This window comes from Rutilus rutilus, assembly GCF_951802725.1.
Source record: "Rutilus rutilus genome assembly, chromosome: 2".
NCBI classification, from domain to species: domain Eukaryota; kingdom Metazoa; phylum Chordata; class Actinopteri; order Cypriniformes; family Leuciscidae; genus Rutilus; species Rutilus rutilus.
In genome coordinates, this window is record NC_140210.1 from 8250331 (window position 1) to 8394509 (window position 144179).

The 144179-nt window shown below is 37.1% G+C and overlaps 12 protein-coding genes across 22 annotated transcripts; 5 read left to right on the forward strand and 7 right to left on the reverse strand.

Moving 5' to 3' along the window:
- Positions 1–4253: 4253 nt before the first annotated feature.
- Positions 4254–9953, forward strand: cacng3a (calcium channel, voltage-dependent, gamma subunit 3a). The gene is made up of 4 exons (XM_084396161.1): positions 4254–4795; positions 6243–6326; positions 6943–7083; positions 8315–9953. Exons 1-4 carry the CDS (start codon positions 4585–4587, stop codon positions 9064–9066), a joined length of 1188 nt encoding a protein of 395 aa, XP_084252287.1. The 5' UTR covers positions 4254–4584; the 3' UTR covers positions 9067–9953.
- A 401-nt stretch (positions 9954–10354) lies between these two features.
- On the reverse strand, positions 10355–18629 carry LOC311282398 (uncharacterized protein). Its single transcript, XM_084396146.1, has 11 exons — positions 18346–18629; positions 17670–18023; positions 14614–16845; positions 14419–14489; positions 13849–13907; positions 12861–13018; positions 12299–12458; positions 11922–12113; positions 11469–11690; positions 10729–10885; positions 10355–10656 (listed from the first exon to the last, which is right to left on the reverse strand). The coding sequence occupies exons 1-11, from the start codon at positions 18386–18388 to the stop codon at positions 10582–10584; spliced, it is 3723 nt and encodes a 1240-aa protein (XP_084252272.1). The 5' UTR covers positions 18389–18629; the 3' UTR covers positions 10355–10581.
- Positions 18630–21045: 2416 nt separating this feature from the next.
- ndufab1a (NADH:ubiquinone oxidoreductase subunit AB1a) lies at positions 21046–22733 on the reverse strand. Its single transcript, XM_084403036.1, has 4 exons — positions 22545–22733; positions 21590–21718; positions 21387–21474; positions 21046–21152 (listed from the first exon to the last, which is right to left on the reverse strand). The coding sequence occupies exons 1-4, from the start codon at positions 22701–22703 to the stop codon at positions 21061–21063; spliced, it is 468 nt and encodes a 155-aa protein (XP_084259162.1). The 5' UTR covers positions 22704–22733; the 3' UTR covers positions 21046–21060.
- A 372-nt stretch (positions 22734–23105) lies between these two features.
- Positions 23106–32483, reverse strand: palb2 (partner and localizer of BRCA2). Its single transcript, XM_084396525.1, has 14 exons — positions 32415–32483; positions 32198–32281; positions 31962–32008; positions 31528–31587; positions 31210–31378; positions 28451–30574; positions 26256–27700; positions 25991–26146; positions 24782–24864; positions 24390–24551; positions 24184–24300; positions 23852–23939; positions 23628–23776; positions 23106–23548 (listed from the first exon to the last, which is right to left on the reverse strand). The coding sequence occupies exons 3-14, from the start codon at positions 31998–32000 to the stop codon at positions 23341–23343; spliced, it is 4800 nt and encodes a 1599-aa protein (XP_084252651.1). The 5' UTR covers positions 32001–32008; positions 32198–32281; positions 32415–32483; the 3' UTR covers positions 23106–23340.
- Positions 32484–34503: 2020 nt separating this feature from the next.
- On the forward strand, positions 34504–35449 carry rasd3 (RASD family member 3). Its single transcript, XM_084388843.1, has one exon. It carries the CDS (start codon positions 34602–34604, stop codon positions 35241–35243), a length of 642 nt encoding a protein of 213 aa, XP_084244969.1. The 5' UTR covers positions 34504–34601; the 3' UTR covers positions 35244–35449.
- Positions 35450–38617: 3168 nt separating this feature from the next.
- plk1 (polo-like kinase 1) lies at positions 38618–44896 on the forward strand. Its single transcript, XM_084402293.1, has 11 exons — positions 38618–39345; positions 39885–40053; positions 40150–40294; positions 40421–40514; positions 40722–40944; positions 41118–41184; positions 42109–42209; positions 42435–42512; positions 42624–42778; positions 42883–43065; positions 44322–44896. Exons 1-11 carry the CDS (start codon positions 38983–38985, stop codon positions 44526–44528), a joined length of 1785 nt encoding a protein of 594 aa, XP_084258419.1. The 5' UTR covers positions 38618–38982; the 3' UTR covers positions 44529–44896.
- Positions 44897–46301: 1405 nt separating this feature from the next.
- ern2 (endoplasmic reticulum to nucleus signaling 2) lies at positions 46302–63371 on the reverse strand. The gene is made up of 22 exons (XM_084401567.1): positions 63017–63371; positions 61052–61169; positions 60804–60837; positions 59852–59924; positions 59700–59772; positions 58912–59034; positions 58107–58211; positions 57717–57984; positions 55624–55702; positions 55394–55547; positions 54441–54565; positions 53752–53880; positions 52918–53140; positions 52481–52571; positions 51830–52019; positions 51232–51331; positions 50846–51045; positions 50558–50705; positions 49524–49651; positions 49326–49449; positions 49111–49178; positions 46302–48060 (listed from the first exon to the last, which is right to left on the reverse strand). Exons 1-22 carry the CDS (start codon positions 63080–63082, stop codon positions 47890–47892), a joined length of 2790 nt encoding a protein of 929 aa, XP_084257693.1. The 5' UTR covers positions 63083–63371; the 3' UTR covers positions 46302–47889.
- A 1417-nt stretch (positions 63372–64788) lies between these two features.
- Positions 64789–82871, forward strand: chtf18 (CTF18, chromosome transmission fidelity factor 18 homolog). The gene is made up of 22 exons (XM_084395385.1): positions 64789–65025; positions 65764–65943; positions 67528–67648; positions 67755–67980; positions 68068–68160; positions 68240–68292; positions 68956–69097; positions 69936–70154; positions 72340–72437; positions 72530–72653; positions 72754–72893; positions 74358–74451; positions 74541–74639; positions 74713–74843; positions 75451–75574; positions 76111–76335; positions 77108–77257; positions 77597–77727; positions 80112–80256; positions 81753–81869; positions 82392–82455; positions 82558–82871. Exons 1-22 carry the CDS (start codon positions 64938–64940, stop codon positions 82686–82688), a joined length of 2895 nt encoding a protein of 964 aa, XP_084251511.1. The 5' UTR covers positions 64789–64937; the 3' UTR covers positions 82689–82871.
- Positions 82872–82931: 60 nt separating this feature from the next.
- gng13a (guanine nucleotide binding protein (G protein), gamma 13a) lies at positions 82932–83752 on the reverse strand. The gene is made up of 3 exons (XM_084395395.1): positions 83666–83752; positions 83448–83545; positions 82932–83157 (listed from the first exon to the last, which is right to left on the reverse strand). The coding sequence occupies exons 2-3, from the start codon at positions 83543–83545 to the stop codon at positions 83052–83054; spliced, it is 204 nt and encodes a 67-aa protein (XP_084251521.1). The 5' UTR covers positions 83666–83752; the 3' UTR covers positions 82932–83051.
- A 1647-nt stretch (positions 83753–85399) lies between these two features.
- On the reverse strand, positions 85400–88166 carry LOC311278253 (uncharacterized protein). Its single transcript, XM_084388959.1, has one exon. It carries the CDS (start codon positions 87823–87825, stop codon positions 86944–86946), a length of 882 nt encoding a protein of 293 aa, XP_084245085.1. The 5' UTR covers positions 87826–88166; the 3' UTR covers positions 85400–86943.
- A 1380-nt stretch (positions 88167–89546) lies between these two features.
- On the reverse strand, positions 89547–107746 carry ubn1 (ubinuclein 1). Of its 11 annotated transcripts, none has more exons than XM_084401941.1 (19): positions 107334–107746; positions 105407–105704; positions 105098–105190; positions 104872–104970; positions 104620–104757; positions 103918–104015; positions 103337–103769; positions 103192–103262; positions 102981–103110; positions 101628–101737; positions 101365–101478; positions 101120–101263; positions 100694–100744; positions 100491–100530; positions 99936–100400; positions 98639–98876; positions 90116–90297; positions 89810–89899; positions 89547–89724 (listed from the first exon to the last, which is right to left on the reverse strand). In XM_084401941.1, exons 2-19 carry the CDS (start codon positions 105632–105634, stop codon positions 89662–89664), a joined length of 2787 nt encoding a protein of 928 aa, XP_084258067.1. In that variant the 5' UTR covers positions 105635–105704; positions 107334–107746; the 3' UTR covers positions 89547–89661. The 11 variants fall into 11 exon arrangements, with proteins under 11 accessions (XP_084258067.1, XP_084258064.1, XP_084258068.1 ...); XM_084401938.1 differs by having other exon boundaries at positions 101628–101746; XM_084401942.1 differs by having other exon boundaries at positions 101628–101746; positions 105407–105545; positions 107334–107724.
- An 8148-nt stretch (positions 107747–115894) lies between these two features.
- Positions 115895–120195, forward strand: uncx4.1 (Unc4.1 homeobox (C. elegans)). The gene is made up of 3 exons (XM_084402937.1): positions 115895–116436; positions 117151–117326; positions 118994–120195. The coding sequence occupies exons 1-3, from the start codon at positions 116175–116177 to the stop codon at positions 119897–119899; spliced, it is 1344 nt and encodes a 447-aa protein (XP_084259063.1). The 5' UTR covers positions 115895–116174; the 3' UTR covers positions 119900–120195.
- The last annotated feature ends 23984 nt before the right edge of the window (positions 120196–144179 follow it).

A 144179-nucleotide genomic window follows, 5' to 3' on the forward strand; every position in this document is an offset into this window, starting at 1 on the left:
GATCACTTTAGTTTAGAGGCAAAAATATGTTGATTGTTTACCTTTGGTAGGAATTAATCGAAATCTGATATTAAAACTAAATCTTACAGATGTAGAAAGTAATTTTCAAGAAACATTGATATTTGAAATCTGTGCTCCTGTTATGACATATTTATGAGATCAAGTCATATTTATGTCAATATTATGACATAAAAAGCCATAATTATGATATAAATAGTTGAAATTTGAACACTAGGCCATTATGACATGAAAGTCGAAATTATGACATACCAAGTCACAATAACAAAAAGTCAAAATTAGCTCATAAAAAGCCGAATTTGTTTATATATATGATTTTTTGTCATAATTTTGATATAATTAAGTTTTTGTCATATGACTTTTAATGCCATCATTTATTTTATTCTTAGAATTAAAATTATGATTTTTTTTTATGACTTTGACTTTTTAACTCATAATTATGACTTAATATGTCATAATTTAAACATTTAATGTCAGAATTATGATTTACCAAAGCATTATTGTTTTTTTTTTCCTCTTTTGTGGAGGAATTCGATTTTTTTTTATTGAGCCATTTTAGGGTTAAAAAAATCAAAGAGTTTGAGAAGGAAACTTTCTGAAACCCCGACACAATATGAAATCAAAAACAGACTGTAGCTTTAAGTAATATGAAACAAATAGATGAAAATAAGCTTGCGGATAATGAGACATCTATGAGGGCACAGAACAAATGCTATTGCTATTTGACTTCTGATTTGCAATTGCAGTCTGATTTCTACCTTTATTGTGTTTAAAGTATTAAGTTTCACCATTTCTTTTCAACTGATTTGCAAACAGATGACAGGTGCATGCGGTTGCAAGCCTCGATAAAGTGCGTTAGTGCTGTGAATTGAATCAGAGGTTGTTCAGTGCATATCACTGGCTGCAGAGAATGTGATTCTTGAGCTGAAAAACTCCAACTAGCAGTCTTGGCTGAAACCCTAATGTGCCATATATTTGGTTGGGGTTGTCTGCAGTGTTTAGGGAGCTCATTATGCGCCATGTGTCTGTGTTAAACAGACTCCATAAGGAGTTTTAGTCTACCCTATGCATGCCTGGTAGAGCCCTTGCTCTTTAACTCGGTGTTTACTTATTAACCAAGTGTGTCAGTAATGGTTGGATCTGTTGTAGCATAGATCCTTATAAGGGTGATGGTGTTTAAACATTTCTATTTGTTAATGTTTCATTTTGTAATTAGATATATGAAATAGAAATATAAGTATTCTAGTCTTCCAAATGAAAACACATCGTGTGATCATGTAAACAGTGATAACATAAGTATAATCTGCTTTTCCCGAGGTGATGAATGGAAAAGTGAGGATAATGTAAAGATAATATTTATTGTATAGTGTATATGGAAGGATACAAGTTTATGAAGGACCTCTATCCTGAACTAAAGATGCGAAAGCCAGAACGAAGGGTAGAAAAGCTGTTATTTTAACTGGATGTTTCATGAGAACGTGCAGATTAAATAAGTGATTATACAAACTGACAGCCTTATTACCGTTCCTGTCCTGAACTATTAAATCGCTTTGGCATGTGTGTACAACTGTAAATTAATAATGTGGCCTTTACGTGATCAAAGTAATTGTCAAACCTTTGAGGGAAAAACAACGTGCGCATTCTAGCATTGTAAACCCCTTGCCCTGGTTCATTTTTTAGTTTTTCTATCATGTTTTAATGATGAAGACTTTAAAGGGCTTCCTGTACAAGAATCAATCCCCCAAAATGAGTTTTTATACTATGCAAGACAGATGCATGTCAACAACGACACAAACACATTAACATCCAGACAGCAGCAGTGGCTGGCTTTGGGGGAGGGCTATCGCTGGTGATTGAGATATATTTTGCATGTTGTTTATTTATGCTATGTGGATTATTAAAGCTGAAGTTTTAAAATGCCAATCCGTGTGTTCAAAACTTGTAAAATTGTGTTGTTATGAGTCCCTTTAAACCTACGGGGGCCCATTCACAAGAAATTGTCTGAAATTTATCTGAAAATTATAGGATTTTTTACTAGCATTTTATTTTCATTTGTGGCTTTGTTATGGGGACCAAATGTCTCGACACAAGTATAGTACATTTTGACCTTGTGGGGACATTTATTTTTGGCCCCCATGAGGAAACAAGTGTATAAATCATACATAAAGATATTTTTTGAAAATCTAAAAATGCAGAAAGTTTTGTGTGATGGGTAGGTTTAGGTGTTAGTGTAAGGGGATAGAATATACTACAGTTTGTACAGTATAAAAACCATTACGTCTATGGAATGTCCCCATAAAACACAGCAGAAACCCAACGTGTGTGTGTATACACCATGATACTGAAAAACTGGGACAATTATTATTTTTGTAAAATACAGAGTTAAATCTTTATATATATATATATATATATATATATATATATAGGCCTATATATATATAGTATCCATGGTTTTAATTAGATTAGATTAGATTAGATTCAACTTTATTGTCATTACACAAGTACAGGTACAAGGCAACGAAATGCAGTTTAGGTCTAACCAGAAGTGCAATAGCAGCAAGTGCAGGATATACAGTGGTTCATAAGTGCAGAACATGGATATGTACTGAATAAATATAGAGTTGAATACTATTATAAACAAAAATTTACAGATAGATTGTCCTATGAATATAATATACAGATAACTATTACTGTGAACAGAATTTACAGCTAGATATGTACTGAATATAATAATATACAGATGGCTATTACTATAAACAGAATGTTTACAGATAGATATGTACTGAATATAATATACAGATGGCTGTTACTATAAACATAATTTTACAGATAGATATGTACTATGAATACTATAAACAGAATGTGAGCATAATATACAGATGGATATTACTATAAACAGAATTTTACAAGTAGATATATGTATAAGTTAGGCTAATGAGCAGTATAACAATGGATTTAAAGTAGTGCAAATAAAGTTTGGACAGAAGCTATCCGAGTGAGTGCAGTGGAAAGTAATTGCATATTACAGTTAAGGTACGATATTGCAATGTATATATAACAGTCGGTACTGTAAATAAACAGTCGGCAGTGCAAATGAGCATATTCCAGTCAAGGTAGTAGTGCAAGATGCATATGTAAACAGTTGTTACTGTAATAACAGTCAGCAGTGCAAATGAACATTATAGTATTGCAAATAACAAAATGGAGGCAGGTGTGAGGAGGGAGAGGAGAGTCAATCAGTATATAAGGGGAGTGGGATCAATGAGGGTTAGAGTTTAATAAAGAGACAGCTCTGGGGAAAAAACTGTTCTTTAGTCTGCTGGTCCTGGTCCGGAGGCACCTGAAACGCCTGCCGGAAGGCAGGAGAGAAAACAGTCTGTGGGCTGGGTGAGAGGAGTCCTTAAGGATGCTGCGAGCTCGATGCAGACAGCGTTTCCTCTGGATGTGCTCGATGGCAGGTAGTGGAGTCCCAGTGATGCGCTGGGCGGTTTTCACCACCCGCTGCAGTATAATATCAGTAATATCAGTCTTAATATATCAGTCATTGTAGTAAGTCATCATTGGGACACAAATAGTTTCCTGAGAATAAAAGTATTATATAAAGCAGCGACTGTAGATTATGAAACATACAGTCAGGCTGAACATTATCATTCATGTTACATTCAACATGACCATTGGAACTTTTACATAAGCAGAATACCGAATAATAGGCTACAATGTAGCAACTTAATGTATACCTGTAAAACATTTTTTATTATAATTATAATAGCAGTGTCCATCTTTTTTACAGTCATTTTATATGATTTAATTGACGATTTCATCATTTTTTATAAGATTTATATAACATTTTTGTTTTGAAAAATTGTCTGTGAGGACCGAAATAAGTTTTTGTAAAAAAAAAAAAAAGTTTTTTTAACTCTAATTAAATTTAAAGTGGTCTAAAAAGAGAGCAATACATTAAACATCAATTAAATATGCGCTAAAATCGTGTTGCTATTAACGTGTCGCCTCTTATACGCAATTAAAAGTCCCACCTAATTTTTACAGTTTTAAAATGACGTCGAGTTAATTTAGTGCATGTTCTTCTTTAAATTGTACAGATGCTCTTTTACATTGCGTAACTTTGAACTATCGAGCGCAAAGTAAGAGGCGGTGCTTTACATTCACACGCACGAACAGAGACCCAGCAGAAACTCCACCAAAACCACCTCAGCATGTTCCACGGGAATGCGCACACTTCAGTCATGGGCAAACTTCACTTATCTGAGGGAATACGGAGAAAATCTGACATCACCGCAATGACTTTTGGGAGAAAGTTATTCTTGGAGTTGATTTTTGATGTGTAAGGTAAGTTTGGAGCGTCAACATGAGGATTTACCTACTTGAAGGAGATAAACCCGAATTGTCTGTCTCACTTAACGCGTAAAACCGCACAGCATGAGGGACGCGTGCCAAAACTTTCACTGACATGTGAGAGTTCGTTAAAAGCAATGAATTTCCTTGTGGATAAGCCGGTCGTGGCCCTCACAAGTGTACACTGATGCCAGAGAAACACCAGAGTTCAGGATGAGGGTGTGTAACCGTGGAGTGCAGATGCTCCTCACCACGGCGGGGGCTTTCGCGGCCTTCAGCCTGATGACCATCGCGGTGGGCACCGACTACTGGCTGTACTCGCGTGGGGTCTGCAGAACCAAGAGCGTCAATGACAATGACACGAACCGAAAGAATGAAGAGGTACTTACGCACTCGGGGCTCTGGAGACAGTGCTGCATGGAAGGTACATTATTTTCAAAACTGCTTTTTATGTGAATGACATGATAACAAAAACAGTATATGTTTAGGTTATATTTCTAACATGATAATCATTTCCAGCTAAAACAAAGTTATTGTTGCAATACAACTGTGATAATGGAAAAATTTGGTATTCATCAAATGAATGAATTAAATGACAGAAAGGTTATGAAACCTTCATGCAGTGATTGGTTGAGATTTTATGGTTGATTTAATTTAATGTACTGAATTATTTAAATAACACTTTGTTTTACACTTACAGTGTCATTGTTAGTAATAACTATAAATGATGCATGATTACATGCAACTAACCCTAAACCAAACCAAACCCTTATCCTAACTAACCCTATAGTAAGTACATGTAGTTATTTAATATTACTCAGTATTTAAATGTATAATTACAGTGTAACAAAGATACTTTAAAATGAAGTGTAACCAATATTCATACTCATACATAAAAGTATAAAAAATCACCTTGCTACTTTTTTTGATTGTACAATAGTTTTACCATGTCCCATGCTAGTATCATGCTAGTCTTTGAAGTATTTTGGGTTACTCATGAATATAGTAAACACTATTCAATATTCTCTGTTATATATCTATTATCCTATATCATCTCTCGCTTATTACCATGACTCTCATTTTACCACATTTTCTTTGTAGTGTGTTGGCTATAAATGTATCAAAGTTGGAGCCAAAACAAACCCCTTTCCTGTTGGATGATTTATTTATTTAATTATTGATTTAATTATTTTTACTTTCTCTCACAATGCGCCTTCCTCTAGTTTCGACCCATCTCTCACACCCTACTCTCTGACCTATATCAGTTCAACATCAATTCTTTTAATGGAATGTGTAATGAAGCGTTCACTCTGTTAAAAGGGCATCAAAGTGGCAGCGTTCACTTCACGAGAGTAAATGCGAAAGCTAGTATGAGATGTTTATGATGAATAGACAGTTATGAAAGATGGTTGGCACAGACCATACACTTTCTCTACAGATGTCAATTATGCACACATCAACAGAAATACAGTTTCTAAACTTATATATGTGGCATCTACCTCACACAATAACATGTACCCCCATGTGGTGACCATTTTGTTGATTTTGTTGTTGAACATAACTACTAAAAAGAGCAATGGAGACCCATTTTTTTAATCAATGCCTCTTTAATCAGCTTAGTTTATGATTTTTGATATGTGGAATGACACTATAAGAAAAAGAGAAAATGTGTTGCCCATTTAAAAGAGAAATAGAGTGTTTGCCTGTCTGTGTTTTGAGAATGACTAATTAGATGGGAGGATATTGATATTGTTAATGATTTGATAGCATTAGTCCAATCATGTGGAAAATGGCATTGGCCCATTAACTGACGCATGTGTGACTGTGAAGGCATCTGGATGTGTGTGTGTGTGTGTGTGTGTTTCTTACAGGCACGTTTATTGGGGTTTGTAAGAGCATTGATCATTTCCCAGAGGACGCAGATTATGAACAAGATGCTGCGGAATATCTACTACGTGAGTATCTGCAAATGCTTGACATTCAGTTACAGGTCAAACACATGCAATAAAAAACATATAATAAAAATAACACTTAAAACTCTATAGTGCCCAATTAAATACCAGTTACTGGAGTTATCGTCACTGTTAAAAGTGATTAAAATATGAAAATGCTGGATTCTGAAGACATTTTTCATATTCACTCACTGTAAAAAAAAAAAAACTACAATGTATGAAAGAGATCCCATATTGAGTCATTATGATTAGTTAGAAAAATTATAGCAACATTTGACTTTCAGTTCAATTATTTAGATAAATCACAAGGTAGCACTTTATTTTACAGTTACATTTAGTTACTGTAGTAATAACTATAAAATATGCATAATTATGCAACTGACCCTAAGCCAAACCCCAATCCTATTCCTAACATGTAGTTAATTAATATTACACAATACTTAAATGCATCATTACACTGTAACATGGACACCTTAAATAAAGTGTAACCCACAACAAATACTGACTTTAGATCAGAGACACTAATGTACTTGTGTGTGAAAAGAAATAATATGGTAAAACTATATACACTAATAGAACAATCAGTTACATATACATTTTTGTCGTGTGTGTGTGGCAGGTGCTGTGCGTGCCTCTAGTCTTTTCCCTATAATGAGTGTGGGACTGCTGTTCATTGGTGGAGTGTGTGTAGCCGCCAGCGAGTTCTACAAAAGCCGACACAACGTCATCCTGTGTGCAGGCATCTTTTTTGTTTCAGCTGGTATGTCCATGCACATATATAGACTTTTACATAGTTCTTTAAATGGGTATGCACCATAGATGTTATTTTCAAATAAATCTAAATATGAATATATCTGTTTGTGGCAATCACAGGGTGAGCCACTCCAATAGCAGCCTATTGAAAGGTTAAGATTTTGCAATATTTGTAACTTTTTAGCCTTTAGGTGGCACCAAATTTATGGCAATGACATGGAAGCTAATTTCTGCCACATGCTACACAAAATATCATGCTTTGGTAAATCATAACAGACCCTTAGCAAAGACCTTTTCAAACATTAAATACCATTTTGGTGCTCTTTGTGTCGTGACTGATTGCTGTAGCGCCTCGGTTCAAGCAGCACGTGAACCGATAATCTCTTCCTACTAGTTATAGCACGAAATAAACATAAATGAACATCAGAAGTTACGTTGTTTCAACCGCAGAAAGAAGTCAATGTACACCATTTTTCAAGTTCATGTTAACCGACATTTAAGGGTTAGTTCGCCCAAAAATGAAAATTCTGTCAGTAATTACTCACCCTCATGTTGTTCCAATTCCGTAAGTCTTACGGGGTTGGAACAACATGAGGGTGAGTAATTACTGACAGAATTTTCATTTTTGGGCGAACTAACCCTTTATTCTACTAACTCTCCAGTCTGGTTTGTTTGTTGGGCAAAATGGCAGATTGCCTGTCAATCAAACTCCTGGAGAAGGGTGAATTATGACAGAAAAGTCATAATAATGGCATAAAGAGTAGAAATTATGAGATAAAAAGTCAAATATGACAAAAGGTAAAAATTATGACAAAGGTCATTGACAAAACCACTTATGACAAAGTTAAAATAATGATAAAACGTTGTAATTATGTCATAAAAATTTGATGTCAATTATAACTTTACTTTTCATTTCATAATTATGACTTATTTTTCCCACAATTTTGACTTTTACTTCATAATTATGACATAGTATCTCATCATTTCTACTCTTTATGTCATAGTTATGATTTACCGAAGCATGATTTGATTTTGGGTCCCCCTCTACTGTGGGTCTCATGTTCAGTACCCCCTCTCTGATAAGGGCCCCTTTAATCATCCCAACATGATAACTTCTACGGACATTTAGCTTACTTCTAGGCACATTATTTTCAAACCATTTATAACTAGGTTTGAAACAGTCCACCGACGTGGATTGCAGAAAAAGAAGGACAACTGATCGCATGTATTTCTTTCAGGTCTCAGCAACATCATTGGCATTATCGTGTACATCTCGGCCAACGCTGGCGACCCCAACCAGAGCGAGTCCAAGCGCAGTCACTGGTACGGCTGGAGCTTCTACTGCGGCGCTCTTTCCTTCATCATAGCAGAGACTGTGGGAGTCCTGACCGTGCACCTGTTCATCGATACACACCGTGTGTTGAGAGCGCGTTCGCATCGCACGTTCCAATCCAGCACGCATTCCCTGCAGCATCACCGCTCGTCCAGCTACCGTTCCCGCTACCGCTGGAGGCAGGGTCAAAACCGCTCGTCTGACTCCCGGTCTCGCGAACCCTCCCCTGCCCGTCAAGGGAACGACCTCGGGCTGTACGCCCTGGGACGCGGGCTTGCACCCACAGCTACTCACGCGCTCGCGCACAACTCCGTCAGCACCGGCCATGGTTTTGCACATTTTCACAACTCTGTCATTACTAATAACAGTTTTACAAATCGTCAGAACTCCGTGAAATCGGAAAGAGTGCTTCCGCACATACAGAACTCGCTGAGCACCGAGAAAGGGTTTGTGTTACCAAATGCACAAAATTCAGTCAAGCCGGAAAATGGAGTCATGCTGTCGCAGAACTATAAACTCAACTCAGTAAATTCCAGTAAAAGCCCAGTGCACGCGCAAAATTCTGGGAATGACATTGCGCACATGCAAAATGCTGTAAAAGAGCCCTCGTATGTGTCTCAAAGTGGCACTGCGACAAGAAGAACAACTCCAGTGTGAAATGAAATGCTGCTGCTATTTGAAAAGCTATATGAAAGATCTGAGTGAAGAGTAGCTATTACATTCACTGAATATGTGCATATTATTTGCTTTTAGCTTCATGTACTTGGCGAATAATTGGTGCTGTTTATTGACCTTCTGCTGTCTTTATGCAGAAGTGAACAGTGAACCTTGTCCTTGGATGTTTTTTCGGATGCAATACTCACAATGGCCACATGAGCAGCAAAGTGCATCTGTCATGTCAAAAATAGACACTCTTCCACCATTTCTAGATCCGTATTCGTAAAATCAATCCAGTAAACATGACTCTCAAGTCAGTGCTCAGACATCTGCAAATTCCAGCCAGTGGTAAAACTTAATGTAATGATGTTTTAAATCATAAAACACAAACTTTAAGCTGATAATGTATGGTAGTGTTTGGTAACAATTCAAATTTTTTATTATTCTCAAAAGAGAAATTCTCAGAGCAATAGCAAATTGCATTTGGTCTTTGGTGTACATTTTATGCGAGTCTATTAGATTGGGTGATTTAACAGACAATTTTATACAAATTAACTGACAACACAATTGATAGGACAGAAGGCCTTGAGCAACGTGGTTTAAGTGGATTGATTTTAGACTTAATGAGGACAGAACAGGATGGTGAAATTAGTGTCTGGCCTGGGTCACACATGACTATGACTGAAACTTGAACCCATGGTTTTGCATATTAGCTAATCGGAAAACGCATAAGCGTCTCACTACCTCAGTCATTTCACATGTCTGGGTTCTCTAACTCCAGGGTTGTTGTCACACATTGGAAGGCAAGGAGTGGAAGTGTTGCAAAATATTCTCAAAAACTAATTTTTGTTTAAAGATTTTAGTCTTTTAATATGAAAAACAATGAAAAAGTACCGCATTTTATTTCAATTAAGTTCATGTACACTACCGTTCAAAAATGTTGGGTTGGTGGAATTTAAAGAATTCTCTAATGCTCAACAAGGCTCCATTTATTTGATCAAAAATACAGTAAAAACAGTAATATTGTGAAATATTAGTACAATTTAAAAGAACTGTTTTCTGTTGTAATACATTTAAGCTGTAATTTATTCCTGTGATGCAAAGCTGAATTTTCATCATCAATACTCTTCAGTGTCACATGATCCTTCAGAAATCATTGTAATATGCTGATTTGCTGGTCAAGAAACATTTATTATTTTCAATGTGAAAAACAATTGTGCTGCTTAATTTTTTTGTGGAAACTGTGATTCATTATAAAGTTCAAAAGAACAATTGAATGTGTCCTTGATAAATAAAAGTATGAAAAAACCTTACTGACCCCAACGGTAGTGTATATTTTGCAGAGTACATTGGAAGCAGCTCAAATTTAGTCTTTTTTTTTTTAGTTAAAAGAGATTTTATTAAGATGGATGTATATGGTACAACAATGGTGTTCCTTAAACAGATTAAATATTCTCACACAGATGAAATATTCCCACACTTGGCCAGAAGTTGTGCTGTTTTTCTGAATCTCCGTTAAGCTGTCCAGCTCTTCTCTAAATCTACAAGTTCCATTCCTTCACAGTAAGAGCGAGGACGAGACGGTTTCACCTGGATAATCAGCACAGTTTTGTGTCATTCAATTACAACAATATAGATATCGAGCCTGTATTTGTGTCTTACCGTAGTTGTATTCCTGGTGAGCTGCTGCAGTAAAGGGAATGGCGTCCATTGAATCGGCTCGATCGGCCAGCTACACACCGACAGGTCGCTAGCCTTCCCAGAATCCATCACACCATCCGCCAAGCTGCAGTTGCTGAGATCCCAACCATACTGAGAACTGTAAGCCCAAACATACACAGAAAAATCAAGTAAACAACTTACTCTATTTTATGTAATACGGTACTTTGGAATATTCACTACTGATCAATTTCTTTTTTTTTCTTTTTTTTATGTTGAAAGAAATGAATTGTTTTATTCAGCAAGGGCTCATTCAATTGATTAAAATTGACAGTAAAGATGTTTATAATGTGACAAAAGATTTCTATTTTAAATAAATGCTGTTCTTTTAAACTTTCCATTCATCGAATAATCCTGGAAAAAAATGTATCGTGGTTTCGACAAAAATATTAAGCACTAAATATGAAATATTCTTAAGAACTAAATATTAAATTGATTTCAGAAGTATCATGTGACACTGATGACTGGAGTAATGATGCTGAAAACTACATGCAGCTTTGGTGAGTATAGGATTTCTTTCTTTTTTTATACAAATCTTACCAGCCCCAAATTTTTTGAGCAGTAGTGTACCATGATATTGACAGTGTATTTTCAAGATTGCCGTCATATTACCATGGCACCATGTCCAAAAATCAATGGTAAACCATTGTTTATACAATAATATGCAAATAATCTTACGGTACCCATGAGGATATATGGTGTTGAGGTGTGTTCCACTTCCGTGGTATGTGGATACCACAGAAAGAGTGTCATCGTGGTAACAGCAGGTACGATCAAGTGCTCTCAGATGTAATAATTCATCTGAGCGGGTGAAGGCAGGGTTATCCAACGAATCCTCAGAGCCTGGCCAGGACCTTCCCCAAAAACGAGCCGAAAGCTCATCAAAGTGATTGAATCTGCGATAACTTTATCCAAACATACAGAAGACAGAAGTATATACATTTAAGAGTGTCTGTGTGTGTTCACTTGACCCCGTCCCTCCCTGTGTCACTTTCAGTGTGGTGCTATCTCAACCTATGGTTTGTTTTAACTAGCCAATGATTTCCTGCAAACTATTTCCAATAACAAAACAAGGCTACAACAGATGACTTTATGGGAGTGAGCGTGTGTTTTTAAAATGATTGCACATGTGATACCTGCTGCGTGTTTGTTCCACTTTGGCTTGCATAAGCTTGCTTTTAAAGCGGCGCACTGCGAGATAAGACAGAAGAGCCATGACTGTAGTGACAGCGACCAGTACCCCAAAACACATGCCCACCAAACGCGGTCGGGTCATGTGGAGGTCACAGCGCTGCCCCATAAACCAGTAATCCTCCCCAACAGGACACCTGCAGAAAGACAGAGTTTAGTCAAACCTGCAGGTCACTTCAGCAAGTATTATATAAAAGCTATATGTATCCATCAGAAGGTTTCTTCCTTGATAAATGGGAAGATGTTGACCTGCAATGAGGACCAGATTTTATGCCGCAAGTCAAACTACACTGTATGTACTGTAACTGTACATGTAACTTACTGGCAGATAGGCTGTTGCCCGAGGCGATGGACACAGATGCCCTGATGTTTACAGTATTCAGAGTGGCACACTGATGTACATGTGATATTATTCTTCGAAGAAACACACTGGAACCCAGAAGGACATTCAAACAACCATTCACAAACTTCTGTCTGCAAACCTGAGAAAGAAAGAAACAAAGAACAAAGAACAAAGAAAGGCATGAATGTTTGAGATACTATGGAGCCCCTAAAGGGATTTAAAGGGAAATTAAACGGGAGGGGAAATTATTTTCCAATGCTTTTGCATTCTCTTGAAAAAGTATTGCATTCCCCAGTGAAACTTTGTGGAAATAATATGAGGTGGAAGAAACAAACTATATTTCAGTGATTTTTAGAGCAAATGCAAAGTTTCTCGAGTGACACAAATGTAATGCAAGAGAACGCAAAAGTTTTGCGAGCAAATGCAAAAAGCATTCAAAATATTTTTTTCATCTATCTCATGTTTTTTTTAACCACCATGCTCCCATAGGGGCTCCATAAGATACGAATAAATGCTAGAGGTCTAGTTGTTCAACACTCACCTCCCACAGTAATATTTTTCACTCTAACTCCTCCCACAAGTATTCCTTTCTTCGGTAGTGGGTTTAACCCCGCCTCCTGTAATAGAGACTCCACCCTTCCCAGCCAGGAGAGCGCTTCCACTGTTTGGAATTGAACTACTGTTTGCAGAACTGGACCACTGATGAAAACACCCATGACAGAGTCAATCAAAAGCACTTAATTAACAAGTCATCAACCACCTAGATATTTTAGATCGGGTTTTTACAATCTTTTTGTCTGCTGAACCACTGTGACTTAAATTAAATACTTAGTTACTTAAGTACTCCCTGAGATTTTAAACCTAAAATATTATATTTTGATTGTTTTAATAATTTATATTTAATAATATTATATTTTACGTATCCTAATAATACAATGAATATTTAATAATATATTCTGTTTTATAAAAAAAAAAAAGGTTTTATTTAGCATCATTTTGCATTGGCATTTCTATCACAATCCCATGAACACTTTGCAGTTTAATTATGATCCTATAGGGGTTACATATATTTAGGGTACGTTTACACAACAACAATGTACTTAAATGGAAAAGCATTTCCTTTGCATTTTTCACATACAGATGAAACCATTGTCAAAACGATCCCTGTTCACAACACAAGGATCCGCGAAAACGACTAAAACCGCTGTGTTATTCATGCTAGGCCAGTAGTTGGCGAAAGTTTGCGTTTTCAGGCCCCCAAAACACTGTTGTCATGTAAATGAACAGCCAAACCGCATACAAATGTTTATGTTTTTGTTGAAAACGGTGTTGTGTAACGGCCCCTTAAAGTTTAGACAGTCAGTCAAAATTACATTAAAAAGAAAATTTTGTTCATTTACATTAACAACTTCTCAAAGACTCACTGAATGAAAAGTTTAATCAATAATTACAGTCAAATCTAGTCAATCAGCTAACTCACAGTGACTTCAATGCACATCTCTAAACAGATGAAAAGTAAAGCTTTTTACCTGTGAAAGGTCACATGTTGATTCTTAAATCCAGAAAGTCTCTGAAGAAATGTCTCCACCTGCAGGAGTGGATGATTACCAAACATTATTGCAATGCCAATCAAATGACATCAACCATCCTCTGACATGAATGTGCATCCCGTTCAAAAGTGTGAGGTTAGTAAGACATTTTTTTAATAAAAATTCAGAAAAAAATTCATTAATTTAATCCAAACAGACAGTAAAGACATTTATAATGCATGAACTATGTTTCAATTCTGTTCTTTTGAACTTTCTATTCCTCAAAGAATCCTGAAAATGTTTTACCAAGGTTTCCACAAAAATATTAAGCACAGCTGTTTTCAACATGAGCACTAAATCAGCAGATTAGAATGATTTCTGAAGGTGTGAATGATTTTTAATTGTAATAATTAAATTATTATTTAATTTAATTGGAATAATACTTCTCAATAATACTGTTTTTTACTGTATTTTTGATCAAATAAATGCAGCCTTCTTTAAAAAAATTAAAAAATAATAATACCAAACTTTTGAACAGTAGTGTATATAAAGTCATTCAAATGGTTTCACCTCAAGCAGTCTCAGACTAGGGACATAATCCCCTTCCAAGATGATTTGTAAGAGTACTTGAAATGTTTTCTCTGAAAAAGAGAACAACAAATGGTTTTCATTAAAACAAAAAAGATCCCTTTTCACTCAGAAATGTGGAAAAGTGATAAATTAGGAGTCTTGGAGAAAGCAAAATTGACGGAAATGTTGACCCACCCTTGATGACTGCTGGCTGGTCCTCCACTATGAAATAATGCCGTCCGTGTGGCCACTTCCTGTCAAAGCTGGATGCAGTAGAAATGATCTGAGATGTTTGGGTGACTGCTTGAGTAGATACTGTGTGTACTTTTGTTTGAATAAGATAAGAGCTTGTGGTCAAATGTTGGGGAGGTCTGACAGTGCTGGGTTGAGGCACTGGAATGTCCGTATGGACCCGGGCTGAAGTCGTTTCTGTGGATGTGGCATGTGGATTCATCTGCAGTGTAGTTATCGAAGGTGGGTGAACCGCAGAGGTCTGACTGGTTTCCCAATGTGTAGTAGTTGTACTAACAGGTGGGCTTGTCTGAAAGACAGGATCAGTTGTACTAACCTGAGAGATGTAGGGGGCTGTGATGTCAGATGATGAAGTACTCAATGATATGGTAGTGTGGGCAGTAAAGCCATTAGTGTTTTTTGTTGATCCATTATGAATGTCATTAAATGACGATAATCCAAGTGTTGTCTTCGAAATTGTCGCACTAGTCTGAGTAGGACTCAAATGACTTCCGACTACTGTTGGACCACTACTCATCTTGTTGATATCAGTTGCATCAGAAAATCCCACATTGCTCTGTGTGTTTTCAGAAGATGGAGTTGAATACTGAGGTGTAAACGTGTATATAGGGAATTCAGTATGCATACTTGTTTTTGTGTTGGTATTATGGACTTGTGATGGGGACACTTCAGGTTCCTCTACATCTGTGTGGTTCTCAAATCTCAAATCTGTAGTGCTATCTTCAACCATGAGGTCAGATGTCACATTAGGACTAATCTGAGGACTTGCAGAACTCGACAAAGAGATTGATGGAGGGTTGGTAATGGGGCTTTCTTGTTCTCCTCGTAATGTAGATGGTAAATACGAGGTGCATGCAAGACCGAGACAATCACTTCCAGATGATGACTGACCCTTGTCCTCTTCTGGTGTGCTAGGGCTTCTAGTAGGAGTCAGGTTTGGAGGGAAAGTGGTGAAGGCACTGATTTTGTTATTGTTGTGTGCTGTCAGATCAGACGTTGAGGCAGATGCGGAACTGGTTTCTTGGGTGCTTGTATTGTGCTGACTTTGGATGGTGTGTGAGATGCGAGTGGTTGATGCTCCTGCAGAAGTTAAAGTTGGAGTTGCAAGTGTGTTTCGTGAAGTATGCATGAACTCTCTTGAGGTTGTTGGCTCATTCTCAGTGGTAAGATTTATTGTCGGCTCACTTATTCCACTTGGAGATGTGGAGTAACCTGGGTATTCAGTTGTGTCGCTATCAGAATATGCTAATGAGTTGGTTTGATTAACGTTTGGAAACTTTGATACTGTAGCAGGCGTAATACGAGTGAGTAGTGAATCATCGTAGATTGTTTGATTTTGATTAGTTGACCTTGGAGAGCGATTGGTCCTGTCCATTTCTGATGCTGTAGACTGGTCGTCATCTGTGACTGTGTTCGAATTCGTTCCGACGTTCTCTGATATTGTAAACACATCCTTTTTAGGGACCGTCACTGTTGTAGCTTTAGCCTTGTTAACAGTGTCACTTTGGAAGTCTTTATGTTTAGAAGTTTTTTCTGGTTGAATGTTTCGTGGACGTGCTGTAATAAAGCTGGAAGTCAGAAACATTGAACTTGGATGACCTCTTTTAGCCATTTTGGACTGAATAGTGGTAAATGCATGTGTATATGTATGCTGTGAGTGTGAACTTCCTCTATGCAATTCAGTGTGTGCAACATCAGTGGTGGCTAAAAGTGCACTTGTTTTTGTCGCAACATCAGTTGCCTGTGTGGCTGTAGTTTGGACAGACAGCAATGGTGATTGTATTTCAGTGGGAGCCAAAGAAGGTTCATGGGACGACCCGACGAGCGTATTCATGTGTGTGTCAAGGGCAGAGTTGGTGTGCGTATCAAAATAAGAATGTGTGCCAGCGAGTGTGAGGTTGGAGATCCAGGGTCCAGCCGTTTCCTGTCCATTGTTGGTGATATCCTGCGGAAAGAGGGGTCTGTGCTTATCGGCCAGGTCAGACACACCTCCGCCCAGCCGTATATTCTCGCCCCTGAGAGTGTGTGTTTTGGGGGCAGCATTGCTGCTCACTGGAATGTCTGGGGTGTAGGTTACATCATTTGAGCCACTCAGAGAGGGAGACACTGGGTCAGCGTCAAAGTGGGTGTAAGGAATCAAAGCAAGAGTGTGACTGACCTCTGACGTGTTCCATCCTGAGAAAAAACACACAGAGATGAATGGAAACAGGAATTATGAGATTATTTAAAACAAGATTCTTACACTAAGGAAAATAAACAAACATACAACGACATTCTCACTGGATATTTTTCATACTTTTCACATACAATACTGTGTCACATGATCTTTCAGAAATTATTCTAATGCTGATCAGTGCTCAAGAAATGGTTTTAATTATATTATCAATGTTGAAAACTGTTGACAATGAAAACAATGATAATTTTCAGAATTCTTTGATGAATAGAAAGTTTCACAGTTATTTGAAATTAATTGAAACGTTGCTGTCACTTTTGATCAATGAATGCATCCTTTCTGAATACAAGTATTCATTTCTCTAACATTTTTAAATTATAGTGTAAATAACAATTTTAATAAGAAAATATTTTACTCTGATATTTTATTGATGACAAAATACATCAGCATATAAGAAACTTGTTTCTTTTCTGATGTGTTTACAAGATTAGCAGATTATATGTGTACAAAAAGTACCATGGTCCTTCCATATTTTTTTGGACATACCATGGTACCCCTTACCAAGAAGTTACTGTACCATGCCCTTACAAAAAAGTACTGTTCATGTATCATAGTGATGGTAATACTATGGTACTTTTAAATTTTACCAAGGACTATTCATGTACTATGGTATTTACATAGCAATCTATGGTACTTCCAAGAATAACATGGTACAGGTACAAACTTTTGATACTTGGAATTGGCATGATATGTGTCCAAAAAAACATATTTAAGTACTATGTCTAAAAACATCATACAGGCATGTAAGTGACTTCATTACACTTACTCAGATGTAATGTGGCAAATGGTTTGTCAGTCCTTCTCAAGCTCCATTCAATGATGGTTCTCCCAGTGCCAGAGAATAACGCCCGCTCCTCTTTTTCATAAATCAGTGTATCCCCATTTCCAAACTGAATCCCAATAGCACCTTTCTCAACAGAAATGACATCTATCCAAACAGTTTGGTTTTTATGTGCATCAATAATCCAAGTGCATGAAACATCCAACAGTTTTTCAGTGCTTTCGTTGGTTATTCTGTTAAATAAACGGCTGTCTGGCTGTAAAGAGTACCGGATTGAGCCGCTCCTCTCTCCAAGAATTTTACCGCCACAGTCTTGCCTCAAGTTTGACAACGTGTTACCTACAAAGAAACATCATCATATTCAATAATTCAGCATTACATGTTTTTATTTAAAAGTTAGGTCATGATTTTCAGTACCATATTTCAAAGTCACAGTATTAACATCTGATACTAGCACTATTGATGGTTCAGTAGGCTCCTATAGTGAATTTGAAGGTTACCATGGTACATTTTTTGTAGGGATATTATATATAAAATAGTTTTTTTTTTTTTTTAAATATAAAACATTGCTAATCGATACATTTTAAACATAAGTTAGGCAAATATAAATATGTCTAGCATTTAAATATCTCCTCGTCTATTAATAAAATGATATTCTTACCTGGAGCGAAAATGAATAACAAAACATAGACAAATCGAAACATTTTGCGAGCCAAAACATTCCAGGAAGGAATCCGTCCACACAGTTAATTCCATAAAGAATATTTTGCTGTTCTAAAATATGACGTAGACAATACTTAAACTAGTCGAAAAGTATGCGTAACGTAGATGAATAGCAGTTTTCAATCTTTAAAAAGACCTTTATAGAGGAGTCAAGTTCATCCTTCAGTCCGCCGCAGAAGCTTGAATACAACTGACTGCAGCTCGTTTTAATGAAGCGCGCGCGTGCGTTTCTGTGAGCGCGCGAGCTCGCCTATGCAGGGTGTAGAAAACGGCATCGTGCAAACATATGATTACGATTAGGCATCTTTTTAAGGGAAAATGGGACGGAAGCGGTTAAAAGTTAAGGGGACAGAAAGAGGAGATTTCAAGATTAGGTTAATGACCCAGGTTGTGTATGTTTGTGTGAGAGAAAACAGAGAGAGTGTTTGTTTTCGCTCCCCTGACGAGCTTGTGCTGTCAATTCAAACTAGAAAATAGATTAACATAGAAGGTCATTCAGTCTGTGGCTGTTTGTCTATTTAGATGGCAGTTTTTAGGGATTAAATGCACCTAAAAAATTACTAAGGAATACCATAGTATTACCACAATATCTTTGTGTGAGGGTAAGACAGCTCAGGTTTTAAATACAAGTCCACATCAGTTTCAGTAACAAAATTTGTGAATCCAAGTGAAAACTAAAACTACACTAAAACGTATTTCAAACTCTAACATCATTGCATTTAAAACTTTGCTTAACCATTCCCAAATGCACAGAAATTCTGACACTCAAAAACACACACACACACACACACAAAAAAGAAGGAAATGCCTGAAGCGTCCCTCCCTGGCTTCTCATCATCACAGTGAGAGGTAGGCCTACGTTCACAGACATCCACTGACATAAACACAGAGGGAGGGAGAAGGGTTTATTACACCTGAACAGGAAACGTGGGCTTATTTAAGTTCATAAGTGGAAGATAGGAGTGTCGCTTAAATCCAAACCTTTTGAGCTTAACATCAACTAAAGTTCTTCTGTTTCTTTCATTTCTTAAGTCGAAGGTTAAATGTTAACCCCAAGTCTGAATTAACCTAAATTATTTTATCACAATGACATATTGACATATTTTGACTATTATGTGTAATATTTAATATTCTGAAGGAAATAGACACATTAGTCCTTTTATATTCAAGAGCAAATCCTGAAATACACAAAATTTAGAAATGGTATTAAAGGAATCCATGTGTATATGTGAACAAGAATGTGAAAAAGAATGTGAAAGTATCACTATTTTAAGCCACGCTGCAATAAATGTGAATAGCTTGATATATAGTGGAAGATTGTATTAGTTTTATTAGCATTAAGATTAAGTACTGGACACTAAATGTTTCCTTATATAACCCGTTTAAACTCTTGGCTCCAACTCTGGAAAAGTCTTCGGGTACATTTTTAGACTTGGTAAGCATTTCCAGTAGGTGGTGCTGTAACATACCAAAAACAACCACTCATAAATATATATATAAATGTGAACTCTTGCAGTTTCATGTTTTATACATTACCATTCAAAGGTTTGGGGTCAGTAGGAAAAACCCTAAAAGTATCACATTCCTCAAAAATATTAAGCAGCTCAACTGTTTTCAATATATATAATAACAAGAAATGTTTCTGAGCAGCAAATCAGCATATTAGAAAGATTTCTGAAGGATCGTGTGACTGAAGACTGTAATGATGCTGAAAATTCAGCTTTGCATCACAGGAATAAATTACATTTTAATCAAATAAATGCAGTCTTGGTGAGAATAAGATAATTCTTTCAAAAGCATTAAAGGGATAGTTCACCCAAAAATGAAAATTCTATCATTGTTTACTTACCCTCAAGTTGTTCCAAACCTGTATGAGTTTCTTTGTTCTGCTGAACACAAAGGAAGATATTTGGAAGAATGTTTGTAATCAACAGATCTCGGTCCCCATTGACTTCCATAGTAGGAAAAAAATATACTATGGAAGTCAATGGGGACCGAGATCTGTTTGGTTACAAACATTCTTCCAAATATCTTCCTTTGTGTTCAGCAGAACAAAGAAACTCATACAGGTTTGGAACAACTTGAGGGTGAGTAAACAATGATAGAATTTTCATTTTTGGGTGAACTATCCCTTTAAAAATTCATATCAACCCCAAACTTTTGAATGGTGGTGTACTTCATGTTGATACTGAAAACTAACTAACCTATTAATGAGCGAACCAATCACACTGGCAAAGATTCACAACGTGCATCCGAACCCGAAGACATAAATAAGGTCCTTTAAAGTGATTTAAAGTCTTTATTATTGTAGTATTTATATGAATTATTGACTTTATTTGCAAGCTCTTACTGTATGAATGAGGAGCTTGCGCATGCATCTAGCACAGAATGCTGCAGACCTGCAGATCACAAGCGGCTACAGGCAAAATTATGAACACAGATTTAAACATGTCTCTAAATACAAAAAAAAAAATAAAGAATGGGGAAGAACAGCAGAAACATAAACAGTTCATGACAAAATCTCCATGGTCTCTGTCATTTGATAGGATGATTTTTATCTGGATGAAAAAGAACAAATAAAAATTCATAAGCATAATTTCCACCTGAAGTGAATTTGTGAATAGTTAACTAAACTCACAATGAATATGTATGCTCATTCATAGACATCTTTCTTGTCTGCGATGTACTGAACAATCTCATGTGGTGTCATCAACTTCTCTGCCTCGGCATCAGGGATCTCAAAACCTGAACACGTGAGAAAACACTGTATCAGCTTGGAAAATACGCACCAATATGGATTGCACATTTATAACCTGTAAGTGCAAGCATCAGATTCTATGAAACCAACAAGAACAATGCATACATTCAAAGAATGCACAAACACAAAACAATGGTCATATTGTGCAACTAGGGAGAACTGATCTGTTAAATATAATACATGAAGTTAGATTAGAAACAATTGTAAATGCAAGTACAAACCAAATTCATCTTCCATAGCCATGATGATCTCCACCTGGTCTAAACTGTCCAATCCCAAATCCTTCATGAAGTGGGACGTAGCCTGAAGCTATAAAGATTTGATCGTCAAAAAATGAAACTGTAAAGTGCAATATATTTGAAGCTAATTTGAAATATTTCAGAGTAATATGTTGTCCGTCGGATCAAACTGACGGTGTATTTACCCTCTCAGGGTTGATCTTGTCATAGAGCTTCAGGACGTAGAGGACACGGTCACGGATAGTCTCTAGGCTCAATGGGGGCAAGTCACCGTACTGCCTCCACTGAAAGACCTGAAATGAACCGCCAGAGATCTGCAAAACAAAACATGTTAGAAAGTGTATTTTAAACTAAAAATGTTATTAACAGACAACTGGAGCCGTGTTGTTTGAATATTATTATGGTATTAATGTTTTGAATTTGCTTTCATATTTTTATTTGCGTTATTTTTGTTATGTGCTATTGACATTTTTCATTTTCTATTTATTTAGCTTTATTTTTATTTCAAATTTTAGTAATGTTATTATTACTTCAACAGCTTGTTGCCAAGGCAATTTTGTATTGAAGTTCCTTAAGATTAAGTTTTTCATCTAGGCCTATATTTTTTTATATTAAATTTAATTTCAAAAACCGTTTAACAGTTTTAGTTTACAAAAACAACACTGAACTGAACTGGTGATATACGAGTATAATGATGAGATAAGAAGTAAACCATATATAATAATATCAATGTAAAATAATGATTAAAAGAAAATTGCTGCCAATATACATACTATACACTTATTTTTTTAACTTTTAAACATTCATAAAGGAATATGTGCAATCTTGTAATGCATATAATATAAACCATTATAACTGTAGAAATCATAACTGATTACAGAAAAACTAGATAATTTAAAAGTTTAAGTATCTGTTATGCCACATAAAGATGATAAGATAACACATTAAATTAGAAACATTGTCGTTGACTACATTCAGCTATTTTTTTTTTCCAAACCTTTTCCGTTGCTGCACCCCGTAACGTTACATAAACTGAAATTAAGTGAGCAGAGGCTGTTTGTCCATCATGTTGAAGTCATTATCACTAAAGACAAGGGTAGGTCATTGGATGTCATCAGTCAATCACTAACACACACACACCTGCGCCAGCGAAGACTTGTGTCCATTAGTCAGATGTGAAAATGTTCGGCCATGAGTGAGAGGAGCTGCTGTTAATGTCGCTGCAGTATTTACACGGTTAAAATACACGGAACGCTGGTTCAGAGATCGGACACACCGGGCAATGATGCGCGCCGCCATGTTTCTCAATCCGCTCCCACAATGCACGAGACCGCTAATGCGCATGTGCGACACACTGTTTTCACGTAACCTCCAAAACAGCTTTTTTTTATTACTTTAGTTTATATATATATATATATATATATATATATATATATATGCATTTTGATGGAAAAAATAAATAAAATTTATTCTGACCACATACTATATTACACAATAGTACATATTCAAAGATTATTCTACAACATCAAATATCAATGGAGAGCGTCAACTATAAAAGTAATGTTGTGACCTTTTCATTTTGTGTTCTTTTTATGTTGCGTTGATATCGGCATTCATAAAAAAAAAAAAAAAAAAAAGGAAAAATAATATAGTTCAACACTCTCCTTAAAACATTACGTTTTTAATCTTTCACAGAAAAAATTCCCAGAATCATGTTTTATTTTGTAAAATATATTTTTACATATCACATCCAAAAAGTACAAATATTTCTCTGGTTATGCGTAAATTAACTAACAAATAGCTGTGCCAGTATTGAAATTTAACAACTATACACAAACACAAATTTACAAATCTATCTTGTGTAATCTTGATATTCCTTGAATGATGGTGTTAAATAACACTTCTTTTTTTCAACAAGTAATAAAGTGGGATCTGTTTATGTAGATTTATAATGAAACACACTAACATCCCCATTTAGATATCCCGTCAGCAGAGTGTTTGGCCCTGCCCATCGGGCTAGTCGACACAACTCATCCAGCACAACAATAACTTTAGCCACGCTTCCTCTGAGATCCCAAACAGCAAGATGACCAGACTGAAAAACACCAACAAGCCCAGAGCCCAAGACATCACCATCTATTAACCTAGAGAAAGAGAGAAATATTGATTCAACTGTACAACATAAAATACTAATATCCCAACATGTATCGCTTCAAGTCTTACTGCTGTTTGTGTTGATCAGGATAGTTTATAGAGGTCAGTGTGATGTGTTTGCCAGTGAGAGGATTTGTGGCAATCAGAGTAAAAAGGGATGCGTTACTCTCTTCATCGCACACATTTCCTGCATTTTGAAGCAATACACACAGCACACCCTGCAGGAATGAAAGCACAAGGTTATTACTGACACATAGTCATTCTAGTACCACAAGAACAATACACTCACTTACTCTGTAAGAATATCCCTTCATGCAGTTTGTCATGGTCAAAGTCTTTTCCAGGTTTATAGTCTGAAGCAGCTGGCCTGAATTTATGCTCCTGAAATAGAGTTATGACAAAATAGATAATCAATTATAAAATTAAAATACTAACAAAAGATATAAGTACTAAAAGTCATTCACAGACTCAAAATTTAACCCAGCCTTTAGTACCGTATCAGAAAATAATTTAATCAGAAGTTAATAATAAAAAAATCTCAATGTACAGGATGGATACAGTTTAAAAAGTTTCCTAAAAAAAACATGTTTAAAAGTTTAAGACTCAATATTGCCCAATTCATCACCATATGAGGAGGGTTTTACATTCTGTCCAACCAATCAGAGCATCTTTTTCACCCTCTACAACTGCAACGGTCCGAATGTTCTGCTTAGCAGAGACCAAGGGAAGAGTGTTCACTACCCTGAAACACAAGTGAATAATGAAGTTTTACTAAAATATTTCAAGTGAATGATATATTAAAAAGGTTTCAGACACATGATGGTTTGTTACCTTCCCTCTTTAGTCACTGTTGACACATTGACTCTTTGTTGATCTCCAGGGGTGGAGCAACACACAAGCCGACAGTTAGACACACCCACCACTGCTTGCAATGTGTCCTTGCACACCACGTTCTGAGAGAACGTCCCATCCATGCTTGGACAACAGAGCACTCTGCACTCAAGAACACAGAGTGAATTAGCTTAGCGTTTAAGTTTACTGAATTCTGACACAAAAACACACCTTGGTTTTTGAGCGCAGTCTTCACAGGGTTTGAGTTCAGTGAAAATGTTTTCAAAAGAGGAATTAAAAAACAATTGAGGTGATGGGAGACATAGAAAATAACATAGTTTTGGTCCACATAATGGTAATTTTGACATTTTATATAATGCAATTTTTATTACCTTGCTTCAGTGATTTCCAAGTGACCCAGAGTCACACAAAGCAAGCCTGAAGAGTCTGGAATCTCTTGCAAAGACATGACGGGCTACAAATACAAACACATGAGTCAAAGCAGAGGGAAGTAGACATAGTTTTAAAATAAAGAGTTAGTCACCCACAAGTGAAAATTCTTTCATCATTTACTCGCCCTCATGTTGTTCAAAACCCATTAGACATAATCTTCAAAACACAAATTAAGATATTTTGAATGAAACCTAACAGGTTTCTGTCCCTCCATTGAAATCCCAGGTAACTAAAACTTTTATTTACATAGAGCACATCACATATGGTAAACACGGAATCTCAAACGTGCGTGCGTGTTTACATAGCGTAAGAGCATGTGATGCTCGCATAAGCTTCTGTGTTTAACACATGTGATGCTCTGTGTGTTTATATGTGAATAAAAGCCAAAGTTAAATCTCTGCATCATATAAAATGATCATATCTCTTCACAAGATTTGAATTAAACCACTCAATTAAAATGGATTTGTTTTACAATGCCTTTAAGAGCTTTGTAGATCATCTAAGTTTTGGTTATTTGAACTTTCAATGGAGAAAAAGAAACCTCGCAGGCTTCATTAAATAATATCTTAATATGTGTTTCAAAGATTAACCAAAGCCCTATGGGTTTGGAATGGCATGCACTAAGCAAATGATGACAGAATTTTCATTAATGGGTGAACTACCCCCTTAAAGTTGGCATGAAACAAAAGTTGTGATAGTCTTTCTTGCCCTATTGTGATGTATATCCAAGTAAAATGGCTTCTGGAATGAGAAAGAAATGTAAGGCGGGTTTGATTTCGTCCTCGGTACTTGATTGGATCGTAGGAATTTGGGTGTTGCTAACTAAATGTAGGCAGATTTGAGTGCCAATTTGCAGTCAGTTGTGGAGGATATTTAGTTCCACCCTCTGCCAAGACATCCGTCATGAAGAGAGCAGGTGCCGTTTCGAGGGGGAGAGGAGGTTGAGGTTTTTGATTAAATATTACGAAGGCACATTAATTAAAAAAATTTAAAAAACAGATAAATAATTTATAATAAACACTGCAACATTCTGTAAAATAAGAATGATTAATTATGATATCATGATGACTCTAAACTTCCATGCCATCTTGCAATTCTTTTAATTTATGCTGTGATTTATGATGAAATGCTGTAGCAAACTGGATTACCTGTGCAAATGTCCAGGTGTGTAAAAGACTCCACGGCTGAACTCCCTTCGTCTGAGCCCAAAGACAAACGCTCCATTCTCCTGCCACACAAATGCACCAGTCCTCCGACGGCCACCGCACCGAACACAAGTCCAACACGCATCCGCCCTCCAGTGCCTGAATACAAAGACAAGCACCACCCACATATATTTACAGGTAATTAGACAATCAAGCACGTATCATTGCTTTGCATATCAATAAATGATTTCTTATAATTTATTGACACCTTAAAAGTGTGCATCTCTTGCAGGACTGCAGAACAACCAGCTGCCTCAGAGAATGATGTGGCAGTTAGGGTTTCCTCATGTAATGTCCTATTGTTGGATTCATCAGTGTTACGTTCCTCTGATTGAGTTCTGTTATTGTCGGAACCTGTTTCCGTTCTCCGATTGGTGGAAGTGTCCAAAGAGGTTGTCTCAACAGGAGTTTGACCTACATTACCAGATTTCACATTTGTAACAGCATTACTTTGGATTTCTAACCTGAGCTCAGGGCGTTTATAGGTTTTAACCTCCATTTCAGAATTGTTCTGGGTTTGGATTTCAGACTCAGAAAGATTTTTAAAACTCCCTGGTTCAGGAATATTGTGGAGTTGAACTTCATTTTCTGGTGTGCAATTGATTTTATTTCCACATTCAAGATTGCTTTCTGTATCGAAACCGCATTCACGTTCCAGTTCCTTTTCCGGGATGCATGAGGACTCCCTTTCTGGGCCGTTTAAGTTTTCATACTCCAGTGTAGTGTTGTTTTGGGATGGAGTACCTGGTTTCACAGTTTTTTTTACTTTTGTCATTGTTTCTTGACTCATTTGAGTTTGATTCTGTGTTTCAGAACATCCCTGATCTCCACTTCTAGTAAAGAAACAAGTTTTGATGATCCCTGATGTTTTGGCTGAGACTGATTCTGGAGACACACACCCCTTAAGTGAGACTGAAGAGGGAGACCTAAGGACACCAGACGAAGAAAAGAGAGGTGACCGGAGGTCTATGGGTGAACCTGGAATCAAAAAGTGAGGGGACATTCCCAAAGATGGTAGAAGAGGATCTTGACCTTTCTGCATTTGTGGGGTCAGAGACGGACTTAAATTCAGTATCTCGGGGCAAAGTGAGGTTTTCTCAGAGAGCATGTGTGATTCTTTTAGCATCTGGTTTATGTGAAGCTCACCAATGTTTTCAGATTCTGAAGATTCCACTTTTTTCTCATTACTTATTCTTTTGTCTGTTTCAGTTTGGCAAGACTGTCTGCTGTCCATCAGATCTGAAGAGATGGTCTTTATTTCATTTACAACGTTGAGGCCCTTCTGTATTTCTGTCTGTGATTGGTCAGTTGGGTCTGACTGACAAAGTGGTAAACTATCCTCAGGAGAAGAGGTAGTTAAGGGTTCTGGAGTAAAAAGTTCACTCTCTGAGTAGCGTACTTCACAATTACTTATTCTTCCTCTCATTCTCTGGCACCTGCTGCTCTGCCGTGTGTTGTACACTAGGGGACGCTGTGCGAAGGGTTCTACGGCTGAAGTTGACGAGCGCAATAGTTTGAGCTTTAGTTGTCCAAAATCCTCATCAGGTAGGTGGAAATCCTGGATATCAACAGAGGCCAACAGTCTAGCTTTCATATCCTTTTCTTGCAGAGCTTGAATGAGTGAAGCTAATGATGGCAGAAGAGGTGACTGATCTGCAAAACGCATTCACAAACATTATTGTGTACATGACAGTTACACAATAATTCTTATTCACATCTATGCATTTGGCAGATTCTTTTATAGAGGGTATGCACATGATGTCACAGTAGGCTGGAGTCCCTGTGGTTACACCCACTGAGTGGCAGCATTGGTGTTTAGCTTAAATGCCGAGAAAAACACACAAAACATCTAAAATGGGAAAGAGCTTCACGATTGACTGTACAAATAGATTCAACAAGAAATCAGAGCTATCTTTTTACAGACTGACGAAAGCTATGGAAAAGATAAGCAAAGGGATCGCTGCAATTCGCAGAAACAACTGGAATTCAGGCAGGAATCATTTTGTGTCAGATATGTTGGATTTCGGGGGGAAATTATACCCTAGGTTGTTTAATGTATTGACAACATATTTAGCATCTTATGTTCTGCGTAATTGTAAAGTTACTGTTTGTTAATTGTCGAGTTCAATTGCCTTTAATTTAAGAAGATAATTGTTTGTTTTACTCAGTTTCCCCAATTTAAACAAGTCATATTACAGGACGTTTTGCCACTCAGTCAGGCTGAGAGAGGGCATGTCTCGGCAGGAAAGTGACGTCAATGCATGCCCTTTATTCAAACATTTTATCATTATGTTCAAGCATTCCCTGGGAATTGAACCCATGACTTTGTCATTGCTTGTCACGCCATGCTCTACTGTTTAAACTAGGAATAAATTCAATATTACATTCATAAATAAATCTTACCATCTTTATTAGAACTTGTCTGACTCTCTCTTCCAGTTTGTCCACGTTTTCTTCGGAAAATAGGGTATAAATTTGAACCCGGGAGGAGCTGGGTATCAAAGTAAAGTTGAGAATCTGGTAGATGCTTAAAATCTTGAGTAACTGCTTGCTCTGGACTTGTCTTCAAATTCACGGTAGGCTCAGGTGACTGGATTGGCCAAGACTCTGTCTGTGGCTGTTCGAGGATTAATTGTGATTGGCTGAGTGATTCAGTGTCAGACTTTGATTCCATAAGACACTCCGAATCTGCTTGAGAATCACTTGCAGGATGTGATATTGTACAACCTAGAGCAGCTTTGGCACATGAGGATCTACCTATAGTGCTTCTTCGACGGCCTCTCCTCCCTCTCTGACCTTTTCCTCTAGATCTGGCCTGGTACACATCAGAATCCACAAGAAGTTGGGAATCAAAGTAAAGCTGAGAATCTGGGAGTTGCTTAAATTCTTGAGTAACTGCTTGCTCTGGACTTGTCTTCAAACTCACTATAGGCTCAGGTGACTGGATTGGCCAAGACTCTGTCTGTGGCTGTTCGAGGATTAATTGTGATTGGCTGAGTGATTCAGTGTCAGACTTTGATTCCATAAGACACTCCGAATCTGCTTGAGAATCACTTGCAGGATGTGATATTGTACAATCTAGAGCAGCTTTGGCACATGAGGATCTACCTATAGTGCTTCTTCGACGGCCTCTCCGACCTCTCTGACCTTTTCCTCTGGATCTGGCCTGGTACACATCAGAATCCACAAGAAGTTGGGAATCAAAGTAAAGCTGAGAATCTGGGAGTTGCTTAAAATCTTGAGTAACTCCTTGCTCCGGACTTGTCTTCAAACTCACTATAGCCGCAGGTGACTGGATTGGCCGAGATTCGACCTGTGGCTGTTCGAGGAGCAATTCTGATTGGCTGGGTGATTCAGTGTCAGACTTTGATTCTATTAGAGACTCTGAACCTGCTTGAGAATCACTTGCAGGATTTGATATTGTAATATCTAGAGCAGCTTTGTCACATGAGGGCCTACATACAGTGCTTCTTCTACGGCCTCTCCTCCCTCTTCGACCTCTTCCTCTGCGTCTGGCCTGGTCTGTGGACTTGCAGACTGATTCTGAATGCTCTGGTGTCATGTGACCTCTACCACTCACTTGCGATTGGCTGAGCCTGCGTCTGCCCCGCCCCCCAGTGAGCTGGCTATAAATGACAGCATCTAGATCGATAGAGCTTTGAGATGCAGCCATACGCCGTGTCGTCCGGATATAATACTCCACAGGAAACGGTAAACCCTCAACCAGCGTGCAAGAGTCCAGAATGCCAGATGAAAACGAGGAATGTTTAATATCTATCCTGTCATCATAACCTTTATGTGAGTCTGTGAACGACTGGCTAGGTTGTTTAAGCATCTCTTCTGATTTGTCAGTAATCTGTACTGGCTCAGAAGGCTGAGGGAAAGATGAGGTTTGAATAGACACTGCTGAACTTGACTGTATTTTTTTCTCAACAGGCCGATCAATCAGAGGTACGTTAACCTCTTCCTGGCTACAGTGAATGTTTTGAATTTCTAAATGATTTTCTTTACTTGAAATCATTAGCAGTTTGTTATCTGATTGGATCACAGAGGAGTTTAATTCACAATGCCTCTTTCTTTTCGCATCATCCTCCAGGTCTTGTGATGCTTTAGCAATTTTACAATCTGTCCTTACTCCTATAGGCCTATCCTGGTTTTTCTCCACCTCAGCTGACATCATCTTAATGTTTCTTTCTTTTTTCTTTTCACAGTCCTTCTCTTCCTTCTTAACTTCATTTCTCACTCCTTTCCGACCAATCTCTTTAACAGTACATTCACTACCCTTTTCACGAATATGGTCTCCACTTCTATCTCTTTCTTTCTCTTGGCTGATGTCAGTGTCTGATTCTTGCTCTTTGTTCCGTAGGCGCAATCGACTGCGCTTAGAACGCAGGCGGTGGGCAGGGCTTCGCCTGCATGCAGGGGAGTACAAAGGCGGTGTGGACGCATTCTCTGCAAGTTGCAATTGTATGGCAGGGATTTTCTTTACAGTAGAAAAACCAGAGCTGTTTCTTTCTGCAACTATGTCTGAAACAGCAAAAAGAAAACCAGTTTATTAGTATTTGGAATTAATTACCATCTGAATTGTAATGCATACTGTTATGCATTTAACAACGTAAACAGCCTTTAACATTGACATTACAACTAAGTCTGGGTAAATAAATGTTTTGATCATTTTTCAATGTAAGTCTATGAGATTTTTTGCTGGTTCATACGTCCAACTACTTAGATATAGTGCCTTAACTTAGTAATAATGAAAAACATTGTACAAGGTTAACATTGTAAATACTTAAAACTATTAAAAAAGTATTAAAAAAACTGTTTTCATTCATTGAAATAAAGCTGAACTATAACATTTATTAAGATGAAAAATAAAAAATAAACTTTAAGAAATGTTGCCTTTAAAATAGTTAAAAGAAGTACTAAAATAACTAAAACTGAAATAGAAATAAATGAAAGACAAATAGAAATATTTAATAAATAATAAAAATGACAAAAGCACTCAACAAAATTACTAAGACTAAAATTGTAATTAAATCTGAGAATATAATAAATAAAAGCTAATTCAAAATATGAATAATACTATAATCGTATATAAATAATGTAAAATAAGACTTTTCTGTATCTATTCATGTTTGATTTCACCCTGAAGCTGGCCTTACTGGTCCGTAATTGCAGATTCTGATGGTTTTCAGAATATTCTGGGGTCGTTGTGGAAGAAGTCTCAGTAGATGACTCAGATGTGTGTGAAAAATCAATCTGTGTAAATGTGGTGTGGTCAGAGTCTCTGTTCTGCACACGCCTGCAAGTGGCATCATGATGCTCTGCTCTCTAAACAAAAAACACACACAACATTCACTAACAGGTTTTAACAAGTTCAATTTTATATGACAATTCAAGCTCTATTATACTGCAGATATCATTGTTTTAACATCAGTTTAACTGATTTTTGCACAATAACAAATACAGCATGTCTTTACCTGCAGTCTCTGTGCTGTCCTCTCATACTCTCGCTTCAGCTGCTCCAGTCGTCTCCTCAGCTAAAACAATTAATTAATGACAAATGAAATGTTTTTCATCTCTGTCATGTTCAGTAAAAACATTAAACACTAAACCATTAATACATGTTAATCTTACAATAATAGTATATGGTACCTTTAAAAGTACTAACGTTACTAGGATACAGAGAGGATAGCACATGTTAATACCATGGCACTAAAGTTACTCCAAGAATGTTGAAAAAGGTACCATAGTATTTATATAGTACTGCAGTGTAATTCAAAGAATGTCATGGTACAAATAACTGTACATATCCACAAAAACATAGTATGACCACGGCACGTTAGTTTTCTAAACATTAATATCGGCTTTTGTCAAATGGCGCTTCCACAAATATATAAACATACGAACTTACTGTCTCTTTATCTTCGTTATGGAGAATCTCCTCTGACATCCTGTAAACTAATATGCTCATATGTTATTTATTTACTAGATGCAGGTATGCATTTGACATGAAAACATTACGAGAATCTCAACTGTAAACAACTGTAAACAACCATACAAACATCTGACTGAGATGCACTTATGAATAAACACCGGTTTGTCTGAACAAACGATCATTTTTAATTTACTAAACGTTCGTTTACATACCCAGGAGAAAAAATTGTACGCTAAAAAGTTGGTTTTGTCTTCTGTTTCTATCCTGACGAGACTCAACCTTCCCGCGAGTTCAGACTGCAGACAAAAACAATCGATAACAGATCACATTCTGTGAACTTTAGGATAATGTTACTCGATTTTGCTAATGGTATTACAATTTTACATTATAACAATAGACATAACCTATCATATAATCAGATTAAATGACCTCTAGTTAGACAGTTAGACAGACGTTTGCATTATCCTTCTCATCGGGACTCTTTAGTAATGTCTGTTAGCAGACTTTTTCTGAGTAGTGTCTCAATGGCTCTGACTTTTTAAAGACGACTTATATATAGTAGACTTATATATAGTCTTAAAGGGACTTTGCTGCTACATTGTGACAGGAGCCGAAGATTTGGAGCTGATGTGCTTGGATTCAACTTTTGTCTCCCATCTGTAAGGTTATCGACAGCAGTGTGGTAGATTAAATATTAGCTAAAGGTGTCTATTTGCATTAGAGGGAACGGTGATTCCCTCAGTAATCAAGTAGTTTACATAAAGATCACGTGTAGTAGAATAATAAAGATAAAATAGTTATATTAGCAGGTGTAACAGTTAGTTTTATTGAAGCTTCTGCACATGACAATTGTCATTACTTAAATAAGCATAACTTAAATTCTTTAATTATAATTAATGACTACCCTATGGCCCACCAACCCCCAATTTGAATTGAAATTACATTTACTTGAAATGAAATAAACGTTAACTGAAATAAAATATAGAACATATTATAGTCATAACTTATTTTATTATTATATTACTTATTTTATTTCATCTAGTTGCCAAAGCAACATCACTCATTTTAATTTAGTTTAACTTGATGTAGGTCTACTAAAATGACTGAAACTAAAACTGAAATGAAAAGAACAATAACTAAATGGACATTTAGTTACAATACAAAAAGGAAAGTAGGCTTCTATAAATAAAAAATAAATCAAATATATATATAGAATGATTTGTACTTTTTCTGAAGAAAATGTGAGTGGTGCTTGTCCATCTCATTTCATTGACACTGGTGCAACCACCTTGCCACAAAGACTCCTTCAAGGAAAAAAAATAGGCCTATACTTTTTATTACTCTAGAAAAGTAATAGCATGTCGCCTTAATAAGCTGCACAACTTGGGTGCAGCTTATTAAGGAGGGTTTGCATCAACAGGACATGCATCATTTGCAAGCATGGACAGCAAGGGTCCATGCAAGGACGGTGCATCTCCATACGTCATGGTTCCTTGGAGGTGATAGTGTTGAGTACAATGTCCATTTGTGGAGTAAAAATTATGTCTACCAATATGTTAATCCTGGGGATTTACACAAAATGTCAGCTCTCTGCTCTCTGAAATTTGCTGCTGATGTCAAAGGTCACTTGCATCTGAGACCTACATCAGCACAAACAGGCTTATAATAAATATAATCACAATCACATAAATCTTCTTTAAATATGTACTATATGCTGCATTAAATATACTAATAAACAAGACAATGTTCAGAAAAGGCAGGACTGAAAGCCAAATTAATCATGTCTCTTATGTTATTCAGATAGACAGATATGGAAATAAGCACTTTGACTGCATTCAGACTTGCGTCAACTGTTTGTGTGGAAAATGTCAGTGCTCTGAGGTGGCCGTGTCTGTTACCATCCCTATCTGATACCATGATTTTAATATGCATTGAATGGAAACTCACCTCTGACGTGATGAGCTCATGAAACACTTGTTTGGAGTATTACTGACCTCAGGATGCTCTGTCTGCATGAGGAGGTTACCAGCAGTGTCCTTGTTACATGTAGGCTATAGTAATAACAAGTAAATTATGCATAATTACATGCAACTACGCCTAAACCAAACCTAATCCTAACCCTAAAAGTAAGTATGTTGTTAATTAATATTACGTAATCGCACTGTAACTATGAGACCTTAAAATAAACTGCAACCCATCATTTATATATATATATATATATATATTTGCACATCACAAGTGGATCACACATTTTTTTTGTGGATGGAATCAGCCATTGGTTCTTAATGCACCAACAGACAACCTTTGCACGAGATTAATAAACCCCAAAAGTTTGCACCCCGAAATGTTCCTACTGACCGCTAGCTGAACTCGTGAACGTGAAACTCTACAACACAGAAACCCACGCACCCTTCACGTCACTCGCGTTCCTATTGGCTACAACTAGTACGTAGGACGCATTCAGGTAATATAAGGGCAGCATCCCTGTCTCTTCGCTACACTTAGTCAATACCGGTTATCGAACACGATTGAAGTATTAAATGTGTTATTGAATCTTTGCTCATCAAAAATCTCTTCGGCAGACTAGCCTACGTTATAAAATTGACGACCGAAGGAATGTCTTTGTTGGTGCGGGAGCATCGGACTGTGCGCTTTGTGTTTCTGGGTGCCGCAGGGGTCGGAAAAACTGCCCTGATCACCCGCTTCTTGCAGGACCGCTTCGACTCCAAGTACACGCGCACGGTGGAGGAGCTTCACGCGCTCGAGTACGACACGGACGGCGCGACGGTGCGCATTGAGATCTTGGACACGAGCGGCAGTTATGCCTTCCCAGCGATGCGCGCTCTGTGCATCCGAACCGGGGACGCGTTTGCGCTTGTGTACGCCGCCGACGAGCCAGACTCCCTGGATGAGGTACAGCGACTCCGTGAGGAGATTCTGGAGGTGAAAGGGGAGAAGTTTACAAGCATCACGGTGATAGAGAACAAAGCGGACCTGAGCAGCCAGAGTCGCCAGGCTACAGCTGAGGTGATGCGCGCGGTGGAGGAGGACTGGGGCGCGGGCTTCGTGGAGACGTCCGCGCGCACCGGCGAGAACGTCACAGGTGTGTTTCGGGACTTGCTTCAACAGATGAAGTTACCGAGCCGTGTGAGCCCGGCACTGCGCAGACGGACGCAGACAATGACCAGAGAGGTTACAGATTCAGAGACGAGGAAAAAAACGACAATGAAGAAGAACAACAGCTGTATCTTGTCTTAATGGACATTTACATGACATTAGTATATTGTGTTATGCATCATACTGATGCTTGAGTGATCTGGATCAATAGACCCCACATAAATGATGGGCAATTGAGGGACACTGAATGTTGATATTTTATCAGAATCATTTAAGGGTTTTCTTTAACTTTTATGTATGATCTCTCTAACATAAGTCATCTTTAATGAGTGAATAAATGCAAATTATGTTTCAATCAGAATGTGTTTTACTCTGCATACTCCTTAGCTTGTTCCATTAAAGGTAATTTCAAATGTGACCTAGATAAGTACAACCAGTGCACTTGTTTAGGAATGAAGGAGAGACATACTTATTCATTAATATGACAACATTAGCTTGAGTCTATAGGTCAGATCAAACATAAATTGATCACTTTGCTGCTCTGATCCCAAAAGAAAGAAAATAGCACTCTGTGTATTTGACTTATATAGAACATGTGAAGGGTTTTGCTACACGTGCCAAATGTCCTGACCTTTCTTCAGGAAATAAAGTCAGCTCTACACCTTACAGACCTTTTCATCAGCACATATCAGTGCACTCATGACTCAACACCATGTCACACCCTTTCTTTGCTATTGTGATCAGGCACTATGGAGCACATGGGCTCTGCAAATATTATATCATCAAAATCTTAATCCTCCAAAAATAAAAACAATGCATCATAGTTATTGCCAATGAGTTCGACCATGGAATTCATGCAAGATAGTTTGTGGCTGTTTTTGTGGCGTATCAACTTAAAGGGTTAGTTCACCCAAAAATGAAAATTCTGTCAATAATTACTCACCCTCATGTAGTTCCTCCACAAATTAAGATATGTTTGATAAAACCTGAGAGCTTTCTGTTCCTCCATTGACAGCGTACGCAACTACCACTTTGATGCTTCAAAAAGTTCATAAAGAGATCATAAAACTAATCCATTGAACGGTTTAGTCCAAATTTTTTGAAGAGACACAATCGCTTTATTTAATAATAATAATAATACATTTTATTTATAACGCACTTTAGTACAAATGAAATACAAAATGTAATAATACAATACAAAAACAACAAGTCAACTAATCAATATAATAAAATACTAATCATCTCAATGTGTGTTGGCAATTTTAAAAAGATACCTTTTTAACAACTTCTTGAAACTGTCTAATTGGGAGCATTTCTGACAGTAAGAGGAAGTGCTTTCCAAACAACGGAGAAAGCTCTCTCACCCATGGATTTGAATCTACAGGCCAGCTGCTGAAGAGTTAAAGAATCAGCAGACCGAAGAGAACGAGAATGCACATAAAGCTTATCTAAGTCACAGATATAAGAAGGGGCCATTACATGCACTGCGTTGTAAGTTAAAGTGAGAGTTTTAAAATCAGGAAGCCAGTGCAGATTGGACGCCTGTAATGTGCTGACGCGATGAAGTGAGAACACTTGCTGCTGAATTCTGGATATACTGTAGCCGTTTGATAGATTTGCAGGTAAACCTACAAACAGAGCATTACAATAATCAATCCTGGAAGTAACAAATGCGTGAATAAGCCTTTCAGCATCTGGCAATGTGAGGAAAGGCCTAATTCTAGTAGAGTTTTTAAGGTGATGGAATGCAGACTTTGTAATACTCTTAATGTGTGAGTCTAACGTCAATTGAGCATAAAAAATGACACCAAGGTAAGGTTACACACAAGAGTAGGTGGAGCTATGACACTATTGTCCATAATCAAAATGAAAATTGCTATACCTTTATGGATAGCAGCTGGCGTACCAATGAGAAGAACCTGTCTTTGAACAGTTTAATAAAAATATATATATATGGTGCATCCACATGTTTATATCCTGCACACACTCAGAAAGAATTGAGGGGACATTAATATCAGATTTAGAGCTGATATATAAAGTGTCATCAGCATAAAGGTGGTAACCTAAGCCATAATTCCTAATAATTTGCCCCAAAGGAAGCATATAAATGCTAAACTGCATAGGACCCTAACAGATCCCTGACGAACACCATGGCAGACCTGTTCAACGTTCTGTAAAGTAGGATATTAACCATTTAAGCACAGTCCAAGAAATACCAAGCATACTCTCAAGTCTATTAAGCAAAATGATATGTTAGTCAACGATTCACAGCCATAATAGCACAACACAATCGTATAGTACAATTGAAACACAAATGCAAAAAACAACAACAAAAAAACCCTTCATACTCATATCTGTAAAGACAGTTTGTCAAAATTAAGATTATTTGTAACGTTGGTACATGTACCAGCAGTTGCTGACCAAAGATAAATGACTATGTGTAGGTGGCAGTATTTCTGACCTGTCTAATTTAGCCTATTTATAATTTATTCAGCTTTCAAGGAGGCTTACATGTTTTATGCAAAAATTGAGTACTTCCTTTCTCACTGCAACCATGCAACCCACCTCTTTATATATGCTAAAATTATCTAACTGCCATGACAACCTATTAGAGAGACACTTATGCTGATTTAAAAGTAGGTGTATGCATGCATTTGTGAACGAACTAGACCGGAGAAAGTCGTGAGTGCCATAATGGGAAAGCTTTCATGAAAAAAAGTAAACAACCTTATTAGGAAACACTTCAAATTATTCACAAAGAAAGCACCTACATAGCTAATCTAAGTCATGTCTTCTTTTTTGGGGTTGACACATGCATTCATGAATGCTATGGACAAAGATATGAATTTTAAGTCTGTGAGAAAAAATTGAAGATCATGATACTGAATGAGACTATAAACAAATGCTAAAATGGTCCAATAATGCAAGATATTGTAATACATATTGTTTGTTACTGCTCACTGACCTTTCATCACAAGGGCACCTTTTCTGTTTATCTACTTTAGAACCTACACCCACACTTGTACAAACATAAAAAAACGTGTGCAATGATAGGTGACACTATTTTTTCCCCTTCCACAATCAAAACTGTGTCCTTATTTGGCCATTCTCACACACAAACATGCACAAAGGTAAACAAAGCCTTAAAAACACGTGGGATAACTGGCTAGAAGAAAAACTGGAGCAAGATACTGAATTTACTTTTCGAGATTAGATACACATGAATGAATGTGAATAAACAAAAAACCAAAAGTGCACGTGGCACGATCAAACAAATGGAATAATGTACAAAACCAAAGGATTAGCATCTTTAAAATGAGCAAATAATATACAGTAATATATCAGGTAGTCCTGTCCGCAATTAAATTATTTACATTTAAATTGAAGACTTAAGGGTGAACTATCCCTTTAAAATCCAGAGAACACAAATAAAGTTTTTCAGAGCGTGCACGCGGAGTCACATGATGCTTCGCTGTGTTTGGTCAGAATTTAAATCCCAGCAGCCAATCAGAGGCGGAGATAACGAATCGAGCACAATTCAAAAAGTAGCAGGGACTCACTGCATTCCCATCCGAGCAGCGGGCCGACGCACTTCTTTAATGCCCGTTTTATTTTAGACTTTTCAGCGAAATCCCACAGATGAGTTCTTTAGAGCAGTGAATATAGGGTTTTAAGACTAAATATAGTGTTTACTGAGGGATTTCTAGTTGTGCAAGTTATTATTTGAATGTAGTTTTAGGTGCTTCGCAACGGATGTGGATGATTGGCGAATTGCATGCTGTTTCGGGATAAAGGAGCAATAATCTTCGCCTCGGTTATTTATTTTTCAAGACCTTAGTGTACCTTATTTTACTTAAGCCATCTTGTAAAGTGTGCAACGATGAGTGCTGGGATTGCAAAGACGGCGAAGCCATCGACTCACGTCGATCCCAAATCGGCTCCTCTGAAAGAGATTCCTGATATTCTAGTGGATCCCAGAACCATGAAGAGATACATACGAGGTCGCTTTTTGGGAAAGGGCGGATTTGCGAAATGCTACGAAATCACAGAAATGGACACAAAGGAGGTTTTCGCAGGGAAAGTGGTGCCGAAGTCGATGCTGCTGAAGCCGCATCAGAAAGAGAAAATGAGCTCAGAAATCGCCATTCACAAAAGTCTCGATAATCCGCACGTAGTGGGATTTCACGGGTTTTTTGAGGACGATGACTTCGTGTACGTGGTGTTGGAAATCTGTCGGAGAAGGGTAAGAACAGGGAAACCAATTTGAAAACAGACCGTCAACGGTCAGTATTCCTGTCACTGGCTGATACTATGTTGCAACGTTTGCGGTTTAATGCATTAAACGAATGAAATCCTATTGAGATTAACAGCTATTATGTTTATAAATATGTGTATTCATCTTAATGTACGGTTATGGTATATAAACTAAAACGAGCTCTACTCGCGTATGCCGCTAGTGGATTTTAAACTGGAGGATGTGACGTCAGTTGATTTTGTGTTTCTCGGTGACGTTGTTTATAACGAACTACGTCAGATATATATATTTTTTAAGTTTTCATCAATTTTGTACATGTGTAGAATCTAAAGGTCAAATAGTCCTCCAAACCTACCAGATAAATAAATTATGAAACAAAAAAAATTCCAAAGGGTTCTTGGAGAAATCTAATTTGATATGATTTCTGTGAGAACATTGTCTCGATTTGTGTTTGAATGTGTTGTAAATAGTTTGTTTGAACTTTCCGCCTGCTTTAGTTTTTGGTGATAATTTTTTCTTTCTCCTAGTCTCTCCTTGAATTGCACAAGCGGAGGAAGGCAGTGACAGAGCCTGAGGCCAGATACTTCATGCGCCAGACTATTCAGGGTTGCCAGTACTTGCACAACAACCGGGTTATCCACCGTGATCTCAAACTAGGGAATCTGTTTCTCAATGATGACATGGATGTGAAGATCGGTAAGCAAGCAATGATTGTTCTTTGCCACTTTTTTTCCTCCTGACCTTTTTTTTTTTTTTTTTAAATCATGATTAATTGTAATTCTCACTCTTTAGGTGACTTTGGTTTGGCCACTAAGATCGAGTTCGATGGCGAGAGAAAGAAGACCCTGTGTGGCACTCCAAACTACATCGCCCCAGAGGTGCTCTGCAAGAAAGGCCACAGCTTTGAAGTGGACGTATGGTCATTGGGATGCATTCTGTAAGTCCCACTTTGATTTATATGACTATGAAAGCATTTTCATAGCACTTTATTGGCTTATCCTTGCACAATGATACATTTTTATAATTGTGCATGTACTGTTGATAACTGAGTTATGTCCATCAGATACACATTGCTGGTTGGAAAGCCACCATTTGAGACATCCTGTCTGAAGGAGACCTACATCAGAATCAAGAAGAATGAGTACACTGTTCCTAGAGTAAGTGTCTTTGCATCAGGAGTTTGCCTTTTTAGATCACATCTCAAAATCCAATCAACAACTAATGCGTAGAACCCAACCTAGATTTTATTTTATTTTTTCGCCCCTGTAATCCATTGATCCTGTCTTGGAATTTTGAATCCAACTTAAGTAAAAAGTGAATCTGTGAGAAACAGATTGAATTATGCCTTTTTTTGTCTTGTTTAGCACATTAATCCAGTTGCTGCTGCTCTGATTCGTCGGATGCTGCACGCTGACCCTATACTCAGACCTTCTGTGACCGAGCTGCTGGCCGATGAGTTTTTCACCTCCGGTTACGCGCCTGTGCGGCTGCCCACTTCCTGTCTCACTGTTCCTCCCAGGTTCTCCATCGCCCCCTCCAGTCTGGATCCTGCCCTCCTTCGTAAACCCCTGTCATCACTTAATAAAGGTATGTGTATAGGCAAATCCATGCTTAGAATGCAAATTGTATTTTGGCACACCTGCTTTTTGTGTGTGTTGGATTTCAGGGGTTTTCCCCCTTTGTTGATTGTCCTGTCACTTTGAAATAAAGTAAAAATGGATGCCTGTAAGTTATCTGTAACTGTTCTTCTGTGTGTACAGGAACAGACAGTCCTATTGAGAAAATGGGGAAAATGGAGCAAGCACAAAGGGAAGATCTTCAGCAAAGGTCAGTTTTATTTGTGTAGATATTGGAAAACTATTGACAATTTAAAGGGTTAGTTCACCCAAACTAAAGGGTTAGTTCACCCATTACTCACCGTCATGTGTTTCCAAACACGTAAGACTTTCGTTCATCCTCAGAACACAAATGAAGATCTTTTTGATGAAATCTGAGAGCTTTCTGTCCCTCCATTGATGGCCTACTTCAAAAAGTTCATAAAAACATCGTAAAACTAATCCATATAAATTGAGCGGTTTAGTCCAAACTTTCTGAAGACACTATCGCTTTATATGATGAACGGAATAAATTTAGGCTTATATTTACATACAAACATTGTACTGCAAACATAAACCGCTCAACTGAACCTTCTTGATGCGTGAGAACAAACCTCTTGAAGCTCAAACGTGCTGCGTAACGAGAACGAACCTCATTGGTTCTCGTATGTCATGTGAGCATGCTTGAGCTTCCGTTTACCACAACTGATGTAAGTGTTGAATATTTATGTAAATAAAAGCCTAAGTTAAATCTGTTCATCATATAAAGTGATAGTGTCTTTTCAGAAAATTAAACCGCTCAATTAATATGGATTAGTTTTACGATTTCTTTATGAACGCTTTAAAGCGTCAAAGTGGTAGTTGCATAGCTGTCAATGGAGGGACAGAAAGCTCTCAGATTTCATCAAAGATCTTTTGTGTTCAGAAGGTGAACAAAAGTCTTACAGGTGTTGAACGACATGAGAGTGAGTAATGACAGAATTTTCATTTTTGGGTGAACTATCCCTTTAAATCCATTTGGCCAACACTTTCAAAACCATGATTATTAATAGAGTTGTGAACTTTGGCTTGTGTTCTAGTCTGTTATAAATTCAATGTTTGGGCTTACATTTGTATTCAATGGGCTTACATCACAATGTGTATATTTTTTGCGAAGGGATGGAGCTGAACAACCTGACTCCAACCTAAGTGACATGCTGCAGCAGCTGGCCAGCGTCAACACTGCCCGGCCTTCTGAGAGAGACTATATTAGACAAGGTAACAACATGAATTCTCTGCATCTTGCAAGTGAAGTGTTGTTGCTATATTTTAATGGAAAGAGTAGGCACTTGTATGATCGCAGAAATCAAAGTATACTTCATGCATTTGTACATAAAGCCAAACAAAATGTATTCAGTTGGTATTTTGTAAGTTTAAAAATTATACATTCTCAAACTATTGACAAGCACAATGCAATGATTATTTTTTTCTCTCCCTTTACAGAGGAAGCCGAGGACCCTGCTTGTAATCCTGTCTTCTGGATTAGTAAATGGGTCGACTACTCTGACAAATATGGTCTTGGTAAGACACCATGCTGACCATATGAAGTCAGAAGCCAAATTGAATTGGTTTGTGATTCACTGAAATGTTAGATATATTGCCCTTATGCTACTGTATTTTCCCCCTTCATAGGTTACCAGCTGTGTGACAATAGCGTAGGCGTTCTGTTCAATGATTCCACCCGTTTGATCATGTACGCTGATGGTGACAGTCTGCAGTATATCGACCGCAACACTGCAGAATCCTACCTCAGCGTTCGCTCCTACCCCTCGGCACTCTCCAAAAAGGTCTGTCTGCACTGGAAATTATGTAGTGCAATGAATGAGTTTCATAATGGTTTTTGGTTATGCATGATTCCTGATGCTGACCTCATCTCCCCCCTCTCTTATAGATTACACTCCTCAAGTACTTCAGAAATTACATGAGCGAGCACTTGCTGAAGGCCGGGGCGAACATAACACCCCGCGATGGGGATGAGCTGACCCGGTTGCCTTACCTTCGTCACTGGTTCCGTACTAAAAGTGCTATCGTGCTGCACCTGAGCAACGGAACTGTGCAAATCAACTTCTTCCAGGTGAGAAAATACCTTGTTGGTGCCCTATGAAATCCATTTGTTTTGGACTTTGATTTAAGCGGGGACACTTAACGACTGTAAGGCTGATTATGAATGTAATTTGATACTTAGGACTGATCATGCCCAAACGCGTCGAGTCAGAGACAGCTGCGTTCAGTCGGTGTTTAAAATCTCCTCTAGTCGTTGGAAACTAAGTGTGTTCAGTCTTAGAATGTTTCAGCTAGTCGTTAAGTGTGTCCCTGACATTAATGGTGAAATTAAATGTTATAATCAAAAAGAATGTCTAATTAAAATCATTAAAGTTATACAATTTAACAACAAAGGTCAGTTTTAATGTCCCCAATTCTGTGCTTTCAAATTTTTCTAGATTCCAATTTAATGATTTAATAAAATAATTGAAAAGCACGTCTAATCAGTTGATTTCATAAAACTTTAGCAACTATATTTTTAAGACAAAAGTAGGGCCATATGAAAAGTTTTTTTTTTTTTTTTTTGTACAGAAATTCAGAATTTTAATACAAATTGATCAAATTATGGTAATCAAAAGGGCATTAAACAACATGCAGACCTAATTTAATTAATCTTTTTCGCGGTTTGTTAGTCAAAGTCCATATCTCGATTTTATTAGTTTAATTTCGGCAATTTTCAACCTGCTTTGCATCGCTACAGTGTCGGTAGTATGTAAATGACCAATGTTTTCTCGTTCTCAGTGTTACCTAGACACAGAAATTCACATTTGTCAGCAAAAGTCTGCCAGACGAAGCAAAATGCACAATTCTGCAGACTTTTGAGAGCTCGAGGGCTTTCGTGAAAGCTACACTTTTTTTTTTTTTTTTTTTTTTTTAATCCCGCCAGTCAGATCAACAGAGGGTTATTGACAGAACAGTTATTGTAAGGGTAGGTTTATCCCTGAAAATTTTATCATACTACATCCACTCTATAAACAGCATTATGGTGAAAATGGAACATTATGGCAACAAGTTTCGATCACATGTGGCCTAGCGAAAACCGCTTGTGGTCAAAAGTTGCAATTTATTAAACTTTTGGGAGCAGCCGCATTTCAGCTAAGTTCTCTTTCGATAAAGCACCTGTTTAAGGGATGTTGAGAAGCGCATACAATGAATTTAGTCCATCAAAAATTTGAATTCTGAGATTCTATGATGCACAGTAAATTTCCATTTATGACTTGATTCTGGGTACTAAAAGGAGGAGCTTAATTGACACTGAACTCACCGTTTTCTTTTTGTGCCCTCCAGGACCACACTAAGCTTATTTTGTGTCCCCTAATGGGAGCAGTGACGTACATCAACGAGAAGCGAGAGTTCTGCACCTATAAGATGAGCTTAATCGAGGAGTTCGGCTGCTGTAAAGAGTTGGCCAGCCGTATGCGATACGCTCGCAACATGGTGGAGAAGCTCATGGCCTGCAAAAGCACCGCGGCAGCCACCACTTCAGCCCGCTAACCCACTGACGTCACAAATTGTATAGCTATGAGGTCCCCGTCGATTCTGGTCTCCCTCAAATGAGTCTGAAGGCTCTTAAATATTCCAGCAGGAAAACTTGTACAGTTTTCTGGGTTCTACACTATGAATTCCTCTGGATCTGTCGTTTACTCTCGAACTATCACTTGTTTTTCTGGGTCGGGGAGTTTGTGACCATGCTAGCTGTCTGTATCATGTGAATGCTCTTTTGTACATGTTTTAATGTTTTAGAACTTGTCTGTTTACCTTTTGACTGTTCCTTGTATAAAAGCTTTTGGACATTAATCTTTTAATTTGTAAGAGAATATTTGAAGAGTTTGTATTCCAAAATAAAGATCTTTTTAGAGAAATTGATTGTTAGATATTAATGATATATACAAGTTTATAATTACGAGTTAAATTAAAATATAAGTGTGCTTTGAAAATTAGAGTTTTGTGTTTGAATCAACATGAATTTATCAACTTTTAATATTTCACTCACTACTTATGATAAACAAACCATATACACCATATTTGCATAACATGATTGATATGGGATCCACTTTACACTACTGTGTTAAAGATATATATATATTTTTTTTTTATACGTCAAAACCAGGAACACTATTCCGCAAGCGGTAGTAAGTCTAAAGGGAACAAATGTTTATTTTTAATTTTTTTTAGTTCGAGTAAAATATGGTTTGTTGTAAACAGTTGATCATACTTGAATGTTTTGTCCTACAATGTAAATTACACACTCACACCCCAAACGTTCTTATCTACTAACTTATTAGAAGCATACATTTTTCAAATAAGCATATTGCCTTCTAAATTTGATTTTTCGATATATGGGGGTGTGTTATGTTGAGGAACAAGTATTGTTACATTTTTACCACAGAATTTATTTCACTCACAAAATGTAAAATAGGGAAGTCTTAAGGGAACCACTGGTGAATTAGTCTTCCGGGTTTTGATGTCATCCTTGTGCCACTCTATACTTAAATTCACCAATGATGCATTTAATTGTACAAAAGTGACAGTAAAGACATTTCTGTTGATGCTGTTCTTTTGAACTTTCTATTAATCAAATTCTAATATTTTATAATATGGTATTTTTTATCAAATAAATACAGCCTTGGTGAGCATAAGAGGCTTTTTTCAAAATCATTAAAAATCTTACTGACCCTAAACATATTGCATATTTCTGCATTAGAAGAAAGACTTTATATAATTGTGTCCTCTCAGTAGCGTTTATTCACATTGCAAGAACAAACATGTACTTTCTACTCTTGCTTTTAAAGGGTTAGTTCACCCAAGAATGAAAATTCTGTCATCATTTACTCGCCCTCATGTTGTTCCAGACCTGTATGAGTTTCTCTCTTCTGTTGAACGCAAAAGAAGATATTTTGAAGAATGTTTGTAACCAGACAGCTGACGGTAGCCATTGACTTTCATAGTAGGAAAAAAATACTACTGTCTGGTTACAACATTCTTCAAAATATCTTCTTTTGTACAGGTTTGGAACAACATGAGGGTGAATAAATGATGACAGATACGTTTTTTGGGTGAACTCTCTCTTTTAGCTTGAGTAAAACTGGCCATCATAAAGCTGACAAATTATTTAAACACTATTTTCCGTATATTTGCACACCAAAAAAAAAGCATATACCACAACATAATATTATGGACTAGATGGGATATACTTGTTCTTTTAGGAGCTGGCTGATTTATCATGGATAAAATAAAACTGCAGGGAAAACTTAAATACAAACAAAATGCTTAAAAATAGAGTTTATTTAACTTTTTTTGTGTGCACCAAACAAAAAACCAAGGTATAAAAGTATAACCCCAGAGTGCAAAGTGTTCTGCAGGGCACCAAGTTAAGTGTAAAACATGTTTAATTGAAACATTTTACATCAAGTTAGCCAATAGTCTGTTGTAGATGCTATAGTAAAATGGCACATAAAAGTACCATGGTACTAGCATGTTTATGTACGTGCACCATGGTAATTTAATTATATTTTTGAGTAGCACGTAATTATTCCAGTGTGTAAATACCACATGATTCAATCAGATTTTTTTTGTAAAACATAGTATACATTAACTCAATATTTGGTAGAAAAACAAAGGCACTAGTATTTCCACATTCGGTGAATAGTTCCAGTGGCGAATATCCTCAACACTTAATTTATAAAAAGAAATGTTTTTTTTTTTTTAACTAGCAGTATAAAACTAGTGTACAGCAGGCATTAAAAATACTTTAAGGAAACACAATATTTGTGTTTCAAAGCTGTAACACAGAGAGATGAGGATGAATCTGCAACGTGTGTTAGACTGTAAAAGATCCGTAAATGTAGCATGAAGCTGCATTAAAATCACAAAGGAAAAAAAAAAAAAACAGTTGCAATTTATCTGAATCACACAAATACATGAACAGTACACTTGGTGTACAATATGACACACAAAAAAAAGAATATTATTATCAAAGTTCTTCATATATCTGCATATATCAATGGTTGTGCTGGCTTTTATCATTCTTTTAGCATGTAACCTGGCTAAAACTATAGTTCACCCAAAAATGAAAACCACTAATTTATTAATGACTCGGAATATACTGCACAAGATGGACCACATATATAATATATTTTAGAGTACTTAAAAAAATTACTTTTGTAACCCTTTATAAAACTTTAGATCATCCATTCATTGTAATTGAATTAAAAATGGCAGTCTTCAAAACCTTCTCCCTTTGTGTTTCATGGAAGAAAGTCAGTCATATGACTTTAAAACGACATGAGGGTGAATATATGACACAATTTTAATTTTGCAGTGAGTTATCCCTTTAAGAAACCATGTCCTTAATATTAAAAACACTTTTACCATGTAGAATTCTACCTATTAATACAAGAAGTTAGCTGGAGTTTCCGTAATCTTGTGTGTTAAAAGCCAGAACTAAAATAAAACAAAAACGGTGGATACATATGCCAATATATAAGCTGATGTCAACTCATTAGAAAATAAGGCCTTTTTATTTCTTTAACTATTTGGTTCCAGCAGCAAAGCCAGCAGCGAAAAATGGCAGCTTTGTAAAAGCCCATTAATACACTCAGTAACTCGCTTGTTTTTTATCTGACCTATAAAACCTGTCTCTATAAAAGCATAGGCATAAAAATCAGCAAGCCCATTGGGATGTTTATAAGAAACTGTCTGTAGTGCCCGACAACGAAATATGCTCACAGTTCTGACGTCCATAATTATAGATTGATAGTCTGTAGTCTAGTTCTCAAGGTGTCCATTTCCTCAAGCACCCTACTTTTCCTCTCCGGTCCAGTGTAGGAACAAACAAGCATGTCTCTGTGGATGTTTAGTGGTGGTAGTACGGGTGAAACAGTCTCTCGGGGGCACAGATGCTGAGCGCTGAATGCGTGTGAAGCAGTAACCGGGGGAAACGGGAGGTAAAATATGTCACAAAGCCATCAGGGACTTCACCGAGAGCTATCTGAACCTCTGATGGGAGTTCATGATAATGATGTTTCTGTTGAAAAACATTAGAATAGAGGTTAGGATAAATGATACGAAATGATATGATATTATTCAAAAGTTTAAGGTCATAAATATTTTGATTTTTTTCAATAATTACTTTTATTCAGCAAGGAGGCTGCATGAGGCTAGAGCTTATTTTACTGAAAATGGTACGCTCATATTTGTAAGAGTGTGTGTGTGTATATAACACAGCCGTCACTAGTAGAATGGAACACTAGTGGATGGATTGTTTTGAGCATGAGAAACTGTAGGTTATTGTTAGTGATGTTTGAGCGTAGAAAAACTCCGGCCTCAATTGTTGTAGAGGGGAGCTGGTGCTGTTTTAGTACCTGTATAGTGCTAGTTTTTAGACTGTTTGTATTAATAACCTTTGTTTTAATCACGCTCTTAAAGTGATAGTACACCAAAAAAAAAAAAAAAAAAAAATCTGTCAGCATTTACTCTCCCTCAAGTTGTTCTAAACCTGTACGAGTTTCTTTCTTCTGTTGAACATGAAAGAAGATATTTTGAAGAATGTGGATAACCAAACAGTTGATGGACCCCATTGACTTCCATAGTAGGAAAAAATATATACTATGGAAGTCAATGGGGATCAGAAACTGTTTGGTTACCCACATTCTTCAAAATATCTTCTTTTAAGCTGAACAGAACACAGACATTCATACAGGTTTAGAAAAACTTGAGGGTGAGTAAATGATGACAGAATGGGTGAACTATCCCTTTAACACTATTTATTTGCACATTTTGCACACCCGTTTTAATAACCATTGACCACATTTCTGTTTTTTTCCACCATGGAGAGGTTCTCCTTGTGACCGCTTGGGTCCTTAACACATGCTGTTTTTACTGTATTTTTGATTAAATAAATGCAGCCTTGGTGAGCATAAAAGACTTCTTTCAAAAACATTTTAAATTTCTTACCAACCCCAAACTTTTGAATGGTATATATTATGTTATATTATATTATATCAATGTGAATTGTTTTTTTGTGGTTACTGACTGTTGTATGTAGTACAAACACATTAAAGTTCTAAACACTTACTTTATTTCTCATTGCTCTAAGAAGGTCTCTCACAGAGTTTCCTTTATATGTACGAAATTTTCTAAGATCTGCCAGATGGAAAAAGGTTTATATTAAACATGCAAATTTAAAGATATGAATGAACATGGAATAAAACATTGTTCATTTCATATACATCAAAAAATCCACATTTTATTCAATATTTCAATAAAAAAAAATGTAATAGCAGTGCTTACCAGCCTGCAGCGGTGCCGATATGTGCATCCTCCAGTTGGTTCTCACGACAGATCTGCCGGAGTTCTCCAGACGGGCCACTATAGGGCTGTCTGCCGGCTCCTTCTCTATTCTGTCACTGACATCCTATAGCCAAAGAATGAATTTACTTTCTCGCTATACCCTTCAACGTGCTTCACTGAACACACACAAACACACACCTGAAAGAACTGCAGTTGTTTCTCTGGACTCCAGAAGAAGGGATGTTTGAGGATGGACGCTGCTGAAGGACGTGTCTCTGGTTCTGCACTGATCATCCGCTCAATCAGATCTCTGCCAATCACGTCCTCTACAAACACCAAAACAGACAGAAAACCATTAAAGCGATAGTTCACCCAAAAATGAAAATTCTGTCATCATTCATGTTGCACTCACCCTCATGTTGTTCCAAACCTGTACGAGTTTGTTTCTTCTGTTGAACACAAAAGAAGATATTTTTGAGAATGTTGTAACCAGACAGTTGACGGTAGCATTTATTTCCTACTATGAAAGTCAATGGCTACCGTCAACAGGTTTGGTTACCGACATTCTTCAAAATATCTTCTTTTGTGTTCAACAGAAGAAACAAACTCGTACAGGTTTGGAACAACATGAGGGTGAGTAAATGATGACAGAATTTTTAAATGCATACAAATGAATTAAGCATTTATCTAATAAATACCTAAAATTGATCAATAATATTTTAAAACACAATTTTTTTGTTATTCCTTGACAAGGCTGATTTTACAATTGATTTAATGAAGGGGTCCTATTAAGCTTTTTAACATATTCAACTTTCTTTAGTGTGTAATGTTGTTGTTTGAGCATGAAAAAAGGTCTGAAAAGTTACAAAGCCAAAAGTCCATTTCATAGGCAGTTATTCTCTATATCCGTGCACACTGTTTCTGAACTCCCTGAAACGCCTTGATTGTAGTCTTGAGTACTACAATCATGAAAACCTATTCTATTAGACCCCAGAAAACAAAATGGAGACTTTGAAAAAGGATATATTACGTCCCCTTTAAAAAGACACTTGTTAATCAGCCAAACAACAGTTATTAGTTGATGGCAATGCAATACAAACAAATCATTTCTACTGATGGGACATTTTCATGTGACATTTATGGCAGTGATAAGAGTTTCTAAACAAAGTCGGACACTTCTGAAACAGAGAGTACACATGCACATGCAAGCACATTAAAGCATGCACACAAACCATGAATATCCTCCATAAAGTGGTCGAGGTTATAGACTCCAGAGAGGATATCAGCTTGACGTCGCAAAGTATCACCGAACGGATGCTGTCCTTTGGACGTCACATAATAAAACACACATCCGGCAGAAAATATGTCCACGGCACTCGTCTAAAGAGATAAAAATAGAGGAAACAATGCAATGAATTATATGAGTATATCTTATTTAGAATCTTATTTAGTTTTTAAAATTCAGTACACCACAGTATCTGTTTTTTAAATTCAACGTGTGACGTGTGTGTTTGTCGTACAGGGTTCCCTTTTGGTGCATTTATGAGTAATTCAGGGGCAATCCAGCCTTCGGTTCCTGGTATTCCAGAGCGTAGGCTGAAACTATGGCGACCATCTGGAAGCTTCTTACACAAGCCGAAATCTGAGATCACCGCCCGGACTCGACCCAATGCCCCCGGGAGAGAGAGCAAAATATTCCGTGGCTTTAAATCCCTGTGAACTGAGTACGAGAGGGTCACGTAATTAAAAAATGTCAGAGGGTTGCATATATGCCCTCACTATCCAGTTACTCATTTAATAAACATCAGTGCAATGCAATACTAGCATGTGCAACTATAACGCATTTTTATGTAGTTACAGGAGGGAAGTTATCGTTGGAATGGTTGCTATGACAACAGTGACTCACCGATGTTGAGGGAGTGAAGGTGAGTGAGGCCACACATTGTCTGGTCCAGCAGAGACACCGGGTTCAGGCCCGAGTAAGGACAGCTTGGGTCTTCCACATACTACATACAACAGAAAAACCCATGGGAACAGATGAGTTGTGATTATACAGCTGAAAATACAGTTGAATACAGACAAAATTGAACACTGAATTATACAGTAAAAAAAAAAATAGAGAATCCAGTATATCTTTATCACTATTTTTTTCAGGTTTTTTAGAAGAAATATCTAAATCCTTAAACCAGCTTTTAAAATTAAGCATTTTGTATATTTGTCAGAGAACATATCTTGAATATAAGTCCCTTTAAGGAAAGTCATTTCACTTGGCAGTCATTTCAACCCAACCACTGGTTTATTTTTTTATTATTAAATTATTAAACCCAACGGTTGGGTTAGTCCATATTTGACCCAAACATGGGTTGAAACAACCCAGCATTTTTTAGAGTGTAGAATTGAATTATAAAATTCCCATGTAGACAGACTAAAACAGTGAAAAGCAGAAGGCATTAAAACCGTCATTCTATGCACACACACACACACAAACACTCAGTAAAACACACCTGCTGGAGTGTGGCGGCACACAGCTCTATGGCGATGTAAGTGAACTGTCTGTCCCGCTCTGTGCAGAAGTAACGGATGACGTTGGGATGCTCGTCTGATTCACGGAGGAGCTGAACCTCTCGCTCCGCAAACTCTACACACTCCGGAAGGATACGCTTTACCGCCACACGCCGACCGTCAAACTGACCCCTGTGTGCACAACACCAGTGAATTTAGGGTAAAGGACAACCAACCAACCAAACCAGTGAACAAAACAAAAATGCTCAGATTACAAAAACGTAAAGGGGTATTTCACCGCAGCCAAAAATGACTTTCAATAAAACTCGGCTGACTATGCAATAGAAAGGTGAATTTTGTCTGAAACTAGTCTGCTATGGACACGCTATCAAATACTGTCTGCTTTGTTTTAGTAGGAAATACTTCTAAACAAACTTTTAGGTATAATGGTGTCAAAAGCTGTCAAAAGTCCGTACGCATTTTGCTTCATCCGGCTGACTTTTGATGAATTTCTCGTTCCAGGTAACACAGAGAACGAGTAAACATTGTTCATTTACACATACTACCGACATTGTAACAATACAAAGCGGGTTGAAAATGTAACTTCACAACACAGAATCAGTACACTAGTATCACAATCCATGAAAACCCACCGGAACACGAAGGTTCCCGCCGTCCCATGGCCCAACACCTCAGCAGGACTGAAAGAGATTTTAGCCACTTCCACAACATCATGTTGTTCATCTGAAGAATATGAACACACAAATAACAATGCTATGCAATGTGGAAAGAGCTAAGAAAAAATACTTCTGACATTAGTTACTCACTTTAAAAAAACGTCATTAACTAAAATTAGCATTATAGTGAATAACATATAGGTTTGTAAATGAAATAAACTGCTTATTTAGATAAATAGGAAAATCAATGGGCCTCACTCATGAAATACAAGCAGAACAAACTTTCTTATAATTAGTCATATAAAGCATACATTTAATTAAGGATAGCTATACAGCTTGGATTTAATTGTATATTTACACAAAAATTTGTTTTTGTGCTTCATTAATGAGGCTCAGTAGAATAGATCCCATACTCTGTGATTGGCCGGCTGTCGTTACTGGGGCGGAGTCTTTGCTTGAGAATGGCTGTGTTTGATTGGATGCAACAGAGCTAGTCTTCCCTGAGTTGCTGTTGTTGTTGTAGGTTGATGATGATGAGGGGGAAGTGTTGGACTCTGACGGAGCGCTCTGATTGGTCAGCCCGGGCAAAGGGTTGGAGTCCACTAACTCTTCAGACCTCAGGGATATTTTGACAGGCTGATCAAAAAAAGAACAACAATCAGTTTTTAAGTGTAATTTCTTATATAACATATATATATATATATATATATATATACATATATTTATATATGTTATCAATATATAGGTATATATGTATATAATATATACATATGTGTTATGTGAATAAAAAAGTGTGAACTTAAATTCAATCTGTTCATCAAAAAAGCGATCGAGTATATAAAGCGATCGAGTCTCTTAAGAAAATTTGGACTAAACCACTCAACTGATATAGATAAGTTTTACAATGTCTTTATGAACTTTTTGAAGCGTCAAACTGGTAGGTGATTTCATTAAAACGATCTTCATTTGTGTTCTGGAGATGAACGCAAGTCTTACGTGTTTGGAACGACATGAGGGTGAGTAATTAATAACAGAATTTTCATTTTTGGGTGAACTATCCCTTTAAGCCTACATTATGTGTGTGTGTGTGTGTGTATAAATAGTTATATGTATATAGGTGTATAGGTGGTGTCACCACTAATGATAAATAAATTATATATATTCATTAACATCAGAGGGTTACTTTAGAGGAACACTGATACTGATACCAATTAATTCCAAATACCCTCTCTAAATCTATAACTCACTTTCTTGTGTTTTAGCAGGAAGGCAATCCATGCTCCCAGCAGCAGTGTCACCACCAGCACGGTCATGGGGTCAGAGGTCAAGGAGTCTGGCAAAACGGGGGAAGAGCTGTGCTTTGTTACTGGTGGCAACTGTAAACAAAAGATGACAAGTTTGTGCTTGGCTGTTCAAAATGCTTGCCATTTCATCATGCATGAGATTTTATTAAGATGCTACAGACAGTGTCATCTGAATCTCAATTTATTTCACACTTTCATTTAAGAATGTACAGCTCACAAATCAACATTCATGTTAATCCCCCCTTTAGCTAAATCAAGCATAGTTTGCTACATGGAAATAGCCATTATAAACAATCAATCACAATATAAAGGTATCAGAAGTATGTAATATTTTCTGTTAATAATACCTAATATTATATTACCTTAAAAATAAATAGCATTATTACATAGATTACAAGCATAGATTACTTTACGGTACTTTTATTTATAGATTACTTTTATGGTACTTTTAATTTCTCCTTTTTGAACATTTTCTGGAAAACAGCACTGTGAATATAATATCATTGTATGTGTTTATCACAAAAGAAATAATACACATACTAACATAATTGTTCATTTTCCAGACAACATGAGGGTGAATAAATGTTTCTTAATTTTTTGCTTAAGTGTGTGGAATTATGCATTGGACTCACTGGGTGAGAGGCAGAACGGAAAGAGCCAGAACCTCGAGGTGGGATGACATCACCAGAGCGCTGCAGGTTTTCTGGAAAATCTCTCAACATGGTGGTGTGAGCCACAGGAGGGACTTCATGGTGACCTACTCAAACACACACACACATACATACATAAACACACGATGGGTTTTCATGTTTTATGGGGACATTACATAGACATAATGAATTTTATACTGTACAAACTGTATATTCTATCCCCTAATCCTACCCATCACAGAAAACTTTCTGCATTTTCATATTTTCAAAAAACATACTTTTTACATACAAGATTTAAAAGCTGTTTTCCTCATGGGGACCAAAAGAAGGTCAAGGAACATTTATTGCCATCTTTGGACACACACACACACACACACACACACACACGCACACACACACACACACACACACACGCACGCACGCACACACACGCACCCATAAATGTAATACAATATACTGATATTCGTTGAATGGACATTAAGAAATGTAATTTGTAAATGCTCTTTCTTTAACTATTTAATTTAATTTTGTTATTTAACTACATTTTTAAACATTAAATCTATTTATAAAGTAATATAATATAATAGGCTATAATGTTTTTGATTTAACTATATTTAATATATTAATTGTTTTAATTAAATAAAAATATATAATATAATATAATATAATATAATATAATATAATATAATATAATATAATATAATATAATAAAAACTGGTTTAGGTAGGGTCAGAGGTAAGAAAATGAACCTCAGTCCTGAAACTGCTGAACTAGAACTTAACCTGTGGGTGTTGCAGCATTGCACATGCATGTATCTTGAAGTACACACTTTTAAGTATGTAAATGAGCAAAATTTAGAGTGCAATTATAAAGTGAGAGTCTGTGCATATATAAAGATAATACGTTGTGTGTTCAAATGTATTGGTTGGCCGTACCTATCAGCAGCCACTGATTCTGCAGAGAGGTGCTGCTTCCTGGTGGATATTTCACATCAGTGCTGGGCGTGATCTCACACTCGGGCCGCCCATTACCCATTGTGACGCCAGCTGTGATGGGCCCCTCAATGCGTGCAAGAGTGAGACCTTTTGGCTTCCATGGGAAAAGAATAAGGTTAATCAGAAGGAAGATTTACTATTGGTTTTGAAAAATGGATAGCTGAACTTACCACTATTGCAACACCTTTATGTACAAGGGAGGCAGAAGCATACAGATGAGAGTCCGTCTTGCCAACATAGAGAGTGGGACTATTGAAATATGCACAAAAAAACAAAAACATAATTAGATTAACCCTTTAGAACCTGAAACTAAAATAGGTGTTTTTCACATACTTAGATTGTTTGACTGTAGTGGGGACTTTTTAAGCCCTTTTTCAAAGTATTGTTTTTGTTTTTTGGGTCTACTAGAATAGGTTTTCATGCTTGAATGTTCCAAAAACACTTTATCTTTCACAATTTTACATTGTTGCAGCACCTCTCTTCCCAGACCCTGTCCCAAATGGCGCATTTTATGTGCATTTTATTGTGGACTAGTGTCCCACCGTAGAGTGTCCCATTTGTCATTTTAGTTTTCAGAAGGGTGTTGGTAAGCACCCATTTGCAGCTGATATGCGCCCTTGATGCACACTTTTGCTGAGCCCGAAAGATTGCTCAGCAGCAGACTTCTACCCGACAGTCAAAGTGGCATTACGTCACGAAAATGCGGACTGAGGGGAAGACAGCGAGGGATTAGGGTTCCATTTGGGACAAGGCCCCAGTCTGTCAGTAAAACTCTGTTTAGTTCATGTCTTTATGGAGTCCCTCATTCTGAAAAGCACAATGTGCTCTGATTGATCAGCTGGACCAGTGCATTGTTATTGGTCAGCTGCTTTGTGCGTGTTTCAGAAATGTTACCATAACCATGAGTTTCAACACATTACTAAAGCAACTCAACCAGGCCTCTCCGTAGGTTTCTGAAGAGCATTTTTGAAGCCCAAAGTGGGTGGAGCCGGCCGTCGCAGCGCGTCACCGAGCTTCACTCCCGGATAACCGAAAATGGGCAAAGAGGCGGGGTTAGCTGTGGTGACGTGATCGGCTAACAGACAGCAGACAAACGGCTAGTAGTGACAGCAGCGGCAATCCCCCTGTCACTCAAGTGGCCACACCCTTAATTATGCAGAACTTTAAGGCTTAATATAATTTAAACGGATGAGTTATAAATTATATAAAAAAAAAAAACATGGTCTCTGTAGACACCCCAGGCTCCACAAATGGCAACAAAAACAAACTGGGCTAACCCGCACCACGAAACATAACAAACTGTTCCAGCCAATAACCGACAAGAAAACTTTGGGGTGTGGTTTGGGGGGTTAGTGCGTGGATGAGGAGGGGGGAGGGTCTAGCTAGCCTCCGTTTTGTTTGACAATACTTTAAACGTCAACAAGAAGTGACGTCACTCAACATCACTTAGAGCACCTTTAACATGGGGGGTATATGGGATTGACTCTCTTTTGGAGCCTGTCTCTAGTGGCCAGTCGATGAATTGCAGTTTAAGTCTCTTCCATGTTGGATTCAAGAGAGAGACCGGAAAGTTGCCGCTTGGTAATAACTTGATTTTATAATTAATAGAGTGGTGCAAGTATGACAGAACCCAGAAGTCTAATTCGCCGCTGGTTCTTTGGATATTTTCCAATGGGGTTTTATAATGCATTTTTTTTCAGTTCATGAGCAAAATAAAGCCTGTGGTAACCATAACTTGACAAGACTTTGACGTTTTGTTCTACAACGTACACTGCACACACTCACACACCAAGCTGTTTTATCTAGTAACTTATTAAAAACATTTAAAAAAAATGAACATTACTACTTCAAAAATTGTGTTGTCGCTGTGGATATGTGTAATTTACGCTGTAGAACAAAACATCAAAGTATAGTCAAGTTATGTTTATTTTAAATTTTTTAATTGAACTGTCCCTTTAAGAGTGTGTGTGGAATTATGCATTGGACTCACTGGGTGAGAGGCAGGCTTTATTTTACAGAGAAATCAAAAAACCCCATTATAAAACCCCATAGGAAAATCTCGAAGGAACCAGTGGCGAATTAGTCTTCTGGTTTCTGACGTCATTCCTGCACCACTCTATTGCCTGGATCAGTTAAATGGAAGAAAGAAAGTCACACAGGTTTGGCACGAAATGGTGAGTAAATAATGACAGAATTGTATTTTTGAGTAACCCATCCCTTTAAATAAATGGGTTTTAAAGATACTATTCTAAGATTGTCTTACACTAGCTGAGTCTTAGTGCTGTGGTTCTCCTTTGTGAACTGGTAGGCCCACTTCATGGTCTGGGACTGTGTGTTTTCTGCAGTGAAGGTCAGGTAACGCAGGGTTTCTGTAGACACTGTCAGGTGAGGAGCTCTCCGCAGACTGTCCTGACTCCACAAGTAGAACCCTGCCACTGGAGAATCAAACTTCTGCATCCACAAGACCTCACCAGAGTCCCGATCCACCGTAACCACCAGACCGTCCCCACTGGATGCAAAGTGTGACATCTCTGTGATACACAGACACACGCAACCATGATGAAATCCAAAAACATCCCCAACATACTCATATGCATTCACAAATTCAGTAGATTGGCTTGTAAAATCTGCGCATGCATAATGAGGAACCTACTGTATTCATATTTTTTATCATCATAGAGAGGGGCGGAGTAGTCATTGTAGGTGGCATTCCAGCGGAGCTCCTGAGTCTTCGTATCATACATGGTGATCATATATTCTGCAGACATACGTGCGTACATGCGTCACATGATTTGGAGGCAGTAAGATTGTTAATGTTTTTGAAAGAAGTCTCTAAAAACAGTAATATTGTAAAATATTATTACAATTCTTTTCTATTTTAATATACAACCCCATTACCAGAAGAGTTGGGACATCTTTTAAAATGCAATAAAATTGTTCATTCTCTTGAACCTTTATTTAACTGACAAAAGTACAAGAAAAGATTTACAATGTTTTCACTCACCAACTTAATTTGCCTTCACTATCACTTTACCTTTAACTTTTTTACTTCACTATCACTTCTTACTTTTTTTTTTTTTTACTGTATTTTTCATTTAAAAAATGTGACCTTTGTGAGCATAGAAGACTTCTTTCAAAAACACGAATGCTACATTGCCACTAGAATGCATTGCAAAAAATTTTTTTGAGAAAATTTCAAGATGTCAGCTGTAAATATAACCATATTTTTTATCCTTGGTGGTTGCCAGGTGATGCAATGCAGTTGCTAGGGTGTTTCAATATTACCATACATGTTAAATATATTGGATATAAATAAATAAATAAATCTTTAAAAATATATGTGCAGTGTCAGAATGACTTAGGGTGTATATAGAGGAATCTGATGTGCAAAGGGACACACATAGACAGGCATGAGTGTGCTGAATTACAAGACAAGGTGCATGTATGTGTGTTCGGACCTGTGCGACCAATGTACAGCAGAGGGGCAGAGGGGCAAATGGAGTCTGAGGAGGAGGTGCTCAGACTTGTCTGTTTTTCACCTGTCTGAGGATCAACCACAAACCAAGTGTCCTCTTTTTTACCTGGGAATGTAGACAGTACAATAAATGAGAGTGCAGCTTTCCACGGGTTTCACATTTTATGAACATGCTATCAGGGTTCCCACGCCCCTTAAAGGGATAGTTCATTAATTACTCACCCTCATGTCGTTCCAAACCTGTATGAGTTTGTTTCTTCTGTTGAACACAAATGAAGATCTTTTTGATGAAATCTGAGAGCTTTCTGTCCCTCCATTGACAGCTACGAAACTACCACTTTGACGCTTCAAAATGTTCATAAAGAGATCGTAAAACTAATCCATATGAATTGAGCGGTTTAGTCAAAATTTTCTGAAGAGACTCGGTTGCTTTATATGATTAACAGATTGAATTTAGGCTTTTATTGTGAATAAGATGAACAAAAGTCTAAGTGGTTTGCAACGACATGAGGGTGAGTAATTAATGACAGAATTTTCATTTTTGGGTGAACTAACCCTTTAATGTTATCAAGTCTATGCAAAAAAGCATAAACTTTTAAGCTTTTATTAATTTTCATGACTTTTGGAAAATCATATTGTGCTTGAAATTACTTTTTCTTTTCTTTTTTTAAATAAAATATGAAAATATGAGCATGGGAATTTTTCACTACAGATATCAAACACTGATTTCACCATAACACATTGCAAACACACAAACATGTTTGACGTTACCCGTGTAGAGCACTCCATCGGAGCTCCTGCAGGGAGAAGACTGGACCAGTTCTGGAATAGTGAACGGGAGTTTCTGCAGAGAAGATTCATATAAATGGCATGAGCTGTAACTGTCTCAGACAAACATTCACAGCCCTGCCCGTGACACTCACCATCAGGCCCTCTTTACGCTTGCCTCCTAGAACATACAGACTGCCATCATTGGGATCCGGTAAAAAGCCTGGCCTACAAGCGTTGAAAATTAAATGAAAAATACAGAATATAAGTTGGATTGTGAAAAGTAAGCATTACATTCCAAAATGCAGTCAGATCTGAATACAGGATTTTATAAAAACAAGCACAAATTGGTACTTGGCTATTGATAACATTATCCAATAGCCTGCATGGCTTAAGCGATGTCATTGGTAAATGAATGTTGTTTCAGATAAAGTTATAACAATTTGATGAAAGACTATAAAGACAAAAAATGATTCTTAATAACATAGATCAATGAATCAATCACAAGACCAGGAACAAGAAATAAGAAAGTAATCAGGGTCAGTTTTGATTTAATCTGGATTTTAACACACACAAACACATGCACACATACTACCGTTCAAGCATTTGGGGACAGTAAGATGTTCTTTTTTTATTTTTTTATTCTGCATGGACACATTAGCAAATGAGCAATAATAATGTCACAACAGTTTTCTAAATTAAATAAATGCTGTTCTTTTGAAAGTTCTAATCATACAAGAATCCTGGATTATTATTAGTTTTATTAGTTTCAAGACAAATATTAAGCAGCACAACTGTTTTCTTGAGCAGCATATTAGAATAATTTCTGAAGGATCATGTGACACTGAATACTGGAGGAATGAGGCTGAAAATCCAGCTTTGTCTTCGCAGGAATAAATAACATCATAAAATATATCAAAATAGAAAACAGTTGTTTGTAATATCTCGCAATATCACTGTTTTTACTCTATTTTTGCTCAAATAAATGCAGCCTTGGTGAGCAGAAGAACCTTCTTTCAAAAATATTAAAGAACAAACTTTTACAGACTCCAAACTTTTGAATGGTAGTGTATGTTGACTTTGTTTCTGAATCTGTTAAACACTTACTCTTGGAAATATGCAGGGACCTGTATGATGGGATCTAGGAAGAGAAGGTGAAATGGTTATGGAAGTTGTTTGGCAGATATTAATTTACACTAATTTTAAAAATGTAAAATATGTCATGTTTGTAACAACGAAAAGCAGTTTACTTTATAACACGTCTTGATGCTACAAAACAGCAGGATCATATTCTTTCTGTTATCACTTGTCATAATAATGCACATATACATGCAGATACACACACAGACACACACCTTCCTTAAGTGTCCATTTGATGTCTCCTGTCTGTTTACTGATGGCATGCAGACTTCCATCCAGTGTAGAAACAAAGAGCAGAGACTCAGGGAGTGAGACTGAACTTCCTCCCTCACACTGAAAGAGAAACCAGTAAAACACCTGCAGATATCAGACTATTTAAAACTAAATGCTACCTGATATGTAGCCACAAATACTTATAATGTGTGTTCTCTTGAGAGAGAGAGAGAGTGTGTGTGTGTGTGTGTGTGTGTGTGTGTGTGTGTTTATGTACAAGTTTGGCTACATGTGAAGACTTTTAAAAACCATTTTGCTTTAAATCTAACAATGTCCACATGTCTGTAAGAGTTAGAGTAAGAATAAATGTTATTTAAGTACAAAAACCATTGTGTCTATAAGGGATCCTCATAGCTTCAGAGGTTTGTGTGTGTTTGTGTAAGAGAGCACGGTTAACAGACATTAACCAGGATATCCTTCTTCATAACTGTTTGACGCCACTCCTATATTTACCAAAAACTGCCTAACATTATACAGCTGTGTGGATTTACATAACCAAAGAAAAACTTTTTTAAAACATTTAAAAAACTGGGGGTTTTGAACATTCAGAGAACATGCAGATATAATGTTTTCATAACTTAATGGGAAAGATAACAAAACGTTTTTTTTTTTTTTTTTTTTTTTTACATATTTTTGTTAGCTGGGTCCATCCTGTTATGTAGGCCTACAATTAAGTTGACTGTAGAATTGGCAAAAACATTGCAAAACTGCCTTGCTCCTCCAAAATACACCAATATAAGGTATAACATTTACTTTTATGAGGACATTATTAAGCTGTTATTTTATTAATGCATATAATCATTATGCATTTGAGGAGATATAATATTTACATTTAGAATGATTCATCCTGAGGGCAAAAAAAACCAACAACTATATTTACTCAGGTCAGACTGAGGCCACACATGGGCCAGTAAGTGATTAAAATAAATGATCATATAGCACTCTTGACCACTCTTTTTCCCCCCCACACATGATAGCAACTCTTGTTGTAACACACGTGCACCCGCTCTGGGAACAATGTATATTACATTGCGCGAGCTCTCCAGTACAAGCCTATTAAGCGCGCGCCCATGCAGGTCTCGTGCTCAGGTTGGAGTAATATGACACTATTGTAAGAGCACAAACAGAAATTAACTTTAAAAAACTCAATTACTATGGTTTCCAACTTCTGCCAAGCTTGTTGCTTGGATGTCCGACAAAGTCCGATTCACGAAATGAATCCTACTTTTGATTTTGAACTGATTATTTTAAATGATCCGATCGAAACGATTCACAAATTTGTGAATCGTTTCGATCGGAACATTTAAAATAACCACTCGACTGTTCGGAATGACCTTGATCAGGAATAAAACCGTGAAGTAGGTAACGTTATAATACAGTTAAAAATGTCAGGAAGAATAACTGTAGCCTAATATAAAAAAAATTCGATGTCTGCAAAAATGTCATTAGTTATGGCAAATATTAGTACAAAAAACGTATTAGATGCAACCTACAGTACCTAATCAAAAACATAATTGTAAAAAAACAACAATATCACTACAAAATGAACATTAAAAGCCAGCGCAGAGTGATAAAGAGTGGATGGGGTTTGTGAACTGGTTCGTTCAAACGAACCGTCCGACTGAACCGATTCGAACAAATTAATCTGACTGACACACATTTCATTATTGTTATTATTAATACTACAACTAATAATCATTTTATTATTATAATAACAATAATAACAATAAGCTCTTTCTGATACTGATTTGTTTGTTTATTATTTTTAATTATCATTCCGGGAACCCCAAAGCACTCCGCCTCTGCGTATCCAAAAATAGACCAACACATATCACTATCCCCGTGCATTCCCTATGGTGACCAGCAACATAAAGTGGTAAACATGAGATTTATTTTCCCGTTATTACCTGTGACACGATTCCTGCGAAGCTAAGCAAGAACAACAGCTGCAGCTTCTGTCTCCAGTCCATCATTCTCTCCCTGAATCTGGTGAAAGTTGCGGCGTGTTTGAGGTTCGTGTCAGTAAATATACACTAAGGTCGAACGGGCTCCAAACTCCTCCAACAAAACGCCATTATCACATAGTGTCGGAAAAAAATTCACAGCGACATACTCAAAGCACTTACAGTACTGTTGCGGTTCAGCAAATGTCTGTGACATGCCAGACAACCGATCCTATAAAAAATTACAAATATTGCACATTTCCGTGTTGGGACGGAACTGGTGATGTCACTCAAATCAAACAGCATACAGTAGAAAACTAGAAGGCAACAAAAAAAAAAAAAAACTAAACTAGAAGGCACGGCCATGTTTGTTTGATTGACAGCGCGTTTGACCAATGGCGTCTCGCTGCGGTGAGTTGAAAGGCGGAGTTTCGAGAAAACTGGATGTCATTTTAAAACACGTGGAACAATAACAGTTTGGCCCTGACAATTGATGACAACAGCCTGTTTTGTCTATTTTTTCTTTTCCTTTCGAAGTTCAACAAGAATATTCTCTCTGCTTATTAAGTGGGCGAATAGAAAAGAATTGATCGCTTTATTTTCTGCAATTTTAGTGCCACCATCGGAGTTAACAATGTTTTATTACCTCGTGTAGTATTGAGAAAAATGACATACTGGAACATATGACCCTTTTTTTTGTTTGGTCGTTTTCTCAACGTAGTAATTTAAAACATAAGAATAATAATGGTAGACCTCTAAAAATAAATTGAATAAAACATATAGAGAGCGATCATGTAAAATAGTTGTGACACTGTATACTCCAGTAACTTTTTTTTAGCGTAGGTTTATTTTTTAAGTCAATTTCTTTAGACACACCTTAAGTGAACATTAAGCCGTAAAACACTTAGAAAACAATTTAATAAAACAAGTATGTAAAAAAGTAAAACCATTATTACGACCAACAAATATTGCAATTAAAACTTGTAAAACGTTTAAAACACTTAAATGTGTTTGAATAAAATGTGACAAATTGCCTTACATACGATGAACTCTGCTGCTCTCTTGTGTAAGATTTTAATGGCCACCAAATTGAAACATATTTACATATATATTACTCGTAAAAAAAAGCTCGATATTGCGAATAGTTTGCTTCTAATATAAAATAACTGGTTTAATTTGTCATTGCACTAACGTAAAAAAGTCTGTAAAATATATGTATTGTCAGATGATGAATAAACTTGCTGAAAAATATATACAATTAATTTCATAATTTGTGTAGAATATTTGTCTTAAATGAATCAAACGATCAAATGATTAGTTGATCCCTCCTAATTTCATGCCTTTAGCCGTGAATCCGTTTTATGACAGTTGATAAAGATATTTTAAATGATTGAAAACATTTCGAAATGTAAGTGCATAAAACACAAAAGGTGTTGGATCCTCCTACAGGGAATTAGATTAAAAATAAATTAGGTGTTTTTTTATGTATATCATTCTTTAGTGCATACAGTATTTAGAGAATAACATTATTTCATATTAATTCGAACTATTGTAAAATTATAATTATAATACATTTCGTAATGACAGTTCAAAAAAAGGCTGATGTTAGACTTTGTAATCATGTTATTTTCTTATTCCCCATATCAGTGATAAATTGTTTAATTCTTTCTGGTTTATTAAATGTATAAGTAGCTTTATAGAAATGCTGTCCATCCAGGACTTTTATAGAGCGGATATAGGCCTCACAATGGTTCCGGAAATACACTTTCGCAAAAATTTTGCGCGAAAATTTCAGTTGTCCATTAATGTACGCTCTTCCACTTGTTTATTCATTTGCCACATTTGGCTGTAAATTTCCTGTCAAAAGAGACAAGATACCGCAAACATGGACGAATATGACGAAATGTACGGGATTGAAGATGATTTTGAGCAACAGTTTGCTGATGAATTGGAAGTCATGGCTGAAATGGATCGTAAGTTAGAAAGATATGTTCATGTCTAACGTTACTCCTTTATGGCATAATGGCTGACTGACTGTATGTAAAGCTAGTTTACGTAATAAAAAACAACACTATAAATATACAGTACTATTACGGTAGTCTTTGTATAATACCAATATGGTTAATAAATGTGGTAAATATTCCGTCTGAAAATAGCACTGTACCATGGTATTGCCACAAGAAAAGTAAACATTGCTCTTGGTTAGTTTCAGAAAATGATTCATGATCATGACATACATTATGCACCATTTGTATGGATAGCCTATAACTAAGATCATATTTGTATTCAGCCTAAATGTTTGTTAATTTGATTGTTTTCGCTGACAAACATTGGCAAATCTAGAATTGTTGTTGTTTTATGCCAGTACATTTGTACTTGCACTGCCAATATTTTTGTGTCCACACCACAAAAAGAGACATTTTATGTCATGATATGTATATATATATATTTACTTTATGTATAAAAACTATAATTGACCATTTGTGCTGGAAACATTGCTGTAAAACATTGTCATACAGTGATTTGATTATAGTTTCCAACCCATTCTAACTAGTCTGACTATTTGATAACTAACTTATCAATTTATCAGCTGACTAGAACATTGCTCAATATATCACAATAAATATTGTAAGCTATATTGTGTCATTTATTTGTAAATAATCATATAAACACACTAAACCTGTTCATTTTGAATGTTTCTGTGTGTGTAGACGATCTTTCATCATGTGCAAAAGTGTCTGAGTTCCGCAATAAGAAGCCGATCCCACAGACGTTCGAGGAAGCCATTGTGTCCGGTGACGTGCCATCGAGGAAATCAGTAAATAACGAGCATCCTGAGAGCATCTCACCTCTAGTATATGAGGAGGAGGAGGAGGAGGAGGAATCCCTGAGTCAGTATTGAATTTTCTCACTTGTGTAATAACACAATGCCTTTGTTATAGAGCTACAAGTTCAAAAGTTTGCTGTTGGTAATTTATATAGTTTTGAAAGAAGTCTCTTATGCTCACCAAGGCTGCATTTATTTGATCAAAATACAGTAAAAACAGTTTAATCAATCTATTTTAATATATTTAAAAATGTATTTTATTCCTGTGATGGCAAAGCTGTATTTTCAGCATTATTACTCCTGTCCTCAGTGTCAGAAATCATTCTAATATGCTGATTTGCTGCTCAAGAAATATTTCCACTTATTATCAATGTTGAAGACAGTTGTGCTGCTTAATATTTTTGTAGAAACTGATTAATTTTTCAAAATTCTTTGGTCAATAGAATATTAAAAGAACTGTTTATTTAAATTAGAAATCTTTGTAACATTATACATATATTCTCTGTCACATTTGATCAATCTAATGCATCCTTGCTGAGTAAAGTATTTACTTTATAAAAGTCTTACTGACCCTAAACTTTTGTACGGCGGAAGTAGAGCTGCGCAATTCAGGTTAAATTGAGAATCACGATTTTTTTTTTTTGCTTCAAATAGAGATCACGATTCTCCCAGGATTCTGAATAAACAACTAAACAAAATAACATGGAACTTACTAGAGGTTCTGACAAAATGTTAATTGCTGCAGTCTGTTTACAATGTTTAATTAATATGAATGAATTATTTTAAAAAAATGGGTTGAATGAATGATTCAATGACTGGATGAATCAGCATTTTTGAACGAATCTCTTGAATGATTCATTGGCAAAGGCTGTGTCCGTAATCGCACACTCTCTTGAGTAGGTACTTATTTGGAACAAGTAATTACTTCACAAAACTACGTTCTATATAGTATGAATGTAACCCGGACATACTACATTCGCCATGTTGTCATTATTTATCATGTGACCTACCAGCGTCAGTTACGTCATAAATCCTCTCCCGTGGCCTCATGGGATAGTAAAGTGTCCATCGTATACACGCATCAGAATCTCGCTGGGAGTAGTAGGTCATCCGGGTACTTTTTTTGCCTACTCTTTTGACATACTTCTTTTGTCACATACTGTTTTGTTTTTCGTCTACTATATAATAGGAAAGTATGCAATTTCAGATGCAGCCATACATTTTTAAGTCACTTGTCGCCACCTGGTGGTGTAACAATGTAATGATACAATCGTTATTTGAAGCGCCTAGTTACTTTCAAAAGGTGATTTGCTCTATTTTGATCGCTAGACAGTGATTATATCCGAACTATAAACTTTAATCCCAGTACTTCTATGATAATATGAATATTTGTAACCAGAACAGACTGTGAAGCTGTGTTACATACCTATAGTATTGTACATGTGTAGACAGCAGCTCTCTCTGGATCAGCGGAGCGCCGACGCAGATCTGAATGTTCAGGTGTGATTTTGTCAAAGGTTTAATGGACAGGAGATCGCGATCTTTTAACGATTAATTGTGCAGCTCTAGGCGGTAACGTTAGTGCAAACTTTGTGAGAGTGTATAAAAGTAATGCAATGTGTCTAATGGTGTTTGTGGTTTCTCACAGCTCCTAAACCCAAGAAAAGAAGACAAGATGTGGCAAAAAAGCTCCAGTTTGGTGTTGAACACACTGATGACATCACCCCTCCGTCATCCCCAGAGGTTTACGACAGACGAGTGAGAGATGGGTAAAAGTTTATGCACATCACAGTTAATCTGTGCTGCTGTATGGAACACATTTTCCATCATAACATTACAACTATTGGTTGATTTTTCTAAAAATTCTTTTTACAGACCAGCAGTTTTCCTTTCCCTAAGTCCAGATAGACCAGCAGCCACAAAAATAACAACCAACGTGTTGGATATTAGTGGACTGACAGCATTACAGGAGTCACCAAGGCGGGTTACCGCAGCTAGACGTCATGCCCAGAAACGGCCCCCTGCAATTGGAGATTTTGTCACAGTCACAGACTCCATGGGAAACAGAGTCTACCTTAACAAGAAAGAGGATGAGGAGAAGGTCTCGGACCCCACCAAATATTTTACACGACTGCTTGCAGGAGAACAATGTGTGAAGTTTATTGATTTTTCTTGTGCTTTTTCTCAGGCACCAGACCCAAGAGCCTTCCGTAACTCACTGAATGGACTAGGACTGCTAGCGGTTCCAATAGAAGTGCTGAAAGAACAAATTGCAGAGAGAGTAAGAATATGTGAACATGCAGACAAACCTAAATGAATGATTTGGGGGAAATCTGACTGAAATGGTTTTGTGTTTTCAGCGCCATCGACAAGTGGTGGAGGAATCTCAAAGATTGACAGAACTTATGAATAGGTGTGTGCGTACACATTTCTATGTAGCCTGGAAATCCAGACCTAAATCTAAAAGATTAATGGTCTGGCGTCGACTAATGAAACTCGCCCAGCTCGAGGGGCGGCACCAAGCATGCATTTGAAAATCTCTCAATTGGACAACACTACGACCAATCACAACAATAAACCCCATACGCTACGCTTAGCTACCAGCGGAGCTAACTGGTAGATTAGACTCTTGCCGTATCCGGTCGGCAAAACAGCAGAAACGTCCTTCTTGCAAAGGAACGATTCGAGCGGCGTCTTCTGTTCCTGTTTTAGATAAAAAGCCAAGTCTAACTCGTTCATTGTAGCGGCCAAAGCCGTTTCAAACAACTGGTATTCATCCATAGCCATCTTGCAATGTTTACTAATGACTTCGACGTCACAGCGCTGTCGTCATCTGTTTAGCTCGCCTCTGGCCCGCCTATATCAGATAACCCGATGTGATTGGTGCAGCTCAGATCGAGGGGCATATTTAATGAGCTCCATTGCTCGACACCAGAGTAACTCGCTGAGCAAATTCAACTTGTGCTCCCGCGAGAACTCTGGATTACCAGGGTAATTCCTATGTGGATCATACCCGTCAATTTACTCTAAACTGTTGTACTTCTCTACGCATGTTAACTCTGAAATGACTTTTTAGTGGGATCGATCCAGATCTCATTGCAGAAGAGCAGGCAGACTCTGGTGTGGATGGTGGTAGTGGGGAAGATGAAGGCCCATCCTCGCGGCTGTGGGTGGATCAGTTCTCGCCACAGCACTACACTGATCTGCTGAGTGATGATGTGAGTCAAAGGCCTCGTTTACACTGTCAGTGAAATTTGACCCAATTCTGATTTTTTTTGCTTATATGTGACACAGATCTATGTGTTCTATGACAGTGTAAAACAGGAAAAAAATGCATGCATTCGATATTTCGAGATCGGTTTCAGGCCTCGTTCATATGTGGAAATAAATCAGATATAAATCAGATATGTGCCAATGCGACTGTCATGTAAACAGGCAGATCGGATTTTCTGGGGCATTAGGCTACATCTCTGCGGTTTAATGATGAGAGAAACCCTGACGCGCTTCTGCAACGGGACGGATGGCCCGACGAAACGTTGTGTCGTCGTAGGAGAGGAATGTGGACAAACGTTGACATAACATATCAAAGGTTGGCTTGCTCATCCTAAAATTTCGGACCCACTGCTTCTCGTTAAAGCCCGCCGCAATGTGCTCCCGCCAGTCCTGAGATCTCTCTCGCACAAAATAACTGACGCATATGCGCAGGCTGCAATGATGGCACTTTTCGTCCTCCTCCGCCTCTTAATCATGGTGATGTTTGGTGAACTTCGCATATATCGCAGAGCTAGCATCAGTCATATTTTGCGTTCGTCCATCTGTGCAAGATAATTTAACCCTTTAAGCTTGCACGATGTTTCAGATAGTATGGCAAGTGTAAACACATGAATCGGATATGGGTCACAATTGAAAGGTAAAAAAAAATTGGATATAGGCAACAAATTAGAATTGGGCATCAAGACCTGCAGTGTAAACGAGGCCTTAGATACGCTCACTTGAAACAAATTTTTGGCAGGCATTTGCCTTGAAATTATTTACATTGTCTCTCTATCGCTACAGTTCACTAACCGCTGTCTGCTGAAGTGGCTGAAGCTCTGGGACACTGTGGTCTTTGGGCGAGAGAGGAAACCCCGTCCGGCCCCTGCAGACGTCAGATTGAATTTTACAAATGCTCAAAACCAAAACCAAAACCAGTCCCAGCGTTTCAAAACCAAGTCCCAAATCACAGAAGAGATACTAGAGGCTGAGCTGGACCAGTACAAAAGACCTAAATTTAAGGTGAGTAAAACTGAGCAATCACAACAGATTTGTTTTATATTAGATTTAGATTTATTTAAATGAACCTTTTTATATTTGTACTTGAGATTAACATTTACATTTATTTTTAAATGTTAGATTTAAAGTTTTTAGATTTAATTATTTATGTTAGTTTAGATTTATTTTAGTACATTTAGAATACGTAACTGCTGTGCACTCACTTTATTCGTCCTTGTGTGTCTGCTGCATGTGTTTTGTGCATGAGCCGCACACACCTCAAAACTACACACTTGCTTAATCAACCATTATCATTATCAACAATTAATTGATCATCGATTAATCGTTAGCATCCCTACTACCTATCAAAGAATAGATATAAAAATACAGCCCAGATTCTAACTTGCAGCCTTTTATTTAGTATTTTAATTGCATTTGAAATGTTTTGGTTTTAAACTTTAAAATTGATGCTGCCAATAATACTCTGCATCAATTTAACAACACTTTCAGTGAGCAGATCATTTGAAGTGCCATTGTTAACTATAAACAAGTAATAAAAACTCAGTGAATGTTTTAGCGCAATTTTCTCACGTCATGGGATCACAACACTAAGAGATAGTAAATGAAAGAGAAAATAAGTTGCTCGAGAATATAACTTTCTCTTGAAATTCAAATGAACTTTCTGAAATCAAATCAGCAATGGATAATAAAAAAGGCACAATCACTTGACTAGTTGAACATCATTTTTTTTTATTAGCTCATTATTTTTTACATCTTGTGTTCACTCGATATCCTCGATTTTCTCTGTATCAGCTTCCTTTTCTGCTTTGTCCTCTTCAGATTCTTCCTTCTTTTCTGCTTGACTATTGGCTTGTGACTTTGTAAACTCTTCTTCTGCTTTCGAGATATTTGCCAAAACATCCTCTGAAAGCCACGAGTCATCGTAGAAATCAGATACGCCTGATGAGGAAGCCGTTGGTGTGGATGTCGCCATCTTTTGTCGCTTTGTGAACGTTCTTCCATTTATTTTGCAACAACCTCTTGTCGTTTTCTCATATATTCTTGCTCCTTCTCCAAATCTTGATCGATACCTTCATTGATTTCTTGCCGTAATTCAGTGGAATTAATTGTGCTCATGACTCTTGTGAATACCTTCCTTACGTATTTCTGTGGAACAATAGTTTTATAGGTGAAAAGGCAATATTTTTCTTATTTCCCTTCATATAAAGTTTTAATTAATTTTTGAAGCATAAAGGAAAGATTTTTGATCAGTTCTTTTTTTCTAATATTATTGTACATTTTAGAAGCTATCGATTGCAATTTGTTTCAACTGGATAGCTATTATGGTTGCCGAGAAATTTGCAAAAAACTGATTTTTTTCTGGAATTTCCAGAAAAACCAAAATCTTTTCCTGGATTTTTTTTGTGTGTCCCCGAGAATAGACCTTCCTTAACATAATGCCGAAAACCCGAAGTCTCTAGGTGGTCTGGTTGAGGAGTCGATAGAAGTGCAAGATTGGTGCGCACAGACAGAACAGAAATCATGAGTTAACAATCGCAATTTTGTCCGGTGGAAAATTGCGCTAAAAATGCCATTGTTAGCAGTAAAATGCTTATTCACTGAAGCTTCTGAAGGTACCAACTACCCATTGGCATTTTATAAAGTAACTGTAATAAAATTTTAACAACAAATCAACTGCATTTCTATGCACCTTCTTATGCAGCATCACTTTTCACAATGCTATCAGAAGACAAAACTGCTGCAGTGATTTTACCGCCATCAACTGGTTGGCGTCCTTAATATTTTTCAACAAAAACCTTCTTTTTTTTTTATCAATAATTTGATTTCACATTAATAATAAGTGAATATGCAAAAATGTCTGTTTTGAACACCACCATGTTATTACATTTACCCATTTTGAATTAATTAAAATGTAAGAAAAATATGTTATTTAGTTTAGAAATTTTATTTCAATGTCTCATTAAATTGAAAAAGCATAAAGTGCTACACCACAGCTACAAAAATGTAGAAATGTACTGACTCTCACAAAAGTGATGTTTCGAGTACACAGGCTCTTCAGCAGATAAAATGAGCTCAATGATACAGGGTCGGACCATCAGAGAAGTAGTGAATGTAATGCTACAATATGTGCATTTCCTATTTTTTTTATATGTTCAGTGTATTTAACTGTATGTATCACACTACACAGGTGGCACTATTATCAGGTCCTCCTGGACTGGGGAAAACCACGCTAGCACACATTATCGCAAAGCATGCTGGTTACAATGTAGTAGAAATCAACGCTAGGTAAGAGGATGCAAGCCCTGGTGCTAACCAATCTTAAAATAGAAGTATGCACATATAAATGTCGACACTCACAATCTAATATCTCTTCTCAGTGATGACCGCAGTGCAGAGCTCTTCCAGAAACGCATTGATACCGCGACACAGATGAAGTCAGTCCTGGGAGCCAATGAAAAGCCCAACTGCCTTATAATAGATGAAATTGATGGAGCTCCTGCCGTAAGATCTGCTCTCACTTTTATTTGTTACTTTTAATTCAACGGCTTGTCTTAATGATGCTGTTTCTCACTTTTTGTTGTTTTGTTTTTTTTGGGCTCAGGCTGCCATTAACATTTTATTGGCCACCCTGAACCGGAAGGATAGTAGAGATGGAGAGGAGTCAGGTGTTAATGCTTTGAAAAAGAAAAAGAAGAAGCAATCTGTGCTGCTTAGACCAATCATCTGCATCTGCAATGACCTGTAAGTCTCATGTTTAAGGGGTATGAGTGAATATTTAGTTTGGATTTAAAATATTTGAATTTCTGCATATTTTCCCAGTCAACTATTAAACTTTCAGAAAACATACAAATAATCTCCAACACAATTTCTGAACAAGAACATTAAATGGTAACATTTTACATTGAGGTCTCAATGTAAGTACATGTAGTTGCTTAATATTGCTCAGTACTTAAATATATAATTACACTGTAACAATGACACCTTAAAATAAAGTGTAACCCTTTATTTTAAGGTGACGTAGTTACATTGTACTTCCTCAAATAAGTCATTAATTAACTAAATGCACTTACTATAGAGTTACGTTCAGGGTTTGGTTAAGGGTTAGTTACTTGTAATTATGCATAATTTACTGTTATTACTATAGTAAGTACAATGACGAATAAGGTTTTTAAAAGTGTAAAAAAAATAGAATGGAGATATAACTATATTTGAAACCATTTTTTAGTTTACCTAGGTGTTAACAATAAGATTTTGTGGTTTGTACAATCAATTAACACAGTTTTTTGTCATTTTTTACAAGATGGAAAAAATGTGTCACCAAAAAAGTCATTCGGTTTAACCACTGATTTGAAAGTTAAAAACTGATTTGACATTGATGTTGAGATAGTATATAGTGTGTACCACAGAAGAAATATTAAATAAAATTATCACTGATCTCATAAATGTAATCATTTATTGGACTACTCTAAACACTCCAACATATTCAAGTAAAACATTGCATAGGGAAAGGAGAAAAGGGGAAATGTAAAAAAAAGAGCCTTATCTGCTTTATATTTGTATTATTGTAGTTCCTTTAGTTATTAAAAACAATACTATTCCATTTAAATATTTACTATATCGGTTTTCCCGAATGACCTTTTGACACTTCAAAATCTTTAAAATACCTTTATATGTAGTAAAATATAGTTAAAACCTTTTGGATTCAGTAAAAGAGATCAAGTTGTACTACCTTACATACTTTGGATGTTATGTATTTGTTTTTTTATTATTATTAAGGCCTTTGGACAAAAAAATGACCCGTCACGTCATTGACCCACATGTAGTAATGTGTAACTACGTCATCTTAAAATAAAGTGTTACCATATATTCTAACAGCATTTATTAACATTTGTAAATGTAAGTATATAAAAATGTTCATGGTAGTCCACACAGTGCATAAACTAATGTTAACAGATATAACTTTTTATCCTAAAATGTATTAGTAAATGGTGAGACTAACATTAACTAAGATTAATAAATGCTGTAGAAGTATTGTTCATTGTTCACATTATAACTAATGTAGTTAACTAATGTTAACAAATGAAACTTTTTTTTGTAAAGTGTTACCCATTTAATTATTATTGTGCATCACCTTTGCAATATACATTAGCAATGGAAAATCAAAAAAGAAAAAAAAATCTAATCCATTTACCTGTATTTTGTCAGTTATGTTCCTGCTCTAAGGCCGCTGAGACAGCAAGCTTTCCTATTGGCTTTCCCCCAGACTCTGCCCTCCCGCTTGGCTCAAAGACTGTCAGAGGTGACACACACATGCACTCACATGTTTACAAGATGATTTCATAAATGCTTGAATGTAGACTTATAAAAACTTTTGTTTCTATTGTGTAGATCACACGGCGTCAGGGTATGAAAGCAGATACAGGCACTCTGATGGCCCTGTGTGAGAAAACTGACAATGACATCCGTTCCTGCATCAACACATTACAGGTGAGAGAGATCGTGTGCCTTTTTAAATCTGGTCAGATTTAAAATATGGGATTGCTTAATCAAGTGTGTGCAGTTTTTACACAGACGTGGACAGAAGCACTTGGATCAGCGCAGCGTCAGTTCCATGTGTGTGGGATTGAAAGATCAAAACAAGGGACTCTTCTCAGTTTGGCAGGAAATCTTCCAGCTTCCTCGACTGAAAAGGTAAACGCATTATGCCATTCTCAAGCACATGGTCTTTCCACTCATCTCTCCCCTTGATAGCTTTTCAGTGTGGGCAATGACATAAAAGCATGCTATTGTGTTACTACTTAAACAGAATCTTTAAAGTCTTCTATAATGATTATTCTTGCATTTTTATGACTTCTTATTCATGGAAAGACTACATGGATTATTTGTATTATTCGTAATGGTACATAATTATGTTTAAAAAAAAAATTAGTTACAGAAAAGGAAAATATTTTTGCATATTTTACCCCCAATTCTCAAATATATACACATATATATTCTTTATGCTAAAACTGCATATGTATCCTATGTATACTTTTTATTTTTTTGGATTTAGGATTTTTATGTCTGTTTTCTTTAAGACAAATGGTATATTTTTTGTTTGTTTTTTACCATCAGATTTTTTGGGGGTAAAATGTGACCTGAAAAAGTTTTCTTTACAATCTAAAAGTAAAAAGATAAAATTGGACAAATGTAAAAACTTTTATTTGTCAATTGTCATTTTTTTATTTATTTAATATGTTTTATCAAACTGCGCCACTGATTCTGGCATTCATCATTTTATGATGGTGTTGTGATTTAGGAAGCGGATTGGTGGAGATTCTTTTGGTGGTTTTGATGAAGCCGGACCTAAAGACGGAGCACAAAGGATTCAGCACATCTTACATTTGGTCTCATCTACAGGAGAGCATGAGAAACTCACTCAGGTAACTAGAGCTTTACATTCTGCACTCGTTGGGCTCCATTTAAATATCAAAATCATACTTGAATAGTGGCATCAAAATACTTGGACACAATATATGCATAATTGCTTTTGCATTGCTTTTTATTAAAAATAAATTGTAATATAATTTAATTAAAAATAAATTAAATTTTTTTTTTAAAGCACACTTTAAGTACTTCAATACCACAGCAAAAACTACTAGCCTAACTAATAAAGTTCAAACATTATTAAAGGCAAGTGAACTGTCAGTAAAAAAAAAGATCAAATTACAAGCATAGATAAATATAATATAAGTTACAAATAAAGTAAGGTCGAACTCTTATGTATATTTAGGTACAGGAATGTAATAATTAAGCCTAAATGTAAAATAACACTATCATTTTCACTGTATAAATTAAATGTAGATTAATCTTTGTTAAAGCTGTGTTTGATTAACATTAATGGCTTAGACAGCATCTGTTTAACACCTACAAAAGTGTGATATTTCCGCCAAAATGATTTACGCTCTCTCTTCTGTAGGGCTTGTATGATAACTTCCTCAACATGAAGCTGAAGGACCCTGGGATGTTGGGTGTGTGCTCAGGTCTTGACTGGTTGTGTTTCTCGGACGTGCTGAATGAGTTTGTGCTACATGGACAAAACTACTCGCTCATGCGCTACTTCCCGTTCCTGCCCGCTGCCTTCCACCACCTATATGCCGCAAACTCTGTCCCACGCATCAATTATCCACACAGCCACTACGAGGTGAGAGAATACAACAGACAGTGAGAGCGCATGCTGTCTGTCCACCCTATAATACTGTAACGAATTAGGTAGAATCAAGCAGACCTTTAAAAAAAATAAAATTACCTTTAAAAATCCTGTCTTTCCCTTTCTACCTTTCATCAAATGAAAGCGTTCTGTCCCAGTTACACACTTGACCATAATCTCTCAAAACACAGCAATCATGTGTCTCCCTTCACTATGACTGCATTTATGCCATTGATCATTTTGATGTGCCATTGCCATTCTGTTTTTCATGTGTTTTGAATGTTTTTTTGGTCTTTGATAATAGAGAAAATTCAAAAGTTCTCCTTTTTTTGGAAATATATTACTACTTTTATTCAGCAACAATGCATTAAATTGTTTAAAAGTGACACTAAACACATTTATAGTGTTACAAACGATTTGCATTTCAAAAAAATCCTGGAAAAAATATATATGCATCAATATTTCCTCAAAAGAAATATGCAGCACAATAATGTTTTTCAGCATTGATAATAATATGAAAAGTTTCGTGAGCATCAAATCAGCATTTTAAAATGATTTCTGAAAGATCATGTGACTGAAAATTCAGATTCGCCACTCTGACAACTAACCAATCAGAAACACTCTGCCTGTAAATAGTTTTATGTGTTTGGGATTGCTTATATGAAGTATGCCGACATGTCTTTATATAACGATAATAAACTTAAACATTTATCGTTTTAGTGTAAAATGAAAGTGGTAATAAATGAAGTCTTACATGTGTTTCTAGGCTTTCACTAAAACTCAGCACACCAAGAATGCCCTCATTGCCATGTTGAATGACATCCCACCTGCCATACAGAGCCGTGTTTGTATGAGCAGTCTCTGTATGGACATCCTCAGCCTTCTCCTGGAGCTCATCTCCCCCAAACTGCGGCCGGTGAGTCTTTTTAAAGTCTGTGTGCAAACAATATCAGCGTTTCCACAAAAATATTAAGCAGCACAACTGTTATCAACATTGATAATAATAAAAAAAAAAAATTCTTGAGCTGCAAATCAGCATATTACAGTATGCTCACCACGGCTGCATTTATATGAGCAATTCATTAACAGTAAAAACAGTAATATTGTGAAATAATTTTAACATTTAAAATAATTGTTTACTATTTAAATATATTTCAAAATGTAATTTATTCCTGTGACTTTTCAGCATCATTATGATTTCTGAAGGATCATGTGACACTGAAGACTGAAACAAGACTTGATGTGTTTCTCACAGGTCAACCCTCAGCTTTACAGCACCAGGGAGAAACAGCAGCTTTATGATTTGATTGACACCATGATCAACTACAACCTGACCTACAGACAGGACCGCACACCAGAGGGACAGTACACTTATGTGCTGGAGCCGTGAGTACATGCATATACACAAACAACATTAACCTGATCTACAGGCTCATTGAACACATTGTTCTGCTTTTGGGCAGATAGCCATGCTTGTCTGTCAGGACTTTAGTTATGCAACTCATATAGCACAAGAATACCTACTAACACACACGGCACTGATTCCTGTTTGTCACGATTTATGAGAGATTAGGCTGCAGCTCTAGATTACTGTCTCTCCATCCCCTCCTCTTCCACTTTTTTTTTTGATTATTATTGTTTTCCATCCCGTTTCACTTTGTTGCTTCTCTCACATGAGAGCTTGGAGGTTTTTGTTACTTGCCTTTGAAAGTCATGCATGGACGCATGTTCATCACTCAAGCATATAAAAAGACTTGCAATCCTCTCTGTGGCTTACCGTGTCCTACCACTCACATTGATTGATGGAAATGGTGCTGAGAATGTGCACAAACAAGCTTTCGACGCTCGCAAGTCGAGCACTTGCCGCTGAACCTTTGAAGGTCTGCTTGATGGAGCTAAAGGTGGATAAAAACCAGGAGTGAGAAGATAAACAAGGAAACAAGGGAACAATCTGCGCTACTGGATTGGTTTTCAGACAGTCGGCTTCAAGCTGGAACTGAAGAAGAGCATCTCTGAACATCCTGTATGTTTGCTTCTTATTCATGGAGCATTTCTCATGTTTTATATAGTTTTTGTATGAATGTTAGATGTTTTTTAAAGGCTGTGTTAAAAAAATACAGTAAAAGGTAATTTTGTGAAATATTATAATTTAAAAACAGTGTTTTTTATTTTAAAATGTAAAATGTAATCTATTCCTGTGACAAAGCTGAATTTTCAGCAGCCAGTTTTCAGTGTCACATGACACATTCTGCTTAATATTTTTGTTTAAACATGATTTTTCTCATAATTATTTGAATAATAGAAAGTTACTTATTTAAAAATAAAGATCTTTTGTAACATTATAAATATGCTTTCCTTTTTTTGAACAATTTAAAGCTTCCTTGCTGAATAAAAGTATTCATTTCTTTATTGTTAATTTTTTCACTAAAAAGTTTTTGTCTGATTTCACTAAATTAGCACATTTATTTATATGAATATTACAATATAATCACACGCTAAATGTAATAGTATATCTATTTAACAGTAAACAGTAATATTTTTTTAGCCTGTATAATGTGAACCTTTTTTAATGATTCTTTGAAAGTTCAAAATAAATGCTTTGAGTAAATGAATCAAACTAAAATCATCAGTTAATTTTACAAATGCCAAATAAGTATTATATCAGGCTAGATTAGATAGGGAAATCCCTGTGCATGTTTTTTCATAATCATGTTTCTGAAGCTCATTATTTATTTGCGTGCGTGTGTGTGTGTGTGTGTGTGTGTTCTCTCTGTGATTGGTGTGGTAGAAGCATGCAGCATTCGTTCCTGCAGGCCCGCTGTGAGGAGACACTGGTCACCTCTGACTGGGGTATTCCACTGCTGATCGCCCTGTTACTGCTTCTGCTCGTTTACGCCTTCCTGTATCTTCCCGCCATCTCTTATCGAGCTTTACTCCAACAAGCGCTGAGTAACCACACTGAAGCCATGATGACCCTGGAAAATAACAAGATGGTCTGAGGATTGTACAATTCCCAAGCCAGATGTTGCATCACTAACTTCATTTTCATTGCGTCGTCTGATTATGAGGAACATTAGAATTGGGAGGCCTGAATGGAAGAAACGTCTCTGCTTCATTTACAATTATTGTGATATTTTGACAGACTATCTTGTCAGAATAATCCCACTGTGCAATGTTTAGTCATGCCAGTACACAGCAAGCATTTCCATATATACATGAAGTCTTTTTTGACGATTTAATGTGAGATGTGATGGCACATTTCGCCCAGAGATATTGAAGTATCTGGATTTTAGCTGATATCACACTCACTGGAAATAACCTGGCAAGCTTTCATGGCTATCCTGTTCCCTAGAGAGGCAGAAACCTTTTGATTTTAATTTGAATGCTCAACATAATATATGGAAACAAACACACAAACTTCTGAACTGCTCCGTGTTTTTGTTTTTTTGGTGAGAAATGACTTTGTGTGCGTGACAAGGAATAACCTGCACAACTAATCCTGCTTTTGGAGTCTGCTTGTGTGTATTGCACATATTGTCTAATTTCCTTCTATTCCTGGAACGGTGTTTTACCTTCGGAGTAAGAGGGATTATTTAGCTCTCCTGCTTTCCACTCTTTAAACCATCTCATCTTCATTTGCCCTCCTCATTAGAGTCCCTTGTTCAGATTCTGTAATGTTATGTAAAGGTTTATGGTACCATTTTAAATTATGTTTGTTTTTTCACTTACTGGTTGTACAAGCAGTAATTTTATGACCTGTATTTCCACAGTAATGTAGAAGACGTGGTGCATTTTACGGGTTTGCCTCCCCGGAGGCAGCTGACCTATCAGGTGAAGCAGCTGATCGCCAGGGAGACAGAATTAGAGCGAATGAGGAGGGTGGAGAAGGCCCAGCAGAAACGAAACCCACAAAAGGTAGGGGTTGGACGACGAAACTGAAACACTGGCCAATATAGTTTTGGAGGTTTCACGGCTATATATGAGTGGCCTGGTGGCCAATCTTCACTGATTTTTATATTATATTTATACTGATTTTTACAGTGTTGACATTTTTTATATCAATAATTACATTGTTACTAGTAAAAAATGCGAATTACTGATATCAAGAATTATATTGTCACTAGTTGAAATGTCTATTCTTGATATCAACAATTGAATTGCTACTAGTAATCTGAAAATGTATTTCTGATATCAGTATTATTTCAGATATCTAAAATGGCTTTCTTACTCAATCACATTCATGATATCAGAAATGAACATTGTCACTAGTGAAAATTAAATTATTGATATCAAGAATAGACATTTCAACTAGTGACAATTTAATTCTTGATATCAAAAATAAAGGTTTTTACTAGTAAGAATTGTGTTTCTGATATGTGAAATTGGGAATTTCAAGCAAGTAAGAAATCAATTCTTGATATCAACAATGGATTTTGAATGGCAGCCTATGGTGACATTTCACTAGTGAAAATTCAATTACAGATATCAAGAATTAGCATTTTAACTAGTGAAAATTTAATTGTGGATTTCAAGAATTAGCATTGTTACTAGTGGAAATGTAATTCCTGATATCAAAAATTGCCATTGTTATAGTAGAAATCTAATTCCTGATATCAATAACTATAATTTTAACTAGTAAAAATTGAATTGTTGATATCAAGAATTAGTATCCTTGAAATGACTAAAAGTTAAAACGGCTTGCCATAGAAAGACTCTCTCTCTCTCTCTCTCTCTCTCTCTCTCTCTCTCTCTCTCTCTCTCTCTCTCTCTCTCTCTCTCTCTCTCTCTCTCTCTATCTATCTATCTATCTATCTATCTATCTATCTATCCACACATACATACATATATACACACACACACACACACATATATATATATATATAGATATATATATATATATAGATATATATACACACACACACACACACACACACACACAGAGAGAGAGAGAAAATATAAATATATTATAACATTATCTTGCTTTTTTTGTGCCTTCAGAATAGTTAATACCCATTTATAGACACTGCACCTTTTGCATATGGAAATCTTATTGATTAAAATGGGTATGATTTAGTTTGTTTCACCACTAATTTGCAGTGTTGACAATATGTTTACATATACTTTGATTCATTCCAGTTGGACTGCAACATTATGATTTTGAAAATGTGCACTGTTTTGTCCGGCTGCGGCACCAGTTTTATCTTTGCGAAGTTAGACTAACAGACCTTGATATTGCAATTATAGTGATGAAGTGAGGCGCAACACGTATTTATCCTTTAAATATTTGAATAATCATTGTCCTATGTGCTTGGACAGATGTGCAGCCCACCAAACAATATACAAAGCCGTAAACAATAATATTTCATTTATAGGATTGTTCATGTTGCATATTATTTGTTCTGTGTGTTTAGACAGAGGCAGTAAATAAGAATCAAGAGGTGAAGAAAACTGAAGTGAAGAAACCGACAAGCAGGAACCATCAGCAGAGGCTGGAGAACATCGTTAAACAGACTGTGGTGGAAACCAGGGTAAAGCATCTATATTAAACCACCTTAAATATTTTACATCTGTCCTTGAACTCCCACAGCAGCACCTGAAATCCTTCCTACGCTCATAAAATTTCCATTTTAAATTGTATTTCCCTCAAGTCCAGTCCACCATTGAATATTACCATAACAAATTTGATCCTGGGATTGGTGATTCACAACTTCACTCTGGCATTGTGTGAAACTCAGCTATAACTAACCAGTTATAAATGCAGATCATATTTACAAATGAGCACTATTAATTATGACCAAAGTTAAAATGCCAAACCAGAACACAAAGCACCTGGTTAAATTAGCCTGTGGATGGTATGTGAATAAGATGCAGGTTGTTGCACTAAACAGTGATTCTGTGCCACCATGTTAAATGATTTTTCTCATACTGTCTCTTTATATATGCTTGACTTGTGCTTTATAATAACCCAAGATTAATTGGGTTAATAGTGGATCAGGGTCAAAGTGCTCTCACCTGATGACTTTATTTATTTATCCTTCCCACGGTTATAGCCTGAATTGGATTTCTTTGGACGAGCCATTGCACCCAAGGAGAAGCCTATGATCACCACTACAGGTGTGTTGTTTGCTTTATATATATACTTTTCACACACTTGTACAATATAAGTGTTCTGCAACCTAAATGTTAAATATGAGCTGATATCATTTCTCTCTGCAGGTGAAGATGGCAAAGCAGGCGAAGTGGTGCATATTGGTAAAGCTGTGGGTAACAGTGATGTATGGTTTCGTTTCAATGAAGGTGTGTCTAATGCAGTGCGCAGAAATGTTTACATTCGGGAGTTACTTTAAAGCTAATTTACCACCTTAAATCAATACATAAAAATCAAAAATGTTCTGAACCTTGTACTGTATAGTTAAAAAGAAAACACTTAAAATGTCAAAAAAAAAAAAAAAAGCACTGGTTCCTCTTTTTCTTTTTATTGTATTCTTGTATAGTTGTCTTACACTTTTATAAATACATGTTTTCACTGAGTAACAGCAGTTTTTTCTTTCTTTCTTTTCATAATGTCGTGACCTGAGTAGAGCAAACAACAAAGCAGATTTACTCATAATCAATTCATTTGCATCTTTGTCCATCCTAGTCAAAGTCAGGCAGTGTAACCATGATAATGGGTGGAGTCACTCCTGTTGCCATAGTGATGATTGACAGCTCTATATTATAACACATTTGCTTGTCTCCACCCATGGGTTCTCCTTCAGTAAATCTGGATTCAGAAATGGATCCTCGTTCATTTTCTCCTCCATCCATTTAGTTAACCTGAAAATAAATGGATAAAAGGAAGATAGAAAATAGCAACAACAACAATCTATAAGCTGTTAAATTCCTCACTTCTGTCAGCCCATACACCCTAGTATTTACTTCATTTACTACATTAAACTTGGAACTTCACAAAAATACACACACACACACACATAAACACATTTAAGATATTAAGCACATTTCTGATTTTTCTTGATGAACAATTGCATTTATATATGAATATTAAATATGCAAATAAAACATTTAAGTGTAGATAATGATAGATGGATGGATAGATAGATACTCACTCTGGAAGAGAGGCGGATGTTTTCTCTCTTTTGAGCTGTAGCTGCTGCTTCAGACTGTCCACATGATTCTTCAGCTGAACCTCATCCAGCTCATCCATCTGAAATACCAGCCGTCATATTTGTTAAAGTCTCAAAACTAAAAATTCTGTAAATAATAGCTAGATTATTGTAATTCATTCTAAAAATAATTGTATATAAAATCTATAATTTCAGCCTACCGTGATGAATTCAGAGTTGCGTAGCTGAAAAGTGAAGTGACAGGATTGTCAGGAGCCCTCCAGAAAATCGAGTTTGAATGTTTTGTTCTGTTGAAGAGGATGCTGTCCGACTGTGTCCCTTTGGTAAATTCCTAGTGCACACGCAGGAGATTTATACAAACACCTGGCACTGAGGTTATGGAGCATTCAAACTACTTTGTTACTCAAATTCTCTCTCTACATCGCGAGTTGTAATGGGAGGAATGTTTAGCTCATTGGATGCATGTAAAACACATGCAAAACTGCTGAATAATGCCCTTTTGGCTTTACCTAGTCTGCCAGGAACAACAAACTTTAGAATAAATGTTGTGATGTTATCAAGAGACTACTTGGTTTTGTTTTTTATATAAGTCAATTGATTACATCTGTAAATGTTATTTAAATCTTCCCCAAAATCATAAAGTCAGTGTATTTGCCAAAAAGCTACATTCTGATTTCTTTCAATTATTGTTGTAACACTTAAGCCACACTTGTTTGACACTAAATACAACAGTTGTCATGCTTTTGACACTTGATTGTAGCTTATACCATGGTCTGGGTGAATACTCGATTCTGATTGGCTGCAGGGTGTCCATTAAAAAGTGATCGAGGACGCCTAGTAAAGGAGTTGTGGCGAAACTGACTGTTTACCGTTCGAAATTAATAAATAAATGCGCTGGCTACATCAGCTGTGAGTAACCATAGCAACAGGCAGTCAAAGTATCTGTTTACAATTCATTGTATCAAAACAAACATCTAGTTAGCCGTTATACATGTGATTATTAAAAAAATTAATAACTATGCCTACCTGTGTGCTGTGTGTTTTAATTATAGGTTAAAAAAACGAAAGTGTAACGCCCATGGCTAGACAAACTTAACTTACATGAAAAAAAAAATACGTTAAAGCGGGGCTCAGTAGTTTCGGGATTTCTTCGCTGTATTCTCGCTTTTTGCTCGCAGGTTTCTCTCTAGAGCTCCCCCACAGCTTCGGAATAGATATTTGACAACACTTGTAAAAACTCGTTGGCGATTCTCAGACATCAGAGGCTAGTAGATCAACGACATCAAAGCAGATGGGACATTCTTTAAAACGTCTTCTTCATTCGGGTTCGAACAGCGTGAGGGAGCGCAATAATGACAGCATTTTAGCAGATTTCTTTTGGCCATAAAGCAATTGTTTACATCGCGAGACCTGATATCACGCGATACTTCCTGACGTGGCGGCCGGCGGCCCGCCGGCTCAAAGTTGCAAGTGCGGATTTTCCGCTCACGGGCACCAGGGGGGTGCAAAACGACCACCATTCGCTCCTCTGAACACACCAGGCTGGTCACACCCAAGTTCAAGTATAAAAAATTTGGAGGCCGGTCATTTGCCGTTCAGGGCCCAAAGCTGTGGAACGCACTTCCGGGACAGCTGCGAAGCATCACTGAGTTGTGTGTTTTTAAATCGCAGTTGAAGACACATCTTTTCAGACAAGCTTTCGATATGTAGCCACTGACTCGATTGCTGTTTTTATGTATATTTGTGCTTTTATTTATTGCTGTTTGCTGTGTTTCTTGCTTTTATAGTGGAAAGCGCCCTGGGCACCTTTCAGGTTGTTGTAAGGCGCTATATAAATAAATTTTGATTGATTGATTGATTGATTCAACCCAATAAGTAATATAACCATTCCAATGACTCCGAAGCTGTTCAGTTAAGGTAAAAAAGTTATTTAGTTCACCTTTAACTTTCTGGCTCGTAAGTTAGCTAAACCAGAGCCCGTCTACGGGGTTCTACGAGCTGAGCGGACTATAAATATCTCGGGTTGCTAAATAAACCGTCAGGCGTAACCAGGGAAACCAAGTTATTGTTTGTAAAAACTTTAGATTTCGATTGTAAAACTAATTAAAATATAAACTAATGTTTTAAAAATGTGTTATTTGGCAAGTGACCATGGTATAAGCGGGTTAATGCACTTCGAGTTGTCCATTGTCAGGTATTAATGGACTTCGGCGGAGGCAACCGACACTTCGTCGGGCATTAACCCTTAGCAGCTACATACACTCTCGTGCAAGTTTGGGGTGAGAAAGATATATTTTTTTATTATTCAGCAAAGATGCATTAAATTGATCAAAAGTGACAGTAAAGACGTTGACAGTATTACAAAAAAATCTGTCAAATAAATGCTGTTCATCAAAGAATCCTGAAAAAAAAAAAGTATCATGGTTTCCACAAAAATATAAAGCAGCACATCTGTTTTCGAAATCGATAATAAAAAATGTTTCTTGAGCAGCAAATCATCATATTAGAATAATTTCTGAAGGATCATGTGACACTGAAGACTGGAGGAATTATGCTGTAAATTCAGCTTTGCAATCACAGGAATAAATTACATTTTAAAATATATTCAATTCTAAAACATTTTAATTGTAATATTTCACAATATTACTGTTTTTTAGTAAACAGTATCTAAAGCAACCAACAGGGTGGATGTTCGAGTGCCTCTTAGCGCTCCACTTCCTGTCATTTCTACTTGGGATTGATGTAGTAGCAGAAACATAACCATTGGTTACTTCTACCATGTTTGCTATTGGGTTAAAAGTGAAGGCACCTGTCTGTTAATGAGATCAGGAAGTGTTACGAGTGTGCAATGTTGTTTGTTGCTAAGCCTGCCTAAACCTTGCCCTTTAGGCTACTTATAGTAAAGTACAGCAAATATATCTGTGAGTCATGTGTGTTCTTAGAGTGGCGAGTTAGGGCTTGATGTCTTCTTACAGACAGCAATGAGGTGTGGTATGATGAAGATCATCTTTTATTCTAAGTCAGATCAGTGCTTTATAGACAACGCCTTTTTATGAATGCATTCTGAAGAAAAAAAAAAACCCGGTAAAGTCTCCAAAGTCCTACAGTACTACAATAGTGCTAAACCCATAGGCTAAATCATCATAAATCAAAATAAGCCAATTACTGTGTGCTTTAACACTTTACAAGTGTTAGTTTCCCAGAAGTCAGGTTTGAAGTCTCAGCGTCAATGTGAATGTAAACATAAAATTTTCCATTTTAGAGATGCTGTGTAAAATAAATTTTCCAATTATATGTACATCTAATTGTCTTCCATTTAAACGAAGCAATAAAATGTTCTGCATGTACCAGCCATAAGGCACCCAGCTCTTTAGTCATTGGGATCAGGACCCATATTGGTCAACCACAACTCAAAACTGCAATGTTTCTCAAGTCACAGTCAATAGCACAAGTAATAGGACATGTAGCATCTCGTATGTTAAATGCTCTTCTGGCTGATTTTGTCCGTTCCTCCCAGCACTGTAGCTCCGACAGCGTTCTCCACCCCTTGCAACCATTCAGAACATTTCAGTAGGACGCTTTGATCCACACTCTGCTCTTTGTCTTCCTCATATTCCACGTCATCATATCGGTGGCGGTCATTCAGAAGAGAGATCTTCACCAGTGGGATGTTGGATCGAGAACCCGACTTGGTAGGCAGACGGCCTTTCTGGTGCTGTGCCGGTGCGGTGCCAGCGCTGCCACGGAGCAGCTTCTCACGGCTACGTTTCTGCAGGAGCAAAGTGGCCTCAGGTGTCAGGTTGAGAGAAAAGTTAGATTTGCTATTTAATCCCTGGCTTGATCCGGAGGAGGACTGTGGACTACAAGAGTCTGTTGGGATGCTCTTTGCTGAAACACTGGCAGTAAACATCCTCTTGCTAGAGGAGGTTGTTGCCAAATTGGTTGCAGAGGTACTAATATCAGAAGTACTTTTAGAAGAAGGTGGGGTTGAGGAACTTGAAGGATCAGTGGGTCTTGAAGTCATAATGCTTTTACCCTCCATCCTCAAGCCAGAAGTGGCTCGACTGGTGGGCAACTTGCTTTTGTGCGGCGAGGCCTTCTTGCTCAACTTCTTGAGCCGCTCCTTCACAGAACTTTTCTCCTCCACAGTCTTGATCGGAATGACAGGCGACGGTCCTGAAAGTTTTTCTTTGCCCGTGCTGGGAAGACTCCGAGGTCTGGTCACAGGCGGGAAAGGCATCTTCACCAGGTAGAGCAGCACGTAGGACAAGAATTCGGTCTTTGAGGTGTAATGCGACAGAAATGGGATGTGATCTTTCGCATGATCAGGACTACCAGTCGTTTCCAGAACCCCCAACATCCACTTTTTTCTTCAGACACAGCCACTGCGGAAATAGCGTGCAGGGATAGCTTGCTTATTTATAGGGTGTTGGGAAAGGGGTTTGGCCAAGGCAACGTGTGAATCCTTTGGCTTAGGTAAGCTTAATATGTGCGGCTTAGAGTTGCATAACGTATCGAGATGTAAACATTCAATGCACTCTTGCTAAACTGTGGGATTGTAACACAATTGAGATTAGGTTAGAATAGATTGTTTGATTTACAAAGCTTCTTTTTCACCAAACAGTCTTAGTCACATTGGCCAAACCCAACTCAGCAGCTTTCGTGGTTTCTAAATGTATAGTCCTTACATACATGTCTGTAATAAAGGTTAGTGTTGTGTGTACATTGTAATTTAATATTGAAAAGACAGATCTTTCTTGACTTCTCTATACTACTGTAGTTCCAAGTGCTCAACAAGCATTAGTATGTGTATCTGATCCACACGTGTATAAGCATTTCCCAATTAAAGGATCTTAGGGTTTACTGAACCTAATCTCTTTAAGAGGTCACGTCATCTATCTCGCGCATAATCTGTAACATTCAATTTACGTCTTGGCACCAGGTAAAGGTTCCTCCTGCATGCTGGAAGACTGACATCCCAACCTGAGTATGACTGTATGATGTTTATTCCCGAGGTGAGGCCAAAACTGGAGAGTCAATCTCTTTGGCCTGGGTAACATCACCCACTCAGATTTGAACGACAAGTTTATAGTTTGTCAAGTTTAGGCTAACAACCAGAGATAGGTGCTTCTACATCAGTGATATTCACCTATCATTTCACTCTGGTTTTAGGGATAACTTGATGGTAGTGTTAGGTTTAGGGGTGGGGATATGGTTAGGATCAAATTTTCAGACAGGAATGTTGTTCAAGGACCAACAAAATATGTTGACCCAGAAATGCTGGGTAACTCGAAAAAATCAGTCCAAATTCCTATGGTATTTTAGGAGTTCTGAACAGATTTTGCAGTAAATATTCATCGCTGAGTTTAGAACTGTTGGTTTATACCGTAACTACAGCACCAGGGGCTAAAGGATCTTTCTACATAGTTGACTATGGAGTAATGTGAATTCTGACAAAATATCACTAAATAATGGCAAACATTTGCTTAAATAAATAATAAATATTTTGTTAATTACAGATATTTGAAGGTCTTTTAAAAGTCAAACGGGCTAATTGTGTCATGTCTATACCCTTTGACATCATAGTTCAAGATAGTAACTTGTAAAATGTTTTAGATTGTGCATGTTCTTGTAGTTCCATCAGTCATGGTTAATCGAAATATTACAGAAAGTGTGTCTTGAGTCTGTGCCTAAACATCAGTCACAATTTTCATTCGAATGTCATTTTAATAAGCAAATTCATCATCATTTCCAGTCTTATGGGTCTCTTGCTGTTGCTATATTGTTTTTTTTTTAGCACGCCTGGAATGCTGTATTGACCACTCATAAACCCTCACTGGGATCCTTATCTACTTACATTATACCTTACTTTTTCTTGGCAACACATAGGTCTCAGAAACCTGAAAGTTGTTTGTAATGTTGGTATGAGGTTGCATTGCTCTGTTTAGTAAGTAGGCAGCACTTTGAAACAGGCTCCCTCTACTGGGAATGAAGGTTATGTGTAAATTGTCCTAATGCTACATCTTAAACAGTATCAGTGGGTAACCAGCAGAACCTTGGCATCTTGTTTTCAAGAAAGCAACTGAAAATACTTGTTACACTCAAGATGATTAATCGGCCATGTGCAGAGCACATTAACTTAATAAATGTCAAATTAAATTACAAACAAATGAATAAGCTATTACAGTTCTGGCAATTACAGTTCCTCTTTCACTGCAGCCTTCTGATCATTCAGATATTTCTTCCTCTGTTTCTCCTCCTGGAACATAAACACAAGCACAGCATGGTGAGTGGGCACAATAAACACAATTCATTTATATTAATGTGAGAAGGAAATATCTTACCTTTGCTTTCTCCTTCTTGGCTTTTTCAATCTCTTTTTTCATAAATGTTACTATAGGCTTCAGCTTCCTTTTCCCAGAATATGGTATTACCTGGCAAATATTTTCGTTTTTAGATTATTACACAAAACTAATAGGCTAAATCATGGACAGTACTCCTAAAGAATACAATCAAATCAAAACACATTTCTTTAGCACAGAGAATAACATAAGAACATGGCTGTCCTGAATATGGAATTAACAATGAATATGAGATTTAAAATATTATGTAGAGCATGCGAGAACAGTTAATTTTAAGAGACTGCTTACCCTCTCTACATAAAGGGCAGGAAATAATTTGATTGATGGGTATTTTTCTCCTAGATGAAGGTTTACATCATTGGAAGTAACGTCAATCTTGGCAACAACAATATCTTCATGTTCACTAAAGTGTTCAGCAAGCTCCTCCCACAATGGAAACAGAGCACGACTTTCGCTGCTCCAATGTGCATCTATTGAAAAAGGTGATTATATCAACAACTGTACCTATGTTCAAAACGCTTGTTTAACATTTTTACTCATCATGCTGTTTCTGGAAATGTCAGGATACAGATGTACAATCATTCTCTAATTCAGTGCTTTTCAACCTGGGGGCTGGGGCCTCAAGATGACTTACAATTATTTTTTAAGTAATTTAACTAACAGGTCTGTGAGAGCCGGAATTCTTACTGGTTGGTAGGTGATCAAATACTTATGTCATGCAATAAAATGCAAATTAATTTAAGCCAAGGGGGGCTTCAAATATTCTTGTGGACAATGGGGGGCCTTGAAGTCAAAAAGGTTGACATCCACTGCTTTGACCACTCTACAAATTTTCTAACTTTCATCTACAAATATTTGGTTAATGTAACAAATAACTTAAAATACAAAACTACCACAGCCAATTGCAAGCTATAAGTGAAGACGCATAGACCCAGGGCCTAAGATTAACACTGTGTGTCAATCGACAGTTGGCCGGTAACATTTTTATGAATTCTAACAATGCAAAATTGTAAGAACATGAACGTGAACGATGCTCGGGACAGTTGACGGGGAAGTGTTGCATCATCACAAAATTTTAAGCCTTGCCAGTTTAAACATTCCAGCTCAAGAAGACGCGAAAGGGAACTTCCGCAGACATTCAAACAAAATTGACAAAATGTCAGTCTTGGCAAGTATTCTTGTAAACATAGTCAGTTATGTCTTAAGTGAACGTAAACAGTAGAGAAATAAAATGCATGTGTAACAGTATATTGGCATTGGCAGGTGTGGCAAAAAGTTAGTTTCAGGCCCTGCATGGACATATGATATCAAGTTGGAGAGGTCCACAATTCTAACATTTCAGGTACCTACAGAACAAGACAATGACATTTTTGTTATGGTTGAAGGCCACTTTTTCAAAGTTCATCCCAACGAGCTCTTTCACTGGCTTTGTGTCCCAGTTTTCAGGAATTGGCTCACTCTGCAGCTTAGGCTGTAACACACAAATTAGACAGATTGTTTGAGCTTTGAGTTCAATACATTTTATATTATAGTTATTTAAAAACTGAATAACACCATCATAATTATATACTAGGGCTGTCAATAGATGAAAATGTTTAATTGCGATTAATCACACCCTTTTCTGAGATTATTTGCATACTAATCGTGCAATTAAGCATAGGTCCACATAATTTATCTTGTTTGACGCGTTAACCATTTTGAATTAATCGCATGCGTTAACGCATTAACAGCCCTATTATATACAGGTATTAATTAAACTTAATAAATATATAAAATATAGTATATAAATATATGTAATATTTATTTAATATAAACAATATTAGTACATTTACATTTGTATATAATATAATTCATTTAAATTAAATTATCATGCTGTATTGAAAGTACAGAAAGTACTTGTTTCATTTACCTCTGTATACTCACCTTAGCTTTCCCGCCCAGGTAACTCAGACAGAACTCTAAAACAGTGTGTGCATCAAACTGATCAGATGGCAGCTGGTATTGAACGTTGTCTGATAAATTGACCATGCGGACCTGAGGAGATTCTTCTTTCCTCACACGGAAATACTCCATAATCCGGCCATTCCGTGGCTCACTCACATCAATCATTACAAACATAACCTGATGATAGAGTTTTAAAGTGTGCAACGTTAGGATAATACAAAAGCAACCAGACAACAGAAAGACTTCAGGCAATATCGTAATAATAATCTACAGTATTTCTATGCATTTATTTTTTTGTTGTTTAATTTTGCAGTTGTGCAGTACTGGATATATGTGGTTTATGTCTAAATACAAGCCAATTGGTATACACTGACCTTCCCTCTAAGTTTTTCTGCAGTGGTTTTAAAAGCATGGTATAGCTCTTCAAATCCATCCTCAGTCTTATTAATAAACAGAAGCAAATGGTTCAGCACTACTGAGTTCAGGATCTTAGATGCTGTCTGGGAGGAACCCAAAAATACATTTAATATTTATATTATAAAGGCATAATTATTTGTATACATCTATTATATGTCACAATGCCTACTTATTAAAATATATATAAAGTTACCAGTCCGTTGTACTCGGTCACGAGCTCCATCTCATAAAGTCTGATAAAATGAACGAGATCTGTCTTCACTGTGCTGCTTCCCACCTCAAATTGCTTGTCAGGTTTAGACTAAAGAAAATGATATACATGGATGAGACAATTCATATGCTAAATAGAAGGCATGCTGTTTTTTTTGGTAGACATTTAGGAAATGGTTTGGGGGAAATGTTACAAGTCAGATTCGAACTTGCCCTGTCCCAAGTGAGCTCTGACAGATTCTCACCTTTCTGATGAGGATAACAGTGTCTCCGCTGATCTCATACTTGCTGAAGATTTCATCATGTGCTGTTACTCCAAAGGGCAGGTCAGCGATGTCATTGGCTGTTTCATAAAACACTTTCACTATGCCTTCTTCAAGACCCTGTAATGTATAAACACAGGCGAACATAATTAAAAACAGTGGCTAATGCAACAATACAGTAAAACTTACAGAGTTATGAATTATTAGTCCTTCATTTGAACTCAAAAAACAAAGTGCTAATGTTTTAAAACATCTTTAGTTATGGCTGATTCATGAATGAATCCATCATTTTGACCGATTCTTTAAAATAATTGGCTAAAATTGGCAAAAAAAAATTAAGACAAATGCATATATAATGCCCTATAAGACTTATGTGAACACTTCTGAAATTATTATTATTTTTTTTAACTGGGGAAAATGACAGATTCACTCAAATAAATTCCCACATTACCTTAAATAATCCAAGCACCACAACCTCATCTTCACCTATGAACTTTTCCAGCTGTGTGAGATTATTGATGATTTCAGCACTCGGACCCTTTCTTCTTTTAAGCCATGTCAGGATGGAGGCGGAGTTCTTAAGATCTGGGGGTGGAGTCAAACAACAAACACTGACACTAAAAGGGAGGTTTTCCCATATTCAAGTTCTGAAAGACATGAGGGTGATTAAATAATGAAAGATTTTTGTATTATTTTGTCTAACATGTCTGTCAACATTAGCAAAAAAAAAAAAAAAAAAAAAAAAAAAATTAACATTACCAGGACAGTACACTGGGTTGTTCTTGTCTCCAGACAGGTACAGCCGTATTGATGGTATTGTTGTGACGTTAAGGGATGCAAAAAGACCTTTTTCTTTTTTCACATCCACCCCTCCCAGCCTCACATCAGACTTTGCTTCCTTCAGCGCAACAGCTGCTTCTCTAAACTCCAGGATAGAGCCAAGGGACTGACCAGAAAGAGGTGCATCTACAGCAGGTATACGAGAAAAAGCTGCAACAGTTTACTCCTTGTTTCAAATATTCACCACAGAATGTTTTATAGGGGCATTTTCTTGTGGTCCAAGATGTGCCGACTCTAATTTGCTTTCTAGTTTGCTTCTATTCTGTCTATTAGTAAGTAAATAGTCATTCAGCAGATGTTTTCATCCAAAAACAACATAATTCTCCACAGGTTAAGTGACTGGCTCAAAGGCACAGTGGTGATAGCTCATTGTTCATTTCGTGTGGAGATCGAACCAGAAACTTTCCAATTACCAGCCCTGAGATTCAAGCTGAACATCATTTATCATCAGGAGTGGGTTCATTTTAAAAGTATTTGATATAGCTTGTTAAAATCTCAGGGAAACAACTCGAGGAGTATCAAAGAGGAAAAAAAAAACTGGAGAAAATAAAAGGTAGGCCTACTCTTAATGTTTTTACTTCACGTTGGTCTATTGATGTCACGTCACCTCACGTAGCTGGATTTACGACAGAAAAGCCATAAAAAGACATGCAGGAAGATATACTCACAGAAGTGCACCAATAGCTGGTTGTGTTGTTTAAGAGCTCGTTCGAAATTGCCTTCTGTCAGCACTAGAACATCTTTGTCCTCGAGGATTGAGTTGGAGTCGCTTTCCGCCAGAGCTTCGCGTAAATACACGCACAAGCTCAGGCACAGCGTAAAGCACACCTTCATTCTGCCTTCAGGAGCTGAAACGGACCCTCCGACCTTTGAGTGTGAGAATGTGTGAAGCGCTACATTAAAAGGCGTGTGCGTATAGTAATCTTGAGTGCATAGGCGATATCAGTGTGTACTTTGACAATGGAAAGTTTACTGCCAATACGAAGAGAGATAGATAACATTTTGACGGTGACAGAGAGAAGAGAACAAAAGCTGTTTGTGATTTGTGCATAAATCTGTAGTCCACACGGTAGAGACAACTCTTTCTTAAAGGTAGCCCACACGCAGTCATTTTTCCTCATTAGGGAAATTAATAGGATTTAAAAAACAGACATTTAAAAAAAGTTCAAAATAGTTTAAACTCACATGAAAGTATTCTAGCCATTTTTATTTATTTTTAATTGAGCGGGAAGACAAGAATATAATGCTGCTTTCACGTGCAATCGGAATTATTGTAAATACGAGTTTTTTAGTTAAATAGCTTTTGGGGCCACTTTATATAGCTATATTTGTACATATGATTTTATTAGGGAACTTTTTGAACATTGCACCGTTCACATTGACATTTGATCAAACAATCTTCAAACATCTTGCCTGTTGCTTTACAGAGCACACCACACCACTCATATGCCCTGATTTGCTTAATTTCAGAGATGTTGAAGGCAAAATTGCAGTTTAAATAAAATACTTAGGCTAAGTATGTGATAATGACATTTGGTCCTAAAAGTCTTAAAACTACTGTATGAAAACTTAGGACTCGTTGTAATAAAGATGTGAAAATAGCAACGTTGGTTCTAATCGTTTCTTTTGAAATGTTCTATAGCTTCTATAAAGTAGTATAGTTTGTTGTTCCATCCATTTATCCATTCTGCAAACTGCTTATCCACAGGGTTTATTGCACTATTGCAAAGATTTTCAGATTTTGTGAACTGAAAGCCTAGAAAGTCATCATACCATCCTAAGATTACTAAAAGATTAAGAAATGTGTACAATGCAGCTGAGCCAAGTAAACACTTTGATGTACTTGGCATATCAGTAACCATTTGGACATTGCACCATATTACAACCGTAGGTTGTAACACATGCTCGGCTAAGTTGTAACAATTAGACAAAGGAAGCAAAAATCGCAGCCACACCATGCAATATGCTTCAAAAACAGGTTTATTGAAACACTCTAAAAACGAATACAAAACAATGTCTCTCTTTCTGTGACAAGAACTCAAATCCACTTAATGTCTGACTCAGGAGTGTGTGCATGTGTGTGTAAATTAGTCTATTAGAACAAACTTCCTTATGCTTACTGGACACTTGACTCCAGTGTGCCTGTGTAAAGAAAATGTAGTCTAACATGAACAATGTTTTCAAATGTTTCAATGTTTTTACAAAAAAACATATCTATGGAACTAGGTTGGGGCTGCTTTCAAATTTCTCAGGTACCTTTAGGACATGCTGTCAATGAACCCTACCAAATTTTGTGTCGAAATGCCAAAACGAAAAAAAAATAATAATAATCCAAATGGCAGACAGGCGATTTGTCCTATCCTGGCAAAATTGGTATTGTTAGATTCAGCATGACCCAAGGAATACGCAAACACCAAGCTCATAATTCTGATAAACATTTAGAAAGTTATGAGCAAAAATAGACTTTTTGGATCTCATGACTTCGCATGTACCCTCAGATCATGGTGTTGAGTAAGCGTACAGAGTTTTGTTTTGAAAGATCAAAGTTTGGCCGAGATATAGCATCTAATCTGATTTTGGGTCACCATCGTTAACTTTACATCATCATAACTTTTAAACAAAAAGGAATATCAAAATTCCATTCAGTATTTCTGTGCACTCGGTCCAGTGATCACCTGAGCCAATTTTGGTAGGAATTGGGCAACATTTTCATAAAAAAACAAAACAAAATTTGAATACAGTAGTACATTACATAATAGCAACTACTGTAATGGCCTCTGCTTTGCCCCTTTGCCTCAAGTGGTATTTACCACTGGGAAGCTCTGGGATAATTTTCTAACTTGTGAAAAGCGTTCACGTCCTCGTAGAACTTGTCATTTTCTGAGAGCTCCGACTTGTACCATGTGACCGCTGTACTACCTGACCGATGCAGATTAATTTAGGCATTGATAGTGTTGCCATAGAAATGCATAATTCCGAGCGCAAGGACGTGAACAGCTTCGAACACCGCTAACCACAGACCTTATTTCGCTCATAAATTTAAATCCTCCATTCTAAAAAAATTGATCGATTTTTTGTGATTTTTGTTTTTTCTTCAACAATAAAAATGTCAGCAATAGATTGTTTTAGGACACTTTATTTTTCCACATTATCCCTTCAATTTTTTTTTTTTCAAAGTCATTTTCAGTATGTTCAAAAACAAAAGCAAGTGCATGTTCTCTGCATATTTTGCAGCATTACTCCGTAACTTGGCTATTGTACTTAAACAGCCCTGAGATCATTCCACTGGCATCAATTCATTACCCAGTCCAACAACAAGAAAACAAACAAGAAAAAGTGCAATCTCTGCCTTTAACAACAGATTAAGGTACAACACATTCTGAGTTCCTTTACTTTTTCATTGCACACATGTACTTAAAAATAATAGTGGTAACCTACAACACATGTAATTTACTATTGTTCCAGTTACTTTTCATAAATAGGTCAGGATTGTGGATCTTCACTGATAAGATGGCCTCTGAGAGAGAGAAATGAAAGTTGCAAAGTTATGAATAGATAAGTAGTTTATCTGCCTTCAAGTTTTTAAAGTAAGTGCATTACAAGTGCATAGGACTGCACTGAGGCAACATGGCTTGTCATATCATTCAAATTCTAATCTTAATACTGTGATAAACAAAAGACTTACATTATTCTGGATAAGGGCATTTTTACTGCAAATAAACAGTTTTGAAGGAGTTGACTCAATAATATACAAATGAAAAGTCTCTTTGCCAAGCCATAATCTGCTCCTTTAATTCAAATTCATATCCATGTTCAGTCATATTAACTCCATCTTCAAGATCTTACAAAAAGTGGAAAATTTTGCTTTATGTATCAGCAGTCTTTAATCTCATTCTAATGGCCATTAATGTAGTTTTCTCTGAGTGTTATGACCATCTGTGTGGATCTGGCTTCCATCTGTGTCATAAAAACAAAATTTTATTTAATCTCTCAGTATAACTGATGAGATGGTTAAATTAAGCCAGCATTACATTGAACAATCAACATGAAATGGCACACATGACCCATTTTACTTCCATAATTTGACATATTTCCATGTAAAAGAACATTAAAAGATGGTGGGACTTCATTTTATTAATTGAATTTATCAGTTTTTGAAAATGAATCCAGCACAATAAGACCGGGAACATTTATTACAGTAAAATGAGTCAATTTTGGTTTCATGTTGACTTTAAAACATTACTGTAAGACTGACATCACAGAGTCTAGTGTATGATGTCAAAGAAAGAAAGAACTAAAAACTAATGTACTAAAAATTGTGTACCTTGTATTGATCGGTCAAAAAAAAATTAATATTTTTTTTACTATATTAATTAAACTAGAGATCCTTTGAACTAAAACAGACTAAAACATTACTGTGTAAATGTCAAATTAAGTTAAAAAGTTAAACTATTAATAATAGTATGCTACAGAAAAAAAAAAAAAAAGATACATAATGCAAGTAAACATCACGACGAACACAATACATAATGTGGGCATGTTTCAACTGTCCTAATGGGCTTTTCTAAAGGTGTGTAAATTTACCTAAACCAAAGAGCCATGGTGTTAAAGAATGAAGAGGAGCAGAAGAGGAAACAGGGACAGACAGAAGATGAAGCGTGCTAGAGCACAGCATGGAGTTACCTGAAATAGGAAAGAGAGGAAGAAGAAGAAGAAAACACCAGGATGACAAATGCAACATTACAGCAATGGAGCAAAGTGATTTAAAAAAAATAAAAAATAAATCACACCAGAGTTGAGCTTCAGCTCATCCATTCTATCCAATGCACATGAAGACAAGAGTACCAAACCTCTGGTGTAATGTAACAGATACCATGAATTTATCAATTCCCTGTGAAAGGTGAAGTGTGTCATTTTTGAAATGCTAAAATGGTTTTGGGAAATGGAAGATCAAGTTGAATGCATTGTGCATCATATAAAGCAGAAATATTAAGAGTTGCTATGAAAGCGTTTGAGAACCTGCTTGGAATCAGTTCCATTTGGTGCAGCAATTGGAGCATAAATCACACACTTCACCTTTAAATAAACAGAGATGATTCTTAGCAAGTTCCCATGCTTATGATTAATATCTGCTCACCGTGTGCGAGACCATGCTGGAAAGTTCCAGGTGCTGGGCCAGGAAAAACAGCTCCTTTACAGGCCTGAGGCTGTCCAGGGATCTTGGTGCCAGGGCTCAGTCCAGGGAACGGGAGAGCATGCATGGGGGCGAAGCTTGGTAAGACTCCCGGCTGTACTGTGGTGGGATAGGAGGATGGAAGGAGAGATAGAGAAGGGGTGGGAAGCGCTGGGTTCCCACAGGAGATCTCACCAGCTGCCTGAAATACAAGCAAAGAAAAAAAAATTAAGTATTAGTGATGAGTCGTTCATGAACGTTCATTGCGTCTGTCACGTGACAAATGAACGAAAGACTCGGAAGGTAAAGTAATTATTTATGTTCCCTGTAAATTATTTTTGACTGCATTATGATGATTTCTTAATTCAGAATTTGATCAAGATTGCGTAGGTGGATGTGTTCGGGGAATTTGCCTGTTAAAAGTATAACATTTAAAGCCTCTTAAATTAATGAAATGACTCGAAAACAGATTCGTTCATTTTGATGAATGAGATCGAACAAGACAGTCAGTAAAATGATCCAAACTTCCCAAAACTATTAAGTATTATACAATTTTATTTAAATTTAGGAAAACCTTAATGCTTCAGGCAAATCCCTATTTTTTTGTTCTTTTGAACTTTATATCAAAGAATGTTAAAAAAAAAAAAAAAGTACCACTGTTTCCACAACAATATTAAGCAGCACAACTGTTCTCAAAATGTATTAAAAAAAAAAAAGTTGATCAACATATTGGAATGATTCCTGAAGGATCATGTGACACTGAAGACTGAGTAATGATGCTGAAAATTCAGCTTTGATCACAGGAATAAATTGCAATGAACAATTATTTTAAATGGTAATAATTTGACAATATTACTGTTTTTACTGGTGAGAATAAGAGACTTCTGTCAAAAACATATACACATATATTCCTATATTTTAATATTTAACATTTATCTCACTTATGCTATAACCGCTAAGTGGACGAATTTAACAGTGTTTTAAGTTAGCACGCCATCCGATTTGCCTGTATACCCATCGCAATTTAAATGAGATATTATATTTCTATTTCTATTTTTCACTTCAAATCATGAAGTTAAATGATCAGGATATGATTATATACGATAATAAAAAATAAATGAATAATATAAAAAAAGTAACATCCTACAGTGGACATTATTTATATGAAATATTTAGGAAGGATTTTGTAAGACACCACAACTTATATGATGATCCACATGCAATAAGCAACCAATATGCGTCTTTCTTGTGAAGAACTCACGGCTGCCAATGAAACAGGGGTGTCACCCATCGTGGTGGTCGTGAGCAGCCGGGCCACTCCATGCACCACTGATGGACAGTCACTCTGAGCTCCATCTGGGGGAGCCACCAGCGTCAGTTTAGGAGTCGCCTTCTCTCCAGCCTGGAGTCGCTTTGAATCCGAATCCATGGCGGACTTGGTCCACATCATCTGGACCGATCCAGCACCCTCTGCGGTCACCGGACTTCTCTGAGTGCTGGTATGATGGCTCTCATCTCTTCCCATCCCTTCCTCGTGGTTCTGATTAGATGGATGTGTAGAGAAGGTGGCAGATGTTTGTGTGTTTGATGGAGTTTTGGCAGTGGTGCTCAACGTTGCTGCGACTTCAAGCTGCATGCTTGCAGGTACACCCAGACGCTTGCGTTTCAGTGCTGGTGGGCCCTGAATTTCCTGGGTATTCTTACTGTCCTCTGGGGCGGCGCTGACCTGTGCATTTATTGGATAAAACAAGCTTTAGAAACAAACGTCTAAAAGAAAGCAACATTCAAGACAGGGGTTTTCATTTTTCAGATGTACCTTTTTTAGTTTTGTTGTACCTATTGGTTTCTTCCTTGCCCTGTAAAATAAGGAGAAAGGTTTTATTAACATTTACGTTTAATATTTACCAAAGAAGACTTCACTTCGTTCATTTTTGTTAGAGTTAGAGAATATAATGAACCATGTTCAGAAACATTGGCTAAATATCTGGGAAGTGTGTAGTAGTGTAAAATCATACTTACACCACACCAGTGATGTGACCGTGTGCTTTTCTTGTTTCTATAAGCAGAATCCTTTTGAGACAATGACAGAAATTCAGCAGAAACTCACAATTCTGAAGGAATTATTATTATAGATATACACACATGTACATACACAAGCGTTCAAAAGTTGGGCATGATTCATTTTTTTTATTAAGAAATTACTGTCACATTTGATCAATTTAATGTGTGCTTGCTGAACAAAAGTAAAAGTTTTAGTGTGGTATCAGACTTTTCGGAAGACTAATTAAAACGGATATAATAAAATGTTTAAGAGCAGTTTAAGTGTTTAAAAGCAATAAACATGCACAGAACAAAGGGACATTTGTTTCTTTAAATATAGGATTTCTCTCATATCGATACAATGATGTCCAAAACTTCAGAGTCTTAATGATTTGATTTGTTTACCTGGATTGCATCCATCCTTTAGGCCACAGTGGTTTAACATCAGCCTCCAGGAATGCTTTCAGATACTCCTCCAAACCAGAGCACGCAGGCGACTCCGAATCATAAATCATCATTTTCAGACTGACAATCTCACAGAGCAACTCCCTGGAAAAGTCAATATTCATTAGATTAATAGAGAATTTGATGAAATCTACATTGAACTCTTTTTTACTATATTTAGAACTTTTAATAATCATGCATCAGACCTGATCTCTTCATTCCATCTGAATCTCTTGCGAGGCCCAAACACTCGTTTTCCACTCCTCTCCTCCTCTTCCTCGTCGGAACCATCATTCGCCTTCTCTTTCTCAGCCTCGAGCCTTAAAACACACACAAAAAAAACCATAAAACAAACAAACCTGAGGTTGTATTCTAACAAACTGCATATCAATTAAAACGTCAGTGAATGTCTAGTGATACAGTGAAAGAGATCAAGGTATCACACATTAGGATAGGAATGAGTGATTACTTGGCAGCTCTGGCTTCAGAGTGAGCTTGGCAGTGACTCTGGAAACGTGTGATCTGTTCTGGCATGGACCTGGCCACCACATTCTCCAGCTTCTTCAGCAACTCCTGCAGCTGTTCATCCTCATAAGACACATGACCAACACATTAAGCTTACAGAGACATTAAACTGGATATATACACACACACCAGTGAGGTATTTTCAAATGTTTTTGACTATTTCTTATTTCTCACCAAAGCTGAATTTATTTGATAAAAAATAAATAAATAAAAACAGTAATATTGTGACGCATTACAATTTAAAATAACTTTTCTATTTACATTTTAAAATGTAATTTATTTCTGTGATGCAAAGCTGCATTTTCAGCATCATTACTCCACTCTTCAGTGTCACATGATCATTCAGAAATTATTCTAAAATGCTGATCTACTGCTCAAGAAACATTATGTTTTTGTGGACGCGTGATGTATTGATTCTACAATTAATGTACCATTTATTTGAAAGGTAAATCTTTTGTAATACTGTATATTAAGTGTTTTTACGTCACTTTTGATCAATTTAACGCAGTATTAATTTCTTAAAAAAAACAAAAAAAACCCTCTCTTATTGACCCCAAACTTTTGAAAAGTAGTGTGTGCGTGTATATGTACATTTATAAAAGCTTAATTTTTTTTTTTTTTCATTTTGAATGTTTAATTATGATTAACGATTTTGGAAATCATATTAAGACCAGGAACAAGAAAGGTATTAATAAAGAAAACAAAGTTTTTTTTTTTACTAATTAGTAGGGATGTCCCGATCAAGTTTTTTGTGGCCCCGATCCGATCCAAGTCACTGAATATTGAGTATCTGCCGATACGGAGTCCTGACCCGATACTTGTATTTTCCTAGTGCTTGCTGCACATTGCAGAGAGTTTCTCAGGGGCTCAAATGTAAAAAAAAAAAAAAAGAAGAAAAAAAGGAGCAAAAAGGGGGCATAAATCACTACAGAGTAATTCTAACATAATTAATACAGCAATTATATTTATGGGCCTATATATACACATTGTATAAAGACATTGGTAGATGTAAACATCTGTTACTATGGTAAACATTGTAAACAGAATCTGTGGTACCACTAAAATGAATATAGGACCACTAAAATAAACTTTTTTTATATTTGATAGAATTATTGCAAGAAAAAAAAAAAAGCGGATTGAAGGTTAGAAAGCATGAAGCTCTCTGTGTCCGAAGTGTCCTTCTGTGTCCCATATAGCAACGCGCTATGGCAATGACATCTCAGTCTAAATAAAGGACCAGGCTTAGGATAGCAGACACAGATAAGATGGGATGGTGGTGGGAAGTACGTTTACAGACCTGCTGTAGATTGTGGAATTTTTTGGCTCTTTTAACCAGAGTGCCTTTGCTGCAGGACAGCTGTGATGCCAAGTAGGAGAAGATTCTGGAGCGTACTTTCCCACTAAGCTGTTTGGAGTTCAACTCCACGCTGAACACACAAAGAGATGGAATCAATGCAATACAATCAAGATGTTAGCTGTTCTATAATAAATCATGTGATGTAACTTACTCTAGTAAAACACTGTTGAGCTCTGAAGACAAAATCTCCATCTTATTTTGTCCTTCAATTTTCTTGACAGCCTAAAGAACAACAGAAGTCATGTACACCTAAAAACTCTTGTCTAATCCTCTGAAGCCATAAAAGCAAACAATACCTGTGAAAGTTGCTTAATGTGTTGCTCTAGTGTAGGTGGCAGTCCATCAGGGAGTAATGTGGGGATCTTCTCAGTGACGGATGGAACGGGAGCTTCTCCGTTCTCTTCCAGGCTTGGAGAACAGACGTTCTGCGGTTCCCCCAAGAGCCCGTCTAAGTCAAAGTCTTGCTCCGCTGCTTTGACTGCTTGAAGGAGGTCGTCTGCACTGGCAGAACCAATGAGTGTGAGAAGAGGGTCAGATGATATGGGTGGTTCTTGAACCTCAGCTTGCACGGTTGGACCAGTGTCGTTGAGAGTGTGCGATTCTCTCTCTCTAGCATTGAACATCTGCAGCTGCTGAAGCTTTTCCTTATGGAACTTCTTCAGCATCTTATCAATACTTAGCGGCTTCTTGTTTTTCTTCTTCTTTGTAGATGATTTGTCTGGTGGGGTGCTGAGAAGGAAACCAGAAAAAAGAAAAGCAAACAATGAGGGCATGTGAGAAAGAATCAATGGAAACCTTGTTCTTAAAAGGAGGTTGTGTTTTCTTCACAGTAAACATTGTACTCTTAATCTAAATTGATCTCTGCAGCAGCAAAAACCTCTTCCTGGCTGCCTCCTCTTCCTTCTTAGCAAGCATGTCATCTTCTCTCTTTTTCTTCCCCATCCTCTTGTCTTTGCATTGCTTAAGCTTTCGTTTCTGAGAGAGGAATCAGACCAAATGAGATAATGTTGACAAATGGAAACAATTTAGCAAATCTTTTGCATAAAGCTAAAGAAATATAGCTAGTCGTTGCCGGTTTGTTTGCAAGATAGTGGGTACAAAACTATGGAAGCTTGTTTCCACCACAGAATAATAATAAAAAAAAATGTTCAACTTTTTATCTCACAATTCTGACTTGCAGTTGCAAGTTTATTTCACAAAATTCGGACTTTATAACTCAGAATTGCAAGTTTATATCTCCAACTCTGACTTTTTTAACAATTGCAAGAAAAGTGTCAGAATTGCGAGATGAAGTCAAAATTACAAGTTTTTATCTCACAATTCTGACTTTATAACACGCAAATGCAACTTTATATCTTGCAATTCTAACTTTTTTCTCACAGTTCTGACTTCATAACATGCAATTGCGAGTTTATATCATGCAAATGTGACTTTTTTCCTCGCAATTCTGACTTTATAACACGTAATTGTGAGTGAAGTCAGAATTTCCTGATATAAACTTCTTTTATAAACTTTTATTCAGTGGCGGAAACAAGCTTCTACACAAAACAGATGGAAGGGTAGTCAAATGTTCACACACCTTGGGTTTAAACCCACTGTCCTCAAAATCATTCTCGTTATTTCCCTCATCAGAGGCTGGCCGGAACTGGAGAGTTCCAGAGTTGATGTAGAAGCCTCCATATCTGGTGGTGAGACAAGCTGGGACGAGCTCATCATACTGTGGCATGCAGGGAAAAAGAAGACTTGAGTAAAACATGCATGTGTTCTATAAGGGGAATAATCTGATAAAGGTGGTTTTAGCATCTGGCTAAAAACAGTGGCCTGAACTCACAGCCTCAGAGTTATCAATGAATGAATCAGATTCATCGTAACCAAAGCCTATATCCACCAGGTCCTGTAATCTGTCTTTTTTTCTTTTGCAAGCTTCACCCTAAAAAAAGGCAGATATTGATGTAGTAGAAATTTTGACTTTGACAACTCAGCTTTAATTTGCTAAATGTTGACATAGACTTATGATGAAGCTAGAAATATGACATCTTGGCAGAATTCATACTCACATATTTCGCTTCAAACTTTCTTGCAAGTGCCTCCATTTCATCTCTCTCCCTGTCCTCCACCTTATCTAACGTTTTCTTTTTCTCAGTGGTTTCCTTAAAATGAGAGAGAAAAAAAAAAGAAAAAAGGTGACGTTCCTAAATTCACTTGGATTAATCCTGTATTTAAAAAAAAAAAAATTGGTAATAAAATGAGACTCCATTTAAATGGAATTCAGCTCAAACACTAAACAATGAAAATACAAAATGATATACAATATAACAAGTAGCCAATAATAATCAGAAAATACATTCATGTCACCTATTGTTTACCTTTGTGCTGATCAAATCCGGGTAGCAAAACTCCGGGCAGCGTTGATCATCCGGCTCGAAGAGTTTCAGTTCCACTCTCGCAGCATGCTGGAGTGGTGGCGATCCGGGCGCAAGTAAACCCTGTTTGACAGGTTGGTCACTGGCATTGGAGACAGTGGGGACGGTGGGAGAAGGAAAGTGTACATTGCTTGAGATTGCGGTGAGGTGAATTCTTCGTGGTGCAGCCATTGCTCAGACCGATAGCAAGGTTCCACGATTCTCCCCGAACAGGTGCGCGTTTGGTTGATTAATTATGAACCTGTGACGCCAATTGAAGTCAGTCATTTTCCTGCCTTAAAAGGGAAGCTGGGTAACCTGCAGGCCTGAACGACACCATCTGAATGTTTCGGCGGACAAAACCGTTTCAGCCTTTGGAGTAACGAATAGGATAACGCAGGCTTAACGTTGGTATTTGTAGAGTAGCCTAGACCGTTTATTATGTGGAAATACTTTACCTACTTGGTAAATTGACGCAAAACGTCAGTAGCCTAGCACGTTATTAAAACAAAACCTAACCAAACCGTAACGTCTTTAGGTTTTTGAAATGATTAAAAAACGTAGTAAAAATAGAAAAATCCAACCACCTCACACTACAACGTTTGTAGGACGTTTATTTTCTTTTGATTTTTGCAATGCTAAATTTACCAACTGACAAAATGTAACAAGGTAAATCGTTTAAATTTGAAGACACTTTTTACCTCTCGAGGTAATTCTATCAATAACTTGTACAAAATAGTAATGTAATATTTAGATATTGACTACAAGCAGAGATAAGAATAAAGCTCTGATAATATTCATATGATGTGCCTTAGTAGGCTATCCTATAACTTTCAAACCTGCGCGTGAGTTATTAAAATACAAGCCGAAGTCTCATTTGTCTGCATCCTTTAAATTCTAGTTTGAAAGATGTAGGCCTACGTACATGACAAAACATTATGATGTCGATAACGTAAAATCTGTTAGGTAGTGATAGCCTACAAGTTACGAAATCATACATAGGCTATTAATGGATCAAAATAACCTTATTTAATCCTCCATAGGCTATCACGGTTTATGTGCGTGGATTTCTATTGATTAAACAATAGTTCAAAAAACAAGACGTAGCTACTGACGTCCATTTATCCGTCTTCCATGCCACTCATAGGCCTACGTTAAGCGGGGAATATGATGAAAAGCGGTCAGTAGAAGGTTAGGGAAACGTTCTCCCAACCCCCCAAAAAACGTTCTATTTCCGTAACGAAAACTTTCTTGGCAAACCAAAAACAAACGTTGTAAATATGTTTTTGGGAACGTTCCCAGAACGTTCTGTGAACCCAAGGCTACAGTTCCCAGAACGTCCTGGGGTCTAAAATGTGTTAGCTGGCATGTTATTCCAGGTTGAATAGCCTAATTAGTTTTTAAAAAGTCGCGATGTGCTACGCAACTGCAGTGTAGTAAAATTGCATCGCCTCCTATCTATGATATTGGGTTTCAGATTACAAACGTTATCACAACATTTTTACGATTTAAACATTTTAGAGATTAGTTCTGATTGCTGGCCTTTCGAAAATTAACCATGGTTTTACTACAAAATAAAACCAAAGAAACATGGTTATTAGGCTATAGTTCAACTGTGGTAACCACAAATTAACCATGGCTTTGCCACGCTAACCAAACGGTATTACTAGTAGGCCTACAACTGTGGTTATACAAGTGGTAATCAGTCCGCCAAAAAAACATGGTTAATACAATTTTAACTATATAAAACCATGATTCATTTTCGTAAGGGAGGTGGGAGCAAACGGGAGGATATTTGTGTGTTTGATTTGGGAGACCTACAAAATGTCTCCAGGAACCTGTTTGGGAACTACTGCCATTTCTGAAGAAACCTCTAGAAATAAAAACATACCACAGATGTTTATCCATGTCATGTAATGGTGATTCGTCGATATGCGGTTTTGTATGGCATGTTCTGAAGTCTCCAGCAGCCAATCTCTTCGTGAACGCTGAAGGGTTTCATTCTATCTCCGCGGCCCTCGGTGAAGCGCGTCGACACGCCGACAGTCGAATAATCTCCATACAGAATGCGCTCGAATTATCATGGCAATGGAAGATTATTGTTTTCAGATGCAGAGCGCAAATAGGAGACCGCCAGGCTTGATCTCTAATATGGATTGGTCGATGGTTCGCTTTATCGATCAGAAGACTTTCTGTTCGATCTAATATTGACGATCAGTAGGGTAGCCTACTGGTAGCGATACATCTTTACGAATGTAGCACTAATATGGACACCCACAACTATTTCCAAAATCACAGTTCACTGTTGTCATTGGACGGACCACAGCTAGTCAGTTTAGTCGTCATCATCCTGCGCCTGACTTACTTTTTCATTAGGAATCGACTAGTGTAGCAATAGGCTACAAATAGTTGAATGTAGTTTCCCGTTGTAGTTCTGCTGATGTATACAATCAGGTACGGTTAAATAACGATAGCCTACTTAAGTGTTACATTTTTCCTCCTTTTCTCATTTAACATGCATCCATCATAAATTTCGTGACCCACACGGTATTATGCATCGCTTTAACCCAACACTACTGTGCTTTGACTGTAACAGTCACAGTACTATAGACTAGTACAAAATGAACCCGATGGCGCTGTCCATGGTACTGAATGAATGCTGTTTGTTTATACTGAATCAGAAAGACATCCACCACTACATACGTACGGATGAGCCTTTTAAATACATGCACGGTAAGTGTAATGAATGATATCCACTGCAATTATAATGTATTTGTATATATATTTGTTCTGCTTAGTTGTAGTTTTTGAAGAGGTTATGGTCTGGCTAAGCTATACTTTTCATCCAAATAGCAGCAGCTGTCCCTGAGATTTTTTTTTTAAGAAGGCTGTTCTAGTCAAATAATACGATTGAAATAAAGAAATTGATTTGACATTCATGTTATTTGAAGAAACACTTTCAGTTTCAAGCCTCTGCTGGATCTAAAGGTGACCAGTAGATGGCAGCAGATTTCTTAAAACCGAAGGTAATGAGTGTTAATCAAACTACTAATATGGTGTGTGGGTGTCAATACATTGGGATGAAGTCAGTGCAGTCACATTAATGGACAACTTTTTGTATTTTAGGCTTTGATCAATATTTGATAAAATTATTTCTAAAGTTTATTTTTTGCACTACCTTTAAAAGATTATTCAAAAACAGCAGAATAACCATGAAAAGAAATTCAAATTATATATCAAGGCTCTAAATGCTAGAATAATTTAATGATTTTAATTGATTTAGAATTAATTTATCTAATGTGCAATTGTGTCCATTGGACTTATTTTTTTTTAAAAAAAATTCAGTGTGTGTGTGTGTGTGCTTGTTTTTCTATCCCAGTGGGGACTTCAACCTGAATGCACATATGTCACTGTGGGGACATAAATTGAGGTCCCCATGAGGAAACAAGCTTAATCATACAGAATGAGCTTTTTTGAAAATTTACAAATGCAGAAAGTTTTCTGTGATGGGTTGGTTTAGGGGTATAGAGTTAGTGTAAAGGGATAGAATATACCGTTTGTAAAGTATAAAAACCATTACGTCTATGGAGAGTCCCCACAAAGATAGCAAACCAGACGTACGTGTGTGTGTGTGTGTTATACCTGTTCAACAAATTGTAAACCTTGAGGTTCAGGTTATGCTTTGCAAAAGATATCACAGTGAAGGAGGCACTTCCTGCATCCTAATAAGGAATTCATGCATCTGTGGCCTTCACATATGGTGCATTAGCATTGAGTCACACTTCATCAGTCTCTTATAAGACACGTTACACTTGACCACTGTCAGTTATCTCAATACAATTGTTCTCAATCCTGGTCATTGAGTCCACTGCACATTTAGGATCTCAAACCTCTTTTGTGGTGGAGATATTAGAAAGAAAGAGAGTATATCGCTCACCACCAACCTGTGTAAACCTATCTGATATGATTGATAGACAAGATCAGTTTAAAGCTTCTGTCCATTTTACGCCGATTAAACAAGCATCAGGAAATACTGGCAATAAATGTATGCCATTTTCCCGACTTTATTATATTGTTTGGACTGCTTTTCGTTTCTTCCAGCGGAAATCTCTAAGCCTTCTCTTTAGCTACATTAAGATTCACCTCACTTTCTTCTCTACGGGCGCTCACCGTGGAACGAGCCTCTTATGAATCGAATTTGACAGTCACAAAGGCGTCATAATTGCAGTCTGTCGCATTCCATTCCATGTTAACATATCACAAACTTATTCAAACGTAATTCGGGACGCATATGCTTTCGCTATCTCTCTCACTCTCTGGCAATTATAAATGAATTTCACGGTGTAGGCTTTTAATGCTAATAAGATCCCCCTCCCCGCTGGCTCGCGAACGAACAGGCCAGTCTCACTGACAAACAGGGCGCGAAAACCCGTGGTGTGCATGAGAGACATGCATGGACTCAGAGAGGGAGATGGGACAGAGGATCAGATTGCATCTCTTTTGTTTAACCAGACTCCTGTTTCAATGAGCTAATGGAGCGGAAGAGATTGGCGCCCCGCGGCTAGAGAAGGCCGACAGAAGCGCCGAATTAAAAAAGGTGTCAATAAATGTGTGAAAGACAATGAGCTAAAATACACACGCTTTATAGGGAGGACAAAGAGGGACAGATGGAAAGTGAGGAGGGGGTTCCGACCAGTGACAGGACCCCTCAGCGTTTCATCAGAGCGGAGGGAGAGAGTTACAATATTGTCCCGGGATGATTTAAGGCGCTCTGGGAGTCAGGTCCCCAAAGTGAATAATTTAGTCCTTTTATTAACTTGAGCAAACATGAGCTGTTTTTAATTAACCAGTTAGATCCGAGCACGACGCCCAAAATGCATCCACCAGTATAGTTTGAGAAACACTGAGCTTAAAAGTAAAACAAGTTTGACTTTCGGTATAGAATTTGTTCTATAGCCTACTCACGGACAGCTGCTAATTGTAAGCCACATTTTAGTTGGATGAATAGGCTATGTGCACACTTGCATCGCAAAGATGTCTATTTGATGTTTGTGTTTCCATCTGTAAGACGTACTTTTTTTGAGTGATTGCTCATCTGCAATACTTCTCTAGGACGTTTCCTGTCAGACTTTAAATAGACATTAAGAAAATCACTTTAAGATTTTTATTTATTTAGAATGTATGTAAGACTGACATGTTAAAAACATCTCTCAGATGTTGACACAGCAGATGCTTTCCAGATGAAGCGCTCTTTAACAGACATCTTGCAGACGTATGTGTGCTATCTAATCACATGGTATCATATAGGCCTAATCTTAATTTAATGTGGCAGATATGGAGTTCTTGGGGAGGCAATGACTCGGATCACCACTAGGAAGCGCTGTGACTACCATCCGAGTCGTCTGTTGAGTAGCCTAATTAAGTAGGCTACATTTAATTAGACTCGGGTTCCATAAACACAATTATGTATTTAATAGATAGGCTCGTCTAATTATTCTGTCGCACAATTTACACCTCCTTTGCTTAACTGTGTACGTCATGAGAACCATCTTTTATTAATGAGCATTTGGAGAACAAATGATTGAAGAATAATGTTTCCAGTAAAATAATTCATTAATGTTATAGCCTACTATTTTTAACTTATTATAGGCTTTTTTATTATATCCTTCCCATAACATGTAAAGGCCGATTGAGAATTAGGCTAAAGTTTGAAAGAAAATAATTAAATCTTATAAGATTTAGTCTAATGATCTAATTTGCTCTAATGCTATTGGTGATATAAAGATGCGGTAAATAAGAGAGACGTCCAAATGGTGCTATGCTGTGGTATAGGCTAGGCCTACTTCTAGACCAGGATTTTAGAACTTTTGTTTCTATAGTTTCTACAGAGGGGGCCGAGACAATCAGCTCTTTTGGACGACAAGGGGAGGGCAACGAAGGCAATTCATTAGGCAGCGGAGTTAACCTGCCTCGCCTTAATTAAAACATCTTCGCTGGTTTACAGTGTGGACACTGGGGCGTCTCTGGGGTGTTGGGTTGCGCAGCAGATGGCCGCGTCGGCCGAAAATAATAGTTGACGCTCCTCCTCCCATGCTTCATTGTCCCAGACCCGAACAACCGTGAGCCCGCGAGTCACCAGGGGATTAGAGCAGCGTGGATAACAAAGAGATATGAACTATTCAAGGCCCTCACGAACGACCGCGGTCAGTGTACATCTATAGAACCTGATTGATACCCCGGCGGATGACACGATTGATTCTCATGATGTCTGAGATTTATTTACTTAGAGAGATGGCTGATCCTGAGCTGTCTGAGGAACTGAAGTCTCCCAGCACTTCTTGACTTGCCTCTATTAATAATCGTTCACTGACATATTAATAATAAAAAAAAATTGTTCAGTAAAGAACATGTTTTCAGTTCTCTCTCTAAATATTTTATATAGGTGCGTAAAGTAAAAACAAATCTAGCTGGTGTAACTGTACAGAGAGTAGGCCTAAGTCTAATTAAAAGGCTGAAATTCTTAAGACAAACATACTTTATTTGGGCCCTCTTTGAAAAACTTTTGTACGTTCATCAACATTGAATCAAAAGCCATTATAGGCTGTCATAGAGCCCCATGACTGCTTTTTTTTATTATTATGTTTTTAATCTTTTTTTTTTTTAAGGCACGTTTTTTCAGGTCAAGAAGAACTTTTTCAAGAATTTGTTTAAAAAAGAAAACGTTTTACATTTAAATGTTTTCATTCAATTATTTAATTTTTTTTTTTTTTTTTATTGTGATTAAATCAAATTGCTTGTTATAAATGGTGTAAAGGTTTTTGGTTTGACGCCATATAGACATCTGCTCTTTTTTGGGGGCACCTTGGCACCTAACGTTAAGCCACACAAAATCGCACGACGCTAGGTGGCGATAAAAGAATGGTTTCTTCTTCCTCCACATGACAGTTCAAGTTTTTGACAGCTGTGATACCTGTGTGCTTGATCATCAATGAAGTCGTGTCACAGGTCTTTTCTGCTCATTTTCCTCACTTTTCATGGGGATGGATAGAATCAATATGCTGTTAGCGCGAGCGCATAAGCACACAGCCACACAGGAGCGCGCTCCCATCCCCACGTGCAAGTGCTACACATTCATGTGTCCTTCAGTTTCAAAGAGTGATTAACGGGAGAAAATAGCGGACTGGAAAAATATGTAAATTACTCTCACAAAGGCTTCGAAAAATTGGCGTCATCACCATTGCTCAAATAATATTATTACTATATTTTGAAAATGTTAATCTGTTCAGCGGATTTCCCCGGGGAGGCGAGTAAATTAGTTCTATTTCCGTGCATACCAGCGCGAGGCAACGGGAAGCGACAAGCACCTTCGATTCGCTGATTACAATTAGACAATCTCTGCTCGGGGTCCGTCAAGCATTGATAATTTTTGGCATATTAAGCACGTTTTAGCAAAAGGTGATAAGTCAGTTTTAATTGAAATAAAAGTATTACTCTAATAGAAGTTTGAGTTATTGTTATTAAAAGGATTCCATTTTGCCCTATACCTCATAAATGCAGACCAGGGTAAGATTCCTGAAGGGCATTGTAGGTTGTCAAGGCTGAATAAGGTAATTTGAAGGGGAATTGCTTTTCTCTCTCTCTCTCTCTCTCTCTCAATCTGAAATGAAGTGAATTAAAACTCGGATCAATCGCTTTTACTTTCTGCTTTCTCTGCAGCCAGACCAACAATTGCAGATAATTAGCGCGCGGGAAAGTTTTAATTGCATGATTAGCTGAGCGGGATTAGAGGGAAATTTGCCTGGTGGGATAGCCTAGTTTCCTACTAAAACACCAAACTATGTGCTTGAGTGAAACACAAACACAGAAAGGAAAATCATTTTACACTTTAATTGGTTCCGTTTGTGGATCAAATGACTTTCAACAATTAATTTACGTTTCACACTCTTAATTATCTGTTCATCGACTAATGTGCTGCTCAGTTTTGATAGCTTCAAATGAACTCACATTAAGTTAATTTAGTAATTAAGACCTTCAAAAGTAGTATATTGATTTTTTTAATTAAAATGTTTTATTCGAGCCTAATGGTTATTTATGATTATCGTTTAAAAAAAAAGCTTCAGAGTGAAATGAGAGTTTATGAACAGCCCAGTCCATTCCATCTGCATGGCTAAAGTTTGTATGGATTTTAATACGACCATAAATATATCGGACCCCTTTAACCGCTGTAAATGGGTTAAGTGTAAAAAAACGTAGTGAACCATAACCCTATAGTAAGTGCATGTTGTTAATTATTATTACACAGTAGGCTACATAAATGCATAATTACACTGTAACACAGACACCTTAGTGTATCCCAATCTCAATGTACGTTTCGGGTTTCCATAAATTGATTGGGCAATATAGGCTACGTTTAATTTTGACATGTTGATTCTTAATATTTTTTTTATATAATATCGCCACGAGGTAGCCTACATATTAAAATAGCGAAAGTGTGCGAAACGCACTGAACCCTGGCCCTTGTGTGGCTTGCGTACTTATGATTATCAAGTTAATTAAAGCCCGCGCATCTGACACAGTCACTCCGCCGGATTAAAAACAACGGGCGCTTTGCAACGCTTCGCAGGGGCCGCGTGTCAAGGGTTGTCTACCCAGGAGCCACGCGCGTCTAGCGGATAGCGTTTGCTTAGAACCGGAGGGGTGCCCTTTCAAGAAGCGGTTTTCAAAAAGCAAACTACAAGAAGCCAATTATTGAACTTAGATGTCGGGGGAGGACCAGAATGAAACGATTTCCATAATTCCTGTATGCGAAGTGATGAAATGTTTTGGGATAAAGAGTGGAGGAGAGAGATACAAACCAAGTAGCATCAAACGCGCGCTCACGCAGGGACTGTGTGCTTTGAAAGAGACTAGCCTCAGAGAGGCCTTTTTTTTTCTCTTTTTTTTTTTAAAGTGCTGATTTGAAATGAACACATTGAAATGCAGAGAGGCGGCCAGCCAACAGACTGCGGGGTCAAGTGACGAACGGATTATATGCTTCTTCTTAATAATATTAATTAAACAATTTGCATGCTAATAAGGTAACAATTTTCGTGCCCCTCTGTTGAAAGATTTAGGTTATTACTACACACCATCCGGGTGCTACTGAGGGTCAGTGCAAGCGAGCGAGTGGTGAGAAATTTCAACTCAAATTAACGTTCTGGCAGCTGGAGAAATTGGATAAATAAAGTGGAATTAATTCTCGGTAATGAAGGAGAGCAGGGAGAGGGAAAGACCCGTATACTACTTTATACATGGACAGGATTGATTACCATCCTGTATTCAGAACCATCCCTCTCTTTCTCTCTCTCTCGCTCGCTTACACACACAAAAACCTGAACATGTGCTGGACAGCGTTTAATTAAACATTAAACATTAAACAATTATAGAGGCAGAGGAACTACATTATAAATAAAAAAACTAAAAGTTTACAGCCATCACATAATTTTTCCATCACATAATCAGAAAATAATTAATCATTATCATCTAATATTTTTCTGTGCCCAATATACACACTAACGTGTGATGTGTGCAATATGATTTCACCTTAAATTTTTAATTTATGACATAATTAAGATTCCATAAAGAAGGAAATTGTAATTTACACTTAAAATAAGTCAAGATTGCATGTATTTGTTACCTTCTTTTAAAATGTATTATTTTATATGTAAAATGGATTATTATGACCTTCTCACACTCCACTCCCTCTAGACACAAATGATCAGAAGCGTAATTGATTATTTGCATGAAGTTAGCCTATTAATAAGCATGTCAGTTCTTTAACTCTGTATAAGCCAATAATCTATAAGACAAACACGTTTGTGCTTTCATATAGCTTGCAGTTATTCTGTCAGACTCACTTTTGTTTCCACCTTCAGAATTTTTTTTCATAACACCTGCCAAAATCATGGCCACAGTAATCAGAACAGTGGAAATGAGTTCGAGGCGCGCTCGCGTGTAGATATTAGAAAGGCTGAGGTGCTTGTAGTTTTAAATTCATCTTGACAGCTCGCAACAGGGTGGGTGATTCTCCGTCCGTTACAGGATCACTCTATTCAGGGAACCATGCCTCCGCGTAATGGGGGAACATCATTTTACGCATTCAGAGAGAGCAAGACGTTCCTTAAAAAGTATGAGGCACTTGACGTTTTCGGTTGTTAGTAGCCTATTTGTTATTTTGTTTTCATAGAACGAACGAGGCTTTCAGAGCAGAACAGTAAGCTATTGCAACAGAATCAGTGTGTGTTTATGTAGTCGCTGTTTAGAATTTAGTCGGGAATCAATCAATTTGCCGGTTTCGCCTCCTCCCCTTTCTCCTCCCTCCCGTCTAGTTGTGATGTCTCGTGTCGTGTTGTGACAGCGCTGGTATTGTTTATTGAGGTGGATGTCAGGTATAATTAGCAATCGATATGGAAAACGCTCGTGTCGTGGCTCTGACGTCACCGACGATTAACGCTTCTTATTGGTCACGAATTCCCTAGCGCGAGAGCTAGTTATTTGGACAAGGGGAGAGTTGATGTTGACAAAGTAGGAAAGAGCGTAAAGCCTGCACGCCTGCCTCGGTCTCCTTATTCCTTAATTGGGATCGCAAAGCATGTGAACGCCGCACGTCCTTTCACGGCTCCTGCATGCGCACTGAGGGAAGAGTTGGAGCTTGTTTTGGCCAGACAGACGCTTCCCTGATTCCGGAGATGCAATGATGGATAGCCGGATCCTCGAGCATCCTCATGCCCAGTTTGGAGGCTCTTTGGGGGGCATGGTTGGAATGGGTTTCCCCTACCACCTCGGTCACCATCATGTTTACGATATCACCGGACACCAGCTACAGTCAGCGGTCGCTGTTCCTTTTTCTATAGACGGATTACTTAACGGATCATGCTCAGCGTCTGTTTCAAACTCCAACCCATTGCTCGGATCTGGATGTGGTGTTAACGGGGATAATCAGTATAAACTCAGCGGTAAGAGAATGGTTATCCGCTTCTTCTATTCCATGTAGAATATAGTAGGCTATACAGTTGTATTATCAACAGTTTTGGGGGAATATTTAAGTTACGCCAAAAGAATATGGAATACTTTTATTTTATTTTATATGGGTTAAGAAATTAAGAAATGGAAGCTTTGTTTCGTTTCCATGATTTCAGGTAAACTAGAAAGTAGGCCGATTTTACTCGGACTTATAATACACTGATAATAATGAAATGCATTATAATCCTCATCATGATATCAGATTATTTTCTGTGGGTTTAATTCATGTTTTATGGGCTAGCCGAAGTCTATTTGTAATTCTAGACTGTGTGAATCAATAAACACGCATATTATGTAGGCTAAATGTGTTACAAATGACTGTGAAATAAAACACGGCATTGAACTTAATCACATTATTTCTGTAGGCTGTATTTTAAGAATCATGCATGGCAATCACAGGTAAAAAAATTTTTTTGTAATGTAGCCTATACTCCAAAGGTTAATTAGTTTAATGTCAATACATCGGGCACTGGACTCATGTGAAAAAAAATATTATTCTAGTTTTTTATTTGACAACCTCTGGATTGTTATAAAATTGTAGTGTTTTAAATAATTTCTGTTACCAAAATGTTATGTAGACTATTCTAAGTTGAATAGTGTGTATTTTCATGTTTGCATGCGCGTTCTCACATGCTCTGTGATCCTAGATGCCGGAGACCCCGACAAGGAAAGCCCTGGTTGTAAACGGAGGCGAACGCGTACAAATTTTACGGGCTGGCAGCTGGAGGAACTAGAGAAAGCGTTCAACGAAAGCCATTATCCGGACGTGTTCATGCGCGAGGCGCTCGCGCTACGTCTAGACCTTGTTGAGTCACGTGTTCAGGTAAACGCTGGTTTGTTTTTATGTCATAACAAAATATTTCATTGACCTTTATTGCAATGGCCTATTTATTATTAACAGACACAGAATTAGCTATAGCAGATCCACTCCATGTTATATATAACCATGCTATTGGCCTACCTTTTTTTTTTTTTTTTACAATGCTAAATGCTAATTAAAAATGTAAGCTTTTAAATGCTAAAAGTTAGAATTATTTTTCTAAATGCATGACAACAGCATATACATTTTAAAATAATAGCAAGGTTCAAATGTTTAATGTTCAACCATCATTTCATCAATTAAAAACATGAAAGATCTTATAACGTTAGCCTGATGTGGACATCAATTTGTTCATAACAGATTTAGCTGCAAATGCATTCAATTCTAAAGCTTATTATTATAAACAATTTGTTAATTTTATTAAGATAAAAATGCTGACTTTTAGATATTTTAAAATTATACAAATGTCCTGGTTTAAACACATTTTCTGACATTTTAGTTAATATATGATCAGTTTTACCAATTCTTCACTAAATGAAATATAGGCCAGTGGATTGTGATGCTATAAGCGTTGGACGTGCAGCCTTTGTCTGCATTTTCCCTTTTTGTCGAAATTCGACGCTGGATGAGAAGCAGACTTGTTTGGGGAGTTAAAAGCTAAGCTTTGTATTATTCTTATTCCTCAAGGAAGATTAGCCTTCTTTATCGTTAGGTTTGTGTGCTCACAGATTTTACCGACATTAACATTTCATGCGTATACACAGCTATTGTCATGTATAGCCTCGATGTCTCTATGTTAGTATGCGTCTTAGCCTGCTGGTGGATGCTAACTGTGGTGTTATCAGCGCTGAACAGACGGCAGTCGCCATGTGAGGGGTCTGGGTGTGAGGTGCGAGCCTGCTGCTCTCTACCTCTGCTGGGCCAAATCTGTCCTAGCGCTTATACGCGCCTAAATGAACTTTAGGGGAACAGGCCCAAATTAGCCACGCAAGAACCAGGCTTAATTGAAAGATTGAGAGTGAGCCATTACATTAAATCAATTGACAATTAAGACAAGCGCATCTGTGGCTAAGGGCTTTATGCCTACACTCTTAAAAATAAAGGTTCCAAATGGGTGATTTAGCATCAATGCCATGGAAAGGTTTCCCAAAGAACCTTTCAGTCAACAGTTTTTAAAAGAACCCTTTTTCCCATAGTGTGAAGATAATTCTAAAAATAAATCTGAGGAAGCCTTTTAATAACCTTTTGTGGAATGGAAAGGTTCTATGAAGAACCTTTATTTTTAAGAGTGTAGATTAAAACATTTCCTCTGTCCAATTCGTGTCATATTGTTGATGAACCTTGGATGTCAAATAGAAAAGCAAGAGTTTTCAGAAATCAAGCATCTTTTAGAAAATTACTGCTACTGGACCTTTAGCTTTTTTTTTTCTTTTTTTTTAAATCAATATTGCCGTTTTATTTAATTGAATAAATTAATACAATTAAATAAAAAGACACAATTCTGTGATTTGTAATTACAAGATAATATTGCGATAAAGAAACGAAATATTTGTAGATTTATTCAAGCAATTTGGTCTAACAATAATTCGAGGTTCATTTATATGAATTGAGTCTGCCATATGCGTACATGCTTTTGAAACAAACCAAAAATCTCAACCTTTGCTTTCTAGGTGTGGTTCCAAAACCGGCGAGCTAAATGGCGCAAAAAGGAGAACACGAAGAAAGGGCCCGGTCGACCGGCCCACAACTCTCACCCCACCACCTGCAGCGGCGAACCAATGGACCCAGAGGAGATCGCACGACGGGAGTTGGAGCGCATGGAAAAGAAGAAGCGAAAACAGGAGCGCAAACTGCTGAAATCCCAGAACAAGCTGTTAGCTGGTGATCTCTTCCACACGCCTGGATCTGACAGCGACAGTGGAGTATCGCAGAGCACCGATAGCGAGTCCACTCCACACACCGGGCCTCAGCCTAGCACTCACCGACAGCATACAGAACATATCTGTGACCAACATCCACGCCACCAAAGAGCCAGTACAGTCAACGAGACAGCGGAGCCCATGGACCCCGCGAACGGCATCACACGCGCCCCCACGCTCCAGAAACTCAACCCATTCAGTGTGGAGAGTTTACTTGCCGAATCAAGTCCCAGGAGAAAAACTATCCTGGATTTTTCTCAGTTACCGCCGCAGCGACCACTGGTTGGTAAAGGCCATTTTCTTTTATATCCCATTACCCAGCCGCTGGGTTTCATTGTGCCACAGACAGCGATGAAACCGAGTCAGGATTCGGGACACTCGGGTCACAACTGTTCCTCAACAACAGACATCTCAACCTCAAACCAGAAAAACATCAATCACTTGTGCAAAGACACCGAGCTGCAAAGAGAAAGCAAGAACTCTTCTTCCATTCAGCCTTCAAACACAAGCTCAGAGAAATGTTTTGCAGAATCAAATTCGTTTGAAAACGACTCTGAGTCCATTGTCACGAACTCAAGCCAGAAAGAAAGCATCTCTCCTAACCTGTCTGAATATGCTGACACAAACAAAGATGGAGAAGACGTTGACATGGACTGACATGTCCAGTGGCGCCAAGTGACTTATCATAATCCCAAAGCTGATAACGACACGGTTTTCTATACAAGACTGTTTTGATTCATTTTTTTTATACTGTTCAGAAACGGATATTCTTTATTCAGGTGAACTATCTGTTTCGGCGTAAAATATCTGTTCCAATTCAGCGACTCGTCTAACTTTAAGGAACAAGTTAGCTTACGAGAACAACATATCTTCAAACGTTGTATAAATGATAAAGTATCGAAAATATTTATATATGTAACATTTTGATAAGTAATAAGAATAATAAAATATTGTCAAAGAAAACACCTTGTATTGCCACCTCAGTGCTTACGGTTATCCTGTCTGTTTTGTTTATCGTTTTGAGAGGCTGCTGTACAGCAGGCTCGTGTTTATTGCTTTAACAAATTCATTCATTCAAAACCTCCAGTTAAAATGAGGTCTCACGCCGCGGGCGGTAGGACTCGGTCAGCTCCTGTGGAGTTTTGATATGAAAGTAATTATTTTCCCGGTGGCGGCTGGGAGGATACGTTTTTTTTCTGTTAGCCTGAAGGGTTATTATGCATTACCGATTCCAGCGATATGAAATCACATAAACTTCCAACAATAATAGAATTAGCATGAAAGGCTGGCGAGTCAGATTGAAATGGGGAAATAATAGCCCAGGCAGCTGCGAGCGTACGTGTGAGGATGTGTGTGTGTGCGCGCGCGCAAGCCTGGGTGATTCGCGGGGTGGAATTTTCATGAGGCGCGCGGGCCTGTCAGGGCACGCGTAGGCGGCAATATTAAGATAGATGTTCGATGATATCCCTCATTGTTCTGTCGCGTACATTGATGTTCCTGCCTTATCGGCCTATTGATCATTTGTCGCTCTATAAGAACAGCCCCCTCTCTTTCTTCCCCTCTCTCTCTCTCTCTCTCTCACACACACACGCGCACACACGATGTGTTTTCATGTTTTATGGGGACTTTCCATAGACATAATGATTTTTATACTGTACAAACTGTAAACCTACCCCTAAACATATCCATTACAGAAAACTTTCTGCATTTTTACATAAAAAAAACAAACAAAGTTAGCCTATGATTTATAAGCTGTTTTCCTCATGGGGATCAAAACACGTCAATGATTTTGGATATTGCCATTTTTGTGGGGACGTTTTTTCCCCCAATAATGGGTTTACCAGGCCACACACACACAGAGAGAGAGAGAGAGAGAGAGAGAGAGAGAGAGAGAGAGAGAGAGAGACACCAGTTTACTATAATAATGTTACATAGGGTCAACTCATTATGGCACGTTACAGCATCTGCACTGAAATAGTAGCGGGTATAAGTGAATTATAGGCTATGGTGATCAATATGATCAGGGATGTCTGTGTCAAGAAGGAAAGACGGTCCCAGCATGGGTCTGTGATGGATTTTGGATTCTTAAAGCAAACCTTTAATTATTACGTTTCTTAAAAGATTTTCTCAACACACAGTTTAGATTCTGTAGAAGTGGGCAGTATTATACAAACGTAAAACTGTCAGCCTCCGGTCATCTTCACTGAGCCCCTGTATTTGCAAATAAATTAAAAGTAAACGGAGGGACTGAGCTTTACCCTATGAATGACATCTTCTAGCCTTAATAACATTTACATAATTTCTTATTTCGGGTGACTGCTATTTGCACTGCATGAGACCTAGCTTATAGGAAAAATAATGAGAGAAGGGATCTTCTCTGGGGGGATGTGCTACTTCAGCGAGGAGAAATATAAATGTTTTAGTGTAGTTATGAGTGTACGAAATGAATGTAAGAAAGGCTATATTTTACAGTGGCATATTTTATATGAGTTGATTGTGAAGGTCTGACACATCCACGCACTCGGGATCCTCCAAGCACGAGTAGGCCAAGCATAATAATTTATTAAGACTAACAATGAATTGATTTATACTAAATGAATTGATGATAGGCCTACTACAGGCTCTCCTCACGTCTGGTCAGGCCCCCAGTGCTGTAATCTAGTCTTGTACACGTTATGAACTCGGTTTATAGATTCAGGGAGTAAAAGTTTTCACTTTGAGCCCTGAGACTCATTATAAACGGAGAAGGGAGGAGTGTAAATTGTTTTTACGCTATTATCTGTCCGTAAGCCCCAATTTCTCTTGCTAATTACGAAGGTGTTGCTTCTCATCGACAGCCGGCTGCTGATTTTCAATTTAACTGATCATCATACATTCATTTCTCCGCATGATAAATCTACAAGGCCGCCATGCCCCGGGTATTGAGTGGAGAAACAGCAGCGAGAGAGAGAGAGAGAGAGAGCCGGGTGGAGAGAGTGTGGTTAATGGGGGAAGTGTATGCGCCAATGAGTGCGGATCAGGCAGCTAATTTACCACCTCCCGTAGCCTTCTATCTCCGTATCTCATTTCCTCTTTTCTCCCGGGAGAGATTGCCACCCTAGAGCCGCGTGCACAGACAACGGACAACGGGGTTGTCTTTCTTTTTGAAATCCCCACCCATAAAAACCTTAACGTGGATGATGGCCCAAAACATTGTGTTTTGGAATTAGGATATCAGGTTTCATTAATGCTGGTTGAGCTTTTTCATTTAATTGCATTGTCACATTTTTTATTTAAAAAGAAAACCTTTGCACAATTCAAATACAAAACGTCAATTCTCATGCACTCGCTTAATTTCTGTGGGAAGAATATGGATTGACACGTGGCCTTTTCTCTAAATAAACAAGATATTTTTCGTTGATATTTATGTGAATGTTGAATGAGTATATTTTAGGTGATTATATAGATATATTATTATTTTATAGATTATATATAGGTGTTTTTAGGTTTATTCATAGTCCTGTATATTTTTTTTTTTTTTCAGGATATCAACTTTCTAAATAATTTAATGTCAATTCCTATTAAAAAGTGCATATACACAGATTGTTTGATACACATGATACACATTTATCATAGACAACATGATAATTACAGAATAATGTTATGAAATGTAATATTTGAAACATTAAATTGTAGCTAAATATAGAAACTTGAAAATCTGAAATTCTAAATAAAAAGGCGAAACTTCAACAAAAAAACACCACAACTAGTCCTACAATTTTTAAGTAGCCTAATGCTGCATTCCAAAGCCAATCTGCAACAGAGTCGAATTTAGGCCTATATATGGCTCAAAGCGGACATAGCCTACTGTGCCATCGTGTTCACACTGAATTTGGAGCAGACACAAAACCTGTAGGCTATCCCTGACCATGGATACTTTTAGATGCATTTGGGTTCACCTTCTCGAAGTTCAATGGCGATAAATGCGTTTATTTTCATACTTAACATCGCCTTGTTACAGTCATAACACTGACTTGCATCATGCACTGCAAACTTTTGCTAAATTCACTCTTCATTTCCATGCGACTAAATTTTCTGAACATTTTTGTTTGCAATGTAATCATGCAATTTGTCCGAATTCATACGACCTCCCTCGTAGGCTACGAATTCGTATGATTTTTGCTAAATCGTACATATTTTAGTTGCCCAATTCGTATGAATTCGTACGAATGACCTACCCCTGACCCCACCTTTAAACCTACCCATCACTGGGGTTTAGACAAATCGTACGAATTGTAACCACCTCGTACTCACTCGTACGAATGGTCGTGAGATAGCGTGGTCCAAATCAACTGGTTCTTGTCACTGCAATCCGTAATGTCTTTTGTCGTCTCTATCGTTTTTTGTTTCAATTTTTTTTCCCTGAAATATCTGTGGTAAAGGAATAGCCTTTATAATAAATTGATAAATAATGTCAGTAGCTACAACGATATACCGTTTGATACTGATCATTTCTCAAAGTGCTCGAGCGATGTTGCCTACAGTTGTCGTCATGCTAACGCAATTTGTTCTGCCTGTTTAGCAGCAGGTGAAATTGAAATGTTGTTTTTGGGTGACCTAAAATGCAACTGAAAGTTTCTTAATGTAATATAGAAATAACCGCTTTAATGTGGTCTGTAAGACCCTCAACAATTTGTTTAGAGATCCTTTGACTGGGGGTAGGCCTGAGATGTTACACTGCTTGAGGGAGTAGAGCACAATTTCCTCGGTCGTGTCTTTAGGCCTCTGTAATTTGGTAGATAAATCAAGCACGTTTTGGTCTCAGGTTTAGCCGTTCAAGCTCGGTGATTGATTCGGGACCCGCGGTACTACAGGGTCACTGACAGTCTGGATAAATCAGACCAGTTCGGCGGCCGACTAATGAGACCAGATTATTTCAACAGCCCGAAACGAGCGTGAAAAATAAGATCTCCCTCATTCCGAGGTGTCAAATCGATTCAGCATCACCGTGCAAATACATAGGCCCGCACACATACATTTGAGCACGGATGGGTCCTCATTGTTTAATTGGACCTAAAGCACAGGTAGGCTATCATATTAAATTGTCACAATCCATCTATAGCCTTCCACTCAATGCAGCAACTGAAGAACGTTTCACTTAATATTTTGAGTTGGCCTAAAGGCCTAGGCTTTTAACATGCCCTTCTATCTGGTTGACTAATATAAATTAACATTGGCAGGAGAGGTGCGTCAGAGAATCACATTTTTGTCTGTTCAAGATATCAGGTTTTGAAAATAAAAATAAAAACTAATATAAAAAATAAACACGTCTCCAGTAAAGCATAGAGTGGAAATATAGCTAAGCCTATATCTATATGCTATTATTTCACCTATGCAGGTTCTTCACCTGCTGTCAAATACCAGTGTCAATTTAATATTTCCAGATTATGCTCATTTATTTATTCAATAAATGCCAGGGAAGAAATAGCCTATTGTGTGTCGAACATCAGGCTAATGGAAAAGGCATCGACCTAACTGTTAAATCATAAAAATTAAGGTTTTGAATTAAAATGTTTGGCTCACATGGTCTGATTTTGCTTCAATTCCATGTCTTGTACAAATCTTAGGGGTGAATTAAGGCAGGGTTCCTGCAGGTTTCAGTTAGTCAAATTTAAGACCTTTTTAAGACATTTTAAGACCATAAAGATTGAAATGTAAGACCTGCATTGCCAAAAAAATTCAGTAATTGAAAAAGCATTAACTTAATTTACAGATAAAGCAATCACATTAGTAACCTTCCAGACCCAACAACGCATCAGAGAAAAGAACAGAATCAGATATAATTTTTTTTATAGAAAATTGTAGGCTACTTTGCATATTATAGGCCTACTGTAAAAAAACACATAATTAGTTGATTTTAGTTGATCATAGTTGATCATAACTAGAGATGAAATGGCATGAACATTTCATTTAATTATTATAGTGCCAAAAATTACCACTGTTATCACAGAATCCTGTTTTCAAAAAGTACTAATACTACACAATGAAATCAATTCACCAAGTTTTATGTCGAAAAACAGCAAATAACAAATAAAATTAGCATCAATGCACACTAACATAAACATTAAAATAATACGATTAAAAATGATAGCCAGATTTTAAAAGTGTCTTGCAACATGTTATATACTAACATGTACAAGTTCAAATAAAGTTGACAAAAAAGGTTTTTATAAAAAGATAAAGCTCACATATTTCAGACTTTAATTTATCTTTTTTGACTCATTCTTTTTATAAAAAATTATTTACTGACATTTACAATACAGTTTAGCTTATCTTTTATTTTATTATTAATAGTAAAATTCGGTCCGATTTTCCCGTGGCGTCTGTCATTGCTATGCAACCATGCACTGCGCTCTCCACAATGACAAAAAAGTTTTAATGGATTTCCACCGCCGAAAAACACTTGCTGTAGCTCTGTTACAAGATTTATTTACGGAGAAGAGAAAAACACCCGTAGTGTTTGGGTGCACCCGCATCTTTCATGTCTTTTTTCATGTCGCTGCGCCTGGAAAAAAACGAGCGCGTCGCTTCAATTATAAGCACGCTTACCGCGCGCCTACATTTGAATTAACTTGAGCGCGAAAAAGACGCGATATGTGAACTGCCTCTTGGCGAGCGACTTCGATACTTTTTTGCTACTTTGTAATAACTTTCTGCGGCCAGCGTTTCTGGAAATGAACGAGGGTAAAATCTTTTTTAAGACCTGACTAAATGAAATTTAAGACCGCGGATGAAAATCTGGCTGTTTTTAAAGGGATACTCCACTTTTTTCGGAAATATGCTCATTTTACAACTCCCCCAGAGTTAAACAGATGAGTTTTACCGTTTTAGAATCCATTCAGCCGAACTCCGGGTCTGACGGTACCACTTTTAGCATAGCTTAGCACAGATCATTGATTCTGATGAGTCCAGTAGCATTTCTTTCAAAATGACCAAAGAGTTTCAATATTTTTCCTATTTAAAACTTGACTCTTCTGTAGTTAAACCGTGTACTAAGATCGACGGAAAATGAAAAGTTGCGATTTTCTAAGCCTATATGACTAGGAACTACTCTCATTCCGGCGTAATAATCAAGGAACTGTGCGGCTGTACCATGAGTGCAGCAGGCGTAATGATATGACGCAGCGCCTGAAAATAGGTCTAATAGGTTAGACAAGCTTAGTCCCGGTCACGTTGGAAGAAGTTACCGAGCTGGGGACTATTTTCAGGCGCTGCGTCATATCATTACGCCTGCTGCACCCATGGTACAGCCACACAGTTCCTTGATTATTACGCCGGAATGAGAGTAGTTTTTTTTTTTTCAGACCCCATAATCAAAATTGAATGCCCTCATTGGTGTGACATCGTGTAGGTGGGCGGGGCAGGCATCAAGCAGGAAGTTGACCCTGAAATGCATGAAGTGAGGGAAATGACATAAGTTTTAGATAGTTTTCATAATAAGGTCATACATTTGTCATAGCTATATTGCAGAAAAAAAACGTTGATGGAAACGTGAAAATGATGCACTACTGCAACAAAATCAGTAAAAAATGTGCTAATATCATGTTGTTTTCAGAATTAGGTTGTTTTTATTTTGTCCTATCCACACAAACACAATTCAGATGGATGGGATAGCATGATTTTTGGTGATTGGGACAGTGCTTAAAGGCTTTGCTAATTAAGAAAATTGGTGGTTTTCAGCAACAAAAATGTTCATGAACTAGCTTGTATTTGTGCAAATAAAAATTCTGAAAATAGAAACATAACATTTATTTGATTTTTTGACTGTTTTTGTTGCAGTATTACCGTTTATTGGGGATGTGGCCACCCAAACATTAACGCAAAAATTACCACACAAAAAAAAGAAAGGAATTTTGGACCTGGCACACACATATTTCCATTTTTCAATGACTTTTGGACTTCAAGCCTTCTTTTACCTAAATTAAGTGTTGAATGAATTGAGGATGGATTTATAAACTGTTAAAAATGATAAACAGAAAAGGGAAATCTTGCATATGAATGGATGAACTAACTTGTTCAATAAATATGCTTACTCTAGCCTAAATCAATGAAAATATGTGCTGTCCCAATCACACAAAATGTATACAGATTAAAAAAAAAAAGACAAAAGAAAAGAAAAAGGTTTTGGCTCAGTTTACATAAAACAGTATGTCACGCATCCTTTCATGATAGCCTAATATAACATTGTTTCCTCATCAAATGGATAGGTAAAATCTTCAGTAGGGCGTATTACAGAAGTGTATCATGTGTTGGGCTGTTGTTTTTAATTTGTGGCAATAAACAATAATAAAAAAATCATATCCCTATCCCTATCACCCTTCATTCACCCTATATAAATCATCAGCCTCTTTTTGCACCCCCAATACACCCCCACCAATTTTCCTTTCCTCTTAAGTTAATAACTTTTATCAAACCAGTTTATATTAATTTTAAAAATGTTTAAAAAAAGAAAGTCCTTAAGACTATGAGATAGAGGCCTACTTCTTTAAATGGACCCCCTGCCTTTGTGCAGGGCATGTTGGTGTTGGTAACGATCTCACACCCGCGATTATGATTCTCCAGCCTTATTCTGTTATTATCACCTGACCAAATGTGTTTCATTAAAGGCTTCTCCAATTTAAGAATTACACACTGAGTGATGGTCACACACGGTTAACCCTGTATGTACCACTCTTTCCCTCCCTTAAATAAATTTAATCTGCATACGAAGTGACCATTGGAATCCAAAACATGGATTTAAAAGTGTCAAGGAAGATACCGAACCAGTCATCTGTAAACTCGTTGAGGTGTTGGCACAGAAGGCATGGGGAGAAGCAGCAGATTGGCACACACCGAGGCTGGGCTATCTTTAATTTGTGCCAGGGAAGTGCCAGGGCAGGGCAGAGCAGAGCAGTTGGGCCCAGTCTTACACACATGCCCACTATACCCCTCGCCTGGCATTATCTGTGATCTTCTGACCTGGGGATGAAGTTGGGGAAGTCAATGCAAGGAAAGGGGTCAAAAGAAAGAGAAAATACCAAGAATAGAAAAGGACAAAGAAAGGGTATATATATACTGTGTGTGTGTGTATATATATATATATTTATAATTTATTTAAAAGCTTTTTTGCTTACCAAGGCTGCAATTATTTTATCAGTTTAAATTAGAATGATTTCTGAAGGATCATGTGACACTGAAGACTTGAGTAATTATGTTGAAAATACAGCTCTGCCATCACAGGATATTAAAATAGAAAACAGTTATTTTAAATTGTAATAATGTAATAATAATACAATTATTTGTAATAATAGCATTTTTGTTGTTGTTAAAAAGATGTTTACAATGCCACCCTTGGTGGAAATGCTATAACATTTATTTTGATGTGTATATTAAATAAAGGTTGAATAAAAACTACAATGTAACCTAAAATATAGGACATGTGTGTAATGGCTTCATGTCTATTCCAGTTTTCATAATAACAACCTATTGAAGCACCATTAAAAAACAACACAATGTCAGTAAATTCTCTCTTAAACTGACAGCATGAAATTTAGAGGGAGTTGATAACATTTCCAAGATGTAATGAAACTACTTTATCACCAAAAGATGTTTCATTGATGTTCCAAATGTTAGAAATAGGGTGAAATTAGTACTTCATCATCTGAATATATATATTATGTGCCAGTTATGCAGGGAAAAAATAAACACCTTATGTCCTATAGGAAAATAGCAAAGTAAAAAAGTAGTAAAACAAGGTGGATTATATAACATCACAGTGTATAACATATTAAAGGTGTTATCAATTTGATTATAGAATTTTTTAATTAGCACTGGCAGGTCTGCTTGTTAAATGGGAAATCCCAATACAGCAAAAACAACAATGATTAAAAAAAAAAAATATCACATTAGACCCAATTAATTAGTTTTAATTTCATTCTAAATGCACTGAAGTGCTTGTTAAATGGAGGATGAGGCGAATTAAAAAACGCCAACCTCCGCTCGCACACACAGACACTCACAAGGAATGGTAAATAAACAGCTTAAGCCAGCTTTCCGGTGGAATGGGCAACAGACTCCCTTGGTGGCACCCGGCAACCATAATCTGGCGTAAATAATGACATCTCTCTTCACGGCCGCGAGCTTTAGCCAAATTAAGACACACGCTCACACATACACACACATGCACATAGACAAAGAGCTCCAGCCAGTGTGTCACTAATTATTTACTTTGGGTTGGACTGCACTGACCCCCTGGCCACACCAGAGCCTGCCAGGACCAGCAGGGAGAGACCAGTCAAGCATCTGCTGAGAGACAGAGAGAGAGAGAAGATTCAGTCTGCCAGACCCACAGGTGTGTGTGTGATTGGATGAGGACAAAAAACACGATACCGTTTTCAACTAAAATTGAAAACTTTTTATGCTCTTTGTCCATTTATTTACACGACAACAGCGTTTTGGGGGCCGGAAAACGCAAACCTTTGTAAACGGGGTTCAAAGTGCAAGATTTTGAAAACGAAACCGTAATCGTCTCTGTGTAAACGTCAAAAACATGATTTTGTGAAAATGGTGACGTCATGCGTGTGTATAAGCCGCATGTATAGCCATAGTTTTTCTTTACAAAGTGACATCGCCAACTACTGGCCTGGCATGCATAATACAGCGTTTTTAGTCGTTTCCACAGATTTTTAGTACATTGTTGTCGTGTCAACGTACCCTGAGACTAATGGGGATATGCTTTAAAAGTTCAAGAAAATTACTGCCCAAAATAAGTTTTATAATGTTAAAGTTTTGTTAAAGCCTGATGATGTAAGAAAACAATCTGAAGAGAAACTATTCCAGTAGCATGAATTAGGGGATATTGACTAACATCACACAAGCAAGTCTATGGTAACATGATCATATTCAAGCATGGTTGTCATGTGATAAAGTCTCATTGGCTGGTCTGAATTGTAGGGTTGATGCTCACAGAAAACTGCAGAAGTTGAAAGACTTTTTCTAACCTTAATTCTGGCAAAGAAGTAAAAAAAGTCCACTGCATGGTACAGCTCGGCTCAGCTCGGTTTGCTTTTCCACTGCAGTTTAGTACCACTTAAAAGTGGGTGGGATTATAGACTGATCGTTATAGTTGCGCCGCCTCTACTGCCATGAAATCATCGAAAGCGCGACACAAAGTAACGCACAACACAGAAGCAATGGAGCATATCGATAGAATGGTGTTCTTGATTCTCAGCTTGTGGATGTTTTTCACTGCAAGACGAAGAAGTTTGTTTGTTCGGGTTTGGTGTCTCGTATCGCAAATCCAATGACGCTGGTAGTGACGATTCTCTCTGACCAATCAGTGATCTGCAGTGTTTACACGTCACATTTTAGTATCAGTACGGCTTGCTTGGAACCTCAACCGAGGTGGTACTATTTAAGTGAGCTGTACCATGCAGTGGAAAAGCACCAATAGAATGAAGTCTTGCGATCCCATAATTCAGTTTGAGATCTTTGGGCTGAAATGCAACAATGACTTCATTTATTTTTTTAACAATGACATTTGCATGGTTAGTTTATTGGTCATATGCTAATAGTAATGTGGAAGTCAGTGATTAGTCATTTTCATCATGTTGAAATCTGTTTCTATGACAGGAGTGCAGAAATGTTCACAAGGAAATGATCGAGTTCCCATTAATATGAAGTTCTCTTGAAGGGGAAAATGAAGCAAACATCGAAAGAATTGCAGTTTGCATCCTGCAAATAAATTATTTTCAGAAAAGAAATACAGAGGTAAAGAGGGGGTGATATAAATCTGATATCATGACAGTGATTCCAATTCAATTTCAGAACTTTGGGTTTAAAAAATGTATTCTTTATTCTGACAGCACTGGAATGATTTGGTCAGATGCTAATAGTAAAGTGGATGTCAGTGATTAGTAATTTCCATCATGTTGAACATTCTGCGTAAAATTTGTTACGTTGACAGGAGTGCAGACATTTTGACAAGGAAATGATCGGAAGTTCCCATTAATATAAAATTATGTTGAAGGGGAAAATGAAGCAAACATCCACTGGTATTGCAACACACACGCACACACACGCACTCTCTTTGGCTCAAGTCCATGAGATATAATGGGTTTTAAGCTGGCATAACTCATATGCTAAATTAAATAGTGTCCATTGTTTCCAATGTTTCATTTGACAAATCTTATTTCAGTTTCCATTTGCTTTGGTGCGGCCCAGTGGGCATAGTCTTCCTGCAATTAAAAAGGGTTTGTGTGAGTGTTCTCTCATTCTCTTTTAACCCTCATTCTCTCTCGTAAACCTTTAGCTAAAAGAGTCAAAGAACAAGAGAAAGACAGTTGAGCTCTATTTCAATTACACTGTTTACAAGATGTGGAGTCATGATGAACTGTACCTTTGATATACAGCTGTGTGCATCTGCCAAAAATAGCATGTCTGAGTAAATGTCAATAACCATTATAAAACTGTTAAATGCGTTAAGAGGAAAACGATTTTTTTCTGTATTCTAGAAAAAGAAAATTACAAGTAAATAAATAAGTTGAGTTCACCTACTGCTGTTCAAACCATTAACTATCTACTGTAGGAAATACTGAATACTAATATAATTAAGTCATTGCTATTAATCAGCTAAGCAAAAATAATTAACCAATAATCAAACTACATAATAATTGTAGAATATGTAAATTACTCATTACGCACTCACACAATTAAAATAATAATGATGAAACTACTTTGCTCACTCTTTTTTTACTGACGCAATTTTGATGCTTAAAAAAGGAAAAGCCGAAAAAGGTTTGAGTATTTTAATTCTAAATAAAAAAGTACTTACAATTTTATGGTTAATAAACTTTCTGTAAATAGTGGATGTCAAATTTTTAAGTTCACCTGTGATGCCTTTTCAGAAATTACCTTTCATGTATGAATGTAAATGTCTGCAAAGTTTCAAAGATCAAAGTGCACGATAAATGGAGTTATTGGGCCCTATTTTAACGATCTGAAACGCAAGAGTCAAAGCGCAAAGCGCAAGTAACTTTGTGGGCGGGTCTTGGCGCTGTTGCTATTATACCGGCGGGATAAATGACTCTTGCGCCTGGCACAAATCTAAAAGGGGTTGGTCTGAAGTAGCTTCATTATTCATAGGTGTGGTTTGGGCGTAACGTGAAATAAACCAATCAGAGCGACATCTCACATTCCCTTTAAGAGCAGGCGCGCTTGTTCTAAAGCGGATTCCTATTATAACAGCGGATTTGCCAGGCGCACGCCAGGAGCGGTTCACAGCCGAGGAGACCGACGTTCCCGTCAGGGACGTTGGGGATGGAGAAACACACCCAAATTAACTTCGGTTAAACAGGCGTATGATAATTTGGGTAAATGTGTAAGCTAGATGTATGCTTTTATAATAAACTGTCTATCTATCTATCTATCTATCTATCTATCTATCTATCTATCTATCTATCTATCTATTTATCTTTCATAATAATGTATGATTTGCAAAAATGATAACTGCTGCGTCTGTGTGTAGATGAGAGAATCATTGTGCACACGCTACATTGATTAAGGCCAAGCATGCGCCCTTAAAATAGCATATGAATAACATGCGCAACGCGCCACTGACTTTAAACTGTTTTTTTTTCGGTTAGTGGCGCAATTGTTTTCTAAACCTGTAAAATAGCATGAGGGAACGTTTGCGCCGGAACACGCCTCCTCTTTGCGCTGAACCGCCCCGGGGAGCGCAAGTGTATTTCTTAGTTAACCGACGTGCTTCTGTGGAGGGAAAAGTCCGCTTTGCGCGGGTGCAAAATAGGAATGATACATGCGTCCGTGTACAAAGTCAATTGCGCTGGGTGCAAGATAGGGCCCATTGTCTCCTAATAGAAAGAATCGATTCTGAACTGCATGAAATGAACCTATGTGGGTTTGTAACAAATTTGCATAAAGCCCGCCTATGGTTTTCATTGGCTGCCCACGGACAATGTCTACTTTGACCCTCAAACACTGTAGTTGTAGGCTTGGAAGAGTTTGGTTCGTGTTGTCGACATGTCGAGAAGACGCTGTTTTCTGTGGATGAGGACTACAATAAAGCCAATCACAGAAGACTGAGCCATCTGACCAATCAGAGCAGAGTAGGCTCACGTAACAGAGTGGTATAGAGAGATCAGATCTCTGATCTCAAAACGTTTCAGACACTGCGAGAAAAGAGTTGATGCTGCAATGTGTATTATGAGAAAATTAAAGCGCTTTTTTTTTTACCTTGGATGCATGTAGACCTATAGTAGGAGACTTCCAAAACAAAATTAAGAACCTTTAAAATAGCATAATGGGGGCACTTTAAAACACAATAGCCCTTGAAATACAGCATTTGAGACAATGTTGTGTCACACTTATTGGTCATCTGCTGTAATGGACACATTGATCAGCTGTTTAAGCATTAAAAGCACTAAGTCCAGTTTATATATCTATATCAGTGGTCACTGTTTCTGAACTCCCTGAAACTCCTTGTCTTGAGTTTCTTCCGGCAATGTACACATTAAATAACCATAATTTAAATAATTCCCGTCCAAGGCATATGCAAAAAAAAAAAAAAAAAAAAAGAAGAAAGGGCTGGTTGAGTTGTGTTATGTGTTGAAACTCGCAGTTATGGTAAGAGGGCATGACATTACCAAAATGCATTTGAAGCAGCTGACCAATCACAACACACTGGTCCAGCCGACCAATCAGGGCACATTGCACTTTTTAGAAGGAGGGGCTTCATTGGGAAAATACTGTATAACCGCTTTTCTACTGTCGGGCCGAACAGATCTAAGAATAAGGAACGGTTCCAGTTGTATTTCCACTTGAGCTGTGTGGTGACATCACTACTCAGGATTGGTCACTTGTCGGTTGCCTGGCTAGCAATTTCCCTGTATCTGGCTAAGCACGCTATTTGAGCGACGAAAACACAAATTAATAACTACTGACGCATTTGTATTACATTCCAAAGAGATCCGTTATCAGCCCCACAGTGAAAAATGAAACCATATCCATATCGGCTGGGCCGGATTAGCACGGAATAGAACGGTTGAGCAAAGAGAACAGTTCGGCCCGATGGTGGAACAGCGGTTTATGTGAAAGGGGTTTTTTTTTTTACATTGAAGAATGAAAGTCTATTCTAGTAGACCCCAAAAAACTAAATCAAGAAATTGTAGGTCCCCTTTAATTTGAGCATCTAGAAAATGCAAACAAGAGTATTCAGCAGACAATACACCTACTCATGACTTCTTCCCTGGTTTCACAGATGAGGCTTAAGCCAGAATAAAATGCATGTTTTAACTGTTTTAACTGAAAGCAACTTGCACTGACATATCTTAATATATGTCAGAGCCATTGTTTTGTCTCAAGATGCACACCAGTAATGTTTTTTTCTAGGTGCGCATTTATAAAAGTCACTTAAAGTCCCCCTGTAGTCAATAATTGTATCCCTTAAAACTTATCTTTGATCAGTTTTTTCCTTGAAAAAACTTCATCCCTTAAAATAGATTGAATGTAACTCTACACACTTGCCTCATTTAGTATACGCGGTTCTACTAATATGCAAATTAGCCCCACCTCCACTCACTCACACCAGCTCAGAGATCCACTCGTTGACGATCACACGTTGACCTGATTGGTTACAAGGTCATTTGTGACGTCAGAAACACCCGCGATTTCAAACTTTGGTTTTTGGTTCACTGCAGTTTTAAGGAGAAAATACTCAGCAATGGTGTTGTTGACTTATGCATTTGTACCATAGGGATTTGTACATGGTTTGGTTAAAGCATATTAAAAAGACCACATAGACATATAAACAACATTAAAAGCTTGATTTTCACCACAGGGGGACTTTAAATGTTCTAACTGAAGGCCTAATCCTGCTTAATCTAAGCCCTGTCTGTGAAACCAGGTCCATGTCATTTTAACGGCTAAAGATTCATTATTTTCTTACCTTTAATTATCACCAATCCTGTATGCTATTGCTAATATGAAGCAGCAGTAGGCTACTATTGGCCTTCTAGGCAAAGCACTCCAGCGGTTCGCAGTATTAGGCGTGACTAATTTCAGGTTGAACTCTACCCAGGCCGCTAGGGTGAGCAGACACAGTAATAACAGCCATAGCTCATTTAGTGTGCAACCTACCAAGGACATCAAACTAGAACACACACTTACACTTCTTCACATACACCAACACACATACAGGCACGCGTACTCACACATTTTATATGCGTTATCCTTGCGAGTTGTGTTTATCCCCTGAAGGTTTCCAGGTTTCGGGGTGGTATTTCCCTAAACACCAAGTGCTAAATGGGAGCTGATGCGTCTTCCTGGGACTGTGAACGAGCTGCGTGAATATTTAACACTAAACAACAGAGAGAGTGAGAGACAGAGCGACAAAGACAGAGAGAGACTCATTTAAAATCAGCTGGATAAGATTTGATGTTTTGTCCACAGATTCTGTCAGGAAAGTCAAGAATCAAATGTCACAGATCCAACACACACACACACACACTCCAACACAAAGGTAAAACGCCAGTGATTCCATTTCCTCTTACCACACTATTTCTCCTACCTGTTAAAATCAAAATGATCCCGAGTTAGGTCACACATACACACACACGCACACGCACACACTCAAAACCAACACAATAATTGAAATATTTTCAACCTGATTAAACCTAGCACCTTGGGCTATGCCAGTTGCTATGGCTCTGCGCCTTGGTTGCTAGGGGGAGTAAATCATGGTGCATTATTTGATTTTTGTAATAGATATGAAAGCTCGATTCGGCCGATTAAATGTCTCCCCGTCTAGCACCTATAAGACCCGAGGCAGAGCGAGAGAGAGTGAAAAAATGGAAAAGAAATGGAGATTTGATATGGCTTCAAAATTGCAATAAAATGTTAATGGTTAATGAGATAAATGTATAAAAAATATATTTATGAAAATATATAGCCTATAAAAGTGTTTCTGTAATATAGTCACATACATTAATTTATACTTTTACATATAGGGCTATAAGGGAAACTTGTGCTAGCTGTTTCACTTTTTACTCCAGTGAATATTCCTCAGGGTGGATTTATTTTTGAAAGTCATTTTCTGTACAGACACAGCCTTAGCTACACACACACACACACACACACACACACACACACACACACACACACACACACACACACACACACACACACACACACACACACACACAAAATAATAATAAAAAAGCTATAGGACATTTCCACTGTTACCAACCACAAAAAGATGACATGCTTCCAATAGTGGAACATATATGGGGTAAGTTGTCACAAAGGAATATACCATTAAACATCCAGTTCAGCAATATTTAAACAATAAAACAACTATGAAACCAAATAATTTGCAAAAAATGTAAAAATAAAAGAAATATTAAATGTTTTGGGCAATAGAAATGTTAATTTGTTAACTGCATGCATTTTGCAGAAGAACATTGTTTTGGTTGTGCTTGACCGTGTGGATGAATTATTCTACTGCTTATTAAACATTCACTACTAGGCTTGAGAGATATAACCAGTTTAGACGGAAAAGATCTCAAGCTGACCAGCTGAATATGTTACTGTAGCTTTACCCATTAATGCGGTACTTCCTTGAAAATAAATTCCAGCACAGCGCTACAACAACCATAATGAAATGACCCTTCACAATAGACAGTGCTTTACAATGAACTCTGTTAGAGAGCGACATTATCTGTTCAGTTAAACACCTTAATCTTAACACCATCTTCACCTCACTTTTACAACAATTCAGATCCCTCAGTTCTCTCCATCTCTGAAAACCCCAACCAATGTTGATTCTGGTTTTATACGAGCTCTGTCACGTTCTCTTTTTGCCAGCAGACTCTTTTTTTTTACGGGTGATTTAGCCATGTCAAACTTTCTCGCTCGTTGTGAAAACTAACCTATTCCACTCCCGCACCAAACACTCGTCAAAGTAGCTGGAGCAAATTTTCTCCATTTACAGATCATGACGAGACACAAGAGCGAGTGACTTATGTCCGCAAATTCCTGTGGAAACCATCCCATCAGGTCTAAAATATAAAAACACTTATAACTGGCTTACCGTAGTGAATCACGGTAAGACAAAAACACGTTTTGGAAGAAGGATTGATGATGTGTTGAATCATTATATAAATTTTGTTCATTTTGATTTAAAAAAAATTACATATTTTTATATAATTATTTAAAATGAAATGAACAGTCTATAAAAAGTTATGTTTTCAAACATTTTAAACAAATTATAAAACTTACCTAAACAATGACAATTTACCCCCTATACTTGAGTTAACAAAAATGTACCTTCATTATATAGTCTGAAATTAAGCCAGTGTGTTTTTATTGTGTTTGCCTTTTTACAAAAAAAAAAAGAAAAAAAAAAAAGGCATTTATAATGGACTTTTACAGCAACAAAAAAAGAAAGTCTCTCTGAGTTGCTTGTACATTATCAGTATATCGGATCAAACTCCTTAACATGCTCCACACACTGAGTTGCATTTTCCTCTCCCCAGTTTTATTAGCTTCATTATCTTTTATTGTCTGAGTGTTGCATTATAATAGTAATACATTTTAAATAAATAAAAAGTTATATTTTACAACATTACAGTTTTAGTGGATTTTTGGTTAAAAAAGTATCCTTGGTGAGCATAAGAGACACAATGGTATTCATTCATTAAGGATGGTCACAATACAACCAGAACAACACTTTCACGAATAATAGTGTTTCTCGTTTGCACCCTTACAATGCATCATCCTCCACATTAATCAATTTGCATCGTTTTCTGACAGTATAACCTATAGTAAACGTCCATATTCGGCTTTACTTCATATGCGTCATTGATTCCTGATGATGCATGTCCTATGCTGTCCACACCTATCTGTGTCCTTCCAATCTCATTTGTCTTTCCCTGGCTCTTGTTTAATTTTTCCCCTTAACGGTCAGCATGATGTGCCTGTTGGGAATGTGCCACGCTCATAGATTTTGTGGTGTCCAGCAGGACACCAGGAACATTCAGCAGAAGATTTGAGGTATTACAGTGTCACCAGTGCAGCTGCTGTGGACGGTGACGACTGTGATTGGCAGAAGTATAATTGCATTTTAAGTGTTGATGTGCATAAAGTGTTTGTGAATACCTGCCTAGAGTGTGTGTGCTGAAATATACGTTTGTGCTGTACTAATTAAAGCCTGACATCCAGCTTTGTTCATCCTCTATGATTCTAATTAGCAATGAGCTGTGCTCTCAAAAGACAGTTCTGAAATACACTACACAAATCACTATAATACTGCTGTTGACATGAGAGGCAGCGAAAAAGAAGCGAGGGAAGAGTGTGGGAGAGAGAAAGAGGGAGAGGATGGTGTGAAAGCGGGCTTTGAGAGATTAGAAATTTACATATCTTAATAGACAACCACATACTCACATTCTTTCATCAGGAAAGTCCCAGTGCAGCACTGGAATTGTGGGTAGTGGACTGGCAAGGCGGTGAAACTGATTGTCTAATAATAACACACACACACACACACACACACACACACACACACACACACACACACACACACACACACACACACACACACACACAAACACACACACACACACACCAAAAGGAAAGACCAACTCTGGTCTGATGGAACAATTAGCATTTTTGGAACAGAACAGAAAAAGCATTGTAAAAAAGAAAGAAAAAAAAGTTTCAAGAACAGTGTAAAAATAAGGTTAGTTCTTTTTTTGTATATTTATTTATAGTTGAATAAGGCACTTTTTTGAAAAACAACCTGTACACTGTATATATACAAACCTACATGACTAAGCTATTTAATGGTTATTTATTAGTTACATTTATTACACGCCTTTCTGGAACGCTTGATTCTGATTGGTCAATCTGAGCAAATATACGCCTTCAAATATATTTGGTATAGTTTCATATCAATTCACAGCCTCACTCTTCTCACATTATAAAATAATAGACTCAGATCTATATTTCATGTCCATTATTTATGTATTTGTTAGCCTTACAATAACCAAGATACAGTCAGTTGATAATTATAACAAAATCAACAGACGAGTTAATTGTACGGTACAAATTATTACGTGTGGTTTTTGGAGCCCATTTAGCATACATCAATATATAATATATAATATAAAAGGCAATTATCAGGGTATGTAGCGGATATATTATATTGGCAACTTAATTGACATTAACATTATTACCTTATTTGAAAATTATTTGAGTAAGAAAGTGTCTAAAAATATAAATGTAATAAAATAAATGTATATTATTTATAAATTAAATAAATAAATATAAATGTCCATTATTTGTTAAATAGCCTTGCAATAAGCAAGATAATACAGTCGGTTGATAATTATCACAAAATAAACATCAAGTTCAAATTATTTATATTTTGTGTGATTTTTGGAGCCTATTTAGCATGCAGCAATATAATATAATATGATTGATATGATATAATATAATGCAATTATCAGGTTAGGTAGCTGATATATTATATTATATTAGCTACTCTGGTAAGTGACATTTCTGCCTTACCTTATTGTAAGTTTGAGTATAAAGATGTCTAAAAATATAAATGTAATAAATAAATTTACTACAAAAACAAATATGCATATAATATATGTACAGGCAGACACATACAGTATGATCTCTCTGGAATTATTAGTTTGTCTTATGTGTGTGTGTGTGTGTGTGTGTGTGCACGCATATAAGTCTAGCGGTGTCTGACACTTCCCTCTCCTCTGGAGAATATGACCCCTTCCCCAGTCCCACTCAGTAATTGGCTAACTAATGTGTAAAGAGGGAGGGGGGGATGGAACTGAGATGAACGTAATGTAGGACACCATGTTTCAGTAGTGCAACCAGTGGTAACTCTGTATTCAATTTCAATCTCCGCTTGAGCTTGATTTCTGAATGTACACACTTCCTCGTTAACCCTGATTAGCTGATTGAGCGCTTGTCGATGCGTAAGGAAAGCGATGGGGGTGTTTATCTATAGGTGTGTGTTCTCGTGAGCGTTCTCAGAACGTGAGCTCTAAACTGTCTTGGCAGGTGTTGATTGGAGGTCATTGGTCTTGCTGTAGTCCGGACGCTCAGATCAATAAAACACTCCAATCTCTTTATCTACCACCTAACAGCTATCAGAGAGTGAAAAGGGTGAGACAGACACAAACACACACACAGAAAGGGGGGCTGGAAAGAAGTACTCTCTGTGTTTTCCTTGTATTTGGTCACTTTCTGAAACTGGATTACATTGAAACTGGATTTGAACGTGACCTATAAAAAATTCATGCTATTCTCCCTGAAATTACAATCACTGGCAGGCTATCAAATGAATCTCCTTTGGTTTAAAGTAACAACATATTGACAAAATGACCTTTTATTAGAATAAAATTAATCAATGCATATTATTCCTATATATATATATATATATATATATATATATATAGATATATATTATTAATTATAATTATATATATAATTAATTGTCTGATGAAGAACAAATAAACTTTTGCCCTCCTTCTTACAGTTGCACTCATAAATAAGGCTATGGAAGTTTATGGAAGTAAAATGGGTTGCGAAAGCATGTTTATCTTAAAGGGTTAGTTCATCCAAAATGAAAATTTTGTCATTAATAACTCACCCTCATTTCATTCCAAACACAAATAAATCTTCGGAAAACAAATTAAGATATTTTTGATGAAATCTGAGAGCTTTCTGTCCCTCCATTGACAGTTGCGCAACTACCACTTTCAATCCCCAGAAAGGTAGTAAAAGACATCATTAGAGTAATTCATGTGACTCCAGTGGTTTAACCTCAATTTTATGAAGCAACACGAGTGCTTTGTTTACGCAAAAAACATAATTTACCACTCTATTGACAAAATATTAAGTCTTCAACGCAATACCTTTCTGGGGATTGAAAGTGGTAGATGCGTAGCTGTCAATAAAAGGGACAGAAAGCTCTTAGATTTCATCAAAAAGATCTTCATTTGTGCTCCGAGGATGAACGAAAGTCTTACGGGTTTGGAACGACATGAGGGTGAGTAATTAATGACAGAATTTTTTTTTTTTCGTGAACCATCCCTTTAAAGTTAAGTAATAAAGTTAAGGAATACTGCATCTCAATTTATAGTATGTCCATTTCTGGTGATATACAATATTTCAGTGAGCCAATATTATGATATAATATGTCATAAAATTGCATTGTGATTTCACAGAACCCTTTGTCAAATACTGTTTGTTTTAGCTCAAAAGCTAAATTCATTACCTTACAAGTTCATGTTGCAAAAGTTCATACATTAAAAAACACTGTGTAGCAGACTGAGGTTTCATTCCTTGCCATTTCTGACTCGAGGAGTTGCAAAGGAACCATCACAAACCCTTTTTTACGCAAAGTGTAGTAGCCAAGAAAAGCATGCATGAATACACAGTTTGAAAATCCATCAGAAATAGTAGGTCATGCAATCCAAGCACTTTTACAGGCATACTGTTTTAAACACATTTGATTTTCGTATTTAATTTGGATGCACTGAGTCTCATCTTGCACATGGTTTGACAGCATGCAAATTGGGACGCAACTAGTCTCTCAAAGATATTCGGCATGTATATGTGGATTCTGGGTAGCGCAAAGGAAATCGGCTTGGCGTAAAATTAAAAAAAGAAATACAGTGTTAATCATGTACGCACACGTGTGCATGCTCAAATGTATGAATGAGTTGATCCGGATGGTTACACTCATGCATTTCCTCTGTAAAGCAGTGGGCCCATGAATAGCTCAGGTAGAAACCAATGAGCAGTAAATGATTGAGGCATTAGAGCTGCCTTTCTTTCACACTCACTTGTTAGTGTCCATTGAAACAGACTGCCAGAGTAGATTACTCTAAACCTGCTCTTAACTCCACTGCAAACAGCAGGTGAAAGAGAAAAGGTTAGAATGTGTTATGTTAAAGTCACCGTGAAATCAAAATGGACAGTTCTAATTTTTCAATGGAATATTGGAGTATTTATTATAAATGATTTATCTGTGCACATTATTATTTTTTTTTATATGTGCCCTCAATCTTTAATCAAAAGAACTTCCCCTCTCTCTTGCAGTGACATCTCTTCTCTGATGATGTGTTAACTGGCGTGAGGGCGGGGCAACCTGTCACTCACATGAGATCATCCACTTACAAACCACCACCACCCAATGATCCAATCAATTCTCAATGGACAAAATCAAGCCCTGACCTACATTGTCCAAGAAGCCGTTTCACTCGGTTTTACGTCACAACAGGGAAGAAAAGACTATAGCGACTTCTGTTTCATGCTGACTTTAATTTATCAAACACTAATTGCTTAAAAACTCTAGTACTTCTAAAAATTTAAACAAGCTGAATTTATATATGCCAGACAATGTTTTTTCTATATAAGGTTCCTAAAAGGATAGTTTACCCCAAATATTCTGTCCTTATGTCAAAACACAACAGAAAAATGTCTCTGCGTTTTTTTTTTTTTTTTTTTTTTTTGTCCATTCAATGGATATTCGTGTGGCCCAATATTTTTTTGGACCTCGCTGACTTTCAATATACAGATAATAACTTCCAAATATTTTCTTATATGTTCCACAGAAGACCATGAGGTTTTGAGTAGATAATGAAAGAATGCATATTTTTGGGTGAACTTTCCCTTTAAGGTAGCAGTGTTTAAGCAAACTTCAAAAAATAATATCTATGTAAAATGCTGTCTTGTTAAGTGTGACCAAAGTATAATTTCAGGACCTTCATCTAAACCCTTCACTGGGGCACTTAAATTCAAAGCTAAATTTTCCTCATTAAAAATGTTAATTAAGTCAAAGATTATTTTATTGTCCAATCTGCCCATCTCTAAAACCTTTAAGCAAATATATATATGTATACATACATATATACACACACACACATACATATATATACACACACACATATATATATATATATATATATGTATATGTATATGTATATGTATATGAAGAGTTCAGATGCAAAAGCCTCTAAGTGCCACCTGAGATTTTCTTCTAGAATGATCATTTTTATCAAGCTTCTATATTTAAGTTCAGTAATCAAGTATCATTGGCATTTAAGTGAAATTACTGACCTTAAATATACGAGCTTGATAAAAATGATCATTCTAGAAGAAAATTTCAGATGGCACATAGAGGCTTTTGCATCTGAACTCATCATTATATATATATATATTATTTTATATGATGAGTTCAGATGCAAAAGCCTCTATGTGCCATCTGAAATTTTCTTCTAGAATGATCATATATAATATATTAGTAATTTATATTCTGATTGCTTGTGATCATCTTAGTATTAGCTGGATGCTGGATGGTAATACAATCTGACACATTTGACTGATCAGTGATTTACTCAAATTCTAAGTATGTTGCCAAAGTTAAATATTATCACCTCCCACAGTATTATAAACAATGAATATGAAGCATTGCAGACATTTCAGCTTTGTTCACGTTATGGTTTGACACTCTTTGATTTTTCCTAAAAACAACTATTTGATAAGTCCCACAAGGTGTTTTTGGTACTTCGAGTGATCGCCATGAGAGAGAGAGAGACAGATGTATTGTTGGAGTGAAGCACAGGCACTTAAGTTGTTTGATGCGCTGTAAGTGTGTAAGTGAAGCACCGAGGGCTAAAGCTGTTTTTTGATGTGTATAAATTGCACTTCTTTGATGTTGCTGCTGGTTTTTGAATCCCGTTTGATAAGCTTGTCAGCCGCCTCATCTGCAGTAATTACTGTCAGTTCTCGACTTCTCGTATCCCAGTAGATGAATAGACTACGCAGGCTCTACCACGGAGATGTCGCATGTGAAAAGAACGTCATTACATTT

Excerpts from the sequence above, each read along its gene's own strand:
- LOC311282398 (XM_084396146.1), bottom strand. The coding sequence starts at position 18,388 with ATGTTTCGATTTGTCTATGTTTTGTTATTCATTTTCGCTCCAG. Across the intron at positions 12,459-12,860 it reads GAAAAATATTACTGTGGGAG|GTTTGCAGACAGAAGTTTGT; the intron begins GTGAGTGTTGAA and ends TTTCTTTCTCAG. Across the intron at positions 11,691-11,921 it reads GTGGAACAAACACGCAGCAG|TTATCGCAGATTCAATCACT; the intron begins GTATCACATGTG and ends GTTTGGATAAAG.
- ndufab1a (XM_084403036.1), bottom strand. The coding sequence starts at position 22,703 with ATGGCGGCGCGCATCATTGCCCGGTGTGTCCGATCTCTGAACCAGCGT. Across the intron at positions 21,719-22,544 it reads ACAAGTCTTCGCTGGCGCAG|ATCTCTGGCGGTTCATTTCA; the intron begins GTGTGTGTGTGT and ends TTTGTTTTGCAG. Across the intron at positions 21,475-21,589 it reads ACAAGATCAACCCTGAGAGG|CTTCAGGCTACGTCCCACTT; the intron begins GTAAATACACCG and ends AAATCTTTATAG.
- uncx4.1 (XM_084402937.1), top strand. The coding sequence starts at position 116,175 with ATGATGGATAGCCGGATCCTCGAGCATCCTCATGCCCAGTTTGGAGGC. Across the intron at positions 116,437-117,150 it reads TAATCAGTATAAACTCAGCG|ATGCCGGAGACCCCGACAAG; the intron begins GTAAGAGAATGG and ends CTGTGATCCTAG. Across the intron at positions 117,327-118,993 it reads TTGTTGAGTCACGTGTTCAG|GTGTGGTTCCAAAACCGGCG; the intron begins GTAAACGCTGGT and ends TTTGCTTTCTAG.
- ubn1 (XM_084401938.1), bottom strand. The coding sequence starts at position 105,634 with ATGGCTGCACCACGAAGAATTCACCTCACCGCAATCTCAAGCAATGTA. Across the intron at positions 101,747-102,980 it reads AATTCCACAATCTACAGCAG|GATGAACAGCTGCAGGAGTT; the intron begins GTCTGTAAACGT and ends GTGTCTTATGAG. Across the intron at positions 100,531-100,693 it reads GGTCACATCACTGGTGTGGT|GGCAAGGAAGAAACCAATAG; the intron begins GTAAGTATGATT and ends CTTATTTTACAG.
- gng13a (XM_084395395.1), bottom strand. The coding sequence starts at position 83,545 with ATGGATGAGCTGGATGAGGTTCAGCTGAAGAATCATGTGGACAGTCTG. Across the intron at positions 83,158-83,447 it reads ACATCCGCCTCTCTTCCAGA|GTTAACTAAATGGATGGAGG; the intron begins GTGAGTATCTAT and ends ATTTATTTTCAG.
- LOC311278253 (XM_084388959.1), bottom strand. The coding sequence starts at position 87,825 with ATGTTGGGGGTTCTGGAAACGACTGGTAGTCCTGATCATGCGAAAGAT.
- chtf18 (XM_084395385.1), top strand. The coding sequence starts at position 64,938 with ATGGACGAATATGACGAAATGTACGGGATTGAAGATGATTTTGAGCAA. Across the intron at positions 68,293-68,955 it reads TTGACAGAACTTATGAATAG|TGGGATCGATCCAGATCTCA; the intron begins GTGTGTGCGTAC and ends ATGACTTTTTAG. Across the intron at positions 74,452-74,540 it reads TGGCTCAAAGACTGTCAGAG|ATCACACGGCGTCAGGGTAT; the intron begins GTGACACACACA and ends TCTATTGTGTAG.
- cacng3a (XM_084396161.1), top strand. The coding sequence starts at position 4,585 with ATGAGGGTGTGTAACCGTGGAGTGCAGATGCTCCTCACCACGGCGGGG. Across the intron at positions 6,327-6,942 it reads TGCTGCGGAATATCTACTAC|GTGCTGTGCGTGCCTCTAGT; the intron begins GTGAGTATCTGC and ends TGTGTGTGGCAG. Across the intron at positions 7,084-8,314 it reads CATCTTTTTTGTTTCAGCTG|GTCTCAGCAACATCATTGGC; the intron begins GTATGTCCATGC and ends TATTTCTTTCAG.
- palb2 (XM_084396525.1), bottom strand. The coding sequence starts at position 32,000 with ATGTCAGAGGAGATTCTCCATAACGAAGATAAAGAGACA. Across the intron at positions 23,940-24,183 it reads TGTAAAACCCTCCTCATATG|GAGCATAAATTCAGGCCAGC; the intron begins GTGATGAATTGG and ends ACTCTATTTCAG. Across the intron at positions 23,777-23,851 it reads TGAAGGGATATTCTTACAGA|GGTGTGCTGTGTGTATTGCT; the intron begins GTAAGTGAGTGT and ends TCATTCCTGCAG.
- rasd3 (XM_084388843.1), top strand. The coding sequence starts at position 34,602 with ATGTCTTTGTTGGTGCGGGAGCATCGGACTGTGCGCTTTGTGTTTCTG.
- ern2 (XM_084401567.1), bottom strand. The coding sequence starts at position 63,082 with ATGATGGACTGGAGACAGAAGCTGCAGCTGTTGTTCTTGCTTAGCTTC. Across the intron at positions 59,773-59,851 it reads AGCGTAAAGAGGGCCTGATG|AAACTCCCGTTCACTATTCC; the intron begins GTGAGTGTCACG and ends TCTTCTCTGCAG. Across the intron at positions 52,572-52,917 it reads GACAGCCGGCCAATCACAGA|ATGAACAACATGATGTTGTG; the intron begins GTATGGGATCTA and ends CATATTCTTCAG.
- plk1 (XM_084402293.1), top strand. The coding sequence starts at position 38,983 with ATGAGTGCTGGGATTGCAAAGACGGCGAAGCCATCGACTCACGTCGAT. Across the intron at positions 40,945-41,117 it reads CCTGTCATCACTTAATAAAG|GAACAGACAGTCCTATTGAG; the intron begins GTATGTGTATAG and ends CTGTGTGTACAG. Across the intron at positions 41,185-42,108 it reads AGGGAAGATCTTCAGCAAAG|GGATGGAGCTGAACAACCTG; the intron begins GTCAGTTTTATT and ends TTTTTTGCGAAG.